The sequence below is a fragment of the Mobula hypostoma genome, chromosome 3, assembly GCF_963921235.1.
Source record: "Mobula hypostoma chromosome 3, sMobHyp1.1, whole genome shotgun sequence".
NCBI classification, from domain to species: Eukaryota; Metazoa; Chordata; class Chondrichthyes; order Myliobatiformes; family Myliobatidae; genus Mobula; species Mobula hypostoma.
In genome coordinates, this window is record NC_086099.1 from 194197586 (window position 1) to 194326129 (window position 128544).

At 40.1% G+C, this 128544-nt stretch overlaps 1 protein-coding gene across 1 annotated transcript; it reads right to left on the minus strand.

Annotated features, from left to right (window-relative positions):
* Nucleotides 1-2023: 2023 nt before the first annotated feature.
* On the minus strand, nt 2024-110077 carry LOC134344472 (kinesin-1 heavy chain). The gene is made up of 27 exons (XM_063044342.1): nt 109683-110077; nt 80690-80777; nt 73798-73871; nt 73250-73354; nt 70922-70970; nt 68087-68142; nt 67907-67994; nt 65614-65738; nt 63396-63500; nt 61056-61201; nt 47497-47645; nt 46509-46681; nt 45232-45300; nt 44115-44321; nt 43690-43833; nt 40845-41030; nt 39861-39978; nt 38294-38355; nt 38055-38164; nt 37445-37546; nt 37102-37162; nt 36917-36988; nt 29153-29257; nt 28072-28288; nt 26138-26276; nt 10804-10871; nt 2024-4777 (listed from the first exon to the last, which is right to left on the minus strand). The coding sequence occupies exons 1-27, from the start codon at nt 109806-109808 to the stop codon at nt 4758-4760; spliced, it is 2964 nt and encodes a 987-aa protein (XP_062900412.1). The 5' UTR covers nt 109809-110077; the 3' UTR covers nt 2024-4757.
* Nucleotides 110078-128544: the final 18467 nt, after the last annotated feature.

The window sequence follows — 128544 nt, forward strand, 5'->3', positions numbered from 1 at the left end:
GCATTGGCTTTCATCAACCATGGGATTGAGTTTAAGAGCCGAGAAGTAATGTTACAGCTATATAGGGCCCTGGTCAGACCCCACTTGGAGTACTGTGCTCAGTTCTGGTCTCCTCACTACAGGATGTGGAAACTATAGAAAGGATGCAGAGGAGATTTACAAAGATGTTGCCTGGATTGGGGAGCATGCCTTATGAGAATAAGTTGAGTGAACTCGGCCGTTTCTCCATACAGCGGTGGAGGATGAGAGGTGATCTGATAGATGATGAGAGGCATTAATCGTGTGGATAGCCAGAGGCTTTTTCCCAGGGCTGAAATGGCTAACACAAGAGGGCACAGTTTTAAGGTGCTTGGAAGTAGCTACAGAGGAGAGGTCAGGGGTAAGTTGTTTTTTTTAAAACGTAGAATGGTGAGTGCGTGAAATGGGCTGCTGGCGACGGTGGTGGAGGTGGATATGATACATGGAGCTTAGAAAAATAGAGGGCTATGGTTAACCCTAGATAATTTCTGAAGTACATGTTCAGCACAGCATTGTGGACTGAAGTGCCTGTATTGTGCTGTAGGTTTTCGATGTTTTTATGATAAACTTTGAAGCAGAAATTGTGGAAAACTTGTGGGAAGGATTGAATTGGTGCTTCCAGTTTTAAAGTGTATAAGCAAGAAAATTAAAAAGTCCATTTTCAGCCTCTTTAGTACAAATTAATTTCCAAATATCAACACAGCATGTTTTTTCTAATTTTCTGTGATTTCCCTTTTAGATATTGAAGGTTGATGTCAGTCCAGTGATGTTTATCTGCAATCTCCCAATCCCATCTGTTCTAAACAGACTTCCAGTGAAGTACAGATTCTTATATGATCATTACAGAACTGTTGCAAACTTTGCTCGAGCACCATCAATTGAAAGGAAAATCCTCATCAAATTTTTGATGCATCACAAATCCAGTTAATTTTTTTTTTAAAGATGACCTTTCCTCCATGGTGTTGTGCCATTATTGACCTGATCTACACAGCAACTGTTGAAAGTAAAACCAACCTAATGAAAACAAAAATCTCAGAACAGTCTCACCAACAAGTTGGCTGTGGACTAAAGATTTTCAAAATGAAATTTGCTATCAGACTTGTAGGTTGTGAAATCTGCTGTTTTGCAGCAGCATTACAGTTGCAAAGATAAAATTAATGACAAAAATAAACAAAGTACACAAAAGGAACAATGAGTTAATGTGCATGGAGCATTCAGAAATATTTTGTGGGAGGGGAAGAAACAGTTCTGAATCACTGAGAGACTGTCATCAGGCTCTTATCTACACAATAATATTAATGAAAAGAGGACATGCCCTAGATGGTGAGGGGCCTTGATATTGAATGCTGCCTTCTTGATTCACTGCCTCTTGTAGGTGTCCTTGATTACAGGAAGGGTTGTGGATACATAACAGACTGAAGCTGCTGGAATCTGGAGCACAATCTGCTGGAAGAACTCACGTCAAGTAGTACCGGTAGGGTGGGGTGAGGAGAGGAATTATTGATGCATCAAGTCAAGTTCATCCGGCGGACTGCTTGTAGCAACAGGGTGTGGATGATGTTTTTTTTGGGAGCAGTGTGCCGGACAAAAAGGGCAGAAAATAAATGAGGACAGGACAAAATACAATTCTATTCAAAAGCCAGATCAAACAAACTTGCTCAGCAAGTTCCGTGCTTTTCCACAGTCACCTGTTATACTAAATTTATTAGGTGGAGGACATGTTTATGCCATAAATATAATTCCATATCATGATATCAGTGTAATCACAATAGCACCAGCAATTTGTGAACAGTTGAGCTTAACTCACACTAGACTCTTCATTAACTGAGCTCAACTCTTTCCTATATATACAGTATCTTCAGTTATTCTATACACTTGGTTAGTCAAATTGATCAGTTACATAAAGTATAGTTTACATTACTCTTGTGGTACTCAGTCAACAGTTACCTTTTTATCACTAAAGTAGGGAAAGGGCAAATTGGGAAAAAAATTGAAATTAAAAAAACACTCAAAGGTTCATTGAATTCCCAGACAAAAGTCATATTTATTTAAACACAAATACATTTACAGCATGCAGTCAGTCAAAACTAAATGATGGCTTAACCAAAACAGAATTTTATGTGCCTTCTGCTGTCCGACTTCTTCTGCACCATATTCCACAGGCGGATTATCTTAGTGTCATCTCATGTCAAATTTAGAACTATTACAGTCATTTCTTTAGCATTGTTTAAATAATGCAAATAATTTAGTTGATCACCATGAATAAATACTAGGCTTTTATTCAAATGGTTTTAAAGCATTAACTCGATTATTTTTTAAAGATGTGAGGAACAAGCTTACAATAAGCACTTGAAGAGTACACTGCAATGCAATCAGGACAGCGAGGCATTTACTATTCAACAAATAATAAATTTGTATTCAACACCCAGCTAACAGCCCTGTCCAGAGGATTTGCAATGGTAACTTTGATACAGATGTCACAAATTGGAAATTCGCAAAGTATGCAATATTGAAAAATTGACCCTTAAACTAGTTATCTCTTAGGCAGTGACTGCACCTACCAACCAATTCTGAGTGTTAGATCTAATATACAGATTCTCTTATCTGCAAAAAAAGCCATACATAAATATGCAAAATCAAAACATTTACAATATTGGTGAGACAAAATTACAAAAAACAGTATTAAGTTCTGTCTTGGCCAATGTGCGTAGCCTTATTCTGGTCTAAATACTTCTAATTACAAAAGAACACAGTGATACTGTTCTTAGGAATAAAAATAATTAAATTTAAAGATGTTTATCATAAATACAGCACTGAAGAGTTTTTGACTGGGCTGATTAGCATTTAGAATGTCGAATACCCATGGTTAAGCCTACAACAAAAAGCCCCCAAATTAAACTGATCTTCACTGGTGCTTGAAACACATTAGCACTGTTTACACTTCACATTGCTTTACTGGCTGATTTGTTGGTCAGCCTCCAGCAACTGTAAACTTTAAAAATGCTAGAAAATTGTGAGGCAAAAATACAGTAGTGCCAAAAATAATAATCACCATGTTTTTAAAAAGATGCATCGTGGGTCTTCATTTAGTCATTTAAACTGCACTCTTCCCCAAATTGACCACTTAAAAGGTGAATTTGCATTCGCATACAAATGAAATTTAAGCATCCAATAGTCAAGGCCATTAACACTGACAAAGCGTAATCCATTGAGTTTAGGATAAACAGAATTTTACCAAGAAGTTGTATAAAATATCATAACACAAACCTAAACGAATTTGCAAAGAGACCTGTATATTTGTGAAATTACAAATATTACATGTGGGATTGAAGCACTTTTTGAAAATGTACCATTTTAAGATACATCTAAAATTTACACTCAGTCGAAAAGTATTTGGGGACGTCTCAGTGAGGTTGCGTAGCTTAGCTCTGCTTTCTCATTTATTCCAATTGATTCACAGCAATGCAACTTTGTGCATCATTTAAATTGTTTGTTCCTTTTTGATTTGGATTATTTTATTTTGCAAACATCTAACTGCACAAGCAAAATGGTAAAATTTTGAGTTACTTATGTAAAAAATGATTTGTTTATTGGCTTAGACTGTTTAGAGTCGACATAAGCATTTCATGCCATTAGAGTTCATCATAGTATTAATGTTTAGTACTTACCTACAAAGAACTAATTACAGTAAAACATTTCCCATTTGTGACTCCTTTCTACATGCTGCATGTTAATGGCTACCGTTATGTATGGTAATCAATAGCATGTACCAAGCATTTTTAAAAAATTAGGTAAGAGCAAAATGTTTAAACACTGGAAAAAAGATTAACAAGTGCCATTCATTTAAAAAAAATTGTACTTCAACTGAAACCAATTATGCAACCAGAACAAGTGCAATTTCTTAACTCAAATGCTCTTTTTAATGTTCTTTTATTATATAGCAAGCCCAGTGGTGAAACACTGACTGTTAGTTCACCATTAATTAAAAGAATCTGGACAGGAGATGCAGCTGCAAGTTCCTTCCATTTCTAAATTTAATGCCTTTTAACGTTTTCTGTTTACATTTATGGTCAGCAATACATTTTCAGCACAGTTTAATCTGTTCTTTCCAAAACCTTAGTCAGACAATGCAATGTTCATGTTAAACAATCTCTTCAAAACTTTCCAGTATTTTATTAGCAGCTTTTTTCCCTGTATGATCCTAGCTCCTTGCTCTAACCACTGTCAAAAATGCACCTTCAGTATTCAAATTGTACTACTCCTCTTCATCTTAAACCAAAATAAAAATCCCATTTCAAGAAAAAACTTCAAGTACTGTCTTAATTTACACAAGAATTATAGTTGGGTTACTCCAAATATTTTTTCCCCCACTGTAAAACAAGCTTATCAAATCTACTTGGCGACATTGTTTCACAAGTCCTAAAACAATGAAATGTACACAAATTAGGCTTCAATGCTTTTGCTAAAGTTTTCCTGCAACAACGTACATTCAACTTGGCACAGTGCAGACTAAATTTAAGACATGAATGACAATGTACTGTGCAATGAAGCTACACATTAAATCACATGTAGTATTTGCAAGATGCCTACATTGCACTCTTATTTTGCAAGGATGTAGCTGTACAGGCCAGTTTTTATTTCCAATTTTTCCAAAAATAATCCTGTCAAAAGTCTAAGTTGCAGAGTTCACACTGCCTTGGAATGATGGGGGTTTTTGGATGACATCTGCTTCTCCTTGATTATGTTGTTGCTTTAGCAGCTGTAAAATACAAAAAATAGCATACAAAAATTAAGCGTTAACCAATACAGGTAAAAGCTGATTAGAAACCATTTCTTGAGACAAATACCTGTACTAGGGTTGCAGTACACCTGGGCTGGACTGGAACCAATGTCCTAGGGGGAGCGTTTGCTACTGTTGTTCAGGAGGATTTAAACTAATGTGGCAGGGGGATGGGAACAAGTGCAGAGAGACAGAGGGGTGTAAAATGAGGGTAGAAGCAAAAAGTAGTAAGGTGAAAAGTAAAAGTGGCAGGCCGGCAAATCCAGGGCAAAAATCAAAAAGGGACACTTTTCAACATAATTGTATAAGGGCTAAGAGTGTTATAAAAGCAAGCCTGAAAGCTTTGTGTGTCAATGCAAGGAGCATTCGTAACAAGGTGGATGAATTGAATGTGCAGATAGTTATTAATGAATATGATATAGTTGGGATCACAGAGACATGGCTCCAGGGTGACCAAGGATGGGAGCTCAACGTTCAGGGATATTCAATATTCAGGAGGGATAGACATGAAAGAAAAGGAGGTGGGGTGGCATTGCTGGTTAGAGAGGAGATTAACGCAATAGAAAGGACGGAGCCTGTCGAATGATAGCTTTTGTTACTTTAATGGCGAGAAGATCTATTTTGTTGAACTGGAAGGAAACTAATCCTCCAACTACATTCCAATGGTTTTCTCAAACCATATTAAGTTTAAATTTAGAAAAAATTAGAAGTGATATTTTTGACCCTTCAATTAAATTTGAAGGAACTTGGAAACCTTTTATGCAACATTTTCATTTGATGTAATCTGACCTTTCCAAATCTTTTTTTCTAAACTTAAATATGATGAGGAGAGCGGAGTTAATGACATTATTGAACGTGTCTGATACAAGCTGTTGGTCTAGGCCTGTTTTGCTTTTTTTGGGTTTTTTTTTTCCTTTTTTCTTTTGGGGTTTTTTTGTTTATATATTTTTTTCTTTTTATTATGATTAATTTCATTATGAGTTTGGAAGTTTTTTTATATCTATGTTATTCAAAATTCATTTTATATATGCTGATGAACATTATTCCAATCTCTTTGTACTAACTTTGTTATTGAGTTTATAATTTTGAAAAATTAATAAAAAGATTTAAAAAGAAAGAAAGAAAGGAAGGACATTAGCTGGGAGGATGTGGAATCGATATGGGTAAAGTTGCATAACACCAAGGGGCAGAAAACGCTGGTGGGAGTTGTGTACAGGCCACCTAACTGTAGTAGTGAGGTTGGGGATGGTATTAAACAGGAAATTACAACTGCGTGCGATAAAGGAACAGTAGTTATAATGGGCAACTTCAATCTACATATAGATTGGGTGAACCAAATTGGTAAGGGTGCTGAGGAAGAGGATTTCTTGGAATGTATGCAGGATAGTTTTCTGAACCAACATGTCGAGGAACCAACTAGAGAGCAGGCCATTCCGGACTGGGTATTGAGCAATGAGGAAGGGTTAGTTAGCAATCTTGTTGTGTGAGGCGCTTTGGCTAAGAGTGACCATAATATAGTGGAATTCTTCATTAAGATGGAGAGTGACATAGTTAATTCAGTAACAAAGGTTCTGAACTTAAAGAAGGGTAACTTTGAAGGTATGAGACGTGAATTAGCTAAGATAGACTGGCAAATGATACTTAAAGGGTTGACGGTGGATATGCAATGGCAAGCATTTAAAGATCGCATGGATGAACTACAACAATTGTTCATCCCAGTTTGGCAAAAGAATAAACCAGGGAAGGTAGTGCACCCATGGCTGACAAGGGAAATTAGGGATAGTATCAATTCCAAAGAAGAAAGATACAAATTAGCCAGAAGAAGCTGCACACCTGAGGACTAGGAGAAATTCAGAGTCCAGCAGAGGAGGACAAAGAGCTTAATTAGGAAAGGGAAAAAAGATTATGAGAGAAAGCTGGCAGGGAACATAAAAACTGACTGTAAAAGCTTTCATAGATATTTGAAAAGAAAAAGATTGGTTAAGACAAATGTAGGTTCCTTACAGTCAGAAACGGGTGAATTGATCATGGGGAACAAGGACATGGCAGACCAATTGAATAACTACTTTGGTTCCGTCTTCACTAAGGAGGACATAATCTTCCAGAAATAGTAGGGGACCAAGCGTCTAGTGAGATGGAGGTACTGAGGGAAATACATGTTAGTAGGGAAGTGGTGTTAGGTAGATTGAAGGCAGATAAATCCCCCGGGCCAGATGGTCTGCATCCCAGAGTGCTTAAGGAAGTAGCACAAGAAATAGTGGATGCATTAGTGATAAGTTTTCAAAACTCTTTAGATTCTGGATTAGTTCCTGAGGATTGGAGGGTGGCTAATGTAACCCCGCTTTTTAAAAAAGGAGGGAGAGAGAAACCGGGGAATTATAGACCAGTAAGCCTCACGTCGGTGGTGGGAAACTGCTGGAGTCAGTTATCAAAGATGTGATAACAGCACATTTGGAAAGCGGTGAAATCATCAGATGAAGTCAGCATGGATTTGTGAAAGGAAAATCATGTCTGACGAATCTCATAGAATTTTTTGAGGATGTAGCTAGTAGTGTGAATAGGGGAGAAGCAGTGGATGTGGTATATATAGATTTTCAAAAGGCTTTTGACAAGGTCCCACACAGGAGATTAGTGTGCAAACTTAAAGCACACGGTATTGGGGGTATGGTATTGATGTGGATAGAGAATTGGTTGGCAGACAGGAAGCAAAGAGTGGGAATAAATGGGACCTTTTCAGAATGGCAGGCAGTGACGAGTGGGGTACCGCAAGGCTCAGTGCTGGGACCCCAGTTGTTTACAATATATATTCATGACCTAGATGAGGGAATTAAATGCAGCATCTCCAAGTCTGTGGATGACACGAAGCTAGGCGGCAGTGTTAGCTGTGAGGAGGATGCTAAGAGGATGCAGGGTGACTTGGATAGGTTAGGTGAGTGGGCAAATTCATGGTAGATGCAATTTAATATGGATAAATGTGAGGTTATCCACTTTGGTGGCAAGAACAGGAAAACAGATTATTATCTGAATGGTGGCCGATTAGGAAAAGGGGAGGTGCAACGAGACCTGGTTGTCATTATACACCAGTCATTGAAAATGGGCATGCAGCTACAGCAGGCGGTGAAAAAGGCGAATGGTATGCTGGTATTCATGGCAAGAGGATTCGAGTACAGGAGCAGGGAGGTACTACTGCAGTTGTACAAGGCCCTGGTGAGACCACACCTGGAGTATTATGTGCAGTTTTGGTCCCCTAATCTGAGGAAAGACATTCTTGCCATAGAGGGAGTACAAAGAAGGTTCACCGGATTGATTCCTGGGATGGCAGGAATTTCATATGATGAAAGACTGGATCGGCTAGGCTTATACTCTCTGGAATTTAGAAGATTGAGGGGGGATCTTATTGAAACGTTTAAAATTCTAAAGGGATTGGACAGGCTAGATGCAGGAAGATTGTTCCCGATGTTGGGGAAGTCCAGAACGAGGGGTCACAGTTTGAGGATAAAGGGGAAGCCTTTTAGGACCGAGATGAGGAAAAACTTCTTCACACAGAGAGTGGTGAATCTGTGGAATTCTCTGCCACAGGAAACAGTTGAGGCCAGTTCATTGGTTATATTTAAGTGGAAGTTAGATATGGCCCTTGTGGCTATAGGGATCAGGGGGTATGGAGAGAAGGCAGGTACAGGGTTCTGAGTGGGAGATGATCAGCCATGATTGTACTGAATGGCGGTGCAGGCTCGAAGGGCCGAATGGCCTACTCCTGCACCTATTTTCTATGTTTCTATGAAGAACCTCATAAAATGGCAGGTTTATGCAGTAAATAAACAAGAGCAGAACATGAGCAACAGATCATTAAAAATCGAAGAATTTAAAGTGATTCTTCTTTTAAGGTGATGCACTTTGGATGCAAGGAGAGTTGGAGGGGCCAGGTTTGACTTCCCTGGAATGAAAGAGGGGATGTGACTGAGATGTATAAAATTATGAGAGGTATAGATAGGGTAGACTGCAGGAATCTTTTCCCCTTATCAGAGATGAATGGAACTAGAGGACGGATTTAGGGAGAAGAATAACAGATTCAGAGGTGATCAGAGAGAAACCTTCTTCACCCAGAGAATGCTGAATACCTGGAATGCAATGTCAGAGTGGCAGAATCCCTGACCCCGTTTAAGAGGGTCTAGACAAACATTTGAATCATCTAGGCATTAGATGCTACAGAAGATAGACAAGCTACAGAAGATAGGATTGATCTGGATGCCTGCCCACTAGCCGATGTGGATGTGATGGACCATTTTCATTCTGTAAATTTAAGAATTTTTAACATTTGCTGAAAGATTAACTGCATAATATTATGCTCACAATGTTGAAGCTAAATTTAAAGAATGACTAAAAAAATGTTCATTTGTCATTAAGGGCTGTGGCATTCAGAGGGATGAATTTTTTTTGTTGAATGATGAGTGCTGGTCAATAATTTGTAAAATTTTCTAAACCCCCCCACCATGAAAAAGCAAAATACTATCATATAAGACAGACATTTTTCTATATTAAGGAAAATAGATTATAGTACAGTTGATAGCATCAGTTTTACACTGGCAGAAAGCATTAAGATCAATATATTTGATTATGGCACCACAAAAATAACTGACAATGATCTTTTTTTTAAAAAAAGTAGATTAAGTTTGAGCAGTCAGCTCACTTTTTAAAAAGGATTTTAATCTGCAAGACTAGCTACCCTGATGGTTTCCTATCAATATTTCAGATAATTGGAGGATTATCGATGTTCATCTTTCCAAACAGAGCAGTTTCCTGCTTTCCCCATAGTTAAAAATGGGTACTTGTTTCAAAATGGCATAATTACTAATATTAAAGTGGTGTTTATTGGAATCATATACAGCAGGGAAAATTATAACGATTTCTGGACAACACTCAAACTTACTGCAAACTACCTGAATGATGACAAATGGAATAGAGGAGGAGATGATTAATGCACACAATTATGTAATCCCACTGGACTACTGAATGCTTAAAAAATCCATAGGTAAAGTCAGAAGAGGTAATTTCCGCTTAAATCATCTCTAATTTCAGATACAGGAAGAGGACAAACACAGGAAGGGAATTAACTACTAACACAAATCTGAAAGAAGTATTCACCTATTATCATTTATATCTCTTGGGCCATCTGCATGTTCCATGAATACACAGAAAGAGAAAATGCAATAACACTGTCAATAATATCATTGATTTTTGGAATAATTTGCTGAGCAAGCAGTGAAAAGACTGATGATATTGCTTCACAATAACATTTTTGTTACAGGAGCTTCCCCAAGATATACTGTTCGTAGCTGCTGGTAGAGATTTCCAAGGTGAAGCAGATAGAGAAACACTATCCCTCCTGATGCACAAGTCAATAATTAAAGATACTGGTTAACAGGATTTATGCCAGCTGCTTAAACTGGTTCACACCTACATTGTCGATATGATTTTATAAATACTAATGTTCAAACTCAGCCAAAATCAAGTTGTTCATATTTGCAATATCAATTAGAGCTGAAAACCCTATAAGATTTGATCTTGTAAATACAAAAGTAATAAGTTACCTTGTTACAGAGCAGTTTACCAATAGATTAAAAATACATGATTGTTTATTCAAATTGTATGAAGAAAATTTGAATACTGTATATATTCTTCACAGCAACAATTAATCCACGAGTTTCTGTAGGTGCCATATAAAGACGTGGAAAAATGATAATTCAAAAAACACAGCAACACCGTACTCCAAACCATTTCTAAATGCAATGAAAAGGAAAGTTATTTACATCAAGAACTTTCGACCTGAATCATTCACTCTATTCCTTTCCACAGATGCTGTCTGACCAGCTGAGCACTTCCAGTATTTTCATTCCTGACTACAATATTTTCCTTAGTCTGAACATAATTAACATTCTACTGGAAATATTTAAAATAATCTCTTACATTTTATTGTCTATGATTAACTCAGCACAAAGATGACTTACCTTTAACAGTTGAAGGCAAGAAGCCAATATCTCCAATTTCAGCATTATTAGCCATCCCTCCAGGGACACTAAAATAAAGTAAGTTCTTGTTTAGTACAATTCTGGGCATTCAAACAAATTCTGTATGATTATGCTTTGGACGAAAGATCTAAACATGCAATATTAAGTCTCCATTCCAATGACTTAAGAATTTAGCTGGTCAGAGGTTTGTAATAAAAGTAAAACGATTTACAAGCATGGTGCTCATAGTTTGAAAAGATTTTGATCATTGCAAATTGAATTTTAGGCATATTACTATGCAGCCAGGCCTTTTTCCACATCTCTGCTCAAGTAGCTACAACTACCCACTATCATAGATCAGGGGTCCCCAACCCGTTTTGCACTGCTGACCGGTTTAATATTGGCAATATTCTTGCGGACCAGCCGATCCCGGGGGGGGGGGGGGGGGTGGTGTAGGGTTGCCAACGGACAAGAGTAGCAGTCAAATACGCTGCGTTTACACAAAGAAAGACTACAATGACCATGAAGCCTTGCGCGGGTACCAGTGCGCATGTGTGACCTGCCCAAGCGTGTACCTGTCGATTTTTTTCCCTGCAAATCGTTTTTGGCGATTCTGTTCGGGCGGGGGGGGGGGCGGTGTTAATTACGACCGGAATATAGGTGATAAGTGGCTAATACACTCAATTTCATTTCTCAAAGGGTTTTTAAATACACAGCACATATTTTCCTCGCATGAATATAGTGATAAGTCAAATTATTAGGGGAGGACAGGGGAGCTTGGAGTAAGTGTTGAACGAACTTCCAGTAGAAGTGGCAGAAGCAGGTTTGATATTATCAATTAAAGAAAAATTGGATAGGTATATGGACAGGAAAGGAATAGAGGGTTATGGGCTGAGTGCAGGTCACTGGGACTAGGTGAGAGTAGCGTTTGGCACGGACTAGAAGGGCCGAGATGGCCTGTTTCCGTGCTGTAATTGTTATATGGTTATATGAGTAAGTCAATAGCATCATACCATTTTAAGTAACGTTTGGATATTAAACACACAGCACATATTTTCCCCGTATGAACATATAAAATCATTGTAACACACCAATATCGCTGAATCAGTGGGAGCCCTGGGCTTGTTTCCCCGCAACAAGACGGTCCCATCGAGGGGTGATGGGAGACAGTGATCCTTGAAGGAGGTTCCTTATGTCCAGTCTATTCCGCAATTTAGTTTTCATTGCATTCACTGCAGAAAACTCCGCTTCGCAGAAAAATGTTGGAAATGGAAGCAACATTTTCAGTGCTTTCATGGCTATCTCAGGATATTTAGCCTTGACTTTGATCCAGAATGCCAGCAGAGATGTTATGTCAAGCATAATTTTCAGCCCACCGTCATTTGCAAGCTCGAGGAGTTGATCTCCTTCCCGCGCTGACATGGATGACGCGCAGGTAATGACCTCGCATGCGGAATGGCTCAACAGTGGCCGTGACAGGGAATGAGGAAAGGTGCAGCTGACTCATATCGCCAAATCATATCGTTTCCTCGCAGCCCGGCAGGCAATGAGGAAAAGTGCCGCTGACAGGAAAAGGTGCTGCCCGTGACAGGGAATGAGGAAAGGTGCAGCTGACTCATATCACCAAATCATATTGTTTCCTCGTGGCCCGGTAGCACATGCTTTGCGGCCCGGAACTGGTCCACAGCCCGGTGGTTGGGGACCGCTGTCATCGATCACTTCCCTTTTGATAGCCTCAGATCCTTCCTGAGGCAACCACAAGTTCCTACAACATTGCCCTCATTTTGCACATCACATTGAGATACCATCAACCACTGCCGCCCCTGCTTCAAGTTAGAAAGTATGCATCCTTGCACAGATGTTGCAGTGCCTCCAGCAAATTGCTTGTTGCTCCTGCAAACTCTCCTTTCAGTTTGATGAGCATTGACTTTAGGTAACAAACAAAAAGATGGAGGAACTCAGCAGGTCAGGCAGCAACTGTGGAGGGGAATGTTCAGACATCTTGGGTCAAGACCCATTATCTGGACTCCAATCCATTTCCCTCCAAGAAGCTGCCCGACCAGTTGAGTTCCTCTAGAGTTTTGTTTGTTGCTTCAGGTTCCAGAATCTGTAGTCTCGTGCCTCCATTCTCCTTAGGCATCCTGAATTTCACTTTTCCCAAATACTTAAGATGATAAGACATAGGAGCAGAATTAGGCCATCTGGCCCATCGAGTCTGCTCCGCCATTCAATCATGGCTGATCCTTTTTCCCCCCTCCATCTCCTCCTCAACCCCAGTTCCCGGCCTTCTCCTTGTAACCTTTGATGCCATATCCAATCAAGAACATGTCAAGCTCTGCCTTAAATACACCTAATGACCTGGCCTCTCCTGCTGCATGTGGCAACAAACTCACCACCCTTTGGCTAAAGAAATTTCTCCTCACATCTGTTTTGAAAGGGTGCTCCTCTATCCTGAGGCTGTGCCCTCTTATTCTAGACTCTCCCACCATGGGAAACATCCTTGCCACATCTACTCTGTCTAGGCCTTTCAACATTCAAAGGTTTCTATGAGATTCCCCCCCCATCCTTCTGAATTCCTGCAAGTACAGACTCAGAGCCATCAAATGTTCCTCATATAACCCTTTCATTCCTGGAATCATCCTTGTGAACCTCCTCTGGACTCTCTCCAATGCCAGCACATCTTTTCTAAGATGAGGAGCCCAAAAACTGTTCACAAATACTCAAGGTGAGGCCTCACCAGTGCCTTAAAAAGTCTCAGCAATACATCCTTGCTCTTGTATTCTAGATCTCTTGAAATGAATGCCAACATGGCCTTTGCCTTCCTCACCACCGACTCAACCTGCAAGTTAACCTTCAGAGTGTTCTGCACAAGGACTCCCAAGTCCCTCTGCATCTCACATTTCTGGATTTTCTCCCCATTTAGAAAATAGTTTATTTCTACTACCAAAGTGCATGACCCTGCATTTTCCAACATTGTATTTCATTTGCCATTTTCTTGCCCATTCTCCTAATCTAAGACCTTCTGCATCCTACCCATTTCCTCAACACTACCTGCCCCTCCACCAACCTTTGTATCATGTACAAACCTGGCAACAAAGCCATCTAATTCCATCATCTAAATCATTTATATACAGCATAAAAAGAGGTGGTCCCAACACCGACCCACGCGGAACACCCACTAGTCACTGGTAGCCAACCAGAAAAGGATCCTTTTATTCCCACTCACTGCCTCCTACAAATCAGCCAGTGCTCTAACCATGTTAGTGACTTTCCTGTAACACCATGGACTCTTAACTTGGTAAGCAGTCTCGTGTGCACCTTGTCAAAGGCCTTCTGAAAGTCTAAATATACAACATCCACTGCATCCCCTTTATCTATCCTACTGGTCATCTCAAAGAATTCCAACAGATTTGTCAGGCAGGGTTTCCCCGAAGGAAACCATGCTGACTTTGTACTATCTTGTCCAGTGTCACCAACTAGTCCATCACCTCATCCTTAACAATTGACTCGAACATCAACCCAACTACTGAGGTCAGGCTAACTAGTCTATCATTTCCTTCCTGCTGTCTTCCTTTCTCAAAGAGTGGAGTAACATTTGCAATTTTCCAGTCCTCTGGCACCATACCAAAGTCCAATGAATTTTGAAAGATCATTTCTAATGCCACCATAATTTCTAATGCTACCTCTTTTAGAGCCCTAAGGTGCAGATCCTCTGGTCTGGATGATTTATGTACCTTTAGGTCTTTCAGCTTTTTGAGCACCTTCTCTCTTGTAACAGTAACTGCACCCACCTCTCTTCCATCACACACATCAAGCATACTGCTAGTATACTCCACGTATACTTCCGACACTAATCCATCATGCTACTTTGATCAATCATTTTCTACCTACAAGTACTCAGCTTAGTCAGATACAATTTAATAAATCCACACTGGTTATCCTTGATTAGTCATTTCCAAATTAAAGCTACTGAATTTAGGTGGCTGGTCTCAAGTTTCCTAGTTTATCTTTCATGCTTCTGAAATAGTGTACAAGGGAGCAATCCTCTGCAATAATTTGAATTGTGTATTAGTTTATATGATGATATTTTCTCTGGTCAGGTAGAAAACAACTGGGATCAAAAGAAAACAAAACCCATTTGCAACTAAAGTGGCAAAAAAAAAGCAAAATTAGATTTTTCCAACTGAACTAATAAGTGTTATCCTTAGGAAAAAAAGGTTTACAGAGCCACACCGAAGATCAAGACCCCAGCAATTAATATTTAATTTAAGAAATTTTAAGTGTTTTAAACCATTATCAGTCTTTTAACCATTCTCACCAAAATAAACATTGCTACCTTCTTCAGAGAAGAAAAGCAAATCAACCCACACAAAATATTTTGAAAACTGTTATGAGTATCTTAATTGCAGCTTTCCAGCTAGGATAAAAGGCTAATGAGCATCGTAAACACACAAGAAGCACTGAATTAATATGGTTACTATTAGTAACATTTCTTTGCCTGTTCTTTTCACAAAATAACAATTTTTAAACTTCCCACAATAGTAGCCAGTTTATATTAGAGGTCAAAGTAAATTTATTATCGAAGTACATACATGTCACCATATACAACCCTGAGATTAATTTTCTTGTGGGCATACTCAATAAATCCATAATAGAATAATAGCCATAATAAAATCAATGAAAGACCACACAAATCTGGGCGTTCAACCAGTGTGCAAAAGCCAACAAATTATGCAAGTACAAAAATAACTAATAATAATAATGATAATAAATAAATTGGCATTAAGTATGAGAACATGAGATGAAGAGTCCTTGAAAGTGAATCCATAGGCTGTGGGAACATTTCAATAATGGGGCAAGTGAAGTTGAGTGAAATTATCCCCTTTGGTTCAAGAGCCTGATAGTTTGAGGGGTAATAACTGTTCCTGAACCTGGTGCTGCGAGTCCTGAGACTCTGGTACCACCTTCCTGATGGCAGCAGGGAGAAGAGAGCATGCTCTGAGTGGTGGGGGTCCCTGAAGGTGGATGCTGCTCTCCTGCGACAACACTTAATGTTAATGTGCTCAATGGTGAAGGGGACTTTACCCATTCAAGGGCATTGGTATTTCCATTCAGCCAGTCAGAAAAAGAAAAGCACGTGTTGACAACTTTCAAACTACTTTGCCAATCTTATGCCAGTTTGAACATGCTTTAATGTGGCAATATACAAGGTACAGCTCAGAAATGTCCTTAGCACAACCTTCTCACAAGTAGGTCAGCAGAATGGCAACAAAATATTTCCTTGTTCGTATTTGCAAAATATTTTCTTGTTCATATTTATCAAATTGTAGCATGCTAGCATAGTGTTAGTACAACATTTAACAGTACCAGCAGTCTGCTGCCTGAAAGGAGTCTGCACGTTCTCTCTGTGACTGCATGGGTTTCCTCCCAGACCAAAGACATACTGGTTAGTAGGTTAATGGGTCATTGTAAATTTATCAATGATTAGGCTAAGATTAAATCAGGAGTTGCTGGGCAATGCGGCTTGAAGGGATGGAAAGGCCTATTCTGCGCTGTATCTCAATAAATAAATAAAACCAAACTGTTTAAAATAAGATCAAAAAGGCTTTCAAAGTTGAAAGCAGAACTCAAAACACATTACTAAAATTTTCACTTCCAACATAAACCTCAAACAAATCTGAAGAACATTTTCATTCAAGGTTCCAAAGGGTTTCTACAGTTATGTTAGTGGCAAAAGGATAGTGAGGGATAAAATTGGTCCCTTGGAGAATCAGAGTGGACGGCTATGTGCGGAGCCGAAAGAGATGGGGGAGATTTTGAACAATTTCTTTTCTTCGGTATTCACTAAGGAGAAGGATATTACATAGAAACATAGAAAATAGGTGCAGGAGTAGGCCATTCAGCCCTTCGAGCCTGCACTGCCATTTATTATGATCATGGCTGATCATCCAACTCAGAACCCTGCACCAACCTTCCCTCCATACCCCCTGATCCCCGTAGCCACAAGGGCCATATCTAACTCCCTCTTAAATATAGCCAATGAACTGGCCTCAACTGTTTCCTGTGGCAGAGAATTCCACAGATTCACCTCTCTCTGTGTGAAGAAGTTTTTCCTAATCTCGGTCCTAAAAGGCTTCCCCTTTATCCTCAAACTGTGACCCCTCGTTCTGGACTTCCCCAACATCGGGAACAATCTTCCTGCATCCAGCCTGTCCAATCCCTTTAGGATTTTATATGTTTCAATCAGATCCCCCCTCAATCTTCTAAATTCCAACGAGTACAAGCCCAGTTCATCCAGTCTTTCTTCATATGAAAGTCCTGCCATCCCAGGAATCAATCTGGTGAACCTTCTTTGTACTCCCTCTATGGCAAGGATGTCTTTCCTCAGATTAGGGGACCAAAACTGCACACAATACTCCAGGTGTGGTCTCACCAAGGCCTTGTACAACTGCAGTAGTACCTCCCTGCTCCTGTACTCGAATCCTCTCGCTATAAATGCCAGCATACCATTTGCCTTTTTCCCCGCCTGCTGTACCTGCATGCCCACTTTCAATGACCGGTGTATATTGACACCCAGGTCTCGTTGCACCTCCCCTTTTCCTAATCGGCCACTATTCAAATAATAATCTGTTTTCCTATTTTTGCCACCAAAGTGGATAACTTCACATTTATCCACATTAAATTGCATCTGCCATGAATTTGCCCACTCACCCAACCTATCCAAGTCACCCTGCATCCTCTTAGCATCCTCCTCACAGCTAACACTGCCGCCCAGCTTCGTGTCATCCGCAAACTTGGAGATGCTGCATTTAATTCCCTCATCCAAGTCATTAATATATATTGTAAACAACTGGGGTCCCAGCACTGAGCCTTGCGGTACCCCACTGGTCACTGCCTGCCATTCTGAAAAGGTCCCGTTTATTCCCACTCTTTGCTTCCTGTCCGCTAACCAATTCTCTATCCACATCAATACCTTACCCCCAATACCGTGTGCTTTAAGTTTGCACACTAATCTCCTGTGTGGGACCTTGTCAAAAGCCTTTTGGAAATCCAAATATACCACATCCACTGGTTCTCCCCTATCCACTCTACTAGTCACATCCTCAAAAAATTCTATGAGATTCGTCAGACATGATTTTCCTTTCACAAGTCCATGCTGACTTTGTCCGATGATTTCACCGCTTTCCAAATGTGCTGTTATCACATCTTTGATAACTGACTCCAGCAGTTTCTCCACCACCGACGTTAGGCTAACCGGTCTATAATTCCCCGGTTTCTCTCTCCCTCCTTTTTTAAAAAGTGGAGTTACATTAGCCACCCTCCAATCCTCAGGAACTAGTCTAGAATCTAACGAGTTTTGAAAAATTATCACTAATGCATCCACTATTTCTTGTGCTACTTCCTTAAGCACTCTGGGATGCAGACCATCTGGCCCTGGAGATTTATCTGCCTTCAATCCCTTCAATTTACCCAACACCACTTCCCTACTAACATGTATTTCGCTCAGTTCCTCCATCTCACTGGACCCTCTGTCCCCTACTATTTCTGGAAGATTATTTATGTCCTCCTTAGTGAAGACAGAACCAAAGTAATTATTCAATTGGTCTGCCATGTCCTTGCTCCCCATAATCAATTCACCTGTTTCTGTCTGTAGGGGACCTCATTTGTCTTTACCAGTCTTTTCCTTTTTACATATCTATAAAAGCTTTTACAGTCAGTTTTTATGTTCCCTGCCAGTTTTCTCTCAATCTTTTTTCCCCTTCCTAATTAAGCCCTTTGCCCTCCTCTGCTGAACTCTGAATATCTCCCAGTCCTCAGGTGAGCCACCTTTTCTGGCTAATTTGTATGCTTCTTCTTTGGAATTGATACTATCCCTAATTTCTCTTGTCAGCCACGGGTGCACTACCTTCCTTGATTTATTCTTTTGCCAAACTGGGATGAACAATTGTTGTAGTTCATCCATGCAATCCTTAAATGCTTGCCATTGCATATCCACCGTCAATCCTTTAAGTGTCATTTGCCAGTCTATCTTAGCTAATTCACGTCTCATACCTTCAAAGTTACCCCTCTTTAAGTTCAGAACCTTTGTTTCTGAATTAACTATGTCACTCTCCATCTTAATGAAGAATTCCACCATATTATGGTCACTCTTACCCAAGGGGCCTCTCACGACAAGATTGCTAATTAACCCTTCCTCATTGCTCAAAACCCAGTCCAGAATAACCTGCTCTCCAGTTGGTTCCTCGACATGTTGGTTCAAAAAACCATCCCGCATACATTCCAAGAAATCCTCTTCCTCAGCACCTTTACCAATTTGGTTCACCCAATCTACATGTAGATTGAAGTCACCCATTATAACTGCTGTTCCTTTATTGAACACATTTCTAATTTCCTGTTTAATACCATCTCTGACCTCACTACTACTGTTAGGTGGCCTGTACACAACTCCCACCAGCGTTTTCTGCCCCTTAGTGTTACGCAGCTCTACCCATATAGATTCCACATCTTCCCGGCTTATGTCCTTCCTTTCTATTGCGTTAATCTCATCTTTAACCAGCAACGCCACCCCACCTCCTTTTCTTTCATGTCTATCCCTCCTGAATATTGAATATCCCTGAACGTTGAGCTCCCATCCTTGGTCACCCTGGAGCCATGTCTCTGTGATCCCAACTATATCATAATCATTAATAAAAATCTGCACTTTCAATTCATCCACCTTGTTACAAATGCCCCTTGCATTGACACACAAAGCCTTCAGGCGCTCTTTTACAACTCTCTTAGCCCTTATACAATTATGTTGAAAAGTGGCCCTTTTTGATGCTTGCCCTGGATTTGTCGCCCTGCCACTTTTACTTTTCTCCTTACTACTTTTTTGCTTCTACCCTCACTTTACACCCCTCTGTCTCTCTGCACTGGTTCCCATCCCCCTGTTGTGAACTAATCTCCTCTCGCCTAGCCTCCTTAATTTGATTCCCACCCCCCAACCATTCTAGTTTAAAGTCACCTCAGTAGCCCTCGCTAATCTCCCTGCCAGGATATTGGTCCCCCTAGGATTCAAGTGTAACCCGTCCTTTTTGTACAGGTCACTCCTGCGCCAAAAGAGGTCCCAATGATCCAAAAACTTGAATCCCTGCCCCCTGCTCCAATCCCTCAGCCACGCATTTATCCTCCACCTCATCGCATTCCTACTCTCACTGTCGCGTGGCACAGGCAGTAATCCCGAGATTACTACCTTTGCGGTCCTTTTTCTCAACTCACTTCCTAGCTCCCTATATTCTCCTTTCAAGACCTCTTCCCTTTTCCTACCATGTCATTGGTACCTATATGTACCACGACCTCTGGCTCCTCACCCTCCCACTTCAGGATATCTTGAACACGATCAGAAATATCCCGGACCCTGGCACCAGAGAGGCAAATTACCATCCGGGTCTCTGGACTGCGTCCACAGAATCACCTATCTGACCCCCTTACTATCGAGTCCCCTATCACAACTGCCCTCCTCTTCCTTTCCCTACCCTTCTGAGCTACAGGGCCGGACTCTGTGCTGGAGGCACGGCCACTGTCGCTTCCCCCGGGTAAGCTGTCCCCCCCAACAGTACTCAAACAGGAGTACCTATTGTTAAGGGGCACAGCCACCAGGGTACTCTCTATTACCTGACTCTTCCCCTTCCCCCTCCTAACCGTGACCCAATTGTCTGCCTCCCGTGGCCCCGGTGTGACTACCTGCCTATAACTCCTCTCTGTCAACTCCTCACTCTCCCTGACCAGACGAAGGTCATCGAGCTGCAACTCCAGTTCCGTAACGCGGTCCCTTAGGAGCTGCATCTCGATGCACTTGGCGCAGATGTAGACGTCCGGGAGGCTTAGAGGCTCCAGGGCCTCCCACATCCGACACCGAGAAAAAACTGCCTCACACTCATACTGCCCCTCTCCTCAAATACAACAGAAAATGAATACCAGACCTTCCTCGCCTCGCCTGTTTCCGCCTAGGCCCGTTGAGCCAAAGCTCTTAAGCCTTCACTCTGCTCCCGGCTCACTCCGCAGCCCGCAAACTCCGCTGCCCGCTGTATGAGGCTCTGTTCCTTTTAAATCTGCCGCGCTGCACTGCCCGACGTCACACGCCTGCGCAGTCCCGCCTCTCTGAACGCCATTGGAGAAAAAAAACGAAAATTTCAAAAATGTCTTTCTCCGCACTCCTGCTCCGACTCTCAGACTTCCTTCTTCGAATCAAACCCGAAGCAGGATTTCTGCCCTTTTAAATCTGCCGCGCTGCACTGCCCGACGTCACACGTCTGCGCAGTCCCGCCTCTCTGAACGCCGTTGGAGAAAAAAAAACAAAAATTTCAAAAATGTCTTTCTCCGCACTCCTGCTCCAACTCTCAGACTTCCTTCGAATCAAACCCGAAGCAGGATTTCTGCCCTTTTAAATCTGCCGTGCTGCACTGCCCGACGTCACACGCCTGCGCAGTCCCGCCTCTCTGAACGCCATTGGAGAAAAAAAAACAAAAATTTCAAAAATGTCTTTCTCCGCACTCCCGCTCCGACTCTCAGACTTCCTTCTTTGAATTGTGTAAGGCAAAGGAAACAAGAAGGGTAGTTATGGAAAGTATGACAATTAAAGAAGAGGAAGTACTGGCGCTTTTAAGGAATATAAAAGTGGTTAAGTCTCCGGGTCCGGACAAGACATTCCCTAGGACCTTGAGGGAAGTTAGTGTAGAAATAGCAGGGGTTCTGACAGAAATATTTCAAATGTCATTAGAAACGGGGATGGTGCCGGAGGATTGGCATATTGCTCATGTGGTTCCACTGTTTAAAAAGGGTTCTAAGAGTAAACCTGGCAATTATCGGCCGTGAGTTTGACGTCAGTGGTGGGTAAATTGATGGAAAGTATTCTTAAGAGATGGTATATATAATTATCTGGATAGACAGGGTTTGATTAGGAACAGTCAACATGGATTTGTGCGTGAAAGGTCATGTTTGACAAATCTTATTGAATTTTTTGATGAGGTTACTAAGAAAGTTGACGAGGGTAAAGAGGTGGATGTTGTCTATATGTACTTCAGTAAGGCCACTGACAAGGTTCCACATGGAAGATTAATTAGGAAGGTTCAATCGTTAGGCATTATTATCGAAGTAGTAAAATGGATTCAGCAGTGGCTGGATGGGAGACGCCAGAGAGTAGTGGTGGATAACTGTGTGTCAGATTGGAGGACGGTGTGTTGCGGTGTGCCTCAGGGATCTGCACTGGGTCCAATGTTGTTTGTTATATATATATTAATGATCTGGATGATGGGGTGGTAAATTGGATCAGTAAGTATGCAGATGATACTAAGACAGGTGGCATTGTGGATGATGAAGTAGGTTTTCAAAGCTTGCAGAGAGATTTAGGCCAGTTGGAAGAGTGGACTGAAAGATGGCAGATGGAGTTTAATGCTGAAAAATGTGAGGTGCTACATTTTGGTAGGACTAATCAAAATAGGACATACATGGTAAATGGTAGGGCATTGAAGAATGCTGCAGAACAGAGGGATCTAGGAATAATGGTGCATAGTTCCCTGAAGGTGGAATCTCATGTGGATAGGGTGGTGAAGAAAGTTTTTTGTATACTGGCCTTTATAAATCAGAGCATTGAGTATAGGAGTTGGGATGTAATGTTGAAATTGTATAAAGCACTGGTAAGGCCAAATTTAGGGTATTGTGTACAGTTCTGGTCACCGATTTATAGGAAAGATGTCAATAAAATTGAGAGAGTAGAAAAGAGGTTTACTAAAATGTTGCCTGGGTTTAATCTCCTAAATTACAGAGAAAGGTTGAACAGATTAGGTCTTTATTCTTTGGAGCGTAGAAGGTTGACAGAGGGACTTGATAGGGGTACTTAAAATTATGAGGGGGATTGATAGAGTTGACGTGGATAGGCTTCTTCCATTGAGAGTGGGGGAGATTCGAACAAGAGGACATGAGTTGAGAGTTAAAGGACAAAAGTTTAGGGGTAATATGAGGGGGAACTTCTTTACTCAGAGAGTGGTAGCTGTGTGGAACGAGCTTCCAGCAGAACTGGTTGAGGCAGGTTTAATGGTGTCGTTTAAAGTTAAATTGGATAGATATATGGACAAGAAAGGAATGGAGGGTTATGGGCTGAGTGCAGGTCGGTGGGACTAGGTGAGAGTAAGAGTTCGGCACGGACTAGAAGGGCTGAGATGGCCTGTTTCCGTGCTGTAATTGTTATATGGTTTCTATCAAATCCAGAAGCTGAATTTTAGACAAACTTCCTATTCAAACTCAAGTCAGCCGCAAGACCTAATGATATTTCCTCATTCCACAATACAATTTAAATTCAGAATCACTGGCATATAATATGTTGTGAAATTTGTTGTTTTGTGGCAGCAGTACATTGTAATACATAATTAAAATTAAATAAGTACACACAAAAAAAGAACTAGTGTAAAAAAGAGGGGGGAAAATTGTTCCTGAAACAGCTGGGTGTCTCTCTTCAGGTTCCTGTATCTCCTCCTTGATGATAGCAATGAGATGAGGCTATTTCTTGAGGGATAGGGGTCCCTAATTATTGATGTCACCTTTTAAAGGTGTCCTGGATGCTGGGGAGTCCTGTGCCCACGATGAAACAGGATGAATTTACAGTTTTCTGCAGCTTTTTCCAATACTGTGCAGTGGCCCCTTCAAATCAGACGGTGACTCAACCAGTTACAATGGTACATCTGTAAAAACTTGGGAGTGGCTTTGGTGACATACCAGGTCTCCTCAAACTCCTAATGAAATATAGCTGCTGTCATGCCTTCTTTGTAATTGCCCAGGATAGATCTTCAGAGATGTTGACACACAAGAATTTGAAACTGCTCACAATTTCCACTGCTGACCCCTCGATGAGGACTGGGATGTGTTCCCTTGACTTCCCTTTCCTGAAGCTCACCTACTCTTCTTGGGCACTGGTATGATTGTCGCCCTTTTGAACCAGGTGGGAACTTGCAGCTGCAGCGATAAGTCGTTGAAGATGTCGGCTCCTCTGGTTTCCTCCCAGATCCCAAAGATGTAACAGGGAGGATACTTGGTCTTTGTACATTAACCCTAACCTAGTCAAGGGACAGTCAGGTTTGTCAGGGGTTCCTGAACTGCGTGGCTTGGAAGGGCGGAAGGGCCTACTCCCTGCTGTATCTCGAAAGGGCGGAAGGGCCTACTCCCTGCTGTATCTCTAAGTATATAAGTGTTCCTGTACACCCCTGCCAGTTGGTTGACACAGGTTTTCAGATCCTTATCAGGGCTCCATCAGGGCATGATGCCTTGCGAGGGTCAGCCTCTTCTAAGATTTTCTGATGTCGGCCTCAGACAGATCATTGGGTCACCAGGTGCTGCAGGGATTTGCACAGGTATTTTATTCTCCCTTTCAAAATGGGCGTAGAAGGCTTTAAGCTCATCTGAGGGTAAAGGATCACAGCCATTAACGACGTTAGGTTTCACCTTGTAGGAACTAAGGCCTGCAAACTCTGCCAGAGATGACATGCATCAGATTCCATCTCTAACCTCAATCAGAATTGTTTTTTCATCCTTAAAGTAGCCTTCCGTAGGTCGTACCTGGACTTCTTGTACAATTCTGTATTACCAGTCTTGAACACTACAGATCTAGCCCTCAGCAGATGTGAATATCCTGGCTTTTGTTTTGCGTATGTCTGGTATGACCTGGACTCATCCAGAGATGTTGATGAAGTTGGTGATAACTGTGGCATATTCATTCAATCTCGAAGATGAACCTTTGAATATTGTCCAGTCCACCGACTCAAAGCAGTCGTGTCAGCGCACCACCACCTCCTTTGACCATGACTTCTTGGTCCTCACCACTGGTGCTACATCCTTTAGTCTCTGCCTATACGTTAGGAGTAGAAGTACAGCGAGGTGAACAGACTTTCCCAAGTGTGGGTGTGGGATGGCACAGTAAACGTTCTTGATGGTGAAATAACAGTGGTTAAGTGTATTGGCTCCTCTGGTTTCCTGGTGATATACTGGTGGGTAGCTGCTCAGAGACTTCAAAACTGACCTGGTTGCAATCATAGGGAAGGCATCAGGGTGTGCAGTTTCGTGCCTGATTACATTGCTCAGCTCCTGCAGTGCCTGCCTGATGTTAGCCTGAGGTGGAATGTACACTGCTATCAGGATGATGGCAGAAAACTCCATTAACAGATAAAATGGACAATACTTGACTGTTAAGATCATCCAAGTTAGGTGAGCAGGACTGAGGCAGGACGGACACATTTGTGCGCCACGATGAGTTAATTGTAAAACATACTCCACATCCTCTGCCTTTAAGAGAATAAGTCTGCAGTGTTGAGTCCAAAATGGTAGAGATAGCCATGTTTCCATGAAGTACACAGCAGTCCCCAATGTCTTTCTGGTTCAGCAATCTTGCTAAGGTCTTCAATTTTATTCACCAGCAGGATAGTTGTGAGGGTCTAAAGCCTCTGTGTTTCAGTGGTATCCGTAATCCAGCACAGCATCTTGTCCCCACTTCCATTTTCTTACTGATCAATTTATTTGATTAGCTTTTGTCTTTATTTTGTATTTATTGTATTAAGCCCTATGAATAGCAAAGGTGCTTTGAATTAGTCATTTTCATTACCCAGTTGCAGCAGTGGCAAAAGATGACAATGCCAAAGGAGAGGCAAGTACATTCATTAATTACGATGGGAAAAGAAAAACAATTAAAGCAGCAATGTCCTGTAAAATTTGAAAAACATTAGGAAATGGTTATATGTACACAGATAATTAGCTCACAGAGTTATGAGACAAGAGAGTAGGTTAAATGGTCACTGTAAATTGTCCTGTGATTAGACCAGTGTTAAGTAAGTGGATTGTTGGGCGGCACATCTCATTGAGCTGGAAGGACCTGTTTCATGCTGTATCAAAGTTCAAAGTAAATTATCAATGTACACATTACACAACCTTGAGATTCATCGCCTAACAGGCAGCCATGAAAAATAACCAAAAAAAAACACCCAATGTGCAGAGAGAAAATAAACAAATCGAGCAAACAATAAATGCAAGCTCTAATTAAATGTGTTGCGTGGCGGTGAAGTGGCACCTGCATTGGACGTTGAGGTGAGTGGTCCCAGGTTTGAGTCTGACCGCTCCTCACTCGCTGGGTTGAGTGTTGAGCTTGCAACTCAGCCTCGTAAAAAAACCCACAAAAATGCCAAAGAAATGTCAAGGTTGCCGCCCAGTGCACAGAAAGGAGCAACGAAATAAATAAATCAATAGAAAAATAAGACGACTTCAGTGAGATAACTATTTTGGAATTACACAGAGCAATTTTTCACTAGATACGTACATCTTATCTGATTTTACGCCGCCGCCACCTCCACGTACTGCAACTGCTTGACTGTTATGGAAGAATCCACCTCCTCCACGAATTGCACTTGGATGAGTTGGAGATGCCATGGGGGGTTGACCAGGACGGATGGGTTTAGCTAGAGAGAAATAAAAACAATTTAAACCTTATTTGGAGACCAAACAATAATTTTGCATTTGCTACCTACTTTTATAATGCAAGAAACCAATTACCCATTGGATCCAAATTTGAAGCCATTCTCTTCCTTTCTTCCCAGTAGATGCAACCTATTCCCTTTCACATGCCAATCAACTTGAGAGTCCAGTGCCTTCTTGTATTTGACAGATTCTGACTCTCCCCATCGATATCTCCCGCAAATTACAAATACCAATTACACTGACCTAATAACTTAATAAAAATGCCTTTCGGATGTGGAGGAAATCAGAATGCAAATTTGCATGTGCATTTTGTATAATTCATGAAGGCCTACAGCGTACTTACCTTCATTTGCCGATTTCTTGACTTGTATGCAATTGTACAAAACCCTCAGATAGGCTATATCTACAGTATAGTATACTATTCTGGTCACAGTATTACAGAAAGGATATGAAGGCTTTAGAGCTTTGCAGAAGATGTTCACCATGATGTTGACTGAATTAGAGAGTACTAACTAAAAGGAGGGGTTGCACAAGTTTGAATTGCTTTCTTTGGAGCTTCGGAAGCCTGGGCGGTGGTTACCTGATCAAAGTATACAAATTTGCAGGAGGTATCGACGGTGATAGTCAGAAGCTGTCAAATACAAGAGGGCACAGAATTGTCAAATATCAAATACAAGAGGGCACAGAATTGTCAAATAGTGTCAATGGAGTAAAGCTTTAAGGTAAGGGGGGCAAGTTGAAGGAGATTTACATGTATTGTATTTTAAGCACATAGAGTGGTAGGTGCCAGCAACATGCTGTCAGGGTAGTGGTGAGAGAAGATACAACAGAAAGGTTTAAAAGGCATTTTGACATAAGTAACTTAAGGATTATAAATATACAACTACATATGCACTTTAAATAGGCATTATGTTCTGCAGTCACTGTGTGCCGAGAGGGCCTGTTCTATGATGACTATTCCCCAGCACCTTCCCAATTTGGTCTCATACAACTTTATCTCAGCAGAGCTTTACATGGAGGGAATTGGCAGATTGCATTGCAAATCAGCAATTCAGAGCTTTCCATGTTAGTCAATGAATGTGCTTCCAATTCAACAGGCAAACAGAACCTTTGGCATTTGCCAACAAGATGTAATTTCATACTCTGAACCAATGGGATTTTGGTTTGATCAGAACTGATGGGGGCGGGGGGGGGACCAACAATATCTGGCTCCAACCTCGCGACTTGAAATGGGGAACAAAATTACGATATTTAAGCATGAGGAGTGCTAATGATGTCAAATATCCAGCAATACATCAAATACTTAGCATCCAATGGATCTCCTTTCATAAAAGCCAATTTAAAAGGGATTGCACATGTAAATTTACAGCTTGAAGGTTGATTTCACTTCAATGTAACAAACTATTTCCATAATCTACAAAAATAGTTCTTCCTCAACCATAAATAACAGGACCACAGTTCAATTTATTCAAGGGAACAAAGCAAAAAGAGAAAACTGTAGACATCGAAAATACACAGATGCTTCTATTCCTGACTCTTCTGTGAAAGAGATCACTCTGTACTAGTTCCAGGACTCCAGCAAGATGTCACTAATGAACACTTGTAATAATTACAATCTTCTTCTAGTTTCAGGAAAATTTGTTGACATCCACAGATATTGCCTGATCCAAGTACTTACTGCATATCTTAATATTTTAAGATTAAAGAGATCAAATGACTAGATTATGTGTAAATAGTAATACCAGCTCTACACTACTGTTAAATTTCTAAACGTACCAATCTGTGCAGAGTGTACTCTCCTTGCCATATTCTTTGCTCGCACAGCTTCCTTGATGCGATCTACTTCCTGCTGGTAGCGCTTGCGATCTCGAGCTGCATTCTCTTTCGCTTCCTTTAACGCGGACTCCAAAGCCTTGACCCTTTCAGCTGTAGCTCTAAGGCGTTTCTCCAATTTTGGAAGTTCACAACGAAGGTCTGCATTATCTCGTACCAACTGAAGTATAACATTAAAATTAGAAACTACGATGAGATTTCATCAGGACTTCATAAAATTGCAACTTAAATGTAATGAATTGAACAATACCAATCTCCATGCAAAAGATTATACAATATTTAAATGGACTGAATTTGCACTGTTTCATCTATGTATAAAACACCAATGATGTGCAATTAACATATCAATGACTGTTAATGTCTTCATATCTATAGGAAATACTTTGTGGATCAACACGAGTGTTAGAATTCTAAAAGTTAAAATAGGAATAACAGCAGTCCAGTATAAAAGAATGCCCATTGACCATTTTAGTCATTTTTTATTTATCATACATAATAGAAAAAAATTTTGATGATTTCTGCTTGATGATTGTAAGCTTGCACACTATTTGGCAGAATAGTCCTATAACTGGGAAATTTAAAAATTCTGCCGCTTTTAAACTGCTGAGATCAAAGGAAAATTGCTACCAGTAAATTTTAGCTTCCAAGTCAATAACAACAGATTATACAAACCTGCATGGCTTTGAATGGTTTTCTAATCTGAAGATATATCCACAATAACAAAACTATAAGTAAATTCAGGACAACAAAGATCCAATTGCTTTGACACAGTGTTGCTAATTTTGCTCATCTGTAGGCTAGATCAAAGCTTTGTTTAAAAAGGCAGCATAAATTCTTGGACACTTTGAAAGCAAAGCTCCAATCCTTTTAAATTTGCATTTATTGACAACTGGACGTGTGTGCTTGTTTAGACATTAGGGAAGTCGTCCGCTAACCGGAGAAACTCTGGATACGATGTACCTTTCCTTTCCAAATGAATAACAAATATAAATAAGCTGATTAGGAACTAATGCTTCTGATGTACCTGTTTGTGAACCTTAGTGAGCTGTTCAAGATTGTTCTCAAGAAAGGAGATCTTTTGCTTCTGTGCAGCACTACCACCAGTATCATCAGAATCCATTTCAGCACTCTAGGGATACAAAATACACGAAAATTGACAAAATCAGATAATAAAACAGATTGAATACAAGCTTTCATCACAGTAAAACTGTTTCAATGAATTATTTGACAAAATAGTGCTGGCATACAGCTAGTATAGAAGAGAACACCCCAAGGCACTCCAGCTCACAATATTATACTGAGCTACTGTGCTAACAACACCCATTTCCTTCTGGCTGCACATGGTACATAGCCCTCCATACTCAAGTGCTGATCTAGTAGCCTGTTAAATGTCTCTACCACTACTCCTAGCAGCATATTCCGGACAGCCAGCACTATGTAAAAACAATGTCACACACATCTCCTTTGAACTTTACCCCTCTCGTCGTAAATGTATTCCCCCTAGTATTAGACATTTTAACCTTTGGGAAAAGTCTCCAGATATCTCCTCTATCTATGCCTCACAATTTTATAAACTTCTATCAGGCCTCCCTGTAATGAAACAATCAGTATTAAATGCAATATTCCAGATATGTCCTAACTAGAGTTTTATAAAGGTGCAGCATAACTACCCTTCTCCTGAACTATGCCATATGCCTTTGTTACCACCCCACTGACTTAAACCATAGAAACTACAGCACAGAAACAGGCCTTTTGGCCCTTCTTGGCTGTGCCGAATCATTTTCTGCCTAGTCCCACTGACCTGCACACGGACCATATCCCTCCATACACCTCCCATCCATGTATCTGTCCAATTTATTCTTAAATGTTACAAAAGAACCCACATTTACCACCTCGTCTGACAGCTCATTCCATACTCCCACCACTCACTGTGTGAAGCAGCCCCCCCCTAATGTTCCCTTTAAACTTTTCCCCTCTCACCCTTAACCCATGTCCTCTGGTTTTTTTCTCCCCTTGCCTCAGTGGAAAAAGCCTGCTTGCATTCACTCTATCTATTCCCATCATAATTTTATATACCTCTATCAAATCTCCCCTCATTCTTCTACACTCCAGGGAATAAAGTCCTAACCTATTCAACCTTTCTCTGTAACTGAGTTTCTCAAGTCCCGGCAACATCCTTGTAAACCTTCTCTGCACTCTTTCAACATTATTTATATCCTTCCTGTAATTTGGTGACCAAAACTGAACACAATACTCCAGATTCGGCCTCACCAACATTCCAGCTCTTATACTCAATACTTCGATTAATAAAGGCCAATGTACCAAAAGCTCTCTTTACGACCCTATCTACCTGTGATGACACTTTTAGGGAATTTTGTATCTGTATTCCCAGATCCCTCTGTTCCACTGCACTCCTCAGTGCCTTACCATTAACCCTGTATGTTCTACGTTGGTTTGTCCTTCCAACGTGCAATACCTCATACTTGTTAGTATTAAACTCCATCTGCCATTTTTCAGCCCATTTTTCCAGCTGGTCCAAGTCCCTCTGCAGGCTCTGAAAACCTTCCTCACTGTCTACTACACCTCCAATCTTTGTATCATCAGCAAACTTGCTGATCCAATTTACCACATTATCATCCAGATCATTGATATAGATGACAAATAACAATGGACCCAGCACTGATCCCTGTGGCACACCACTAGTCACAGGTGACTTGTGTGACCACAGGGAACTATGGACTTGGACCCCAAGATACATTAATACAGCTGAAGGTCATGTGATTAACTCAGTACTTTCCCTTCATCTCCCAAAGTGCAACACCTCACAGGTGCCCGAATTAAACTCCACCTGCCACTTATCCATCCATAATCACAATGAAGCTACACTAGCCACAATACCACCAATACATGTCATCTGCAAACTTACTAACTGACCGATCCACATTTCAAAGTCATTTATATACAATCACAAAACAGCAAATGTCTCAGTATGGATCCCTGTAAACATTAGTATTCTAGCCAAAATAAAATCCATTGCCCACTACCCTCTGGATTCAGAATTGGCCTGCTTTTAGAAGATAAAAACAGGCATGCCACTCCATGCATTTGAGCCTACAATAAGGGATCTTGTTGAATAGCTTACCAAAATCCACATAGACAATATCCACAACTCTAATCTTCATCAGTCATCTCAGTTACTTCCTTGAAAAACTCAATTAAGTTAATAAATTCAAAAAATGCTGGTCAACGCAGCAGGCCAGGCAGCATCTATAGGAAGAGGTACAGTCGACGTTTCGGGCCGAGACCCTTCGTCAGGACTAACTGAAAAAGAAAGCTTCCTTCAGTTAGTCCTGACGAAGGGTCTCGGCCCGAAACATCGACTGTACCTCTTCCTATAGATGCTGCCTGTTTTTGTGTGTGTTGCTTGAATTTCCAGCATCTGCAGATTTCGTGTTTAAGTTAATAAATTATCTGTTTCGCACATTTTCCAAATACTTATAAATCCTATACCTACGAATCCTCTCCAGTATCTTCCCTGCTACTGATATAAGACTCACCAGTCCATAATTTCCAGTATTATCCCCATTTCTCTTCTTGAACAAAGGAACCTCAGTTACCTGACAGTCCTCAGGGACCTCGCCTATGACTAGAGACTTAATCAGCAATTACTAGTGTTACATAGCTACGAAGAGTACCAAACAAGGCCCATTCTTCAAATGCTCGTGCCTTTATTCTCTCCTTGGGATCTGCTTACTTGTTAATTTTGCCAATCAGAATCTACAGGATTCCAGTTAATTGGGCCATCAGTTATTCAGGATAATGCTTAAAAACTAATCAAAAATATAGCTGGGATTCCTTTTGTTTATTTGGGACACCATGCTGCTTAATTTGGACAGGAGACTGGGCTGAACAATTTTTAACTAGCGTTAGTTGCATGCACTTTTGTGGCCATAAGATACTACACCTTGCTGAGAGCAAAGAGTCTTTAAGATGGTATCAGTTGTGCGGGCTTGCGTTATGTTATCTGAGATGGCAGATGCTTATTCAAAAAGTAGTCATTTTTGGTCATTTTGATTTTTATTTTGACTTGAAAAAATCTTCAAGATGTCACAAAAAGATTTGATATTTGCTGAAAAAATTACCATATTGGATCAAATTAAAAGCCATCTGCCTAACACCACTCATAAGCTGGCAGTGATAACTGGATTTTGCAATGCCGATTTCTACAATGCTGATGAAGCGGACCTATTTTTATTATGCCAGGCCGGACGGCTCCCTTTTCTATAAACATGCAACACTATCAGGTTCAAAGAAAGCAATGGATTGCATAACTATTGTGTTATTCAAATATGTCAGGATCTGATAAAAGGAAATTGTTGGTTTTTGGGGAAAGCATTAAGCCTCAATGCTTTAAGAGGCTAAGAATGGATAGTTTACTCATCTGTACTCGGTAGCTGCATTGACTTTGTTCATTTACAAATAATCAAAAGAACACAGCAGTATACATTTCTTTCTTCCTTCTTTCTTTCCACAAGCCATTAGACTTTTGAATTCACATGTCTGTACATTGCAACAGTATCCTAACACGTTTAGGAATAGATGCAAGATGTAAATAAATTCTAATGAATTCCTCCATCAATAACTATTAGGAACTAATACAGTTTTATAGAACTGTAGTAGCATTGGTAATGTTATAATTTATTCTGCATTTCATTTCAACAATGTGTTACTCAGTTAAAGTATTAGTGTGTCTTTTCATGAAAGTAGTTCAGAAGGTATAGCAACTTTGCCCAATTGGGACAGTCGCTCAATTGAGCCAAAATGTACTGGTCCCAATTAACTTGAGTCCACTGTATTGTAATTACCCCAACTGTAAATGCTCAATTTACAAGTTCACCCTTTGGATTTCTCCATAATTTGGAACATCTTTCATAAGCCCCTCCTAACAAGTTTGCTTATTAAACTACCAACCTTAAAGTCCTTTATTTAGTTATTATCAACTTCCTTATTTCTAAATAAAAGAGCCTTAGTTTTTCCTCTATACTGTGATTACATCTGCTCAAATCTGGTATCAAGACTTACGAACACCTTCTACGACAAATTTCTGGGGTCCAGCTGACCAAACGCAAAATCAATTAGTTTGACAGCATTGTCACTGAGGATCTAACCATTTTACAATCACTAGTTGTAGTTTAGAGATTGCTGATAAAAACTGTAATTAAGGACAAAGGTGAAGTATTTACTTTATAAAATGGAAGCATGGAATACCAAATACTGGCTGAATTATTGAACTAGTCCAGTAATTCAGAGGTCTAGGTTAATACATAACATATTTGGGATTAAGTACATATATTGATTTCAGGTTAAGACCCCCCGATTCACTCAGTGCTTTTTGAAAAGGGTAATTAGGTGCAAAGCCACTTATTGAAAAAGCATTAAGTTTTGAATTAGGAAAGTATTGTTAAATTTATATCGCATACTGGAGTTGGCCTCTTTATTTAAGAAAGAGCATACACGCCAGTCAAAAGGAAATTCACTAGACTTATTCCTGGGATGACGGAGCTGCCTTATCACTAGAAGTTAGGTCCATATTCTTTGGAGTTTAGAAGAACAGAAACATCTTATTGAAGCATACAAAACTGAGGTCGCTTAATAGGGTAGATGTCAAGGTGTTTCCAAAAGAGGGGTGAAGGTTAAAAAATTAAACCTGAAGTGCACAGGATCGTCTCTCACAAAGGATGGCCAATCTTTTGAGTTCTCCAACCTATAAGGAAGTGGTGGTTAGATCATTGTGGTGTTTAAGAGGAAGCTGATGATTATTTGGAAGATCCAGGAATTGAGGTTACGGTGAGCTGGTGAAGAGATTGTGCTTGATGAGATAACACTGAATGTTAAAGCAGGCCAGAAAGAGCAAATCACCTGACTCTTGCTACCATTTTCTAATAGACAGTGGCACTTCAACCCTACACTAACCTTTTACTGGTTTCTGAAGTGCCCTTGCAAGTTTATCAAATGGTGAATAGCTTCTCAACGTGTACCACAACCAAATACTGTTTCTTTTAAAAACACTCAGAAAATGAGCAGATTACATGTTAAATTACATGGTGTCACAAACATTGACAAAATGTGAGCAATTAATCCACCCATCTGGGAATAATTCAAGTATCATACAATTCATCCAAAACAAAGTTAACTACAGGGCACATTATAAACCAGATTAACATCACCATAAATGGAAAACATTCCTCAGGTACAAATCATTGTATAGAAAAAGGGAGATGGGCTACTATTATTGAACAGTATTTAAAAACACAAACTAAAGCACATTTATAATTCTCAAACTGTAAATGTGATGCAATTGCAAATTTAAGAGTTTTAGCTTTTAAAAGCTTCAGTCATCTTGACTAACAGCTTACACATGACCTCTAGTGGTTCCAAATGTCTACTGCAGCAGCTGTCTGAGACCTCCAGAGAAGTTCAAAGTATATTTATCAAAGTATATGAATCATATATAACCATACAACCCTGAGATATCATTTATGACTGTGTGGATAAGCACAGCTCCAATGCCATAGTTAAGTTTGCTGATGACATCACTGTCAAGTGGCCGAATCAAAAGTAGTGATGAATCAGCATATAGGAAGAAGATTGAGTGGTGCCACAATGGTTCTGTCCTTAGCTCCAGTGTGGGAGAAAAACCTGTGTGCAAGCAAACTTTTCAGCAACGAATATATACCAATAACAAGAGGAGGGGAGGAGAAGATGGCGGCGCAATGCAGCGCGTGCGGCTGCTCCAAAATGATATCGTATCTGTAAGTAGGATGCTGTGCACAATCCTGATTTGATGGAGACAGCCGTGAGAAGCACAGAGGAACATTTGGAGAAACTTCTGAAATGCCTGCTTCACTGCCACTGCTACTGTGCGATCAATAATCTCCAGAGGGGAAGGCCCCAAATCCTCGCCTTTGCCTACTGCCGGGGCCAGGGTCGAAGCGCTCGGCAGAGATGGTGCACGGTGTCGGAGGCTCGAAGTTTTCGGATGGACTCAAGTGTCGGCTGTAGTTGGGTGCTTCCAGGGTGCTGCATCGGCAAGTTTGCAGCGCTGGAAGCTCATGGCAGGAAGAGAGTTTCTCTTCCTTCTACCGTCTGCGTGAGATGATGGGACTTTCGAGAGACTGAGACTTTTTCTTACCGTGCCCATGGTCTGTTCTATCAAATTACAGTATTGCTTTGCACTATTGTAACTATATGTTATAATTATGTGGTTTTTGTCAGTTTTAGCCTTGGTTTGTCTTGTGTTTCTGTGATATCATTCTGGAGGAACATTGTATCATTTCTTAATTCATGCATTACTAAATGACAATAAAAGAGGACTGCGTGTCCTCATAATCTAATCTAATCTAAAACTATTTCCTGGCTCATTTGAGAGCATTGACTTGGAGTCCGTTCTGACTGCAGTTTCTAATGGTTGACGGCAGGATTGTTCCAGTTCAGTGGGAATGTAAATTTCAAAAACTTTTTTTTTTTTTTGAATCCTGACATCGTCTGAAGAGATACCATTTATTACCCATCAAAACTGTACCATGAAAGTGGTAGTGAACCCCTGGTACTGCTCCAGGCCTTCTGGTGAAAGTGGTGCATGGTAAGAAAGTCTAGGATTTAGATCCAGCAATGACCAGCGAGATATTTCTAAGTAAAGAGTAGTGTGCAACTCAGAGGTGGACCTGCAACTGCACTCTTGTCCTTCTTGGTGGGTAATGTCATGGATTTGGGAAGTGTTTTCAAGAGTAGCCTAGGTGAGTAACAACTGCAGCCACGATGTATCAGTCTGGGGGGGGGGGGGGTGTGGATGTGATGCCAATAAAATGAGCTGTTTTCTCATGAGCTTCTGGTAATTATTAGACCTATATTTTTCCAGTCTTTTGTCTAGATGGTGGAAATATTTTTGTGTTTCAGGAGACGAATTTTGAGCAACAGAAGATCAGGCCTTTCACCTGCTCTTTTAGACAGTATTATTGTGGCTAGTCCAGCTGACTTGTCAAAGATGATTCCTAAAAAATAGGGATTCAGCATTGGTAATTACATTGAATCTCAAGGGTAACTGGTTAGATGCTTTTGCATTACATTTTTTTGCCTGGTAACCTTTGTGACAGGATGTTACTTGCTAAATTGTGTCCATAACTTGGGTTTGTTTGCTCAGTTGTACGTAGAATTCTACTTCTGACATTAGGATGAAAGGAGGGGAGGTTATTGATGAAGCAGCTGAAGATTCCTGGACCTAGGAGGCACTTGATGTCCTGGAGCTGAGGCAACTGATAAACTACAATCATCTTCCTCTTGTGCGAAGTACAACAAAAGCCACTGGAGTGGTTCCCCTTTAAAGCTATTTATTTCTGTTTTGACAGAGTGTATATTTAATAAACCATAACTATACTTTGTGGGATCTTCCTTTTTGCATCAGCATACAAAATGGTAACTATAACTCAAGATTAATATATTAAGTATTTAATTAACTCTAAAAATTTAGAGTACCCTGAATTTATAATAAAGTAACACAAGCACAGAATATGCTAGGTCAAGCAGTAAATGTAGGGGGAAGAGACAACATCAATATTTCAGATGGAAGTTTGACCTGCTAAGCATTGCCACCATTTTCTGCTTTTTGGATTGCAAATAGATGTAGCATTTTGTTCTAAACATAAACTCCATCAATAAATTTTCTAGTGAACATGCTTCAGGAAGTTATTGATACAGATATTGCCTTGAGATAAGATAGCAATTTGCATACCTTTTTGACTCTAGTTGCCAAGTCTTGAACAAACAGCTTTCTAAGATTATGGAGTGTCTGGAGTTCTTTTGCCTAAAAGAAAACAAGAATACAACAATCCATTAGTGCACAATAATTTTATTGGACAAATCAAAATTTTTTAAAAAACTGTAAGACCCAAAAAGAAAATCCTTGATTTCATTTACCACTGTCTCTTCTAGTCCTTTGAGGTCCTGCCTTGCTTGCTCTCGACGATCTTGCATAATGCTAAAAGCAGTACAATATTTTATTTAGAATAGATATGATCATACAAGTATTGACATTTTACCTGGACTTTCAAATATAAAGTTCATTCCTGTTTCTGTAAATAGATAAACCACTGCAATTTTCGGTGCCTAATAATGTAATAAGCATTGTCCTATAAATTCTCATTATAATTTAGTACCATTAGAGTTGTAACTTCTAAGAATACTTTATAGTTTGGTTTGCAAATTCAGTTGCCTTGTCATTGACAGATGTATAACTAATCCACTCCACCCCATTACTTACGTTAATTCATGTAATTTACGACTTTTCTCCTGATCCACGGTTTTTAGCTTTTCATGTTCTAAATGTAGTCGCTCCTGCTCCAGCATCATTTTCTGATTTTGGCTGCAAAATGGAAAGAAATTTAATTCACTTTACTTAAATCAGTGAACACTGGTATTAATTTCTCTGATTAATTTATATCCCCTCCCCACTTGTGTAACACTAACAAATTAAAAGTTTGCAAGGAAAATTATATTGATAACTTAGCAGTTAACATTTAAATCTCATCCAACTGTATCTTTTGGGCATCAAGTAGGGTTTGAATCAATTATCTACATGTACCACTGTACTATTTTTTTATTTAAAATAAAGATGAATGTATAGATGGGTAACATTGATCCAGCATGACTCATGAGTTTAAATGCTTTTGGCTGGTATCAACCCAAGAGGCAAAGGCAACTTTAATGTTGTTAAAAATGCACTGCATGTTTGTCTAAAAAATAAGTTTTCATTTGTGAGAAATTTACCAAAAAATACCATGGATTCAGAAATTATTTTAAAGAAATATAAAAACATACAAAAATCTTCCTATCACAGCTGTTTATAAATTTACTGTGCATTAGAAACATACTCTTGAAGATCAGTGATGAGTTTCTCCTTCTTTTCAATCTCATCCCTTAAACAGCTGATCTGTTTTTGGTGCGCCTCACGGTGGCTCTGCATTTGTTGCTCTACAGCTTGCTGTAATGCACAAATGAGTACGTATTAATGTCATACAGAAGTCTGATCCTGAAAAATGAACCAAGACTAAAAGATTGTTTTACAGGCTTTTTTTTGAAATAAATTAAAGCTTAGTTTCAGTGGTGTTACCTTCACTTCAATTGCAGTTTGTACTTTGTTCAAGTGTTCCTTTTCCATTTCATGTACTTTTTCTGTGGATTCATAATAATTACCATAATTATCTTTGCAAAATTTCAACATTATCTAGTTTACAAGCTGAATTTATCAAGATTTTTTAAAAATTAATCACATAAACTATAAAACCAAGATAAACTTTCCCCAAACTGAAGAACAGAATTCAGTGAAAATTTCTGGCCATTGCAATGAAGTAAACGATTTCCTGGAAAACCAACTCAGTGTACGTTTTGGTAAGTCAAATGGCCAGGGGTGGGTAGAACATACACACTAAATGATAGTAAATGTTGATGAACAGTGCCTAGGGGTTCAAGTCCACAGTTCAATGGTCAATGAGTTAAGTAGTACGCTTGCCTTCATACATCAGAGCACAGAATATAGGAATCAGGGTTATTTTACAGCTTTACAAAATGGTGGTTAAGCTGCATTCGCAGTACTATGATGGTTCTGGTCACACAAAGGAAGGATGTGTGCCTAGATTCATGGGGATGTTGCCTAGATTGGAGGATTATTTATGGGGAAAAATTGGATTGGCTGGGCTTGTTTTCCTTGGAGCAAAGGAGGCCAAAGGATGAAGGATTAAGTTTGAGGAGATTTGGTATGTCACCACAGACTCACAAATCTCTACAGGTGTACCATGAGAGCATTCTAACAGGTGCATCACCATCTGGTGCAGAGAGGCCACTGCGCAGGATCAGAAAAAAGCTGCAGACAGTTGTAAACTCAGCCATCTATATCATGGGCATTAGCCTCCCCAGCATTGAGCACACCTTCTAAAGGCAATGCCTCCAAAATGTGGCATCCATCATTAAGGACCCCCATCACCCAGGAAGTGCAGTCTTGTCATTGCTACCACTGAGGTGCTAGTACAGGAGCACACTCTGTTTCAGGAACAGGTTCTTCCCCTCCGCCATAAGGTTCCAGCATGGACAATTAAACCATGCACTGCATCTCATTTTTTTCCCCTTTTTTTTTTAAACACTACATATTTACATTTTGTATATTTGTGGTTGTAACTTACAGGTTTTTATTATTACGTATTGCATTATCCTGCTGCCACAAAACAAATTTCGTGATATATACCAGGGATATTAAAGCTAATTCTGAATCTATGGAATTCTCTTTCCTAAGGGCTCTGGAGGATCAGTCAATGAGTTTATTCAAAACCGTGATCACTAGACTTCTTGATATTAACAGAATCAAGGGACATCCAGGAAAAGGGCATGGAGGTAAAAGATCATCCATGATTGAATCAGACTGCTTTTATTCCAATTCCACAGGTTCTAACACATTACTCATTTCAGTCAAGGCCTACAAAATGCATTACATTCCGTGTATTCAATTCTCCTTTCAATAAATTTTAGACTGTAAAACTATTCAAAATTAATGAGCATTAATCATAGATCCAAAGTCCCTACATTAGAACATTAGCTCCACAGATAAACCCAAAATCCATTTTGCTAGAAAAAGATATGAATTTTGCTTCTGGAAGAAACCTGAAATCTGTGAATTTCGCACTTACCTTGTGCTTGAAGCTTGACCAAATCTTCATTTAGCGAATCAACAGACTCCTCTAGATGTCTCTTTTTATGCTCAACATTTTGCAGATATTCTGTGAGTGACTTGATCTTTGCCTCGTGCTAGGATCATTAACAAAACAAATAGTTCACCATACCACTGAAAGACCAGAAGCAGCAAACTGTCTCCCAAACTCCCCATAAACAGCTAATAAGACTGCAAGTCCTATCTTGACTTCATCAACCTCCTCAGAACACAGCACTGGAATGGAAGCAAGTCGTGCTTAATCCTGAGGAACTCACTACAAGAAGAATGGAGTAACATTCACAAAAACATGCAAGTTTTCCCTCATGTCTCCAAGGTGACAGATACCATTGTTTAAACTTGGGTGTGGTTAAATTTATGTAGGTTTCAACCTGAGATACATTAAAAAATATATAGAAAACTAAGCTTGTTCCCTACCCCACACCCCCCTCCGCCATCATTTCCTGTCATTGAACATCAATACAAGCTTTTAAAGAACATATTTGACTGGCACTTTCATTATCTGAGAAAAAAGTGAGGGAAAAACAAACTTAGCTAAGTTTACATCAACTTATCAATCACAGCATCAACTGACATGAGAATCAAATACTACAATTCTATTTTGTGATGATTATAGTTTAGATTTCATGCAAAAGCAGAAAAAAATGACAAATGCACACTGAATACACTAATTATAATTGTTTTGTTAAAATACTTCCTTACAGGATAGTTACTTTCTAAATGATATGTCCGCTCATTGTTAAGTCTGAGAGAGTCAATTACTGTCCACTATATAAACAAAGTGATCAGACTCAATGCTCAAATTATTGATCAAGCTGACTAAAACAGTGGGATTTGATAAATTCTACAAAAGTGCCTTCTCTAAACATCCCTTTGAATAGAAATTATTCCTTGTAAGATAACTAAAATTAACCAGCCAGTCTTGAATTATTCCATCAATTACCTGAGAGATGCGAAGTTGACAAGCTGCCAGTTCCTTTTCATTCTCTTCTAACTTCTGGTTACTCTCAACTTGCGTACCCTCTAACTGCTTGCAGCGTTTTACCATGGTCTTCACTTCAGATTTCATTTTACTAATGTATAGCCGTGCTACTGTAAATTCCTCATCCAGAAGGCCACTTCCTTCAGGCTGTGGAGAAATAAATTTACATTCATGTACCTTCTTATAATGTCAATACTGCTCCCAGATAAAGAAGTGTAAATTAATGTGATATGTAAATAATCAGCAAATTGTGACTCAAGTTTTCAAGATGTCATTTGTATATAAAACAGTTTTATCAGTCATTCTGCTGGGAGGAAAGACTACACACTACCCGACTTGTATAGTATTTCCATGCAAGATTTTAATGTTCTCCAAAAAAAGAATCAAAATATGAATTAGTGACCTGTTAATGAGATGGTAGAGAGTACAGATTAAAGGATATCTTTAACATGCTGGGTTGAAGAGTGAAAAAGGAAGGGAACAGAAAGAAGGACTTCCACAAACCAGGAACAAGAGAAAATCTCAGATGCTGGAAATCCAAGCAGCACACACAAACTCTGGAAGGAACTCAGCAGGCCAGGCAGTATCTAGGAAAAGAGTAGTCGACACTTCAGGCCAAAACATCGACTGTACTCTCCTAGATGCTGACTGGCCTGCTGAGTTCCTCTAGCATTTTGTGTGTGTTGCTCAGAACTCAGGATCTTGGCTGCTACAATGATGAAGTATCCAAAAAAAAAAAACTGGACTGCAGAGATCAGGAAGGATTACAGGATTTTAGTGTGACAATTGCTTAGAGATTGAGGATATTACCAAGTAGCAAAACCATCTTCTCGAGCTTTTCAGCAACATGCCGTGTTTTAAACCTGATTGACAACTTACCATTTACAAGGCACCTATTCTTCTGAGGATTATGTCATTCAGCCCCTCTACTTCCTGTAGCAATCAACTACTTCAAAACTGATCTGCACTTGAATTCCACTTTTCCAAAATCACCCGATGTAAATCAGTGTACTAAAATTTTGACTGTGCCTACATCTGCATGCTCTATGCAAAAATTGTTTCACAACATCACTCTTAATTAATTGTCCTAATTTTACCATCATGCCCTCTTGTCCCAACTTACCTCCCAAGACAAATAAGCTTTGAATCTAATATTTCTGAACTCAGATGTAAAGAATACATGGAATTTATATGACATGTCCCAGAATTAAATCTCTCATGGTATTTCAGGATTCTCTGGAGAATCTACATTATACTTCCACGGGAATATAATGGGAGCCTGTATAGCTGCCATATGTCAGGTTGATTCGAAGTTTAAGAGATAGCATGGCTTGGTATGGCAACTGCTCTACCCACGATAGCAAGAAAACAGCATTGTAGATTTACCTCAGAGTATCACAGAAGCCAGCCTACCCCTCCATGGACCTGCCTACACTTTTCCACCCACCCCAACAATCCTCTCTTCTCCCACTGCCATCAGGTAGAACATACAAAAGCTGAAAGTGCCTATCACCGGACTCAAGGAGAGCTTAGATTCCACTTTTATAAGACTACTGAACAGTTCCGTAGTGCAATGAGATGGACTCAACCTCAATCTACCTCATTATGACCTTACATCTCATTATCTACCTGCACCATTTCTTTCTAGCCGTAGCACTTCATTCTGGATTGTTATTTTACCTTGTACTTCCTCAATGCACTGTTGTAACAAATTGATCTGTATGAAAGACAGCATTTCCACCAGACCTTTGTAAATAAGTGGTAACAATAAAACCAATTTAGCTACACAGCATCTCAGTATACATTTAGAATAATGCAGATAGTGCATTGTGTCGCTATCCAATGCTCAATACTTCACCTACTTCAGCCAACATCTGGAACTGGAAATTCTGCCCCTAAATATGCAGTCCACACAATTTCACTACTATTCCATCATCTCAAAACAGAAATAAGCACTTTTCGCTACATGATGGGAACAAAATGATATCTGGAAGGCTGCTTACATCGAGAGCTTGCAGACTGATTAGTTTTTTTGGACCTTGCATTGTTCTGCTTTGAAAAGCTTTAAGATTCATACACACATTTCAAACTTCAACTTGTTTCTAATAGATAATATTTTGGTTTTAGTGTTAAATTTATTTGAAGACCTTTTGGATATTCTGAAGTAAAACAAAATTGTAATAGCAAACTTTTTTTAGTAACCCATTTTTGGTGCCATTGCCCAATAGCAAATTATGCCAAAATTCTTAAATAACAGAAAATTATTAATAGGGGAAATTCAAACTTTGAACATATACTGCAATCTTCAGCTTGAAATCAACTTTTCATTCTATTAGAGTAATTCAGAGATCTGTAGTATGTTAGCTCACTGGCTCATTTATCTCAATTAAAAAAAACTATAATCAAACAAAACAAATGCAGAGGGAAATTTGCACTTTATCAACCAAAATTTAGTACTACAGAAATCTCAACTACCCAATTTAAGAACACTAAATACTTAACAGATCAAGCCACATCTGTAGGGAATGAAAAAGAGCTATGGTTTCAAGCCAAATACCCTTTTGTCAGAATAGGTCTGAACCAAAATGTTAACTGTTTCCGACCTGGTAAGTATTCCCAGTATTTTCTGCTTTTATTTTAGAAACATTGGGAGCTGGGGATTGTAAAGCTTTGAATGTCAACACAGCAGTAATATTTTATTCTCAAATTCTTAAGGCAATAAAAAACTGACTCTCAGATAACCAATAGGAACCCTTTGGCCGACAGTCACTATCTGAAAAATTAACTTTCCAGATTGTGTTCCTACCTTAACATCATTGTTTCCAACTGCAATTCCAATTTCTGCAAGATCCTTTAACAATGATGTCATCATTTCAGTCACTCGTTTTTTCTGATGATTGGTCATTTCCTTCAGTTTTTGCAACTCAGCATCAAGTGATGTCAATGTCGCCTGCAATATCATAATTAGTCCAATATGAAACCAGTAGACTTAAAATACAAAATGAACTAAGCAAACTAAAAGAAAATTAAGCTAAGCCAACCGAGAATGAACAAAAGGTTTAATTAGTGTGGCAGCTACTGAAACCAGAGAAATACCCTACCACACAGCATAAAAGTTTTATGATAATTATTTAGCATAGAATTTTCATTTTTATAGCACACCATATTTCAAGCTACCAGTCCAGGTTTTTATCTAACTTTAGAAACATTGCACCTAGTGCAAATTCTTACCGATTTTTGACCCAGTTCATCATTTAGTAACTCAAATTCCCTTGTTTTGTCTTCTACTTCTTGTGATTTCTGGTCATAGTTCACTGCAAGTTCTTCCAAGGCTTGCAATACTTCTTTCACTTCCTCTTTGGAGGCATCATTCTCAGCCTGCAGACGATTCAGTTCTGATTGCATATTATCTTGATCTCGCCTGGTGGATGCCAGAAGCTGTGTAATGAACATCATAGAATTTTTTAAAAAATACAACCTGCTCCAATCTACAAAAGTTACATGGCTTCAAAAATTCAAGATGTTATAAAACAACGGCTGCAATACTCAAGATATTTTATTCCAAGATATATACAGTTTCTCATTAGTCAGATACATTAAAATTTCTCAGTAACTTAATGTGCTTACGTGCCATTATACTATAGTAATTAAGTAGTCTCCAGTACAAGTTCTGATCTGTTCCCATTTTGTCAGCAAGAGTAAATAGAGTAGTAGTGTTATAGTAGTAGCACAAATGGCCTAGATGACCCAGGCAGGAAGCAGAAAATATATTAAAACTTCAGAATCACTAGTTACATGCATGGGGCTCTGTTTAAAAAAAAATGCTGTGTTGCTTGATAGAGGTGTTTAAAATTATGAGGGGGATTGATAAAGTTGACGTGGATAAGCTTTTTCCATTGAGAATGGGGGAGATTCAAACAAGAGGACATGAGTTGAGAGTTAAAGGGCAAAAGATTAGGAGTAACATGAGGGGGAACTTCTTTACTCAAAGAATGGTAGCTGTGTGGAACGAGCTTCCAGCAGAAGTGGTTGAGGCAGGTTCGATGTTGTCGTTTAAAGTTAAATTGGATAGATATACGGACAGGAAAAGAATGGAAGGTTATGGGCTGAGTGCAGGTCAGTGGGATTAGGTGAGAGTAAGAGTTCAGCACGGACTAGAAGGGCCGAGATGGCCTGTTTCCGTGCTGTAATTGTTATATGGTTATATGTGTTCCATGATTGAATAACTTCGGGATAAATAACTGCCTATTGGAGATTTTAAAGAGAAGGTAATCAGCAAAAATATCAATGCTCAAGAAACAAGCAGTGCCCATCTTCTTTCAACTATGTAATTATGGTTCAAACTTACTTCTTCTTGATCCAACATTTGCTGCTTAAGTTTTTCAACCAGCTGGCTCTGCTGGTTGATCTCTTCATCCTAGAATCAGAATTATAGAAATATTCTGCATTTAGTGATTTATCATCAAGGCTAACATAACTAAATATTTCCTTGTACAATCTGAAATATTATGTCAATATTGCATGCTCATGAAAGGCTACAGGTGAAATGTTAACCATTTCGCACCATAGATACTGTACGACTAATTGAATATTTTCAGCATTTTGTTTTAATTTCTGATTTCCAACCATTCTAATTATCCTGGCTTCTAAGAACTGAACAAAGTAAACGAGCTTTCATGAGCCAGTTTTGTTTCATATCTGTGTTTTTGGTATATAAACAGGAGATGAATGAAATTTAAATTTACCAAAGAGACAGGAAAAATTATACTGAAAATACTAAATTCAAAACCGGAATGGATGATTATTTGATATTGTCCTCAACGGAGACTCCAAGAGAGCATAAATGGAAAATGATGTGCTTTTCCCCAAGTATATGCTGGGTTTCAATGGAATAACTTAATAGGCCACAGATGGTATTCAGCGTGAGAATGGGATGGAAAATTAATCTGACAGGTTTAGGATCCCCTAGCCAATTGAACAAAGGTTTCTGCAAAATAGTCACCTAACCCTGCATTCGGTTTGCACAAATGAAAGACTACATTCTTGACCACAGTGTGCTAAATTGGAAGGCAAATAAACCACAGCTTCATGTGGAAAGAATATATTTTTCTTATTCTACTACAGTTAATACTGATTCATTTAATCATCTTCTCACAAGTGAACATAATGACATTCATTTTACGCACGCGATACAGTTAACACTTTAAAATACTCAATCACTTGTCAATCCAAACTCCCAAACTAAATTTAAATACTGCTTTTCCCTTTGAATTATATTAACTCCTACACCAGACTTCACATTAAACTTGCTTTACAATTAGCTGATACTATCAAAAAACATCTAATTTTACAATTACTGATCTTAATACTGAATGGATGGATGAAAATAAGTTGAGCAACCAGCTTGAAAGTCAGACCTTTTAACATCCATAGTGAGAAGACCAATTCAATATTAAAATCAGTTACATAATAGATGTTAAAAGAATTTGATATTTTCCATTGGAAGGTTGAAGGAATAATTCAAATACAGAAAAGTTAATTTCACAGTTAAAAATAATTACTTAAGTTGATGCTTCTCCGTGCCACTGATAGGGGACGAAAATTGCAAATTGGCCTATTATATACCTTATCATCAAGTTGCTTGTACAGTTTAGAAATTTCTGAATCCATCTTCAGTTTTTCAGCATCAGTGAGTTTGACAGTAGGAGGTTCCTCTAGTTTGTCATTAGTGAGAACAATCTCAAGTGCTTCTTTGTTTTTCTCTTTGTCATACTGTTCTTCCAGAGGTACAGTCTCACCTTTAGTAAATAACATCAAGCATACAAAATCATATCCTGGTTAACCAGTTCCAAATCATCTCATATGATGACAAACTAGTCCTAAAAATTATAATACAAATGAACAGCAATGTTAACAACAGAAGCTTGCTGGACAACTATTTTTGAAAAGATAATGATCTTTGAAATCTTGAAGTCAATTTGCTTTGCCTGCAATGAGTCTCAAGTAATCATTAACATGTGGCTTCATAGGCTCAGGAATCGAAGGTTTTATTTCTTGAAATTTATCTGGACTTTCATCTTTGCCAAGAGATAGGATGATGGTAGGGTTAGAGCAAAAGACTCACGATGATACACTCTGCATTTTTGTTAAATGACAGTCCAATGAATAGTAGTCCATTTATTTAAATATATGACCTCAAAAAATTGTTAAAAGTTTCAACAAGTTTAATTTTGAGAGAGTTTTTTGTATTACAAAATTGAATGCTTTCTGGGATCTGAATGGCCTAAACATGACAATTGTTGATACAGAGATGCAAAGATCTCGACTCTAAACTTCAAAATAATACTGATAAACTAAGGCAGAACAAATTTTAAAGGAGAACTTTGGAAGAAAAAAAATTATGAACCAGAGCAAACACGAGGAAATCTGCAGATGCTGGAAATTCAAGCAATTCACACAAAAAATGCCGGTGAACGCAGCAGGCCAGGCAGCATCTATAGGAAGAAGTACAGTCGACGTTTTGGGCCAAGACGTCCACTGTACCTCTTCCTATAGATGCTGCCTGGCCTGCTGCGTTCATGAACCACAGCAATTGACTTAAAAACTAGGATACCTTTTCGCCATCGATTGAGCTCATTTTCAAGCCATTGTATAGTATTTCTCAACGTCTTGTTCTTGTCCTTTTCTCTCTCGTATTTCTTCTTCCATTGTTCTGCTGTTAGCTCAACATTAACTGTTACAGTATTCTTAATAGTCTTGGCTCTAAGAAACAAAAATGATTAAACTGCAAAACTTTTATATAACCTAGAATTCCTCAGACACAAATAAGCTATACTCTATATTATCTTGTGGCCTTCCACTGGAGGTCAACCATAGATGCTACATCCTAGCTATCCATGTTATTGGTGCAGTGTTGTCTGTGGCTGACAAGACTGATGCAAGAGTGGCAGTCTCTATAAGTGGTCTTAGCCCTACTGGAGATGCAGCTTTCCTTTATATGGATCCATGTCTTCTGCCACTTTCAGGAATTTTTCCTCGCCTAGCTTAAGGTGTTACGGGTCTTAAGGTCTTCTGCACCTGGTGCGGCTGGCTGCAAGTTCCGCCTAGACACAATGTTGACGTCCAGCGCCTTCATGGCCCACTTGCAGATATCCTTGTAGCGCAGTTTCAGGCAGCCAGCAGTTCTCTTGCCTGAAACCAGCTCACTGAAGAAGATAGCTTTTGGGACGTGGCCATTCTGTATGCGGCAGACTTGGCACAGCCTATGCCATCTGAGCAGAGTGTACACGCTAAGGAGGCCAGCATAAGAGAAAGCCTCATCGTTGGGTACTCTGTCTCTTCAGGAGATGCCCAAAATGCAATAAAGGCATCTTAAATTGAAGGTTTTGAGCCTTGTTTCTTGCTTGGTATATTATACTGTTATACTTTATACTTTATTGTCACCAAACAATTGATTCTAGAGTGTACAATCATCACAGTGATATTTGATTCTGCTCTTCGTGCTCCCCAGAGTACAAATCGATAGTAATATTAAAAATTTAAATTATAAATCATAAATAGAAAAATAGAAAAAGGAAAGTAAGATAGTGCAAAAAAAACGAGAGGCAGGTCCTGATATTTGGAGGGTACGGCCCAGATCTGGGGTCAGGATCCGTTCAGTAGTCTTATCACAGTTGGAAAGAAACGGATCCCAAATCTCACACCTTTTATATTTGGGGCATTAACTTGAAAAAGGTATTACATTTTGTTCATGATACTTAAGACTCCATACATCTTTTCTAATGAACTTGCACCCAAATAGGGAAAAGAACCAAGAATAGGCATTCCCTACCTTCATCCTGGAAAGCTCAAGTGTTAAAAGAAATTTTCATTAAAACTAATCATCTGACCTTCAGAATATTCCTTGTTCTCCAGCTGCTTCACCACTTTTTCTGATGAAATCCTCATCTATGCTACAACTTTAGACCTCCTGTAAATTTGCAAATGACGCCACTATTTGTTGGCAAAATCTCAGATAGTGACGATGAAGCATACAGGAGTGAAATGAATCAACTGGTTCAGTGGTATTGCAACAATAACCTTGCACTCAATATCAGCAAGAACAAGGAACTACTTGTAGACTTTAGAAAAGGGAAATCGGGAGAACCCTTACCAGTCCTCATCAAGGAGTCAACAGTGGAAAGGGTGAGCAGCTTCAAATTCCTGGGTCTCAACATCTCTGAAGATCTATCCTGTGCCCAACATATTGATGCAATTATGACAAGGGTATGCCAACAGCTATATTTCATTAGGAATTTGAGACGATTGGGTATCTCAAAGACTAACAAATTTCTGAAGACGTACAATGGGGAGCATTATGCATCATCACCGGGGATGGGTAATCCAATGCACAAAACTGAAAGAGTCTGCAGAGGATTGTAAACTCATCCATCATGGACACCTTAGAAACACAGAAAACCTACAGCATAATACAGGCCCTTCAGAGTGTCCTATAGACTCGGACACCAAGACCCCTCTGATCCTTCACACTCCCAAGAGTCATAGAACCATAGAAACTACAGCACAGAAACAGGCCTTTTGGCCCTTCTTGGCTGTGCCGAACCATTTTCTGCCTAGTCCCACTGACCTGCACACGGACCATATCCCTCCATACACCTCCCATCCATGTATCTGTCCAATTTATTCTTAAATGTTAAAAAAGAACCCACACTTACCACCTCGTCTGGCAGCTCATTCCATACTCCCACCACTCTCTGTGTGAAGAAGCCCCCCCTAATGTTCCCTTTAAACTTTTCCCCCCTCACCCTTAACCCATGTCCTCTGGTGTTTTCCTCATTAATACCATTAATACTATATTCTCCCATCCTATTTGACCTACCAAAATGAATCACCTCACACTTAACTGGGTTGAACTCCATCTGCCACTTCTTGGCCCAGTTTTGCATATCAATGTCCCGCTATAACCTCTGACAGTCCTCCACACTATCCACAACACCTCCCATCTTTGGGTCATCAGCAAACTTACTAACCCATCCCTCCACTTCCTCATCCAGGTCACTTATAAAAATCACGAAGAGTAGGGATCCCAGAACAGATCCCTGAGGCACACCACTGGTCACCGACCTCCATGCAGAATATGACCCGTCTACAACCACTCTTTTGCCTTCTGTGGGCAAGCCAATTCTGGATCCACAAAGCAATGTCCCCTTGGATCCCATGCCTCCTTACTTTCTCAATAAGCCCTGCATGGGGTACCTTATCAAATGCCTTGCTGAAATCCACATACACTACATCTACTACTCTACCTTCATCAATGTGTTTAGTCACATCCTCAAAAAATTAAATCAGGCTCATAAGGCACGACCTGCCTTTGACAAAGCCATGCTGACTATTCCTAATCATATCATGCCTCTTCAAATGTTCATAAATCCTGCCTCTCAGGATCTTTTCCATCAATTTACCAACCACTGAAGTAAGACACACTGGCCTATAATTTCCTGGGCCATCTCTATTCACTTTCTTGAATAAAGGAACAACATCTGCAACCCTCCAATCCTCCAGAACTTCTCTCGTCCCCATTGATAATGCAAAGATCATTGCCAGAGGCTCAGCAATCTCCTCTCTCACCTCCCACAGTAGCCTGGGGTACCATCGCATCCGATCCTGGAGACTTATCCAATTTGATGCTTTCCAAAAGCTCCAGCACATCCTCTTTCTTAGTGTCTATATGCTCAAGCTATTCAGTCCGCTGTAAGTCATCCCTACAATCACCTAGATCCTTTTCCACAGTAAACACTGAAGCGAAGTATTCATTAAGTACCTCTGCTATCTTCTCCGGTTCCATGCACACTTTTCCACTGTCACACTTAATTGGTCCTATTCTCTCACATCTTATCCTCTTGCTCTTCACATACCTGTAGAACGACTTGGGGATTTCTTCAATCCTGTTCGCCAAGGACTTATCACGGACCCTTCTGGCTCTCCTAATTTCATTCTTAAGCTCCTTCCTGCTAGACTTATCTTCCAGATCATTACCTAGTTTTTTTTTAACCTTTCGTAAGCTTTTCTTTTCTTCTTGACTAGATTTTCAACAGCCTTTCTACACCCTGTTCCTGTACCCTACCATCATTTCCCTGTCTCACTGGAATGCATCTATGTAGAACCCCATGCAAATACCCCCGGAACATTTGCCACATTTCTGCCGTACATTTCCCTGAGAACATCTGTTTCCAATTTATGATTCCAAGTTCCTGCCTGACAGTCCCATATTTCCCCTTACTCCAATTAAACGCTTTCCAAACTTGTCTGTTCCTATCCCTCTCCAATGCTATGGTAAAGGAGTTAGAATTATGATCACTATCTCCAAAATGCACTCACACTGAGATACCTCACACCTGACCAGGCTCATTTCCTAATACCAGATCAAGTGCAGCCTTTCCTCTTGTAGGCTTATCTACATATCGTGTCAGGAAACCTTCCTGAACACAGCTAACAAACTGCACTCCATCTTAACCCCTCACTCCAGGGAGATGCCAATCAATATTTGGGAAATTACAATCTCCCACAACAACACTGTTATTATTATATCTTTGCAGATTCTGTCTCCCCATCTGCTCCTCGATGTCCCTCTTACTATTGGGTGGTCTATAAAAACACCCAGTAGACCCCTTCCTGTTTCTAACTTCCACCCACAGAGACTTAGTAGACAATCCCTCCATGACTTCCTCCTTTTCTGCAGCCATGACACTATCTCTGATCAGCAGTGCCTTGCCTCCACCTCTTTTGCCTCTCTCCCTGTCCTTTCTGAAACATCCAAAGCCTGGCACTCTAGGTAGCCAATCCTGCCCCTGAGCCATCCAAGTCCCTGTAATGGCCACAGCATCATAGCTCCAAGAACTGATACACTCTCTAAGCTCATCCGCTTTGTTCATGATGCTTCTTCTGTTAAAATACACATCTCAAACCATTGGTCTGAGTGTATCCCTTCTCTATCACCTGCCCATCTACCCTCTCGCACTGTCTCCAAGCTTTCTTTACTTATGAGCCAACCACCCCTTCCTCCATCTCCAGTTCAGTTCCTGCCCCCCAGCAATTCTACAAACCCCATTTCCAGAAAAGTTTGGATATTTCCAAAATGCAATAAAAAACAAAATTCTGTGATATGTTAATTCACGTGAACCTTTATTTAACTGACAAAAGGTTTTCAATAGTTTTACTGACCAACTTAATTGTATTTTGTAAACATACACAAATTTAGAATTTGATAGCTGCAACACACTCAACAAAAGTTGGGACAGAGGCATGTTTACCATTGTGTTACATCACCTTTCCCTTTAATAACACTTTTTAATCGTTTTGGAATTGAGGATACTAATTGTAGTAGATTTGCAATTGGAAATTTTGTCCATTCTTGCTTGATATAAGATTTCAGCTGCTCAACAGTCCGTGGTCTCTGTTGTCTGATTCTCCTCTTCATGATGCACCATACATTTTCAATAGGAGATAGATCTGGACTGGCAGCAGGCCAGTCAAGCACACGCACTCTGTGTCTACAAAGCCACGCTGTTGTAGCCCGTGCAGAATGTGGTCTGGCATTGTCCTAATGAAATAAGCATGGACGTCCCGGGAAGAGACGTCACCTTGATGGCAACATATGTCTCTCTAAAATCCTAATATACACCTCACAGTCAATGGTACTTTCACATACATGCAACTCACCCATGCCGTGGGCACTGATGCACCCCCATACCATCACTGATGCTGGCTTTTGCACCTTTCGCTGATAACAATCTGGATGCTCATTTTCATCTTTGGCACGGAGAACTCGATGCCTGTTTTTTCCGAAAACTAGCTGAAATGTGGACTCATCTGACCACAGCACACGGTTCCACAGTCTTTCAGTCCATCTGAGATGAGCTCGGGCCCAGAGAACTCGCTGGCGTTTCTGCATAGAGTTGATGTATGGCTTCCTCCTTGCGTAATACAGTTTCAAGTTGCATTTCTGGACGCAGCGACAGACTGTGTTGAGCGACAATGGTTTTCCGAAGTACACCCAATCTTGCATTGAGAAATGTTCCCTTTGAACTGACTAACAATTTTCTCACGAGTTTTGGCACAAAGAGGTGAGCCACGACCCATCCTTGCTTGCAAAGACTGAGCCTTTGATGGACGCTACTTTTATACCCAGTCATGATATCTCACCTGCTACCAGTTAGGCTGCTTAATGTGGAGTCTTCCAGACCGGTGTTACTTGAATATTCTGTGCACTTTTCAATCCTATTTTAACTCTGCCCCAACTTTTGTTGAGTGTGTTGCAGCCATCAAATTCTAAATTTGTGTATATTTACAAAATACAATTAAGTTGAACTATTGAAAATCTTTTCTTTGTACTTTTGTCAGTTAAATAAAGGTTCACGTGAATTAACATATCACAGATTTTTGTTTTTATTGCATTTTGGAAAATATCCCAACTTTTCTGGAAATGGGGTTTGTAGTTTAGACTGTCCCCAATAACCTTAGTAATAATACCTGCCAGGACATTGGCCCCCTCAGATTCAAGTGCACCCTGTCCTTTTTGTACAGGTCACACCTGTCCCAAAAGAGGTCCCAATGATCCTGAAATCTGAATCCCTGTCCCCTGCTGCAATCCCTCAGCCACACATTTATCCTCTACCTCACTCTATTCCTATACCCACTATCGCGTGGCACAGGCAGTAATCCCGAGATTACTACCTTTGAGGTCCTGCTTCTCAACTTCTTTCCTACATGGAACATAGAATAGTACAGCACAGTACAGGCCCTTCAGCCCACAATGTTGTGCCGACCCTTAAACCCTGCCTCCCATATAACCCCCCACCTTAAATTCCTCCATAGACCTGTCTAGTAGCCTCTTAAATTTCACTAGTGTATCTGCCTCCACCACTGACTCAGGCAGTGCATTCCATGCACCAACCACTCTCTGAGTAAAAAACCTTCCTCTAATATCCCCCTTGAACTTCCCACCCCTTACCTGAAAGCCATGTCCTCTTGTATTGAGCAGTGCTGCCCTGGGGAAGAGGCGCTGGCTATCCACTCTATCTATTCCTCTTAATATATTGTATACCTCTATCATGTCTCCTCTCTTCCTCCTTCTCTCCAAACAGTAAAGCCCTAGCTCCCTTAATCTCTGATCATAATCCATACTCTCTAAACCAGGCAGCATCCTGGTAACAACAGGAATTCTGCAGATGCTGGAAATTCAAGCAACACACATAAAAGTTGCTGGTGAACGCAGCAGGCCAGGCAACATCTCTAGGAAGAGGCGCAGTCGACGTTTCAGGCCGAGACCTCGTCAGGACGAACTGAAGGAAGAGTGAGTAAGGGATTTGAAAGTTGGAGGGGGAGGAGGAGATCCAAAATGATAGGAGAAGACAGGAGGGGGAGGGATGGAGCCAAGAGCTGGACAGGTGATAGGCAAAAGGGATACGAGAGGATCATGGGACAGGAGGTCCAGGAAGAAAGACGGGGGGGGTGGGGGTGCGGGGTACCCAGAGGATGGGCAGGAGGTATATTCAGAGGGACAGAGGGAGAAAAAGGAGAGTGAGAGAAAGAATGTGTGTATAAAAATAAGTAACAGATGGGGTACGAGGGGGAGGTGGGGCATTAGCAGAAGTTAGAGAAGTCGATGTTCATGCCATCAGGTTGGAGGCTACCCAGACGGAATATAAGGTGTTGTTCCTCCAATCTGAGTGTGGCTTCATCTTTACAGTAGAGGAGGCCGTGGATAGACATGTCAGAATGGGAATGGGATGTGGAATTAAAATGTAAGGTCACTGGGAGATCCTGCTTTCTCTGGCGGACAGAGCGTAGATGTTCAGCAAAGCGATCTCCCAGTCTGCGTCGGGTCTCGTCAATATATAAAAGGCCACATTGGGAGCACCGGACGCAGTATATCACCCCAGCCGACTCACAGGTGAAGTGTTGCCTCACCTGGAAGGACTGTTTGGGGCCCTGAATGGTGGTAAGGGAGGAAGTGTAAGGGCATGTGTAGCACTTGTTCCGCTTACACGGATAAGTGCCAGGAGGGAGATCAGTGGGGAGGGATGGGGGGGACGAATGGACGTAGCCTCCAACCTGATGGCATGAACATCGACTTCTCTAACTTCCGCTAATGCCCCACCTCCCCCTTGTACCCCATCTGTTACTTATTTTTATACACACATTCTTTCTCTCACTCTCCTTTTTCTCCCTCTGTCCCTCTGAATATACCCCTTGCCCATCCTCTGGGTCCCCCCCCCCGTCTTTCTTCCCAGACCTCCTGTCCCATGATCCTCTCGTATCCCTTTTGCCTATCACCTGTCCAGCTCTTGGCTCCATCCCTCCCCCTCCTGTCTTCTCCTATCATTTTGGATCTCCCCCTCCCCCTCCAACTTTCAAATCCCTTACTCACTCTTCCTTCAGTTAGTCCTGACGAAGGGTCTCGGCCTGAAATGTCGACTGCGCCTCTTCCTAGAGATGCTGCCTGGCCTGCTGCGTTCAGCAGCAACTTTTAAGCATCCTGGTAAATCTCCTCTGTACCCTTTCCAATGCTTCCACCATCCGTCTTATAGTGAGGCGACCAGAAATGAACACAGTACTCCAAGTGTGGCCTAACTAGAGTTTTATAGAGCTGCATCATTACCTCATGACTCTTAAACTCTATCCCTCGACTTATGAAAGCTAACACCTCATAAGCTTTCTTAACCACTCTATCCACCTGTGAGGCAACTTTCAGGGATTGGTAGACATGTACCCCAAGATCCCTCTGCTCCTCCACACTACCAAGTATCCTGCCATTTACTTTGTACTCTGCCTTGGAGTTTGTCCTTCCAAAGTGTACCACCTCAACACTTCTCCAGGTTGAACTCCATCTGCCACTTCTCAGCCCACTTCTGCATCCCATCAATGTCTCTCTGCAATCTTCGGCAATCCTCTACACTATCCACAACACCACCAACCTTTGTGTCGTCTGCAAACTTGCCAACCCACCCTTCTACCTTCACATCCCGGTCATTAATAAAAATCATGAAAAGTAGAGGTTCCAGAACAGATCCTTGTGGGACACCACTAGTCACAATCCTCCAATCCGAATGTACTCCCTCCACCGCGACCCTCTGCTTTCTGCAGGCAAGCCAATCCCGAATCCACCTGGCCAAACTTCCCTGGATCCCATGTCTTCTGACTTTCTGAATAAGCCTACCGTGTAGAACCTTGTCAAATGCTTTACTAAAATCCATGTAGATCACATCCACTGCACTACCCTCGTCTATATGCCTGGTCACCTCCTCAAAGAACTCTATCAGGCTTGTTAGACACGATCTGCCCTTCACAAAGCCATGCAGACTGTCCCTGATCAGACCATGATTCTCTAAATACCCAGAGATCCTATCCCTAAGAATCTTTCCAACAGCTTTCCTACCACAGATGTAAGGCTCACTGGTCTATAATTACCTGGACTATCCCTACTACCTTTTTTGAACAAGGGGACAACATTCGCCTCCCTCCAATCCTCTGGTATCATTCCCATGGACAACGAGGATATAAAGATCCTAGCCAGAGGCTCAGCAATTTCTTCCCTCGCCTCGGGTGCAGCCTGAGGAATATTCCGTCAGGCCCTGGGAACTTATCCGTCCTAATATATTTTAACAACTCCAACACCTCCTCTCCGTTAATATCAACATGCTCCAGAACATCAACCTCACTCCTTTCCTTACCCCGCTGAGCCACAGGGTCAGACTCCGTGCCACAGGTAGGCCATTCCCCCCCCCCCCCAAACAGTACTCAAACAGGAGTACTTATTAAGGGAGACAGCCACAGGGGTACTCTGTGGTATCTGACTCTTTCCCTTCCCTCTCCTGTTACCCACTTATCTGTCTCCCTATCACCTCCTCACTTTCCCTGACCAAACGAAGGCAATTCTTCAATAAGTTGTTATCCATCATTAAGGACCTTTACCATCCGGGATACATCCTGTTCTCATTACTACCATCAGTACAGGAGTCTTAAGCAGCACACAATGTTTTCAGAATAGCATCCTCCCCTCCACCATCACATTCCTGAACGGTCAATGAGCCAATGATCACTACCTCACTAATATTCTTCTCCACTATTTATTTCTTATTGTAGCTAAGTATTTTTTTATTTCTACTTATTGCTGCCACAACACAACAAATATCACGTCAGTGATCTAATTCTGACTTTGATTCAGACTTCACAATTCCAACACATGCCTGATTAGCTTTCCTCTTGCTAATCTTAGGTTATCACAAACTGGTGAGTTTCCTAAACTGCACCATGCCATTAATCCAAAAATCCTGCCTTGATACAAATAAAAGCCTTATTTCAAAATTTTCACCTTTATTTTCAAATCTCTCCATGACCTCATCCGACACCATCATAAACCACCTCCAATTCTATAAACCCAGAGACCACTATACTCCTCCAGTTCTGAACTTGATCATTTGTGAATAAAAGCATCTCAAAACCAGAGTCTTTATTTACCACAGCCAGGCTACATCTGCACTCAAGATATCTCTGCACCCAAGATTTTTCTTAAAACTTAAATTTGACCAAGTTTTTGCTCCAATGGCTCAGTAGCAAACTTTGCCAAGATTCCGACAAAGCATATTTTTACCATTTCATCGATCTTGATAGAATTTTTAAGAAAATTTTAATCTGTGTGTCTGTCCACAATAAATCCTCAAACTATCTCCATTATTTTCAGGAATGATCTTTAGCATTTTGTATACATTTCTGTTGCGTTTGTCAATTTTATGATTTGTGCACTTTAAACCATTTTGCAGATCATCCAAGCTGATAATTTTCTACGCTAAATATCTTTAATTCTTTCTTCAACACATCTGTAGCCTTACAAAGTTACGTTATAGAAACACAGAACATAGAATATCTAAAGCACATTACAGGCCAACCATGTAACGTACTGTAGAAACTGCCCAGAATTTCCCTATCGCATAGCCTCCTATTTTTCTAAGCTCCATGTACCTATTGTATCCGCCTCTACCACCTTCACTAGCAATGCATTCCATGCACCCACCATTCTGTGTGTGAAAAACTTACCTCTGACATCCCCCTTGTACCTGCCAAGCATCTTAAAACTATACCCCCTTGTGTTAGCCATTTCAGCCCTGGGAAAAAGCCTCTGGCTATCCATATGATCATATATATCTGAAAAACCCCTATTAGCTTTGCCTTTTCATAATTATTTCACTTCATGATTCTCAATTAGCTTCTATATTACTTTTTTAAAATTCTAAACATTTTTGCATTCTCTTGTCTACTTTGTGATCATTATTGTCTGTGTTTCAGACCATCTTTGGTCATCAACCAGTACAGCAGAAAATTCTTTCTGAGTATGACCTTCGTCTCATTAGGGACAAAATTTAACTAGAGATGAGCAACATTAAATGCAAGTGATTGTGCAGATGCTGGGAGTCCTTAGAAGCACACAAAGTGTTGGAAAAGTTATTTCCTATGGTAGGGGAGTCTAGGACAAGAGGGCATGACTTCAGGATTGAAGGATGTCCATTTAGAATAGAGATGTGAAGAAATTACTTTAGTCAGAGAGTGGTAAGTCTGTAGAATTTGTTGCCATGAGCAGCTGTGGAGGCCAAGTCATTGGGTGCATTTAAGTCAGAGATAGATAGGTTCTTGATTAGCCAGGGCATCAAAGGGTATGGGGAGAAGGCAGGGGAGTGGGGATGACTGGAAGAATTGGTTCAGCCCATGATTGACTGGCAGAGCTGACTCGATGGGCGGAATGGCCTTCTTCTGCTCCTATATCTTGTGGTCTTAAACTCAGCAGGCCAGGCAGCATCAATGGAGGGGGAAAGGGTTGAAATTTGAGCTTAGAGCCTTCATTTCTTTATATTGAAACCTGCCAATATTTTTCAATAGATTTTCAAGCCAAAGTTCCTTAAAATATGCCAAGTGATCCAACTCTATTCAATCATAAGCAAGAGAAAACTTGCAGATGCTGGAAGTCCGACGTTTCGAGCTAAAACCCTTCCTTTTAAACTTTTCAGGGCAGTCATGGCTGGAGGAGACTTTGCAGTGTAGTAATCCAATCACAAACAAGAGAAAATCTGCAGATGCTGGAAATACAAGCTGACCAACTCCGTTCAAGGGATTTTACAGTGCAATACAATAATTCTTGTTGCTTCTTTGGTTGGCACCATTAATTTAAAGAAGTAATGAACATCTTTCAGTGGTGAATCAGCTGCTTGCAAATCAGTGACAGCAATTTATCAAGCTTGGAATTTATGGGCAACTAATTAGTTTGAAATTGTTAGGTGGTTAGAGATCATTACAAATATCATTGCAAAAACTAAATTTTTTTTTAAAGTGAAAACTTGAGTCACACAAATCAAATTTCCCCAATCAGCTGCTGATCCCAAATCGATCAGAACTGAATAAAAACTTAGATAAAAGTAAATTAAACGGCCTAGCATTTTTACAATCTCTGGGAGATTTGAATGTGCAAGTATGACTGGGGCAGTCATCACTGGGGGTAGACGCTGCATCAAGGCCAGATAGTGGACGATGAACCCGCGGTCAGCTCCATTACTCCAAGCCAATTAAAGAATGAACAAGATTAAAATCGTCGAGGATCCCAAGTGCAGAAAACAAATCTGTGTTCAGCACCATCTGCCTGTGCTTGACCGGTCTTCCTCTTCTCTTGCTACTTCCATTGGGTGGGAAGTGCAGCAGTCTTGGGTCCCACAATGCGAGGTTCCGGAGCATTTGTTGCCCCGCAGCCATCAGGCTCCTGGACATGCTTCACTCACTTCAGTGCTGAACAGGGTCTGCAGCTGTGGACTCATTTTCGGGGACTCTGCAACTCATATTCCACATTTTGTTTTATTTTTTTTTTACTTTTTGCACAATATGATCAAGATGTCAAGGCCGAAGGACAAACTGGTGTTCAGCTCACTATTCCAAGGTTTACTAGGTTCAGCACTGAACTGAATCTGCAGTTGTGGCCTGCAGCCACTGGCACTCACCTCAGCACTGTCCATGCTCCGTGACTGCAGTTAATGTTCTGTGTGGTTTTTTTTTACTTTAATTGTTTGCACCATTTGTTCTCCCCCCACCCCCACGCACATTTCGTGTTATGGGTTTTTTTAAAATTGGTTCTATTGAGTTTCTTTGTTTTGTGGCTGCCTGCAAGGACAAATCTCAAAGTTGTATACAGTGATAATAAATGCTCTGAACTTTGACTGTATGGATATGCAATTGTAGAGAACTATAACATTGGTTTGTATTACTGAGATAGAAACAGAAAATGTTTATCCAATCTGTTTGTATCATTGTATTATAAGACCATAAGACATAGGAGCAGAATTAGGCCATCTGGCCCATCAAGTCTGCTCTACCATTCAATCATGTCCAATCCTTTCTCCCCACTCCTCAGCCTCACTCCCTGGCCTTATGTTACCATAGCCCCTGTTGAATATAACCATATATTAGACCATGTACACCATGCAAACCATGATGACTACACTGGAAACCATTCTGCTTTAAATGCCTCTAACTCTCAATATAGGAGATCTGCAGAAAGTAATGGAGGGCAACAGATATCTGAATGAATGATTTCACAGCCAACATTTCCATTTGAAAGTGAGAAAGACAGCAAGAAAAACTGAGTTCCACATTTGACTGTAAATAACTTGACTGTAAACTGTTAAACTGGTGTCAATTTGTTCAAAATTTCCTGTCTTTGAAAACCATTTAGCAGGAATAATTGAACGCAAATAACAGGAATTCTGCAGATGCTGGAAATTCAAGCAACACACATCAAAGTTGCTGGTGAACACAGCAGGCCAGGCAGCATCTGTAGGAAGAGGTGCAGTCGACGTTTCAGGCCGAGACCCTTCGTCAGGACTAACTGAAGGAAGAGTGAGTAAGGGATTTGAAAGTTGGAGGGGGAGGGGGAGATCTCTTTCAAATCCCTTACTCACTCTTCCTTCAGTTAGTCCTGACGAAGGGTCTCGGCCTGAAACGTCGACTGCGCCTCTTCCTACAGATGCTGCCTGGCCTGCTGCGTTCACCAGCAACTTTGATGTGTGTAGCAGGAATAATTGTTTGTGTTCTACCTTTTATTTCTACACAAAACATCTTAAACTGCAATTTTCTTACCTTTGACCAAACATCAATGTGCTTTTAGTCTCTGCTTCATTATAGGTTGATGGAGAACAACAAATAACTATTGTTGTTCTGCAGTTACCACCCAGTGAATCCTGTAAAATCCTTGTCATTTTGCTGTCACGGTACGGTACATAAGACTAAAAGAACCAAGATTTGAAAAGTATTACCCATGTGCAAGTAGATTTTTGTTAACCAATTAACTGCTTTTTCGTAGCAACTTGCAATGAAACAGTAATTTTAACAAAATTCATTCCATTTTCCATTCCAGTTTAAAATAAAGTAACCAAGCCTGGAGTGTTTAAGGATAAGAAACAGTAGCTAAATTTTAGTTGAACAGATGATGCATTTAAGGGCACATAAATAGAAACAGGGCTTTGGAAGTAATTGGATTGGATAATGGGATAAGGAAGTGCCAAGGAAGGAATGCAAGGATAGAAAAGGCAGTGAATACAGTGCCTATAAAAGGTATTCACCACCCCCCCCCCAAAGAAGTTTTCATGTTTTGTTGATTTACAACATTGAATCTCAGTGGATTTAATTTGGCTTTTCTGACACTGATCAACAGAAGACTCTTGTGTCAAAGTGAAAACAAATTTCTACAAATTGATCTAAAGTTATTGCAATTATTAAACACAATAATTGATTGCATAATTACACATCCCCTTCAAGTCAGCATTTAGTAGATGCACCTTCAGCAGCAATTATAGCCTTGAGTCTGTGTGGATAGGTCTCATCAATTTGCACATCTGGACACTGCAATTTTTCCTCATTCTTCCTTACAAAAGTGCTCAAGCTCCATCAGATTGCATGGGGATCATGAGGGAACAGTCATTTTCAAATCCAGCCACAAACATTCAATTGGATAGAGGTCTGGACTCCGATTTGTCTCTCCAGAATATTAATTTTGTTGTTTTTAAGCCATTCCTGTGTAACTTTGGCTTTATGCTTGGGGTTATTGTCTTGCTGGGAAAAAAAATTCCTGAAGTTGTAGTTCTCTTGCAGACTGCATCAGGTTTTCCTCCAGGATTTCCCTGTATTTTGCTGCATTCATTTTACTCTCTTACCTTCACAAGCCTTTCAGGCTTGATGTGATGCAGCTTCATGATAGGGATGGTGTGTTTTTGATGAGGTGCAACGTTTAGTCTGATGGCTAAAAAGCTCAATTTTGGTTTCATCAGACCACAGAACCTTCTTCCAGATGACTTCCCACATGCCTTCTGGCAAACGCAAGCTGAGATTTCATGTGTTTTTTTTTCCCCCAACAGTGGCTTTTTCTTTGCCCCTCTCCCATAAAGCTGAAACTGGTGAAGCACCCAGACAACCGTTGTTGTAAGCGCCATCACCCATCACTGAAGCTTGTAACTCCTCCAGAGTTGTCATAGGTCTCTTGGTGGCCTCCCTCACTAGTCCCCTTCTTGCACGGTCACTCAGTTTTTGAGGACGGCCTGCTCTAGGCAGATTTACAGCTGTGCCATATTCTTTCCATTTCTTGACATTTGACATAACTGTACTCCATTGGATATTCAGTGAATTGGAAATTTTCTTGTATTATCTTCTGACTTGTGCTTTTCAAAAGCCTTTTTACGGAGATGTTTGCTTGTTCTTTTGTCTCCATGGTGTAGTTTTTGCCAGGATACTGACTGACCAACAGTTGGACCTTCCAGATACAGGTGTAATTTTACTACAATCAGCTGAAACACATTAGCCACACACAGGTGATCTCCATTTAATTATGTGACTTCTAAACCCAAATGGCTGCACCAGTGATAATTTGCTGTGTCATATTCATGGAGGTAAATACTTATGCAATCAATTATTTTGTAATTAATTTAGACATGTTTGTAGAGATCTGTTTTCACTTTGACACTAATCTTTTTCTGTTGATCAGTATCAAAAAAGCCAAATTAAATCCACTGTGATTCAATGTTGTAAAATAATATAATATGAAAACTTCCAAGGGGAGGTGAATACTTCTTATAGGCTCTGCAAATCATAGGATCCACATTTTCAAATTAGTGCACTCAAGTCTAGCAGCCAGGAGTGGAGGTGGGAATCAGTTTAAGGTTGTACAATGGGACAGTGTAAATCTAAGAAAAATTAGGAAGGCTACCAATTTAATTTCAAATTATTAAAACAGAAGAGAAAAATGTAATAACAGCTTAAAAGATTTTGGTTATATTTAGCTCATTTTCCTTTACATATTGAGAATTCTGCTGAATCATCTTGTTGCTTCCCAGGCCCATTAAAGTACTACAGTTTAGAAATTTTAAATTGGTTAATGAAATTTGCAAAGTCAAAGTGCAAGAAACATAATGTATTCTTAATACTCACACTTGATTCTGCCAGAGAAGCAATGACATTCCCCAATGCTGACAAAGACCTGTTGATATTCTTGGCTTCATCGAGAACTGCGCCTTCTGCTCCAGTTTTACTAACCTAAGTGAGGAAAATTTTAAGTGACTGCATGAACATATTATCAACACCTTTACAATGATTCCCAATGTGTTTTTTTTAAAGTTCCTTATTCTTTCATATTATTTACTGTCACACCCAGTTCACTGTCACAAATTAAGCTGGTATGACAAACAAGTTTGGGCCTAAACTTTTGATACATAACATTGCTAATGAACAAGCAAATGTTACCAGTTAGAGCCTGATAGAGCATTGATGGCCCTTACCTCAAACAAGTGAGTCTGAGTGAAAAGTATTTTAAAGTGACACAATTTTAATACCCAACTTCATAAGCAGTCAAATTTCTTCATTTTTAGTAATCATGTCATGCAGGCATTGCAGGCAGGGCCATCATTTATTTCCATCATTGGGTGCCCTGAAAGTTGAACCCTGCAGTCACAGGAAGCCGCTTTCAGAATGTTATACTAGGTTGAAACAACTAAATAACTGCCTCTGAAATGGCTTAGCAAGCCAATCGATGTGGAGTCACAAATGGGCATGACCAGGTAAGCATTGCAGGGTTCCTTCCCTAGAGAAAATTTAGTGAAACAGGTCAGTTTTTAAATAAGAACCTGATGGCTTAACAGCCATTTACAGAGAAATATTTTTTTATTTAAATTCCCAAATTTTAACTGAATTCAAGTTGTCAAGAACTGATAGCTGGACCTTAACTCTAATTCTTTGGATTATTTGTCCAAGCTGCTGAAATATTCAGTTATGAGAGTGTTAAAGTAATACTTCCTTCTATAATGAGAAATACATTTTTAACCAATAGCAGCATTCTTTTGAAAAACAGTATATCTGCAAATCAAATTTCTAAAGCCCGACAGCACTTCAGTACATTTAGGAAACAGTGCCAGCAAAGCATAATGATGGAAATTCACATCAGTTGGAAAGCTTTGGTAATCAGGGGAGACTGTCTGTAAAAGTCAGAAAATTCTTGCAAAAACAATTCAGATAATTGTATTCCTGTTGGTCAAAATGGCTTTTCAAATCAAGCCCACTGCACACATTACACTACATCAAATGCTTATCAGAATACTTAAGGGTTAAATTAGACTAGGCTATACTTTACAGAAACTAAAATATTTTTTAGGAAACCAGCATAAGCAACGGCCTTAAGGAGCACAAGGCTCGTGACAGACTTTAATCTTTAAAAAAGTATTTTAGAGACCAACAACAAAACTATAATCTTTTCCCATCTTTGCTTTACTTTAGTAATTTGCATTGACTCTTGATTAATTTCACTGAAACGCTTGAACAGAAAGCTTTTCTCATCTCCTTTGGATACTCCTAACTCATGGAAATTAACCTCCCCTTCATCAACTCTATAAACAGCCAACATATTCAAAGAAACCCACCCACCCTGGAGATTCTCATCTCTTCATTCTCCCACCTGGAACAAGATATAAAAATTTGTAAACACATCACCACATCAGCTATTATCCCACTGTAATAACACTATAGAATAGTGGCTTATGTTAACATGGACATTTGACCTCAAAAATAGCTGTTTCACTTTATTCTGCACTGTGCTTTTGTTTTACCACATACTAACTCAATATATTGTGTAAGTGATTTGATGTGTATGAACAGCATGCAAGACAAGCTTTTCATTGCATTTCAGTACATGTGACAATAAACCAAATCAAATTCCTTGTGCAAAAATAGCTTCTGCAATGAGTGACCATGTTCCTGTTTCTCAAAATCATTTCAAACTTACACCTACTTCCACAGATAATTCCTTTCACCATTAAGATAACTTGATCAAAGCAGCATTTCTAAATTGCCAAAAATATATTCAATTTGATTACTAGTATATATTTCTCAGATGCTTGAGACTATCAGCAGTACATTGTATTCAACACAGCTGAGCAGTAACTTAGTTTTGCTGCACAAATATTTATTAGAACTATTTAAAAGGTAAAAGCTGATACATTACAAGAATTATGTTTAGCTTTTAACCTCGTTTTGTGGGTCATCTTATAATCTAACAAGTAATACTATCCACACTAAAATCACAGAAACTTTAGTTGCTGATGATCCAATTTTTTTTCTATTGTTTTTATTGGGGAAAAAAAAGAAAAAATAAACATACCTTTTCACTGCCTGCCAAGTCAACCAGATAAAGCTTGCCACTTAGCTTCTGCTCCGTTGCAGTGTTTTCTTGTTTCACATTAATAAGAAAGATACTGTGGCTACGTGAGCTGTGCTCATTCATATCTGAGATAGAAACAGATGACACTGCTCAACAACTAGGCAGACTGCAGGTCCTTAACATAAAAAATTAGGGCTATAATAGGAAGTGCTGGAAATTCCTACAAAATTAAGTAGCATCTATAGGGAGAAACAGTTAGCACTGAGAATTTACAGGATAGACACTGATGTCTGTTTCCAAGGTGGAAGAGTCAAATACTAGAGGGCATAGCTTTAAGGTGATGGGGCAAAGTTTAAAGGAGACATACATGGCAAGTTTTATTTGCACAGAGAGAATCAGATAGACACATAAATAGGTAGGGAATTGAGGGATAATAACTCTTCCTAAACCTGACACATGCCAGCAGATAGACAGTTTAAATTGACATATTGTTGGGACAGACATTATTGGCTGAAGGGTCCATTGTAATGTACTCTATTTCAAATTGATCATTTATCTTTGATTTGAAATAGTGAAGGTTTGTAAAGTCCTCAAAATGTTAATTTCAGTTCATTCTTGACAGATGCTGCTCAATCTGAATACTTTCAGTATTTTATGATTTTGTTTCAAATTTCCACTATCTCCAATTTTTGCCTTTGTCTTCTTACTTACTCAGGCCTCTATTTTTCCAGGTGGTTGGAAAACAAGAAAACGGAGTGATATTTAAGCCACAGTCCAATATTAGAGCTTTTTTACCACTTCACGTCCAATGTCGTCACAGAAAATCATCATCTGCTGAGCTTCCCAACTTCAGACATGCAACCAGAAATTCAAATGGATCAGCCACTCAATTAGATCACAGATAGAGTATCCTAGTTCATGACACCCAACCATCATTAAAAACACACAAATCAGAAGCAGCACCAACGCTCAAGTTGAACGCTATCCAGGGTATAGTAGGCTGCTTGATAGTAGCCCATTATCAACCTAAGCATAACAAAGGGATCGTCTCTTCTTTCAACACTCCAAAGGGACCATTCCTTCTCTCACTGTTTCACTGTTCCATCTTCAATACATGTCTTCTCATAGCATCTTCAATGTCATTGCAGGAGATGCAACACCTGCTCTTTCACTTCCTCCCATTATCCAGGACACCAAATGCTCCTTTTAAATAAAGCAGCAGTGTATTTGTGCTCATCATTTAGTCTTTTGCAAAACGCTACTCCTGATACGGTCTCCTCTGCACTAGAGATATCATATGCTGAATGTGTGACAATTTACAGAACTTTTTTTAGTCTGTAAATGTGATCTGAGCTTTCATTGGCCAGTCACTTTGATTCCCTATCCCACTCTGAACTCAGTCTTTGACCTCTTAAAACGTTCCAGCAAAATCCAAAGCTCGAGGAAGACAACAGCAAACAACACTATTTAATGAAAAATAACACCACAAATGCAACATTTAGGAAATAAAACAAAATACTGGAAAGCTCAGATCTGGCACATTTGTGGAAAGAGAAACAGTTAACATTTAGGTTGAAAATCCTTCATCAGACCTATGGCAGAAAAGTTGGTTCTAAGTTGCAGAGAAAGTGAGAAACTTTTTGAGAACAGTAGATAGAAAGCAAAAATGTTAACTTTTCTGCTCAAAGACTCTTCATCAGAACTTTGAGAGACAAGATCTCCTTTTCTTGGCGAGGCCAGCAGACGTCCATTGCAAGACAACAAATTCTCAGAGCTATCTCAAAATACTTCCTTCCACCCATCCGTTATTTAGCACTATTCATATTCATCCATTTCTACTGCACATGTTCTGATAACAAGACTTTACACAAAGATGCTTCAGCAATGCCTTCCTTCTTCCTGAACCATGGCTTTCCCTTTAGCAGAACTGAAAAAGCACTTGACTGCATCTCAATTATGTCCTGCACCTTGGCTTTTACCCCTTCTCCTGAACAATCCCTGATCGTTCGTTCAATCCCTGTATGGGCCAAATTATTTGTAAACACAAATGCCCTTGAATGGAAAATCCTACAAAAAGTAGTGGACACGGCCTAGTCCATTACTGGTAATTCCCTCGCCACCATTGAGCGCATCTACACGAAGCATTGTCGCTCAAAAGCAGCATCCATCATCAAGGACCCCCACCATCCAGGAGACGCTCTCATCTTGCTGCTGCCATCAGGAAGGTGGTACATGAGCCTCAGGACTAACACAAGGTCATGCTGCACTTAGGTTAAAGAATAAACATACTTACTTGTAACTGCTACGTGTCTGTTGGATTTTCCTTCATCAATTGTATCCATTACCTCATCAGGACTGCAAACAAAACGTTCAGTGCAACCCTGTATTACCGGAGAAGGAATAATAAAGTTAATTTTATAAACAAAAGTTTCAGAATATTATGGGAAAAATGCAATTGATATATTTTACTCACCTTGACATAAGGGACTCTATTTTTATCTTCATGGACAGAGAGATTGGTCTTGGATACTGGAAAGAAAAATATTCTCATTATGCAATATTTCCTATCATTAAGTACACTTGTATTTGTACAACTATCTTAATGACACATTTTTATATTTGGTATTCATTATCTGAGTGTAAAATTATGGTGATATGGAGTCCAGATATTTTAAACCCCAGAAGAAAGAACTGATGGCCTAGAATTTGCTTACTACAATGAAGGAAATGATTCCAACTTCAGAAATAAGTTCATGAACAGTTAAACAAAAGTTCAGAAGTTTCTACCCATGCAGCCTTCAGTGTAATATTTGAAATCAGTGAATTGAAGACAATTTTGAACATATCCAACGTTTCTGGCCATTATAATAAGAGCTTGAAACATTGAGAGAAGATGAAAGTCTGTCTAAAGTGTACTAAGCCACGATATTGTGCTCGCAACCTAGCCGGCCTTTAGAAGCTAATTTTGGTTGGAATTATGAAATCAAACAATTGCTACAACACGAAAGGCCAAAATCTAGCCAATGCCTGCTTAAACAACTATAATCCCATCAGCTCAATTACCCTCTTCTTCTGTCATAGCTCTGCAAATTATTCTTTTTGTGAAAGCATAGCTCAATTCCATTTCCTACAAGGAATGAATTCCAGATCTTAACTATTCTGAGTTGGTTTGATTCATTATCACATAGCTCTACCAAGGTGACCATTCCATTCTTACTTATAAGAGACTCATTAAGTTATCATCAAGAATACCTTTTCCAAACACTGCTGTAATGCTCTCCCATATCAAAAAGGCAACACCCTCTTCACCCACCCCTCTTACCTATTCCTCTGTCATGCTTAAAGTATCAGCATCCCACTAAGCTTCCATTCTGCCCTTCTCTCTGGGATGTTTGTTATGGTCACAACATCCCAGTCCCTGGAGCATTCCACCAACTGTGTTCATCCTCTTTACCTGTTTGCCATGATTTTGCACAACTGCTGATGCTTCCTATTTCAGCTTCAATAAAAACAATACAAGCACAGTAGACAGCATTTTTCCTTCCAGCTTGGCATGTTACAGTTCTCAGGATAGCTATGAATACAATAACTTCAAATAACCAGTCTGTCCTGTTCATGTCAGAATTAGCTCGGTCTTATGCAAGGTCATCAACCTGTAACTATTTTTCTCTGCAAAAATACTGCCTGATTTGCCAGGTGAAGCCAGTTTAAATTTAAATCAGAATTTACAACAATTGTTATAGCATATAAATTATTCCAGCATTTTTCTTCCTCTTCTCTATCTTCATACATTTTGTCCAATATCTACTTCCTTCAAACAGATCCATTACATCTAAGCTTCAACCTTTTCAGATGACACCATAATCACATGCATTATCCAGTCTACCTTGGTCTACTCAATGCCAGCAGTTCCATTTGAACTTGTCATCTCTCCACCTCCTCTGCAATTTAAACCTTGTTTATTTTTTTTTAACTTTTCTAGTTTCAAATGAAGCTCTTCGACTTAAGATGTATTATTTCGTGTTGGCATATGGCCAAGTGGTTAAGGTGTTCGTCTAGTGATTTGAAGGTCGCTAGTTCGAGCCTTGGCTGAGGCAGCGTGTGTGTCCTTGAGCAAGGCACTTAACCACACATTGCTCTGCGACGACACCAGTGCCAAGCTGTATGGGTCCTAATGCCCTTCCCTTGGACAACATCAGTGGCATGGAGAGGGGAGACTTGCAGCATGGGCAACTGCTGGTCTTCCGTATAACCTTGCCCAGGCCTGCGCCCTGGAAACTTTCCAAGGTGCAAATCCATGGTCTCATGAGACTAACGAATGCCTATATAAATATTATTTCATTTTCTCTTTCATCCTCTGCTGTCTAACCTGCTGAATGTTTTTGGTATTTTGTTTTTATTTCAAGTTTTCAGCATCGGCACAATCTAGATTTTATATCACATGGTATCTAAAAATATTGGTAAAAGACCTCTATTAGCATGAAATCAATATGAAATAATGGAGAGGTTCATGTTACACACATTTTTTTGTGAAAGCAATAGCCAAAAACAAAGTACTGCATAATATCAGTCTCCAATAGCAAGCTATCTCAAATTGGCAACTAGCATTATCAAATTACCAAATGAAAACCATTTTTGTGGGGGCGGGGGGGGGGAGGAGGAAGAGGGAGCAAAAAAAATCTAATAACTCAAATGGCAAACTATAGTAGCTACTATCATTTTTTCCTCTTTCACACCATTTCATTCAAATTTAATGCTTATATTTCAGTACATTAAAGCACAGACAAATCTTTTCTACCTTTAGTTATGTAAAAATAAACTTTAAAATAAGATAGTTTTGATTAAATATCTTCATGGCAGAGTAAAGTTTTAAGAACTGCTGGAAGGTTGACCCTGTTATGTGAAGATTTGAAGCTTTATGTATGGCAGTATAAAGTGCCACTTTAAAGGCTACACTAAGTTGTAAAGCAACAAAGTCCACTCTTGACTATTCTTTAGTAGCAATAACAAACATTAAGTGACATTGATTAACTGCCACATATTTCCTATCAGACTAATATACTTCGTTTTAAAGAGGGGAAATATGTTGGGAATAGCGAGAAAATCCATGCTAAAGAGTGGCTGCAGAGCAAGTGCTGAGGAATCCAGTTTTTAAGAATCTATAGAGCTGAAATTCCACCAATTTCTCTAATTCAGCCCAAGGTTCAAAAAGCGTGTTTTTGATCAATCCCAAATATATAATTCACACATAAAAGGAAATCTGATTAGTGTTAGGATAACTCAAAAAAGATCTTTTTTGGCAACTTACCATCCAAAAGATCCCTAATCTTGTCCAAATATATTTCAAAATATGAAACCTGAAAAGCAATGATGACAGTTAACCACAGAAATAGTGAATGTAACTTGTACATTTGAAAAGCTGAAAACAGACAGAAAGAATTGGGAATACTCAGATCAAAAGCAATTGTGGAGAGAAACAAAGCTGACGATTCAGGGCAATAATCTTCTATCTGAAGACTATCTTACAAAATGTTTCCAACACCTGTGATGGTATGTTTTTATTAGTTATTTTTAAAATGATTGATTACTGGATTGTTAATTTACTGGACTAATAATCCTAAACACACGTTAAACACTAAAAGTCTTTTATAAATCTGCAAATAAACATTACGAATAAAAGAGACTAGTTTTTGGTCATAATGAATAAGGGCTTGACTGGGTCCCTTCTGTCATGGAATCACAAATTTTAGCAGATATACTTGCCTTTAAACCAATGCTGCTCAAAATGGATCTATTTCAAACATTTCCATTTCAATCCAATCCATCAATTTTAGTTGTAATACTTAAAAGTGATGAACCAAATACGCTTGTTTTTTGGGGAAATAATGGTTTGCAATTTTTCCCTTCACCATTATTTAGATGGGAAATATTTTTCTAACTCCCCTTTTACCCTTTAAGCAAATTACTTTAGAACATAGCACATAAAATAGTACAGCACAGTACAGGCCCTTCAGCCCACAATGTTGTGCCGACCCTCAAACCCTACCTCCTATATAACCCCCCACCTTGAATTCCTCCATAATAAATAAATTAGTATAAATCTATACTAACTCTTGAAATATGGTCTCACAATATTAAATAACAAACCAATCAAGGCTTAACTTTTTCCCTTCCCTCACTCTTTCAAAGACAATAAAATCAGCAGTGTCAAAACCACTCAATATTAAAATTCTTCCGTTTTGGTAACATCTTCAGAAAACTCATTGTAATTCTACAAAATCTGTCTTAAATATGGAGATCGGAATAAAAAATTTGAAGCGCTCGGTGTTCATAATGAAAGAAAATCAGACACTTAATTGGTTCCATCCAGATGTGACTCCAACTCCTTGAAGATGCAGCGCCAAAAAACTGTACATGCTGGAAACCCAAAACCCAAAGTGTTGGAAATGCAAGATTAATTAGAAGTAGCCAAGGAAAAGCTAAACAGTCAACATCACAAAAGTTTAACTGGGACTAAAATAATGGGAAGGAAAGTGCATTTTCATTTGGGAAAAAAATGGAGAGAATAGATAGATAGATAGATAGATATACTTTATTAATCCCGAGGGAAATTTGGTTTCGTTACAGCCGCGCCAACCAAGAATAGAGCATAAATATAGCAATACAAAAAACCCCAACAATCAAACAACAAAATGCAAACTTGGGGAGTGGGGATTTCTGTGACAGGGTGCAGAATAAAGTTGTCAAGAAAAAAATAAAGTAAATGGAGACAGAAAGGAAGAATGAAACAAATTAAAAGAATACAGCTACATCTGTAGTGGGAGAAACAAGAGGGCTAAAAATGTAATCTGGCTGTAAACTATCCCGATTAAAGATAAAGTTCTGTCCACTAGTGATTGCAAAGGAAGAGCAAGTCAGGAAGACACAGAGGGAATAGACCCCAAGTGGAAATCTGCTGTAGATGAAAGAATTTATGGAAGGTGATCAGTTGAATGTTGGAGTACAGTGGCAAGGGGAAACCAATACTTGTTCTGACTGGGAGGAAGGGATTGAGAACATTGTGTGGGCAATACAAAGTTCAGATGTTCATTGTGAAGATGAATCAACAAGGACAAGATAACTGACGCCACAATAGAAGAGAGAGGTGTCAGAGGGGAAGCAACTGGACAATGGGAGAAAGAAGAATCCATAAATTACAACTACAGGGCAATGGAGCAATTTCAGGACACCCCCTTTCTCTTTACTTGAAGTCAACACCTTTTGTTTTGATTTTCTCTTCTGTTCCCAATTAGTGTTTTTTTAAAAACTGTTGCCTTGACAAATTTGTTCAGCACTCATCACAAATTGGTCTTTCACTTCAGCCTCGGTCTCTCTGCAACCTAAAACACATCTGTCTTCTACTATTCCTTGTTAAGATAAAAGGTTGTTGATCCAAAAACATCAACTGTTTATTTCCCATTGATCCGTTTTTCAGTTCCAATGTGTTCTTTAAAATCTGCCTTGCCATTTTTTTAAAAGTGACTTTAAAAAAGGCTCAACATTATCTTCAACTTCAAGCACAACTTAAGAAAGATGGTAAGTACCAGTCTTGGCATTGATATTTTCAAAGATGCAAGTGTCTTGAGGAAACTTTTACCTTGATGTGGAATTCCAAATTCTCATCCATGGAGTAAATATAATTAAAAATATCTTGGGCTATTCTGGGAATTATTCCCATACAATCAGGATCATGAAGTGTTCCCTATAATTAGAAATAAAGATGCAAATTACATCTACTGCCATGTTTTCTTAACTAAAAAGTTAACTTTATTCAGACCAAATCCAGAATAATATTTCAGTTTCACCCATGTGGATATGCCTACTTCCGAATTTCAACTGTATGTACTTTACTTTTGAAATAATGTACAGTACTTCAGCATTGAGTCTTAAAGATTACACTGGAATAAAAAAAAAGTACAAAAGTCTCAAAATACTACTTGTATTTTTGAGAGAATTCAAAAGTTCAATCTATTACTTATTTGTTCAACATTACACTTTCTCTTCCAAAAACTTCTGTTGCTGTTTATCGCTAATTCATCTGGAATTGGCAAATCCAGATCAATAACAATGTGCAGTAAATCAAGTAATGGATGAATACCAGACCTACTCTTTCCGCTGATCTCAAGTGACTAAAGAATTACTTACCTCCATTGTGTGAGTTTTACCGGAGGCAGTTTGTCCATATGCAAATATTGTACCATTATATCCATCAAGTACATCTAGAAGATCAATAATACAATATCACCTTAACAAATAACGAATCTTGACAATATTTTCTGCAAGCACTGTAGCAAGCAACAAAATCAAATAATGGCTCTAGAGTAAGATATACTTGGCTTTAAGCTTCCAAATTTAGTGGAACGACAACATAGGCCCAGCTTACAGTTCTGAAGTGGTCTTTTAAGTTGCATGTTACATTATTCCAGCTATAAAAACTTAATTTCTAACCACATTTGCTTCCAATTCTAAAATTGAAATATACCTTGACTGGTAGGGTAACACAGATAAAAGCAAACAAGTTCTCTTGTAAACATTTAATGAATCACATCATCAACCTGAGTCTTTTGTTTTGGGGTTCCACAACATAAAGAGTTTCTAATAAAATAATGGAGTGCTTGTTGTTAGTTACAAGGGAAAAAAATCTACCCTGCTACCCCAAAGTGACTAATTCTAAATACAAAATAACTGTTGCTTTTGTAGCTCTTGTTTACGTTGTCAGAAAATGCCATGTGGTTTTCTCCAATACAGCATTTCAGCACTTGAATGTAATAATGAAAAGGGACAGTATTGCTGACATGAACTGACATGCTAAGATATTGCACTGCATACAATTTGGTTTGGATGTCCTGTGCTCATCTTTTACTTCCATATCTTCTAAACATATTCTGAAGACTCTTTCACAACAACAAGCATTAATCATAGAGTCCTGTTACAATGGAAATTTGGTGAAAGATCCATCACATCACAAAGACTCCAAGGTAGGATCTGAGATGTTCAGGTAGGTTCAGTGCTGGTTAGAAAATATAACATTAAAAGTATAGTTATAAAATAAAATTCTACCTTCGTTTAGAATATAGTTTGAATTATATTGAAGAACTATACTTTTATGCTTAATATTCTGTAATGAAAGGCCCCAAAACAGTACAAATAATGTAAATTGTACTTGCATTCATGTGAACTTTTCTGCAAAATCAGATCTTACATCGTCCTCTCCTTGCTCTGCTTACAACAGCCTTGTTCTACTCTTGAATATCTTCATACCCATCTCACTTTTATTCCCTTCTCATTTAACCATATCTTTATATTTCAAACTAAACTTTTATTCAATCGTACAACATGTATATTTTCCCTACACCTTTAACAGCTTTAGAATTTATTATATAAAGGCTCCAAATCACTGCTGCAGTGTAAACAAATTGAACATGGAAATGCTATAATTTTATACTTTGTTCTAAAATATACAATTCAAGGTAAACCTAGAATTTTAAAAAAACTAAAAGCACTAAATATTGAATTAAAAATTACAGACTGACACAAAGTTGGGGCGTGTCATATGAATTGTTGTTCAAATCCTGAAATTTTGATTGTTGATTTAATTCAGCTACTCAAAGAGCAAGCCCAAGTTTCTTAGGTTTATAAATTTTAACCACCCAAGGGAAGTCAGTTTGATCTTAAGAGAAAGCTCAGAAGACAAGAAACAGAAGTTTTGACTCTTCAGTGTGCTCTGTTATTCAAAAAGAATGCAGGCAATCTGATTTTAGTCTCAGCTTCAGCTTCCCAAGTGATTCTCATGAATACAAATCCCTTGAATTCCAAAAATTTATTTCAACATCTACAAGTCCACAACCTACCTGAGGGAAGCAACAGTGGCTCTGCCTCTGGCACTGAGCCTGGCCCTGTGGCTCAAAAGGGCAGGAAACTAAAGAGGATGGCAGCAGTAATAAGGGATTCAACGGTTAGGGGGACAGATAGGCAATTATGTGGATGCAAAATGTAAACACAAAATAGTTTGTCTCCCAAGTGCCACGGTCCACAATGTTTCTGAATATATTCACAATATCCTGAAAAGGGAGGATGAGCAGCCGGAAGTCACGGTACATATTGGTACCAACAACATAAGGAGGAAAAAAAAGGAAGGAGATCCTGAAAACAGAATTGGAAGGAAACGGAGCAGGACCTCAAGGGTAGTAATCTCAGGATTGCTGCCTGTGCCACATGACAGTGAGGATAGGAATAGAATGAGGTGGCAGATAAATGCGTGGCTGAAGAATTGGAGCAGGGGCAGGGATTCAGATTTCTGGATCACTGGGGCCTCTTCTGGGGCAGGTCTGACCTGTACAAAAGGGAAGGGTTGCATCTGAATCCGAGGGGGACCAATATCCCTGTGGGCAGGTTTGCTAGAGCTGTTGGGAATGGTTTAAACTAATATGGAAGGGGGATGGGAACCAGTATGATGGAGCAGAGGATGAGCCAGCAAGATTACAAGTAAATGATATAATATGTAATATGAATGTAAGGAAGGATAAGCCAATGATTGGGTACAACTGCAGACAGAACGAAGAGTTATGTTGCACCACAGAGGCACAATTAATTTGGGCGAAGAATGCAGGACTGAAGTTTCTGCATTTATATCAACATAGCATTCGGAATAAGGTGGACAAGCTCATGGAGCAATTAGGGATTGGTCAGTATGACCTTGTGGGCTTCACTGAGTCATGGCTGAAAGGCAGCCATAGTTGGGAGTTTAACATCACAGGATAAACTTTGCTTCCAAAGGACAGGCAGGAAGGCACAGGCAGTGGTGAGGCTCTGTTGATAAGAGATGGAATTACATCTTTAGAAAGAGATGACATAGGGTCAGAATGTCAAATCTTTGTGGGTGGAGTTAAGAAACAAGGGTTAAAAAACCATTATGGCAATCATACATAGGCATCCAAATAGTAGCTAGGATGTGGAGTTGAGATTGCAAAGGGAGCTGGCAAAATGAAAGGTCTTAAAGGGGATAAGTCACCTGGGCCACATCCCAGAGTCCAGAGAGGGGTTGCTGAAGAGATAACGGATGCATTGGTCATGATCTTTCAAGAATCACTTGATTTTGGCATGGTCCCAGAGGAGTGGAAAATTGCAAATGTCATTCCACTCTTTAAGAAGAGAGGAAGGCAAAAGAAAGGAAATTATAGACCAGTTAGCCTAACCTCAGTAGTTGGAAAAGTGTTGGAGTCCATTATTAAGGCTGAGGTTTCAGGGTACTAGGAGACTAGTACAAGTCAAAGTCAGCATGGTTTCTGTAAAGAGAAATCCTGCCTGACAAAACTGTTAGAATTCTTCAAGGAAATAACAAGCAGGGTGGACAAAGAGGCAGAGAATGTCATTTACTTAAGATTTTCAGAAGGCATTTGATAAGGTGCTTCACATGAGGCTGCTTAACAAGATAAAATCATATGGGATTACAGGAAATATATTGGCATGGATAGAGAAAGGGTTGACAGGCAGGAGGCAGCGACTGGGAATAAAAGGGGCCTTTTTTTTGGTTGGCTGCCATTGACTAGTGGTGTTCCCCTGGGGTCAGTATTGGGACCACTACTTTTCACAGATAGTGGAATTGATGGCTCTATGGCAAAGTTTGTGGATGATACAAAGATAGCTGGAGGGGTAGGTAGCACTGAGGAAGCAATGCGATTGCAGCAGGACAGACAAATCGAAAGAATGGGCAAATAATTGGCAGATAGCACACAGTGCAGGGAAATGTTTGACAATGCATTTTGGTAAAAGTAACAACAGTGCCATCTAAATGGGGAGCAAATTTAAAGAGAGGTGCAGAAGGACTTCAGAGTCCTTGTGCAAGACTCCCAGAAGGTTAATTCACATGTGGAGTCTGTGGTAAAGATGGCAAATGCTGTGCTGGCATTAATTTCAAGGGGAATAGAATATAAAAGCAAAGAGATAATGCTGAGGTTTTATAAGACACCAGTCAGTTTTGCCAACAGTTTTAGGACCCTTATCTCAGAAAGGATGTATTGTCATTGGACAGAGGCCAGAGGAGGTTCATGAGGATTATTCCAGGAATGAAGGGGTTAACATGTAAGCAGCATTTGGCAGCTTTGGTCCTGTACTCACTGGCATTTAGAAGAATGCGTGGGGATCTCATTGAAACTTACCGAATGTTGAAAGGACTACATAAGGTGGATGTGGAAAGGATGTTTTCTCTGGTGGGGGTATCCAAAACTAGAGGGCACAGCCTCAAAATTGAGGGTCGACTTTTTAGAACTGAAGTAAGGAGGATTTTTTTTAGCCAAAGAGTGGTGAATCTGTGGAATGTTCTACCACTGACTGCGGTGAAGGTCAAGTCCATGGATATATTCTAAGCAGAAGTTGATAGATCCCTGATTGGTCGTGAACATCAAGGGAGATGGTGAGAGGGCAGGTGTATGGGGTTGAATGGGATCCAGGATCAGCCATGAAATGGCGAAGTGGACTTGATGGGCTGAATGGTGTAATTCTGTTTCTATGCCTTATGGTCTTAAGTCTCTGCGGTAGAGAATTTCAAAAGTTCACTAAGGCTAAACTGTCAAATGAAGTAAGTTCATCAGGTAACTGGATGAATACAGTATTCCTTCAAGAATACAAGCAACCCAAGTAGAAGTAATGAAAGGCATATTTAGTGATCAAGTCAAAACGTGCTATTTATGTCATTGGAACACTATACAGACAAAATAGTGAAGCTCAAAAGTCATGCTCAAACAATCTGTTCAGACCATACCTTGAGCATGCCCTAACCAGATCAATCCAAGGAACTGTTTGAAGACCTTGAGCTGGTGTAGAGAAGAGCCAAGAGACAATCTTGTCTCAGTATGAAATATTTTAAAAGACTGGGATAAGTCCTGAGCATTTAAGTCATGAATGGAAATATTTAAGGGGTAAATATTACCCCTTCAATGACTACAGACCAGTGGCATTGACCTCCCACATCATGAAGACCCTGGAGAGACTTGTCCTGGAGCTGCTCCAGCCTATGGTCAGGCCACGCTTAGATCCCCTCCAGTTTGCCTACCAGCCCCGACTAGGAGTTGAGGATGCCATCATCTACCTGCTGAACCGTGTCTACGCCCACCTGGACAAGCCAGCGAGCACTGTGAGGGTCATGTTTTTTGACTTCTCCAGTGCATTCAACACCATCTGCCCTGCTCTGCTGGGGGAGAAGCTGACAGCGATGCAGGTGGATGCTTTCCTGGTGTCATGGATTCTTGATTACCTGACTGGCAAACCACAGTACGTGTGCTTGCAACACTGTGTCCCCGACAGAGTGATAAGCAGCACTGGGGCTCCACAGGGGACTGTCTTGTCTCCCTTTCTCTTCACCATTTACACCTCGGACTTCAACTACTGCACAGAGTCTTATCATCTTCAGAAGTTTTCTGATGACTCTGCCATAGTTGGACGCATCAGCAAGGGAGATGAGGCTGAGTACAGGGCTATGGTAGGAAACTTTGTCACATGGTGTGAGCAGAATTATCTGCAGCTTAATGTGAAAAAGACTAAGAAGCTGGTGATAGACCTGAGGAGAGCTAAGGAACCGGCGACCCCAGTTTCCATCCAGGGGGTCAGTGTGGACATGGTGCAGGATTACAAATACCTGGGGATACGAATTGACAATAAACTGGACTGGTCAAAGAACACTGAGGCTGTCTACAAGAAGGGTCAGAGCCGCCTCTATTTCCTGAGGAGACTGAGGTCCTTTAACATCTGCCGGACAATGCTAAGGATGTTCTGCGAGTCTGTGGTGGCAAGTGCGATCATGTTTGCTGTTGTGTGCTGGGGCAGCAGACACCAACAGAATCAACAAACTCATTCGTAAGGCCAGTGATGTTGTGGGGATGGAACTGGACTCTCTGACAGTGGTGTCTGAAAAGAGGAGGCTGTCCAAGTTGCATGCCATCTTGGACAATGTCTCCCATCCACTACATAATGTACTGGTTGAGCACAGGAGTACATTCAGCCAGAGACTCATTCCACCGAGATGCAACACAGAGCGTCATAGGAAGTCATTCCTGCCTGCGGCCATCAAACTTTACAACTCCTCCCTTGGAGGGTCAGACACCCTGAGCCAATAGGCTGGTCCTGGACTTATTTCCTGGCATAATTTACATATTACTATTTAACTATTTATGGTTTTATTACTATTTAATTATTTATGGCGCAACTGTAACGAAAACCAATTTCCCCCTGGATCAATAAGGTATGACTATGACTATTAGTACAAAAAAACAACTAAAGTTATGTAAATATTTAAACCTCCAGCTTAAAATTATCAGACCTCAATGTACTAAGAGTAAGGGTACAAATGCAAACTAGAAAAAGGCAAACTCGGGGTAATTCAAGCAATTTCAGCAACAATAACTTCCTTTTATACAAAGCCCATAAGTTAAAATTGATAGAATCAAATTACAGGTTTTGAGGAGGACTTTTAAACACAACAAAGATAGTTGAGAAAAGGGAATCACAAAGAGAGGCAATTCCAGAGCTTTCCAGAAAAAAGTGGTATAAATGCAATGAATCCTTCATTGATTAGTCAAATGGAATACCACAAAATAATTTAGAAATATAATACAATAAGCCAAGAAGCACATTGATTACCTTAACAGGCCAAATCTTACTCTTTTCTACTTAGTAAATTTAGCTCAGGTTTAGAACTACTTGTACCATAGCAGCATTTGTGGCTGGTTTTAAATTCTTTCCCCAGTCTGGCATCCATATCCATATTTATTACCCCTTCGAGAGGGATAATAAATCAGCCATGATGTAATGGTGAACCAGGCTTGATGGGCCAAATGGCATTGTTCTATTCTCACTTCATATAGTCTTTAAAACAAATTTGAATCAACTGAAGTTAACCAGTCCACTTCTAGTCATTATTTTATTGTCATAAAACCAACACACCATTGTGCATTACAATATTGTGCAGTTACTTTGTAAATTCTTTAGCATTAGAGGGTTCAGGAAACAAATTCAATAGAGCTCTTTCATCACCATGACTTACCTTTGACAATATTTTTCGCACATGCATTGTATACTTGTTCTTGTGTTGCATTTGATGGAAAAACACGGTCATACACATAGGACTTCCCCTGTAAAATTATTCAATCAATTAAAGCTGCATATTCAAAATGTTTTGAAGAGTACTGAAAATAACTTGATTATCTGTAATTTACACATGTTAAATACAACTAATCTCCCCAAATCAGATCCACAAGAATGTTGCTGAAATGCCAGGTGAGTCTAAATCTAAGGTGTTACATTTCAGAAGGTTCAATGTAAGGAGAATATATAACTACATGAACTAAGGTATATGAAGCACATGCAGGCTGAAGAGAGTTAGCTTAATTTTGCATCATGGCCAAAAGATATGTCCCTGTGCTATACTATTCTATATGTAAACGAAGTGGGATTAGTATAGGATTTTTATAGGTGGGTAGAAGGCCTGGTTCCATTATGACTAATTGAAGGCCAGGGAAGTCTTGGGTGTGCAACCCCCTGGGGCTTGGGGGGTGGGATGGGAGGGAGGATGGAATTGCGATGTAACACACCTTGAGACAAACTTTGGTATGGATAATATTCATGGTTTCATCTCATTGACAGCGAAGTACTCGATTTCTAGCCAAATAAATATCCATTAAAAATATGGAAGTCACACCTACGCTGTAGTCAGGGTTGGGCATTTAGTGAAATATACCTTAATGGAAGCAAGCATTAATGGCTGAGTCATTACTTGCAAAATTAATTTCCACCAGTGCAGGAATTTATGACTTCTCCAATCAATAAGTAATCTGAATGGCTACATTAGAGCAGGGCAACTGCTGTATTTGTGAGGGAGACAACATGAGATGATTCTGAGGACATTGGGGGTGGTGGCAGGAGCTTAAGACAAAGCAAGACTTATGACCAGCACAGAATGAGAAACCATTTAAATTTCTCGAAACAGCAAACTGGGGAGTGGGATTAGGCTTCAGCTGAAGTAAATGTGCAATACTAAACCTCAAATTCAAATGGAGCTGGCAAAAAGTTACAGAGAATCAGATAAACTTTGCATGGTTAGCAAATCAAACAAATTCACAAATATAACTTATGCAACAGTAACATACAGAACAGTAAACAATGAGTTTAACACCTGTTTTCCTGCTGATGTAAAAACTGAGACAATGGCCACTAAATCCTCATTTTGTCAATGAACCCTACTTGAAAGGAATAATTTAAAAAACTGCACAAAAAGCGAACAATGTGGCTGAACAAATGTTGGTTAATTTAATGTAAAAAAGTGAACAGTTTGGGAAAGAAAACTGCAAATAATCAACAGCAAAAGACATAAAATGAGGAGGATCCAGTAAAGCCCTGTTTCAGATGTGTAAAACAATCAGGAAATAATCAGTTAATACAAATGGTTGCCCATCCCCAGTACTGCATATTCAGATGATATTTTACCTTTTAGTCAGAATACAGGAAAGTTAACTAAGTGCTACAGCATTTTGGGGGGGGGGGGGCAAGAGAAAGAAGATGCGAAAGGAGGGGCAAGAAAGTGACTGGTTACATAGGAAAGGCACAAGAAAAGTTAATTATTGGGGAAAAGATGAACTGAATACCATGAGATTCTGCATTCTGAGAGCAATTATGAAGAAAAATCTGCACATTGTACAACCACTGGATTAGACCTAGTACGTTCTGCAAATCCATTCACTTTGATACAGAAGAATGGCTCCAAGGGAGAGGCAATTCAGGTAATCACATTTTGTGGAAAATATATTTTAATTGCTTTAAGTATTTTTATTTTAAAATTTTCCATGCTGAGAAGTTGTAATTCGAATAACATGACTCACTTTAAAATTCTTAATACCCTTCAACGTGTGTGAATGTCATGAGAAATTCAAATTCTTCAGAAAGGTGGTAAATCTGATGGTTTGGCTTTAACTGACTGTCAAACGATTTCTAGACAGACAATTATGGAAGAAAGGCCCTCAGTAATCAGAGCAGACGAAGAATAACAACTGAAAAGAGGCAGTTGAGTGGATGGCCTGCTGCTCAATTAACCAAATGTGAGTCCAGATTTCAAGATTCAAAATTGTTCGTCATTTCTAGTACACAAATGTAAAGAACAAAATAAATGTCATGCACCATTGTTCTAAATCAATGGTTCCCAAGCTTTTTGAATGAATTACAAATGCAGCAAGGTATTTGTAGCAACCTGACTATCCTCAAACTCCTGATAACAGGTGATGGTGAAGGCAGCCTTCAGGCTCTTGAACCAGAGGGGTTAACCTCAATTGCCCAATCACTGAACTGTTCTTACAACCTATGGACTCACTTTCAAGATCTCTTCATCTCATGTTCTCAATATTTATTGCTTATTTATTATTTTTTGTATTTGCATAATTTATTGTCTTTTGCACACTGGTTGTTTGCCCTGTTGGGTGCAGTCTTTCAATAATTCTATTATGGTTATTGGATTTACTGAATATGCCAGCAGGAAAATGAATCTCATGGTTGTACATGACATATATACTGATGCCAGAAAGTTTGTGAATCCTGTAGAATTTGCTCCATTTCTGCATAAATGTGACCCAAAATATGATCAGATCTTCACGCAAGTCCTAAAACTAGATAAAGAGAACCCAATTAAACAAAAAAAATTATACTTATTCATTATTTATTGAGAAAAATTATCCAGTATTACACGTATTTAGATTTAGATTATGAGGACAGGCAGTCCTCTTTTATTGTCATTTAGTAATGCATGCATTAAGAAATGATACAATGTTCCTCCAGAATGATATCACAGAAACACAATACAAACCAAGACTAAAAAAACTGACAAAAACCACATAATTATAACATATAGTTACAACAATGCAAAGCAATACCATAATTTGATAAAGAACAGACCATGGGCACGGTAAAAATAAAGTCTTAAGGTCTCTCGAAAGTTCCATCACCTCATGCAGACAGTAGAAGGAAGAGAAATTCTCTTCCTACCATGCACCTCCAGCGCCGCAAACTTGCCAATGTAGCACCCTGGAAGCACCCGACCACAGCCGACTCGAGTCCGTCTGTTTGAGTACTGTTGGGGGGGGACAGCTTACCCGGGGGAAGCGACAGTGGCCGTGCCTCTGGCACAGAGTCTGGCCCTGTAGCTCAGAAGGGTAGGGCAAGGAAGAGGAGGGCAGTTGTGATAGGGGACTCGATAGTAAGGGGGTCAGATAGGCGATTCTGTGGACACAGTCCAGAGACCCGGATGGTAGTTTGCCTCCCTGGTGCCAGGGTCCGGGATATTTCTGATCGTGTCCGAGATATCCTGAAGTGGGAGGGTGAGGAGCCAGAGGTCGTGGTACATATAGGTACCAATGACATAGGTAGGAAAAGGGATGAGGTCCTGAAAGGAGAATATAGGGAGCTAGGAAGGGAGTTGAGAAAAGGGACCGCAAAGGTAGTAATCTCGGGATTACTGCCTGTGCCACACGACAGTGAGAGTAGGAATGCGATGAGGTGGAGGATAAATGCGTGGCTGAGGGATTGGAGCAGGGGGCAGGGATTCAAGTTTTTGGATCACTGGGACCTCTTTTGGCGCAGGCGTGACCTGTACAAAAAGGACGGGTTACACTTGAATCCTAGGAGGACCAATATCCTGGCAGGGAGATTAGCGAGGGCTCTTTAAACTAGAATGGTTAGGGGGTGGGAATCAAATTAAAGAGGCTAGGCATGAGGAGGTTAGTTCACAACAGGGGGATGGGAACCAGCAGAGAGAGACAGAGGGGTGTAAAGTGAGGGTAGAAGCAAAAAGTACTAAGGAGAAAAGTAAAAGTGGCAGGCCGACAAATCCAGGGCAAGCATTAAAAAGGGCCACTTTTCAACATAATTGTATAAGGGCTAAGAGAGTTGTAAAAGAGCGCCTGAAGGCTTTGTGTGTCAATGCAAGGAGCATTTGTAACAAGGTGGATGAATTGAAAGTGCAGATTGTTATTAATGATTATGATATAGTTGGGATCACAGAGACAAGGGTGACCAGGGATGGGAGCTCAACGTTCAGGGATATTCAATATTCAGGAGGGATAGGCATGAAGGAAGGGGAGGTGGGGTGGCATTGCTGGTTAAAGAAGAGATTAACGCAATAGAAAAGAAGGACATAAGCCGGGAAGATGTGGAATTGATATGGGTAGAGCTGCGTAACACTAAGGGGCAGAAGACGCTGGTGGGAGTTGTGTACAGGCCACCTAACAGTAGTAGTGAGGTCAGAGATGGTATTAAACAGGGAATTAGAAATGTGTGCAATAAAGGAACAGCAGTTATAATGGGTGACATCAATCTACATGTAGATTGGGTGAACCAAATTGGTAAAGGAGCTGAGGAAGAGGATTTCTTGGAATGTATGCGGGATGGTTTTTTGAACCAACATGTCGAGGAACCAACTAGAGAGCAAGCTATTCTGGACTGGGTTTTGAGCAATGAGGAAGGGTTAAATAGCAATCTTGTCGTGAGAGGCCCCTTGGGTAAGAGTGACCATAATATGGTGGAATTCTTCACTAAGAGGGAGAGTGACATAGTTAATTCAGAAACAAAGGTTCTGAACTTAAAGCGGGGTAACTTTGAAGGTATGAGACGTGAATTAGCTAAGGTAGACTGGCAAATGACACTTAAAGGATTGACGGTGGATATGCAATGGCAAGCATTTAAAGGTTGCATGGATGAACCACAACAATTGTTCATCCCAGTTTGGCAAAAGAATAAATCAAGGAAGGTAGTGCACCCGTGGCTGACAAGAGAAATTAGGGATAGTATCAATTCCAAAGAAGAAGCATACAAATTAGCCAGAGAAAATGGCTCACCTGAGGACTGGGAGAAATTCAGAGTTCAGCAGAGGAGGACAAAGGGCTTAATTAGGAAAGGGAAAAAAGATTATGAGAGAAAACTGGCAGGGAACATAAAAACTGACTAAAAGCTTTTATAGATATGTAAAAAGGAAAAGACTGGTAAAGACAAATGTAGGTCCCCTACAGACAGAAACAGGTGAATTGATTATGGGGAGCAAGGACATGGCAGACCAATTGAATAATTATTTTGGTTCTGTCTTCACTAAGGAGGACATAAATAATCTTCCAGAAATAGTAGGGGACAGAGGGTCCAGTGAGATGGAGGAACTGAGCGAAATACATGTTAGTAGGGAAGTGTTGTTAGGTAAATTGAAGGGATTGAAGGCAGATAAATCCCCAGGGCCAGATGGTCTGCATCCTAGAGTGCTTAAGGAAGTAGCCCAAGAAATAGTGGATGCATTAGTGATAATTTTTCAAAACTCGTTAGATTCTGGACTAGTTCCTGAGGATTGGAGGGTGGCTAATGTAACCCCACTTTTTAAAAAAGGAGGGAGAGAGAAACCAGGGAATTATAGACCGCTTAGCCTAACGTCGGTGGTGGGGAAACTGCTGGAGTCAGTTATCAAAGATGTGATAACAGCACATTTGGAAAGCGGTGAAATCATCGGACAAAGTCAGCGTGGATTTGTGAAAGGAAAATCATGTCTGACGAATCTCATAGAATTTTTTGAGGATGTAACTAGTAGAGTGGATAGGGGAGAACCAGTGGATGTGGTATATTTGGATTTCCAAAAGGCTTTTGACAAGGTCCCACACAGGAGATTAGTGTGCAAACTTAAAGCACATGGTATTGGGGGTAGGGTATTGATGTGGATGGAGAATTGGTTTGCAGACAGGAAGCAAAGAGTGGGAATAAACGGGACCTTTTCAGAATGGCAGGCGGTGACTAATGGGGTACCGCAAGACTCAGTGCTGGGACCCCAGTTGTTTACAATATATATTAATGACTTGGATGAGGGAATTAAATGCAGCATCTCCAAGTTTGCGGATGACACGAAACTGGGTGGCAGTGTTAGCTGTGAGAAGGATGCTAAGAGGATGCAGAGTGACTTGGATAGGTTGGATGAGTGGGCAAATTCATGGCAGATGCAATTTAATGTGGATAAATGTGAAGTTATCCACTTTGGTGGCAAAAATAGGAAAACAGATTATTATCTGAATGGTGGCCGATTAGGAAAAGGGGAGGTGCAACGAGACCTGGGTGTCATTATACACCAGTCATTGAAAGTGGGCATGCAGGTACAGCAGGCTGTGAAAAAGGCGAATGGTATGCTGGCATTTATAGCGAGAGGATTCGAGTACAGGAGCAGGGAGGTACGTACTATTGCAGTTGTACAAGGCCTTGGTGAGACCACACCTGGAGTATTGTGTGCAGTTTTGGTCCCCTAATCTGAGGAAAGACATCCTTGCCATAGAGGGAGTACAAAGGTGGTTCACCAGATTGATTCCTGGGTTGGCAGGACTTTCATATGAAGAAAGACTGGATGAACTGGGCTTGTACTCGTTGGAATTTAGAAGATTGAGGGGGGATCTGATTGAAACGTATAAAATCCTAAAGGGATTGGACAGGCTGGATGCAGGAAGATTGTTCCCGATGTTGGGGAAGTCCAGAACAAGGGGTCACAGTTTGAGGATAAAGGGGAAGCCTTTTAGGACCGAGATTAGGAGAAACTTCTTCACACAGAGAGTGGTGAATCTGTGGAATTGTCTGCCACAGGAAACAGTTGAGGCCAGTTCATTGGCTATATTTAAGAGGGAGTTAGATATGGCCCTTGTGGCTACAGGGGTCAGGGGGTATGGAGGGAAGGCTGGGGCGGGGTTCTGAGTTGGATGATCAGCCATGATCATAATAAATGGCAGTGCAGGCTCGAAGGGCTGAATGGCCTACTCCTGCACCTGTTTTCTATGTTTCTAAAACTTTGAGTCTCCGACATCGGGCACCATCTCTGCCTAGCACTTCAACCCCGGCCCCAGCAACAGGCAATAGGCAAAGCCGAGGATTTGGAGCCTTCCCCTCCAGAGATTCCCGATTGCACAGTAGCAACGGCAGTGAAGCAGGCATTTCAGAAGTTTCTCCAGTGTTCCTCCACGCTTCTCACGTCTGTCGCCATCAAATCAGGATTGTGCACAGTACCTACTTACAAATACGATATCATTTCGGAGCGGCCGCGCATGCTTCGTCGTGCTGCCATCTTCTCCTCCCCTCCTTTGTTGGAAAATGTATGTATACGTTTGCTTTCAGTAACTGCTGTGACCCCTTTGTACAGCAATAACTTCAACAAAACATTTCCAGTAACTGTTGATCAGTCCTGCACATAGGCTTGGAGGAACTTTACGTCATTCCTCCTTACAAAATTGCTTCAGCTTTGGGATGTTGGTGGGCTTCCTTGCATGAACTGCTTGCTTCAGGTCCTTCCACAACATTTCTATATGATTAAGGTCAGGACTTCGAGTCTGCCATCTCAAAACACAAATTTTCTTCTTTTTAAACCATTGTTGTTGATTTACACTTGTCTTTCGGATCATTGTATTGTTGCATTATCCAACTTCTATTAAGCTTCAGGTGATGTTCTCCTGCAAAATGTCTTGATACAATTTTGAATTCATTGTTTCCTCAATGATTGCAAGCTGTCCAGGCCCTGAGGCTGTAAAGCAGACCCAAACCACGACGCTCCTTCCACCATGCTTTACAGTTGGGATGAGGTTTCGGTGTTGGTGTGCAGTGCCCTTTTTCCTCCAAACATAGCAAGGCACATTTCTGCCAAAAAGTTCAACTTCTGTCTCACCTGTCCACAGAACATTGTCCCAGAAGCACTGTAGAACATCCAGGTGGTCTTTCGCAAACTTGAGACATGCAGCAACACACATCAAAGTTGCTGGTGAACGCAGCAGGCCAAGCAGCATCTATAGGAAGAGGCGCAGTCGACGTTTCAGGCCGAGACCCTTCGTCAGGACTAACTTTGATGAAGGCTCTCGGCCTGAAACGTCGACTGCGCCTCTTCCTATAGATGCTGCTTGGCCTGCTGCGTTCACCAGCAACTTTGATGTGTGTTGCTTGAATTTCCAGCATCTGCAGAATTCCTGTTGTTGACATGCAGCAATGTTTTTTTTTGGAGAGCAGTGGTCCTAACTTAGGAGTGTGGTGATGCTAGTTTGTGGAGTGATGGGAGGTGGGGTCAAAGTTTAGGGTAGGGTCTGTAGGTGTCAATAAGTCAGTTATGTACATTTCAGGTTGCCACAAAGTAGAAAGCTAGTGCCCTAGAAAGTGCTCAGAGGGGATTCAGCGGGTGTTGCCTGGATTAGAGGATGTTATTTATGGGGAGAAAATGACAAACTAGATAACTTCCCCTGGAGTGACAGAAGCTGAGAGGTGACCTGATGGAGACATATGCAACAATGAGAGGCACAGATGGTTAGATTTTTATCCCCACTGGAGGGAACATCAAAAGCAAGGTTTAAGACAGAGAAGGGAGTTTTAAAAAGGGGATTTGAGGGGATGAGGTTTTTTATTAAAAAAAAGATAAATATATTGAATGCACTACCAGGGGAAGTGGGTCAGATATCATCAATATGTTTAAGAATAGACAGGCATAAAACTATACAGACCTAATCCACACAAATGAGATTTGGGGAGATGGGGAAAAACGCTTTGTATGAACATGGCAGACCAAAGGTCCTGTTTTGGTAACTGTACAGTCATAAATATAATAAAATTGCAGTGTATGCAAGCAGACCAATGTACTTATTGCCATTATTAAATACTGTACAGAGCATGGTAGCAAAGTGATTATGTGTTCTTGGCCTAATATTCAGACGTCTAGACTATTAAGTTTGAATGTCACTATTTCAAGTAACAGTATATTTGGAAAGAAAACCAAAACCAAGAATGACGACAATGAAATTACTGAACTGCTGTGAAGCCCATCTGGTTCAATAACAGCCTCAAGGAAGCCTAACATCCAGATTTCATCTCATCAATATGTTGTTTGATACAGTCAACTCAACTGCCCTCTGAAGTGACCATAGTTCCAGCAGTATTTGGAAATGGATAGCAAGACATTGCCAAGACTGCACGGGGTATATTTTGTGCAGCTCTAGCCACCATTCTATATAGTCAGAGAAATACAACACACACAGGTCATTTAACACTTCTAGTCCATGCCAGCCCGGTCTTCTGCTTACTCCCATCTATCTGCACCTTGGCCATTGCCCACCATACCCATCTCTCCCATGTACCTATCCAAACTTCACTTGAACATTAAAACTGAACTTACATCTACCACTTCCGCTGGCAGTTCATTCCACACTTGCTGCACCCAGAGGGGAAAAAGTTGTCCCTCAGATTCCCATTAAATATTTCACCTCTATAGGTAGAATGTGATTATGTTAGTGGTGCAGAACAGATTTAAGGATTTTGACAGGACTGTAGAGTGTTAATTGCGTAGGCTGGAATTGTTTTACCTGCAACAAAGAGGAATCACCTTACTGATTATAAAGTTATGAACATAGTTCATGCGGTCCCTCAGGCTTCTTCCCTCAAGCTGTGCGAGACTAATGTACACCCTGCCACCAGGGAGGTTGTGTCATTAGGACAATAAGCTGTTTACTGTCTACCTGTGCTGCGCACTACATGCATTTTGAATTATATTTTATTAATTTGTGGTAACATTTTGGTTTATAAGCTGTGTGTGATATTAGTTTTGTGGGTACACTGCGATCCACAGAAACCTTATATTTTGTTTGGAGATGTACATCACCAAACATACACACACACTCACAGTAAAGGCAGGTACAATTACAATGATTTAAAGCAGCAGTCCCCAACCTTTTGCTCACCGTGGATCAGTTTAATATTGACGATATTCTTGCAGACCGACCGACTTTGGTGGTGGGGGGTGTTCAAGTTCAACAGTGCATGACAGGGAATGAGGAAAGGTGCAGCTGACTCATATCGTTTCATATCACCAAATCATATCGTTTCCACGCGGCCCGGTGGTTGGTGACCACTGATTTACAGACATATGGCCAGATTCATGGATAGAAAAGGTATAGAGGAATATGAGCTAAATGCAGGCAAATAGGAAGATACCTTAGTTGACATGAACAATTTGGGTTAGAGGACCCATTTCCATACCATATACTTCTATATCCTTGACACCCATTTCTAGTTTTAAAACCTTCAGTAGATTTGCAATTGTACAGTTACTTTGAATCTCAATTAATAAAAATCTTCACATCTTCTGGTCTCTTACCTATAAAGTATACTTGCTCTAGAGGGAGCATAGCAAAATTTCACCAAACTAGTTCTTAAGCTCCTCCAAGAGGACCACACCTTTCTTGTGGTTTGGAGGCTTGTATGCCTTAATGACCCAGAGCTATGCTAGCTGGAGTTGGTGCTTTATACCTTCGATCTAGGTTGGATCACTCATGCCTAACAGGTCAAAAGTAGAGACCAGACCAAGAGTGATCCACTGGTCTTCCAGGTTTGGGGGTTCACCTCTGGGCTAACAACTCTGATTGTAAAACAAAACTATTATGGAAAATGCAATGAAAAATCTTTCTACATCTGAGTGGCAAAGGACAGACAGAGATAAAGGACCTAGTAAGTTCGTAGGAAAACAAGTTTATCATACGAGGAAAATGCTAATGTTAGAGTTCGGAAAATTGAGAGGAGATAACTGCAAGATATGAAATTAGAATCAGGCTTAAAATCACTGGCATATGTTGTGACGTATGTTGCTTTGTGGCAGTAGTACATAATAAAATAACTATAAATTACAATAAGAAATATCTATATTCTTCTCGGTTGAAGCATTCTTCTAGGGTGCATCACAACCTGGTACGGAAGTTGTCCTGTCCAAGACCGAAAGAAGCTGCAGAAGATCGTGAACATGGCGCAGCACATGACACAAACCAATCTTCCGTCCTTGGACTCACTTTACACTGCACGCCGTCAGAGTAGTGCTGCCAGGATGATCAAGGACACGACCCACCCCGCCAACACACTTTTCGTTCCTCTTCCCTCTGGGAGAAGGCTCAGGAGCTTGAAGCCTCGTACAACCAGATTTGGGAACAGCTTCTTTCCATCTGTGATAAGACTGCTGAACAGATCCTGACCCGGATCTAGGCCGTACCCTCCAAATATCTGGACCTGCCTCTCAGTTTTTTGCACTCTTACTTTCCATTTTTCTACTTTCTATTTATGATTTATAATTTAAATTTTTAATATTTACTATCGATTTGTACTCCAGGGAGTGGGAAGTGCAGAATCAAATATCGCTGTGATGATTGTACATTCTAGTATCAATTGTTTGGTGACAATAAAGTATAAAGTATTAAATTATTAGTGGAAAAAGACAGCAAAAGTGAAGTAGTGTACATGGGTTCATTGTCCATTCAGAAATCTGACTGCAGTGCAGGGGCTGTTTCTAAAATGTTGAATGTCTGTTTTCAGGTCACTGTATCTCCTGCCTGATAGTAGCAATGAGAATAGGGAAAATGATCAGAGGGCTCAGAAAGTTTGAAGCAAAGAGGATGTTCTGACTCATCAAGAGTCTAGAACCAGTGCTCAGTCTCAAAATTAGGAGGCAGGCCACTTTTGATACTCCGGCCAAAAACCTTGGAATTTTCTACCCCAGGAGGCTGCAAAGACTCAGCCATTGATTACATTCATAAGAGATAATAGATTTCCAAATATTAGAGAAATCAGGAATTATAGTTATAGGACAGAAAGCAATGAAATAGAAATGATCATAATCTTGTTGAATACTACTCAATGAGCAACAGGCAAAATGACCTTTTATTATATCAAGAGAAAAAGGAACAAGTGATATTTGCTTCTCTAAATTAGACAGGCACGATCAAAAGATTGCAAGTTAACCAAATATAGATTTTTATAAAGCTTTCACTGTAACATAAGTTTGGCAAAACAGGATGGAGTGATTTTCCTGCTCCTAAAATTATGTATAGAATACTGGTATAAGCAGTATACATTTGAATATTGTTTTACAATACAAAAGGCTTAGAAAGACCTAGACATGGTTTTTAAATAGGTAATTCTCTAGCAAGTTATCAAATGCACAAGTTTTAGAAATCTGCTTGAAATGAAGTATATATAATAAAGGATAAAAGTAGCAAATTCATTAGACCAGACTTAAGTGAGCAGCAGGCTAGGCTAGTATTTCTCATTTCCTGAGATGTCAGCATGCCATCTTCTTGATTGTGAAGGATTGTGTCTGTACTGTTACATTCCACTATTCCATAAAAGAACAAATGCAATACTTCAAAGAAAACAATATAGAGCCAAGGAAACAAAGATGTAGAGAAAAAATAATATGTTCTACCAAACAATAGCCATTACTATAACAAACCAAACAGCACACATCGTACCATAACTATCTAAAGGCCTTACTATACAGTTAATGCTTAATTATACAGGGTAGTTGGAGATGGTCGTGATCAGATAAAGTAATTCTTTCAAATATTCCACACAAAGATCGATGCTTTAGCAGAATATCGGGTTATTGGAAATAACTGAAAACATCTGGTTACTTGGAGAGCAGCTCATAGGACATTGAATTCTACGTGATTACCAGAGTTGAAATAAGCAGGTTTTATTCCAGCTGGAAAGATGTAACCAATGGAATATCCCAAGGATCAATCATTTATAATTTGCATGAACATGAGAGGGCAGTATGCAAGTCACCCATTTGCTGATGACAGGCAAATAAGTGAGAAAACATACTCATTTGGACATGCAACAAAACAGATAGGTTGAGTGACTGGGTGATAACCTATTAGTTAGAGCTTAATGTGGGATTGTGCAAGATCTTGCCTATCAGACAGATGATCTGAAGGCTGACTTGCCTCAGTGAGAATGATTGCAGATGAGCAAAGTACAAATGGGATCCAAGTGTTCATTTGCATGAATTCCAAATAATTAGCAAGCAGGCACAGTAGATGACACAAAGCTGGGTGGCAGTGTGAAATGTGTGGAGGATATTGAGATAATGCAGGATGACTTGGACAGGTTGGGTGAGAGGACAGATGCAGTTTAATGTGGATAAATGTGAGGTTATCCACTTTGGTGGCAAGAACAGGAAGGTAGATTACTACTTGAATGGTGTCAAGTGAGGAAAAGGGGAAGTACAACGAGATCTTGGTGTCCTTGTTCATCAGTCACTGAAAGTAAGCTTGCAGGTACAGCAGGCAGTGAAGAAAGCTAATAGCATGTTGGCCTTCATAACAAGGGGAGTTGAGTATAGGAGCAAAGAGGTCCTTCTGCAGTTGTACAGGGCCCTGGTGAGACAACACTTGGAGTATTGTGTACAGTTTTGGTCTCCAAATTTGAGGAAGGACATTCTTGCTATTGAGGAACTGCAGCGGAGGTTCACGCGGTTAATTCCTGGGATGGCGGGACTGTCATATGTTGAAAGATTGAAGCGACTGGGATTGTATACACTGGAATTTAGAAGCATGAGGGAATTTGATTGAAACATACAAGGTTATTAAGGGATTGGACACGCTAGAGGCAGGAAACATGTTCCCGATGTTGGGGGAGTCCAGAACCAGAGGCCACAATTTGAGAATAAGGGGTAGGCCATTTAGAACGGAGTTGAGGAAAAACTTTTTCACCCAGAGAGTTGTGGATCTGTGGAATGCTCTGCCTCAGAAGGCAGTGGAGGCCAATTCTCTGGATGCTTTCAAGAAAGAGTTAGATAGAGCTCTTAATGATAGCAGAGTCAAGGGATATGGGGAGAAGGCAGGAACGAGGTACTAATTGTGGATGATCAGCCATGATCACAGTGAATGGCGATGCTGGCTCGAAGGGCCAAATGGCCTACTCCTATTGTCTGTTGTCAGTAATTAGCAAAGCAAATGAGATATTGGCATTTACTGTGAAATGCTTTGAGCTTAGAAAATAATAAGTCAAACCTGGAGTACAGTGTACAGTTTTAGCCCTGTTTCAAGAAATTCCATACTGGCACTAGTGGTAGTTGAAAAGCGATTCACTGGGCTAATTTCTGGAATGAGAAGGCCATCCTATCATGTATATGGTTAGATTTTGAACTTCATCTCCTGGTTCACCTATGGTTTCTGGTTTGAAACACCCAGGTTGACCTCTTTCACACACTGTTCTCTACACAGTTGCTGGTAAAGTCCATGTCAGTGGTGAAATTCTCATCAAGGTTAGCTGCTGAGTTTTTGAAAGTGGACCACTCCAATAACCTAAAGCAGTCACATTGAAACTCATCCGTTTCCTCAGATCAGCGCTCTACAACTTTCTGCACTAGATCCTCCTTTTCTGTTTCTCTTTGTACCCAAGGAGAAGAGACACAGATTCACCAAACTGTTCATTAAGTATCTTTGATGATTTGGTAGCAACGACCAAAGGTGTTTAAACTCCTGGTGAGACTGACACTGCAAGAAACTTCAGAAGGTTGTGGACACAGTTCAGCACATCATACAAACTAAATTTTTCAAGAACCTAAATATCAAAAGCCCTGCAATACCATCACTGCAGAGTTTATCGTCAAAGTGTACCAAGATAATACATAAATTTGGTACACTTGACAATTTATTTTAAGCATTAGCCAAAGTCAAGGTCTGACAAGATTTGAAATAAAATTTTAAGATATGTTAAGGCTTAGAAAATGTTAAAAATACTTGTCAAAGCAATGATCTGACAAGTTTTTAAACCCTGGGTTCCATTACAACACTGCAGTACAAACTTTAAAAAGCATATTGTCTTAATAATGGAAAGCACAAAAGTACTGAATTGTTATAAAAAATCAGACTGGTTTACATAGATGCCTAGTCTGGCCTAATTATGACTCCAGACCCACCAATGTTGTTCCCTTTGAGCTGCAATTAGAAATGGCCAATAAATGCTAACTTTACAAAGGACAGCCTTGTACCTGGAATAATAAACCAAATCATAACTCTGATGTATAGGGAAGCTATGGAAGTTTATCTTTAAAAGATCTGTGTACACAAAGTCTTTTGAATATTTTTAAGACAAGCCTAGACAGATTCTTGATAAACAAAGGAAGGGGTTAGTGTGGGTTAAGGTTACAGTCAGATCAGCCATATTTAAATTGAATGGCAGAACAGATTTGAAGGGTTGACGAGCCTACTCCAATTCTTAATTTGTATGGTCATTCAATTCCTGTGCTGCAAACCTTCAATAAGCAATCATAATATTTTAACGATAGGTGCATCAAAATTCTTAAATTGAAACTAAGTTATGCTTTGGGAATATTGAAGTTTTTTTTCCCCCTACTGGCACACTGAATAAATTATCAAAAAGGTACCAACAGTTTCCAATCAAGTTCCAGTGCATAAGAGTAGTCATTGTAAAATTATAGTCTAATGAAAGATTGGTCATAATTATGACTGCTGTGTAAAGCAGAGAACATCATACTGCGTTAGCAGGTACTCTGAAGTCAATACTTACACTAGAACTAATAATGCTTTATTTAGCCCATGCCAGACCTGACTTCAAAATGCCAGTGGGAACAGTGGGTGCCAAATGCAAGTGCTCCACTTCTTGGCACAGACATCAGTGACCTTGATTATTTTTAAAATAAAGTCAAACGAATCTGCAAATACGCATTGGATGAATCGACTTCTGGAATCAATATTCTCAACCTTACTGCATCTAGTTCTGTAACTTTTGTGGTCAATGATAATGGTATAATATTTAGCAAAAAAGGAATATCCAAAATGTCCTCATGAAGTCCAGTAGGCCAAACAATTGAATTAGGTGGGATTTTAAAATTACAATAATTCCTATAAATAGTATTTTGAGAGAAGTTAGGATCAACTTAAAATTCATTTTATTGTACACATAACAAGTCATTGAGAAGTGTAATATTACAAAATGAAGCTATAAGGAAGAGCAGTGAAAATTAAGTGCAATCTAAAGTACAGAGATATTTTCACTGGCCATGGTCTTGTATTTTTCAAGCAAGTTTGACAATTGCTCCCAAAAATATGCAGGATCAATCATCCTTTTGCTTGACCCACACAAGTTTGTCCAGCAGTTTGTTGCAGAAAACAAAATTGTGAACTGTTGCACATGGGCAACTAATTTCTCTCAGACACGAGGAAATCTGCAGATGCTGGAAATTCAAGCAACACACACAAAATGCTGGTGGAAAGCAGAGGCCAGGCAGCATCTATAGGAAGAAGTACAGTCTACGTTTCAGGCCGAGACGTCAACTGTCCTTCTTCCTATAGATGCTGCCTGGCCTGCTGTGTTCCACCAGCATTTTGTGTAATTTCTCTCGGTATTTTTAAGAGGGCACAATAAGCAAACACATGCAACTACAGAGTAACAGAAACATGATGCAGATCAATCCAATTCCACATAATGACTAATTAAGTCAGGCACAGACTGCAGCACAATTACAAAAAAATGCAAAATGATCAGTACTGTTTAATATTCCTTCATCACAATAGAGTAGTTTGCATCATAGGGACTACTGCTCAGCACGGAAGCAGACATTTTTACCCACTGCATCCACAATGAGCACTGCTCCCATGTACTCTCATTAGGTCCACAGTCTTTGAAATAAAATGGGCAAAAACAGGTAACATGCCCAGTCAAAGTAACACTAATTAAAATAAGTCAAAAGTCAGGAAAATTACATTGGTAATTTACTCTAGTCAGACTATGAAATAGTGATATTGACATGAGAAAAAATCTTGCCTCATTAACCAATACTGCAAGGCAGCTGAACAATCAGCATGGCTACCAACTGGTTTCCACAGGATAAACTAGAATAAAAGTCTCTAGACTTCCTTGCAAGTGTGTACAAACAAATCGTTGACAGATTGCACAAAACAGAATGAATCATTCACATGTGGTCCAGTAAAACCATAAATCTGAACTTTCCAACTCTGAAATGGAAACAACAGTGGTCTTCATTTAGTTATACAGGATATAAAATAGCAGTGTAAAGAGAACATAGAATAGTACAGCACAGTACAGGCCCTTCGGCCCACAATGTTGTGCCGACCCTCAAACCCTGCCTCCCATATAAGCCCCCACCTTAAATTCCTCCACATTCCTGTCTAGTAGTCTCTGAAACTTCACTCGTGTATCTGCCTCCACCACTGACTCAGGCAGTGCATTCCACACACCAACCACTCTCTGAGCAAGAAACCTTCCTCTAATATCCCCCTCGAACTTCCCACCCCTTACCTTAAAGCTATGTCCTCTTGTATTGAGCAGTGGTGCCCTGGGGAACAGGCACTGGCTATCCACTCTATCTATTCCTCTTATCTTGTACACCTCTAACATGTCTCCTCTCATCCTCCTCCTCTCCAAAGAGTAAAGCCCTAGCTCCCTTAATCTCTGATCATAATGCATACTCTCTAAACCAGGCAGCATCCTGGTAAATCTCCTCTGTATCCTTTCCAATGCTTCCACATCTTTCCTATAGTGAGGCAACCAGAATTGGACACAGCACTCCAAGTGTAGACTAACCAGAGTTTTATAGAGTTGCATCATTACCTCGCGACTCTTAAACTCTATCCCTTGACTTATGAAAGCTAACACCCCATAAGCTTTCTTAACTACGCTATCCACCTGTGAGGCAACTTTCAGGGATCTGTGGATACGTACCCCCAGATCCCTCTGCTCCTCCACACTACCTAGTATCCTGCCTTTACTTTGTACTCTGCCTTGGAGTTTGTCCTTCCAAAGTGTACCACCTCATACTTCTCCGGGTTGAACTCCATCTGCCACTTCTCAGCCCACTTCTGCATCCCATCAATGTCTCTCTGCAATCTTCAACAATCCTCTACACTATCTACAACACCACCAACCTTTGTGTCATCTGCAACTTGCCAACCCACCCTTCTACCCCCACATCCAGGTCGTTAATAAAAATCACAAAAAGTAGAGGACCCAGAACTAATCCTTGTGGGACACCACTAGTCACAATCCTCCAATCTGAATGTACTCCCTCCACCACGACCCTCTGCCTTCTGCAGGCAAGCCAATTCTGAATCCACCTGGCCAAACTTCCCTGGATCCCATGCCTTCTGACTTTCTCAGTAAGCCTACTGTGTGGAACCTTGTCAAATGCCTTACTAAAATCCATATAGATCATATCCACTGCACTACCCTCATCTATATGCCTGGTCACATCCTCAAAGAACTCTGTCAGGCTTGCTGGATCCAGGCAACAAAACTGTGGTTAGTCAAGGTTCAAATTCAAAGATGGCTAAACTTGTATATACATTGAATGAAGAACATTTCGAAATGACTTAGTAAGAGTAGAAGGAAACTACAACCTTTACACTGAAGCAAGGTAAAATGCTTAAAGTTGTGCTTTCATTTTTCAAGTTATTTTCCTGCATGATTAGATTTAAATCAGTGATATCAAAATTCAAATGCCACATGGCATGCAGAGATTGACAGGCTCTTGATTATCAAGGGCATCAAAGGTTATGGGGAGAAGGCAGGAGAATGGGGTTGAGAGTAATAATAGATCAGCCATGATGGAATGGAGGAGCAGCCTCAACAGAACTAATGACCAAATTCTGCTCTGATGCCTCATTGTGACCAAAAGTTTCATGAGACTCAAAATGTAGGAAGTAAAATATAAACTGGAAATCTGACAACTTAACAACTAGTATAGAGAAGAACAAACCAAGAACAGGCTGTTCATGTGGAGCTGTTGTCAAGTTCTTAGCAACCACAGGAGAAGCTCAAAGTAGGACAAAAAGCAAGATTGTCATAATAAAAATGAAAACAATGCTCCAAAAAACACATTTGATATACATACAGTCCAAGAGAAAATGACTGATTGGCACAACAGTAAAATTAGAAAGTAGTTGTGCCACAGAAGAATGTCCAATTAAGTGTATACCAATTCCTAACAGAGCATTCCTATCCATCTCTCTTCCTGGTTCTTTTCCCAGGGAAAAAAAGAGACAATTCCAGATGAAGTAGTACTATTTAAAAATACCCTTCCCCACATCACCCTTGAATCTTTTGTCCAAATTTTATAAAAGTAGAGAAACAATTAGGATGACCTCTGTTCTCTCTCAATCAGGAAATATTATGATGTCAGTATATTTCAAATTCCTACTGTAAGAAATATTGAGAACACTTGGCACAATCAAGGTCACAGATTTAATACAAAGTCAACCTTAAATTTGAAAGTATAGACTTCTCAGGAAATTGCTTTGTGGAAACTATCCTACAATCCCAGCCATCTTTCCATAACTAGCAGGCCATGTACCATCCTGAAGGAAAAGTGAAAATATTGGAATAATGGTTTAATCAATGCAAAACTATTGACTTTCAAAATTTACATTCACTCTTGGAACAGATATCAGGCAAGTATTGATCCTTGCCCTTTGACTATACCTTTCATACCATGCATTTCTCATAGATAGAGATAAGTACTTAATTGACCTCAAAGGAAATTACAGTGTCATAGCAGCATTACAAGTGCACAAATATTAGAAGTAGAAAGAATTAAAAAAAAATTACCACAAACAGTTTAACAGCAGGGGTTCAACACTCCCCTGGCTATAGGTTGACTCGTTATAGAGCCTAATGGCAGAGGGCAAGAATGACCTCATATAGCGCTCTTTGGAGCAGTGCAGTTGTCTTAGTCTATTACTAAAATTGTTCCTCTGTTCAGCTAAGGTGGCATGCATAAGGTGAGAAACTTTGTCCAGAATTGCCAGGATTTTCCATAGGGACCACAGCTTCCAGTGGGTCCAGTTTGACTCCTACACCAAAGACAGCCTTTCTGATCAGTTTTTGAAGTCTATGTTGAAGCCATTGCGCAGCACACCACTGCAGAGAAGATTGTACTGTGCAAGACACATTGAAAACTACAGTTATCAGAAACAAAAAAAGTTCTCATCTGTCCTTTAGTTGCTGTCAAAATCTGGTGCGTTCATATTTTGCCAACTTCATAGTTTCATCTTCGTTAAGAAGTCATAATAAAAAAATATTTTCTATATTAATGCTCCACTCTGGCTTTGTTTAGCCCAAAATATTTTTTTGAATCTACATCCTACTGTAATTTTTCCAATATCCCTGCCTCCCCATTAAGCTCATCAATTGCATCATTATCCATTTGGAATGCAGAAGCACTGTCCTATGTAAGCTGAGGTCATTCAGATTTACTTCATTAAGCCTAGGGTGGCAACAGGGATTTAATTTCTGAACTATGGATTGTGTAATTTCTCTGGATTAGTACTGAGAATAAGGGCAAAGCAAGTGAGCTAGTTAAAAAATAATGAACCAAGAACAAGGACTTTTAAATTAACAAGTGAAACAAAATGCAAAAAACAATTACAGACTGATAAATTATTTGGATTAGATGTTCCTATCTAAGATTTCAAAATCAGTTATTCTAAAAAAAAAAGGCCTGCATAACATGTGAGCCTTTTGATAAGGCCAAGACCTGCAACTAAGGAAGCTGGGCATCACAGACAAAGGCCTGTATCGTTTTCTGATGCTCCTGAAAAAGTGGAAAGTCATCTTCTTGAACCACTGAAGTCCTGGTAAGGGTACTCTGAAATGTGAAGAAGCAAATTCAAAAAAATAAACACAGCAACAATACAGAAATAGTGCCGTGTATTCAAATCCAGTTCAAATACAGACAGCAGATTTCTTGCCCTCCTTATTGGCTGAGATTTAGGAGGTACATGAAGCAGCCAAGATGAGTGAAAGAGATGCATTTTGTAGAATGGATCAAACTACAGCCATAATGCACATGTAGTGGATGGAATAAATGTGCGGAGTTCCCAGACTGCATTTGCAGTTGTATTAATCCATGCAAAGTTATGACTATAAAATATTGGGATGTTAGTAAACAAGTTGCTTTTCATAGAATACTTTATATGGTCCATCTTGCTGTTTTAATGGTGACTCCAAAAATGCTGATAGCAGAGCACACAGCAATGGTACTGCCTTTCCATGTTAAGGGTAAGTGGACAATATTCCCTCTTGCTGGAGATAGCCATTACTTGGCACTTTTCAAGCTCAACTATCAGGAGCACGACGTACGCAGGGCCCTTATCATTGTCAGTGACCCCTCCCATTTGTCCAATAATCTTTGACCCCTCTACCACCAGAACTGTTAGGATAGACAACAGCTTCTTCTCACTCCCCTCCCGGCAGTCAGACTACTGAACTCCCTGCCACCACCCAGGTCACATCACATATGAAGGGCCAGTACATTAAAAAGTAAACAGCACTGTATATGCACCTGATTGTTTGTTCATTTATTTGTGGTAATATTACTTCATGTGTATTGTGTTGTGCACCTTGGTCTGGAGGCACATTGTTTGGCAGTATCCGTGTGTACGGTTGAATGACAAACTTGAACTCTACACATTATAGGTCAAGTATTAATATAGAATCAAATGTGCATAAATACCAGCATGTTGTTATATTGTAAATATACTATAAAAAGCGGTTAAAGTGTTTATAGTGCAGTGATTGAAGTAATGGATTGGGGGGGGGGGTGTGAATGAAAGTGATTGATCAGATTAACTGTCTGGGGGAAAGGAACTTTTAAAATGATGTGGTTTTTGTTTTAATAGCCCTATAGTGCTTTCCAGAAGGGAGCTTTCGGAAAAGGCAATTTGCTGGCTGGGTAATGTCTGTGATGCTTTTTCCTGCCAGCTTCTTTGTCCAAGTTCCACAATGATGGTCGACCGCAACCAATGACCTTTTCTGCTAACCAGACTGTTCAATGTAGTTTTCATCTATTGTGAGAGGATGCTACACCAAACTGGACAGTAATGGCTGAATAGAGGATGCTCTCTACGACTGTGCAGAATTGCACCAGTATGTTCTGGGGAAGATGGAATTTTACCAACTACTGCAAGTAGTGCAACCTCTGTTGTGCCCCTTTGTTAATGAAGGAGATAGAACTGGTTGAACAAAGAGCTCCAGACTATTATGCATCGCTTTCCATATATAATGGCATTCACAGAACTGAAAATAAATCTTGATCCTCATTAAACTTTTGAAGGTTGTTTATCTATTTAAATCATGGCATATGAAAAATTACAACCCTTTGCTTCAAAAAGATGCACAGAAAGTTTCTACCAACTATTGTAATTCCAAAAGAAATATGTTTAAGATATTGTACATCTTAATCTCATATATTTGGTGGAAGTGTAGCTTTTCTGTAACCACTGATGCTCATTTCTCATGTTTTAGAAAAATGGAAAGAATGTTTATGAAGGAAAACCAAACTATTAAAATGTCATTTGATGGCTAGAATTTACTGTAAATTAGTGTTTAATCTAAGCTTACAAATGACATAAAAATACAATATTTTAAATATAACAAGTACTCGTAGAGTGAGGCTTGTTATCAAGCAAATATGTCTATAATAAATCTCTCCCTTTTGAATTCCTCCAGCTGACTCACTGAGTTAGAGAATGAGTTGAAGACATACTTGACATTAAAGGAAGGGCAAGATGTTCAGGATTGGGTGTCCCAGAGCTTGATTATACTTCATAGAAAATTACAGGATATGATTGGAGAGAAAATAGTTGATAAGCCACAGGGGGAAATGCATTTACCATTCTTGGGAAGAAGGCTGAGGACAGAGTTAATAAACAGAAATAATAAACATGGAGAACGGTGAATAGTTATATGATAGTTGAAGGGAATTCCATAAGATAGAGCAACACACACAAAATGCTGGAGGAACTCAACTAATCAGACAGGATCTATGAAATGAATAAACAGTCCGTGTTTCAGGCTGAAACCCTTCTCCAGAACTGAAAAAGGGGGGGAAATGGTGTGTGTGGGGGGTGGGGGGGAAGGAGCAGGTTAGCTAGGTTATAGGTGGGGAAGCTAAAGGGGCTTGAGAGGAAAGAAGCTGATAAGAGAGGGCCATGGGAGAATGGGAAGAACAGGGTGGGGGGGGGGGTTAGTAATAGGCAGGTGAGAAGAGGCAAAGAGGTGAGAATGCTGAATAAAAGAGGGGAGGGATTTTTATTTTACCAGAAGGAGAAATCATCAAGTCAGAGTCTACCCAGATGGAATACAAGGTGTTGTTCCTCCACCTGAGGGTGGCCTCATCTTGGCACAAGAGGAGACCATGGACCAACATGTTGGAACAGGAATGGAATTCAAAATTAAAATGTTTGGCCATGGAAGTCCCACTTTTGGCAGATGGAGCAGAGGTGCTCGACAAAGCAGTCCTCCAATTTACAACAGGTCTCACCAACGTACAGGAAGCCACATTGGAAGCACCGGACACAATAGATGACCCCAGCAGATTTGCAGGTGAAGTGTTGCCTCACCTGGAAGGACTGTTTGGAGCTCTGAAAGGAGGCAAGGGAGATGGTGAATGGGCAGGTGCAGCACTTAGGCTGCAAACAGGGATAAGTGCCAGGAGGGAGGTAAAGATACATTTAGTCATAGGATCCCTTTGGAGATGGCTGAAGTTGCAGAAGATACTCTGCCTATCATGTGTGTATTCAGGACCAGAGGCACATTATTAATGTTGCCTATCTTACAAGAAGATCTCTCAATGGGGAATAAAAATCAAAAAGGGGAAATCAAAATGTCTTGAACCATGCTGGAACCAAAACAAGAGATGGCAAGAGATTTTTTTTTAAACAACAGAGACTGTCAGCCAAATCGAAGAATTGGCTATCAAGGTTATATTTTTGCATTATTACCTGAATCACATGCAAATTAGCACTGGAATAAACAAATTAGAGGAGACAAAATACATGATCTAAAGAGTGGTATGGAAAAGAGGCGCCATTTTATATGACATTGGCGTCAGTCTTAGATTGGGATAGAGCACCTAACTCTCCTCTGGTGGGAGGAGAGAGAGCAGCGCGCCCTGCACGCGCAGCCCTCCAGTAAAAAAAAATGATATCATTTCCATTAAATAGGGGCCGTGGACAATTCTGATTTGATGGAGACGGACGTGAAAGCACAGAGGAACACCTGGAGAAATTTCTGAAACGCTCGTTTGCTGCTGTCGTTACTGCATGGTCCGGAATCTTCCAGAGGGAAGGCCTCAAAATCCCTGGCTTTGCCTGCTGTTGGCGACCGAGATTGAGGTTGAATTGTTCGGACAGAGATGGCACTCAGTACTTGGTGTCGGAGAGCTGATTCGGAGGCTCGAAGTTTTCGGATGACTCAGATACGGATTGCAGTCGGGCATGACAGGGAGAGTTTTTCTTCCCACTGCCGTCTGCGTGAGATGTGGGACATTTGAGAGACTTTGAACTTTTTACTGTGCTCATGGACTTCTTCATCAAGTTATGGTATTGTTGCACTGTTGTAACTATATGTTATAATTATGTGGTTTTGTCAGTTTTTTCAGTCTTGGTCTGTCCTGTTTATGATATCACACCGGAGGAATATGGTATCATTTCTTAATGCATGCATTACTAAATGACAATAAAAGATGTCTTCATAATCTAATGTCTTCATAATCTAATCTAACTGAAACTAGATAAACACAAAGCAAGCAGTGGCTGGGATCCTGTGACATCCTAGGTGAAGGATGAGTCAGATTTTTTTAGCAGGGTGACTCAAGAAGATAAAGTAAATTATGAAATATAGAGAGGAAGGCAGCAGACTAATTGCCAGGTGCAGACCTTTAGCACTAGTAAAAATGAAATGCTGGTGGGCATGAAACAACCCAGAAGAGAGAAATATGTAAGGCTGATGTGAGAGCATCCTTCAGGAGGGTGAACCCATGGAAAGCATCAGACAGTATACCTGGCTGAGTATTGAAGACCTGTGCTAATCAACTGGCTGAAGTGTTTAATGACATCTTCAACCTCTCTTTGGCAGTTTGAGGTACCCACTTGCTTCAATCATACCAGTGCCCAAGAACATGGCAATCTGCCTCAATGGGTACTGTTCAGTAGCACTTACATCCACTATGAAGTGCTTTGAGAGGTTTGTCATCTGCCTGAGAAGTGACTTGGTTCTGCTCCAATTTGCATATGTCACGAAAAGTCAACAGCAGATACCATTTCACTGGCTCTTCACTCAGCTCGGGAACAGCTGGACAGTGAAGATGCCTACATCAGGATATGCTCTTCATGGATGACAGTTTAGCATTCATGACTACCAGCCCCTCGAAAATGATCACTGAACTCCAAGGTCTAAGCCTGGCTATATCCCTGTGCAACTGGATCAACTTCCGCACTTGTAGGCCCCAGTCAGAACTGTCTCCTCCACAATCACTATTATCACTATGCGCTTAGCTCTGTGCTCTACTCACTTTATACCTATGACTAAGTACTGTTCCAATGCTATATTCAAGTTTGCTGATGACAGCACTGTGGTTGGCCAAATCAAAGGTAGTGAGAAGTAGGAAAGAGATTGAAAATCTGGTGGAATGGTGCCACGACAACCACCCTCACTCGACATCAGCAAAGCCAGAGCTGATTATTGACTAAAGGAGGAAGAAAACAGAGCTCCACCAGCCAGTCCTCATTAGGTGAGCAGAAGTAAAATGGGTCAGTAACTTTAAATTCCTTGGCTTTATTATCAGAGGATCCATCCTAGGACCTGTACATAAGTGCTATCACAAAGTAAGACAGTGCCTTTACTCTTTTTTTTTAAAAAAAGAGACTTTCATAGATTTGGCATGACATCTAAAACTTCGAGAAACCTCTATAGATGCACAGTAGAGAGCATCCTGACTGGTTGCATCACAGCCTGGTATGGAAACACCAATGCCCAAAAGCCCCCCCTACCATTGGGTACATCTGTAAGGAGCACTGCCACAACAAAGCAGCATCCATCAACCCCACCATCCAGATCATGCTCTCTTCTCACTGCTGCCATCAGGAAGGTAGTAAAGGAGTCTCATGTCCCACACCACCAGGTTCAGGAACAGTCATTACCCTTTAACCATCAGGCTCCCAAACCAGCTCATTCAAATCATCTCCAAATCCAAACTGATTCCATAACCTATGGCCAAACTTTCAAGGTCTCTACAACTGAGACTTTCAATGTATTTTTAAATTTACATTTTTTTTGTATTGGCAGTTTGTCTTTTGCACATCAATCTGTGTGCAGTTTTTCCATTGATTCTGATGCAAATGCAATGTCTTTCTTTGTTCTAATGTTTATGCCTACAAGAAAATGAATCTCAAAGTAGTATATGGTGACATATACGCACTTTGATAATACGTTTACCTTTAAAATCCCAGAAGGAAATGTTGGGCCAAAAAGGCATTCTTTATACACATGCATACAGAACAAGACAAAGTAAATGACTTCAAAAATTCAGCTCGGCAAATAAGATATGATAGCCATTTTCATGGCACGATCTCAAAATAACCAGAACTAGGAACTAAATATAAAGATCTACAGAACAGACAGAAAAAAATGGGGGAAGGAAAGAACAGCCATAGTGAATAGGCACAACACTACATATTTGATAAGCTGCTATGCAACAAGAAGCCACAGTGGAGGAGAGCATTTTTTTTTAAGTTACGTAGCAATGGCAGTGTTTCCAAAGGAGGGTTAAAGGCTGGGGGGCAGGGGGGAATTAATATTCATATAGGTGTGTACAAGTAGAATGCTCACTTCTGAAAGGTGTAGTATCAACAGAACAGTTTCCTCCAATATTACATTCAGGACCAAACAAGGAGGCCAACAAAGATTTTGTAATGACAAATCTGAAATACTTATCTAATAATGATCACAAGATGACTTGACTCCAATATTTAACAGAAGATAAAAATACCAAAAATAGCTGAGATATGAACAAGGCTTGCAACCATGAGACAGACTTCACAGTAAACTGAGCCAAACCACAGCAGAACAGAGAGAGAAGGATTACTGTGATGTGCGCCTCAGTGAGTGAATTTTAACCAAAATTAAAAAAGGAACAATATACATATAAAAGCATGGGTAGAAGACAATATAGAAAGATACAAAATATTGCAAATAAAGATAAAAACAGAAGTAAAAGAGGATGAAATGAAACTTTTAAAGATGCAAAGTTTATTGCAGGATAGCTAAGAGAAGTGGCTGTTTGCATTAAGATTAATAAAAGTGAAAAATAATAATGTTGAAAGACTTTTTGTCTGGAAACAAGTCTAGAGGGCAATACCCTGTGATAAAGAAAATAAATCACTGAATGAGAAATGGGCAGTCAAAATTGCAAGCAAAAAACTTATAACAGAATCTCAAAATTCATAACAAATATACAGGACTAGATTGCTTTTATTTCAGAATTTTAAATGATATAGCTGAGAACATTGAATAATGGAATCTAGGAGCATCTGCAACCTATTTGGGAGACTTTCCTTTGTAAGATTTTATGGTAGAACTGAGATAAACCAAGGAATTACAAAATACTTAACAAGCTTCAGTTAGCAGTAAATTATGAGAATCTGTAATTAAGAGTTGACAGCTATAAGCAACTTGTCATGCTAGCTCCTAAACAGTGAGGATACAGGCACTCAAATTGACAGTATTTAACCACATTCCAGCTAAGATCCTTCATGGGTCTCCCAAGGATCTACCCTGAGGTTGCAATTAATCAACCTATTTATAAAATGAATCAGATGACGAGATTGAAAGGCATGTATACACGTTTCTCAATAGGGCAAAGATGTAATGTAGGAACTATATAATGATTTTGGAATGAGTACAGCACAGACTTATCAGAATGGTACTATACTACTGGATAAATTATGCCACAATATTACAGTTGAGAATGCCAAAATTTAAATAGCAATTTTATTGGAACACCTCCAGAAAAATAACTTTTTTCTGTACACTGGGAAGCCAGGTTGAGTCTAAGAACTGGACAGAGGTCTTTCAGAAATGGAGGAAGGAAATATTTCTATGTGTGGAGGATGGTAAAAACTCAGTAGGCTTCATCTCTAAATACAAATGAACATTAGGACAATTGTCAACTTTGATTCTGAAACTGACAGACCCTTATTAACCAAAGAAATTGAAGATCAGGAGAATGATTGGTATTAATTAGGCTAAAGGATCAATTATACCATTTAGAACCAGAAATAAACCTGCCACAATAAATGACCCATTCATAATGTGACTCCTATGCTTGTAGCACTTTATAACCACTAGCGCCAAATTTTGATTAATATTGTCCTTGTGAAGCCTCATGGAACATTTTAGAATATCCACTATAAATATTTGGCAATCAGAAAAGTAGCCTTAACAATAAAAGATTGTGAGATGCAGGGGAGGGCAAAGTTCAAGAGAGTGACGAGATAACGTTAAGCTCTGTAAGCACTAATACGAAAAATGCTAAAGCGATATAAGCAAAGAGTAGCATGTAAATAAGAACTCCAATAGGGGATACAAGTTAAACTGTTGGATACACGACAGGTAAAGGATTCATAAATATTTATCATACTTTCTGTAAAAATACTTTTTCGAAACTTACTTCTTGACCAAAACCGACGTTCAGGGTCGATATGTTTTCAGTCTAGACCAGTACTCTATCTAAACTAGTCATCTCTTGCAACTTCTCAATATCTATATTCAATTTCGAACAACTGAAATATTATTCGAACTCTCTGGCGTTTAAAAAAAAGGCCGGTTTAGTTCCTATAAGAATGAAAGCTTTTTGCAAGAGTCTGCCTAAGAAACAGAATAGATTATTCCAAACTCTCCTCTCAAAATAAATACACAAGAAAAAATGATCGACATCTGTGTCAACATAAATGCAGCCTATTCGCCCGAGGTCTAAGAATTACTCCCAGACGAAGATATAGAGGATGTTTTTTTCCCGTTCATTTTAAAATATCCACACCCAATTTGCTGTGCTTTTCGACTCAAACATAAAACGTGGCACTTCCCAATATTCCAGGTGAAATAAACTTCCATTCTGCTGTAAAAATAAAATAGAAAAACAGTAGCAGATTTGGGAAAGTTTTTTTTAAACAACAGAGACAGCCCGAGGTGACGCCTTGACAGATGAATGCACTGGGATCTGCAGCTCCAACCACTGCTACCGATTTTGGCAACAGATTCACTCGCGGACCAAACTTGAGCAGCTAGTTTAACGTACAAAATATTTAACACAAATACTTTATTGAGCCACACAGGGTGAATGACAGCACAAGCAACAGAAAATCCACACTCACCCCGACCGCCACCGTTTCATCCCCTTGAAATTTGCAGATACATTTATCACCGCGTTGGATTTCCGCGTCATTCAGCGGCCTGAAACGGCACATCACTTTTATATTGCACTCAGCCGGATCCGCCATTGTCCCTTTTTTATTATATTGGGGGGGAAATTTTAAACCATACAAAACAACTGAACTTTCCCCCCCGGGCGACGCTTCCTTAGCTCTCCCTGTTAACGGCCGATCGTCCTCTCCCAACTATGGAGAAACAGTTTCCGTTGCTAGCGACCAGTTTCTGAATTTTTTCCCCTTCTCCGCTCCCTCCACTTCACTTCCGATCCAACATGGCCGCCATTAAACCGGCGAACTCCCGTTGCCCAGCCGTCGCCTCGCTCTCGCTCAGTGCAGGGGCGGACCCAGAGGGCCATGACGTCAGCTCGCCGGTCCCATCCACGCGGCCGCCGCATGCGCGCTGAGGATAAGGTGCCGCACCTCCCGCCCTCTTGTCTCAGGGCACTGTGTTTGAGGGCGAGGGAATGCGCGTTGGAAGTTGTGGGGAGAATTTATAACGTTTTTTTTTAATGCTTTGATTTAACTTTGAAAGGGACCAGGACAGGTTGTTGATCGACTGATAGGCGGATGTTACTCTTAGCAGAAGGAAGAACCTGGATTCGTTCCATTAGTGTAGTCTGGCGGCACGCCCATTGGTTTGTGAGTGAAAGAAAGGAGAGGCGACAAGAATAGGCTGACATCATCTAGAGAATGAGTATCGCGAGATTGAGGATTACAATGCTGAAAGTCAATCACGTGCCAAATTTTAACCATTAAAGTTGAACTTAACTGGTATTTGGGTTTTGTAAACAAAACTCAGTTCCCTAAAAGCTTATGCATTTCCTGTAAAGGATGGTACGCGAGTAAAATGTAAGAAGTAATTTATCCAAATTTAAAATTTATGTGGATAATATTTCAGGTCAAATTGGGCATACATTTTACTCTCATATGACTTTCTACCTTGTCAACTAAACAGTCGTAAGTTTCCTCATTAATCAAAGCAGAGAATGCTCAGCATTCAGAGAGAGGATCAGAGTTAAGGGGATAGAGTTGATAGCACATTAGCCTTTCTTCAATGCTTTAGATGTTTCCTGGACAGTATATGACAGGAGTGGGGATAGTAGACTGGGAACAGCTGTTTGGTAAGGGGTAGTGGCTGGCTGGTGGTGTAGTGGCATCAGCGCTGGGGCGAGAGGTCCCGAGTTCGAATCCAGCCAGCTCCCGGTAAGAGCTGGTGATCTCTTCAAAAAAAACTCACCTGGCAGAAGGCAAACCACTGCTGTAACTTGTCTCGTACACGATTTCCCAGTACGTCAGAGCGGTGTGGAAGGAAATCATCCGCTAACTGGAAATAATTCCGGATGCAACATTTCACGCACACTGGTAAATACACATTTGAAATGTGGGAGGCTTTAAAAAGGCCATGTGACTAGAACTCAGGACAAGTGGGTTCCTATAAGGATAAAAGACAAGGATGACAGGATGATGGATCTTGGATAACCAAATACTGTAAGTTTTCTCAAAAAGAAATAGGAAGAAAATGGGCTGAAAGATTTATACTGTACTGTATGTAGTGTTTTGTGTTCTACATGTAAGGTTTAGGAGGCTGAAATTAGTCAAGGCCCTTGAATATAAATGAAGAGGGAAAGAATTAAGGAAACAGGAAGGCTAAAAGAAACCATGAATGTGTTATTTTGGCAGATAAGACTAAGGAGAGTCCCAAAGCATTTTAGGTGTATATTCAGTTCAAGAATTTAGCTCAGGAAGGCCCACTTTAGGACAAAGGAGAGCAGGTATGTGTGGAGAGGAAGTGTACGAGTTCCTAACTGAGAACTTTGTATTGATAATCACCAAGAAGAAGGATTTAGGTAATGAGATCAGTTAATGTTCTAGTGCATGTTAGTATTAAGAAAGAAGAGGTACTGTATGTCTTAAAAAAATATGAAGATATATAGGTCCATGGAGCTTGATGCAATCTAGCCAAGGATACTGTGGCAGGCAAGAGAAACTGCTGGGAACTGACAGATGTTTGTACAGTATTCTCTTTAGCCACAGGGAAGGTTCAAGAAGACTGGAGAACTACCAATGTTTTTTTTGTTTTAAGAAGTACAACGGGCAATAATCCAGAAGATGATAAGATGTTGAATTAAGCATAAGCCATAGGAGTAGAATTAGGCCATTCAGCCATCAAGACAGCTCTGCTATTCAATCACTTGCTGATTTATCCCTCACAACCCCATTCTTCTGTCTTGTCCCTATAATCTTTGACACCCTACTGATAAAGAACCTATCAACCTCTGCTTTAAATACACTCAGGGGCACTTTATTAGGTACAGGAGGTACATAATAAAGTAGCCACTGAGTATATTTATGTATGTTCAAAAAATCTGCATGCTTTGCATTCAGAGATGCTTTGATGCACACCATTGTTGTAATGTGTGGTTATCTGAGTTACTGTCGCCTTCCTGTCAGCTGAGTCCAGTCTGGCATTTTCGCTCACCGAACTGTTGCTCACTGGATGCTTTTTTTGTTTTTTGACCATTTACAGTAAACCAAGGGTTCACAGCCTGGGCTCCATGAACTCTTCAATTAACGACAGGAGTCCTTGGCATAAAAAAGGAAGGGAACCTGTGCTGTAAACTCCATTGACGGTTGTGTGTGAAAATCACAGGAGATCAGTTGTTTCTGAGACACTCGAATCTCCCCATCTGGTACCAATAATCATTCCATGGTCAAAGTCACATTTCTTTCCCAATGCTGATGTTTGGTCTGAACAATAACCTAACATCTTGACCATGCCTGCATGTTTTTATGCATTGAGATGCTACCATATAATTGGCTGATTAGATATTTGCATTAATGAGCAGGTATATCTAATAAAGTGGCCACTGAGTATATGCCCAATGACTTGGCCTACATAGTCGGCAGCAACGAAATTTGTTCTAATCCCTAAAGGGATGTCCTTGTATACTGAGGCTGGTCCTAGACACCCCCTCTATTGGAAACATCCTTTTTATGTCCACATTTTCTTGCCCATTTAATATTTAAAAGGTTTCAATGAGATTCCCCCAACTCCTCGCCCCCATTCTTATAAACTCCAGCAGGTACAGGTCCAAAGCTATTAAACGCTCATCATGTTAACTCTTGTATTACTGGGATCATTTTTGTAAACTTCCTCTGGACATTCTCCAATGCCAGCACACCCTTTCTTAGATATGGAGCTCTAAGCTGCTCACAATACTCCAAATGTTGTCTGACCAATGCCTTATAAAGCCGCAGCATTACATTCTTTCCTTTATAGCCCAGTCTTCTTAAAAATCACATTTAATTCACAGTGAATACTGTTGAATTAAGGGAAATGAAATTCACTGTGTGTTGGTACATTGAATACAAAATTGGCCTGGTCATACACAACAGAGGATAAATGATGGAAGAGTGTATTTTTTCTAACTGGAGGTCTGCAACTAGTATTGAACTACCGGGATCAGGGCTGGGTCCTCTATAATATAAGCAAATGGATTAATTGAATGTAAGACCTTTGATTAGTAAGTTGGCACAAAACTGGTGGAGTTGTGGATAGTAAAGAGAAAATGTTAAAGAATACAGCAGCATATAGATCTGTTGAAAGTTTGTGTGTAAAAAAATGACAGATGGAGTTTAATCTGTATAAGTATGAGGTGATGCATTTTGGGAGGTCAAGTGGAAGAGAAGATTATACAGTAAATGACAGGACCCACAGGAACATAGATGTACAGTGGAAGCCTGGGGTGCAAGTCCACAGCTTCCTGAAGGTAATAACACGAGTGGCTAGGATGGTTAAGCAGGTGTTTGGCATGCTTTTCTTCATTGGTCTGTGTAAACAAAGACAAGCATGTTATGCTTGAATGAATTTTTGCTTGTGGCTCATTTGGAGTATTGTGTGCAATTCTTGATGCCCCACTAGAAGATTGAGACTTTAAAGTGGGTGTAGAAGGGGTTCTCCAGGATTGGCATGTATTAGCTATAAAGAGAGATTGGACAAACATAGATTGTTTTCTCTAGAGTGTCAGTGGTTGAACGGTGACCTTGTATAAAATTATGAGAAGGATAGGTGGGGTAAATAGAGTTGTCCCAGGGCGGAAATGTCAAATATTAGGGGCACGGGTTTAAAGTGAGAGGCAGAAAGTTTAAAGAGATGTGTGAGGTGATTTATTTTATGAGAAAGTGGTAGATACCTGGAACATACTGCCGGAAATGTTAGTGGAAGTAGATGTGATAGCAACGCTTATGAGGCATTTAGGCAGACAGGTGAAAAGGCAAAGGAATAGTAGAAACAAACCATGTGCAGACAAATAGGGTTAGTTAGGTTGGCAGAAACTTGATGGGATGAATGGCTTGTTCCTGTGGTGTTGTGTCATTTTCTAAGTCAGATGAGGCTAATAAATTCATGTTTATAGCAAATAGAATTTTAAAAATTGCTAATGTTGTGATTGTTATTTTCCACTACCGAGTTGTTCACAGCAGTAGCTAGGTAATTAACTCCTGGGGATTAGGTAATTAAAGGAGAATTAGAAAGCATAGTATCTGTTTCTTTTTCTGAAGATGCTCCCAAATATTTCCAGCATTTTTTGTTTTTATTTCAGTTCCAGTGCCTGCAGTTTTTGCTCTTTAATTTTGCACTACCTTACTTCCCATTTTTCTGTTTTCTATTTATGATTTATAATTTAAATTTTTAATATTTACTATTCTTAATATTTGTAATCCAGGGAGCGGGAAGCGCAGAATCAAATATCGCTGTGATGGTTGTACGTTCTAGTATCAATTGTTTGGCGACAATAAAGTATAAAGTATATAAAGTATGCACCCATACTGAATTCATCAGTTTCATCAACTTTGTCTCCAACTAGCACCCTACCCTTAAATTCACAGTCTATTTCTCAGTCCTCTCTCCCCTTTCACGGTCTCTGTCTCCATCACTGGAGACAACCTATCTACTGATATCTTTTATAAACTCACTGATATCCTCAACTATACCCCTTCCCACCCTGCGTCCTGTAAAAATGCCAATCCCTTTTCTCAGTTCCTTCTTCTCTCAGGGTGAGGCTTTCCTTTCCAGGACATCAGAGGTATCCTCCTTCTTCAAAGAACGGGGTTTCCGTCCACCATTGATGCTGCCCTTATCCACATCTCCTCCTGGACATCTGTGCTCACCCCATCTTCCCATTGTCCTAACAGGGATAGAGTTTTTGTTATTCTGACCTACCACCCCATTAGCCTCTGCATTCAACACATCATTCTCCACAACTCCTGCCATCTTCAATGGGACCTTACCACCAAACACATCTTTACCTCCCTCACCCCCTGCTCTCTGCCTTCCACAAGGATTGCTGTCTCTGTGATTCCCTTGTCATCCCACTAATCTCCCTCTTAGCACTTAACCCTGTAAGCAACAAAAGTGTTATATCTGCCCATTTTACTCCACCCTCACCTCCATTCATGGCCCCAAACAATCCCTTCAGGTGAGGCAACACTTCACATGCAAATCTATCATGGTCGTCTACTGTAACCAGTGCTCCCGGAGCAGCCTCCTCTACATTGGTGAGACCTGATGTAAATCAGGGGATCTTCTTTGTTGAGCACCTCAGCTCCATCTACAAAAATTAAAATTTCCCGATGACTGGGCATTTCAATTCTTATCCCCATTTCCGTTCCAACATTTCAGTTCATGTCTTCCTCTTCTGCCGTGATAGGGTCGCTCTCAAGTTGGAGGAGTAACACCATAGTCTGTCCTGGTAGCACCAATCTGATGGCATAAACATCGATTTTTCCAATTGTAATTTTTTTCCCCACCTCCCCTCTTTTTAATTTCCCCACTCTGGTGTCTCACCTCTTTTCCCCATCTATCTATCACCTCCCCCGATGCACCTCCTCCTTTCCTTTCTTCCATGATCCACTCTCCTCTTCGAACAGATTCCTTCTTTTCCAGCCCTTTGCCTTTTCCACTTATCACCTGTCAGCTTCCTACTTCATCCCCCTTCTCGCACCCACCTGGCTTCACCTTGTAGCTTGTCCTCGTCCCCCTCCCTACACCTTCTTATTCTGGCTTCTTCTTCCTCCCCTTGCAGAGCTGTTGAATTGTTGAAGGCTCTCGGACCGTTTGTTCATTTCCATAGATGCTGCCTGACTTGCTGAGTTCCACCAGCATTTCTTGCATATTGTGCTGTAGCAACATGTATGTTTCGCAGAGAGAAAAAATATTTTGATAACACATGGGTGAAGAGGTTCAAAATGAATTGGTTCCTTGCATTTGAAATATGAAATCATTTCCTTAGCATTGCAGTAGGAAGTAATGCTGAAAAGTTCCGGAACATACAAATAAATTATTGTGTTCTTCATTTTAATTACTTGATAGAAGAGAATATTTCTACGTAATTTCTGTCAGGAATCTAAGTTTCTGTTTGAGTTAATTAACTTTTTTAATAGTTCTTGGATGGCTTACAGTTTTGGATAGTTATGGACAGCTGCTGTCAGTATTCTGTGAATCTGAGTCAACAATGTCATGTCACTATGTTGCTACCACTGGCATTTGGTTTGCATCATATATCTTGATTCAAAGTTCAAAGTAAATTTACTATCAAAGTACGTATATGTGTGTCACCATATACAACCCTGAGATTCATTTTCTTGCGGGCATACTCAATAAATCCAATAACCAAAATAGAATCAATGAAAGACCGCACCAACAGTCTGAACAAACAGTGTGCAAAAGGCAATAAACTGTGTAAACACAAAAAAAGAAATAATAATAAATAAATAAGCAATAAATATCAAGAACATAAGATGAAAGGTCCATGAAACGGAGTCCATAGGTTGTGCGAATAGTTCAGTAATGCAGCAAGTGATGTTATACATCCCCTCTGGTTCAAGAGCCTGATGGTTCAGGGGTGATAACTGTTCATGAACCTGGTGGTGTGAATCCTGAGGCTCCTGTACCTTCTTCCTAATGGCAGCAGTGAGAAGAGAGCATGGCCTGAGTGGTGGGGGTCCCTGATGACGGATATTGCTTTCTAGCGACAAAGTTTTGTGTAAATATGCTCAGTAATGGGGAGGGCTTTACCCATGATGGACTGGGCCATATCTACTACTTTTTGTAGGATTTTCCATTCAAGGGCACTGGTGTTTCCATACCAAGTTTTGAAAGTCAGTGAAATGAACCAATTTGTTTTTCTTACTCCAGTAAGAGATAAATACTGAAATATATAGTAATGGCAAAATTAATAAACTAGTAGTTTATTAGCTTATAGTTTATTAGTAAACTAAGCTTTATTGATCACTGTTTATTTTCAATACTGAGAAAACAAGGTTGCCATTATTGCTATTTAATCTTGTTTAGCGTTGCAATTTTCCAATATGTTTTGAGGCTGAGTTTGAAATGATACAAAAGTAATGAAAGGCCGTAAGACATAACAACAGATTAGGCCATTTGGTCCATCAATTATGCTCCACCATTTGAGCATGGCTGATCCAGTTCCCTCACAACCCCAGTTTTCTGCCTTCTCCCTGTAACCTTTCTTTCGTTTTTTTTTGGCGTGTGCCTGCACGCGTGCGAGTCTGTGCGTCTGCGTATGCATGTGTGCGAGTCTGTGCGTCTGCGTATGCATGCGTGATCCGTGATGATGTCTTTTTCATGGCTTTTCCAAGGCGCAGAGTGAGAGAGAGACTGTATGGCACATCACTCTTCACACAGACATTTTCGCAGTATTTTCCCTTTGTTTTATGAGGTCGAGTTGTGGTCTCGACTCTCAACCCGGCATGGATGGAAAACGTACTCAGGAGCAGACCCGACTAGTTTCAAACCTGGGCACCTCCGCTCCCAAGTCCGGTGCCGATGTTGTTGCACCACCAGCCAGCCCTCCCTGTAACCTTTCATGCCCTGACTAATCAAGAACCTGTCTACCTCTGCCTTAAATACACCCAGTGATCTGGCCTCCGCAGCTGCTTGTGACAACAAATTCCACAGATTCACCACCCTCTGGCTAAAGAAATTCTTCCTTATTTCCATTCTAAGTGGACACTTCTCTAATCTGAGATTGTGCCTTCTAGTCCTAGGCTCCCCCACTATAGGATATATACTCTGCACATCCACTCTATCTAGCGTTTTCAATATTCAATAAGTTTCAATTATACCCCTTCTCATTCTTCTAAATTCCAGCAAGTACAGGCCCAGAGCCATCAAACACTCATCATATGATGTCTTTCATTCCCAGAATCATTTTAATGAACCTCCTTTGAACTCTCTCCAATGTAAGCACAGCCTTTCTTAGATAGGGGGCCCAAAGCTGCTCACAGTAGTCCAAGTGAAGCCTCACTAGTGCCATATAAAGCCTCAGCATTACATTTTTATATTCTAGTTCTCTTGAAATGAATGCTAACGTTGTATCTGCCTTCCTCACTACCAACTCAACCTGCACGAGGACTCCCTAATCCCTAATCCCTTTGCACCTAGTTTTGTTTTAAATTTTCTCCCTGTTCAGAAAATAGTCTACACTTTTATTCCTTCCACCAAATTGCATGACTATAGACTTTCCAACACTGTATTCCATCTGCCACTTCTTTCCCCAATCTCCTAATCTAAGTCGTTCTGCAGCCTCCCTGTTCCCCAACACTGCCTGCCTCTCAACCTATCTTTGTATTATCCACAAACTTGGCCACAAAGCTATAAATTTCATTATCCAAATCATTGACGTACAACGTAAAAAGAAACTATGCCAACATAGACTCCTGCGGAACACCACCAGTCACCAACAACCAATCAGAAAGGGTTCCCTGTATTCCCACTCTCTGCCTCCTGCCAATCAGCCAATGCTCAATCCATGTTAGTATATTTCCTGTAATACCTCATGCGTGGCACCTTGTACAAGTACACAACAACCTTTGATTCTCCTTCGTCTATCCTGCTTGTTATTTCCTCAAAGAATTCCAAAAGATTTCTCAGACAAGATTCTCCCTTAAGGAAACCATGCTGACTTTAGCCTATTTTATCATGTGCCTCCAAGTACTCCCAAAACGTCATCCTTAACAATTGTCTCCAACATCTTCCCAACCACTGAGGTCAGGCTAACTGGCCTATAATTTCCTTTCTTCTGCCTCCCTCCATTCTTGAAGAGTAGAATGACATTTGCAATTTTTCAGTCCTCTAGAACCAAGCCAGAATCTACTGATTCTTGAAAGGAGTTTTAGCTCAATATTTCTTTGAAACCAGTCTCTAAATGTCATGTGCCCATTTATGTGACACTACTTTGTCTAATTACACTGTAATTTAAATATTATACGTATAAATATTAAGAATCAAATATGCCCATGAAAACAAATAGGATGATAAACTAAATAGAGGAGCAAATATGGAACAGTTCAAGAAAGGTTTCAAGATCACAGAATCTATACAGATGAGCAAGGTCACAATCCTTTTAAATCAAACTATTCAGATATGCTATGCAGTTCTCAGCCCCTCCCCCTCTTTTGCAGCATCGAATTGTTTCTGAGTTGATTCCACTGCTTTATCTTACGTTCATCACACTCAGCAGGAAGAATTATCTGCTATTAGACCTAGAAATCTTTGACTCATTGAAACCTGTATCTCCTTCCTACTCCCACAGTTTAATTTCATGTTAGATTAAACATCCTTTCTTTCCACTATTTTATATAGCCAAAGACTATTACCTCTCATGTCTCAGCATGTAGAAAACTATCATTTTGAGTAGACTGAATTCTGATGGATTTTCTTTCTTTTGTGCAAAAAAATTGAAACTGAATTCTTGACCCCAAATCTATCTAGACTTTCCCAATAACTCAAACCCTCCTATTTCACACCAATGCCTTGGCTGCTATCTGCACTGATCAAATACTTTAAAGTCGAAATGGGATAGCAGTGATCACGGAATACAGGAATAAGAGTAGGCCATTTGTTCCCTGTCAGTGAAAGCATTAGTGACCTATGACCTAACTCCTGTGGTGAGAGTCCAAAACGAGGATGGTAAGGACTGAAGTGCTGAAGTATCTAAGACTAGAATCGAGCACGATATGACGACAGGGTTCTAAATGAGACACTAGATGAGAATCCAAAGTTATGTTGATAATTGAGCATTGAACCTGAGTTCAGCTGCTCTTTAAATATTAAAATCCTGGTGCCAAAGCATGGCCGCCAATTTTTAAAGGAGGTGTGCCTGCTATCCATACCCTGGAGAATTAGAGCATCTAAACCCCAGAAGCTGGCACGGTTGGGTGCATATTGTAACAGGCCCCTTCCACTACGGCTAACTCCTGACGGTCTTGGCTGCTCGGAATGATATTGATGGTAGTCTTGGATGAGAGCTGGATCCAAGATGTCCCCTTCTGGAATGCCCAGCACTGTTCCTCGGGTCCAAACCTTTCCCAGTCAACAAGGAATTGCCAAACATCCTGAACAGTTTGTGAATCCAGAATTCTTATGGTGAAAACCTGTTCCCCATCAACAAATCTGTGTGGTGGTGGGCTAAAAGACTGGTACTCACAGGTTTCAATTTGGATATATGGAAGGTGGGATTGATCTAAAGGATCTTGGGGGGGCTGCAAGGTGTAAGTGGGTTCACTTTCTTAATAACCTTGAAGGGTCCAATTAACTTGGGTGCCTGTTTCCTGGACTCTACCCAGAGAGACAAATGCTGAGTAGACAGCCAGACATCTTGCCCAAGCTGCAAAGCTTGTCCAATCTCTTACTAGCTCTTCCTTCAGTTAGTCCTGACGAAGGGCCTCGGCCCAAAACGTCGACTGTACCTCTTCCTAGAGATGCTGCCTGGCCTGCTGCGTTCACCAGCAACTCTGATGTGTGTTCCTCATGTTTGCCCTCACTTCTTTTGTGTTTGGCCTTCAGTTCACCCTTACAGGTAGAGGCCAACAAAATCTCCCTCACCCCAGTTCATTTCTCCTTGTAGCTTCAGATGAGATCTTCAGCAGCAGGAACCCCCAACCCTGGCCTCCTGCTCAGGGAAGAGTGGCGGACAATACCCAGGTTGGCATTCAAATGGGGACATCGCTTGCGCAGAATTATGTAGTGTGTTGTGGGTGACCTCAGCCCACATCAAATGATCACACCACTTATCTGGTTTTCCTAAGGGCAGCCAGGCATCTCAGGGTTTGCTCCACATTCTGGTTCACCCACTCTGTCCGACCGTTGGACTGTGGCTGAAATCCAGATGTAGGGCTCGCTGTAACCCCGATCGATATACAGAACACCTTCCAAAAAGGTGACACAAATTGTGGATAATATCCACTGGAAATCCGTGGATCCTGAAGACCAGATGAAGGACAGTATCAGCTGTCTTCACCAGAGTTGATGTCCAGTGCTATGAGTTTCCAGGCTTTCAAGAGAAGCGATCCACAATTACCATGTTAATGCTCTTCCCCATGAAAGGCAGAAGACCCATGACAAAGTCCATGGAGATGTGTGCCCATGATCTGTCTGGAACAGGTATGGGCTGAAGGACCCCCTGAAGTTGGGCGTGGGGCTCCTTGTTCCAGGCTCACTCCTTGCGTCCTTGCACGTATTGTCGGACTTCCTGAGGCACTCCAGGCCACCAGTATCTCCTCTTAATGAACTTGAGGGTTCTGGTGACTCCCAGGTGAGCATTGATGTACCTCAGATCTAACCAAACGAGATGAACTGACAATCCAAAAGACCGTTCTTGGGAATCTCCCCTTGCACCTGTGCCTTGTGAACAAGGGCATCGATTCCCCAATGAATGAGTGCTATCACCTTAGCTTGGGGCGAAAAGGTAGTAGGCTCTTACTCTCTCTTGGTTTCCCTGAATTGACGAGACAAGGCATTTGGTTTTAGATTCTTTGACCCTGATCAATAGGTCAGAACAAAATTGAATTGGTTAAGGAAAAGAGATGACCAGGCCTCACTGGAATTCAGTCTCTTGGCTCCTGAATATGAGCCAAGTTTTTGTAGTCTGTCCATACAATAAAAGGGTTCTTGGCCCCCTCAAGCCAGTAACACCATTCCTCCAATGCCAACTTGACTGCGAGCAGCTCTCTATACCGGATATCGTAGTTCACCTGCACCGGGGATAGATGCCTAGTGAAGAATACATGTGGGTGTAACTTATTGTCTGAAGGTGTCAGCTGAGACAAAATGGCACCCACTATGAGGTCCAAGGCATCCACCTGCACTACAAAAGGAAGGTCTCAGTTAGGCAAGCCCAAAATAGAAGCTGTCGTGAACAGCTGTTCAAGCTCTGCAAAAGCAGCCTCTGCTTTGGTAGTCCAAACAAAAGGGCCCGAGGATCTCTTAGTTAGTACCATCAGCAGGGCCACCACTGAGCTGAAGTTCCTGATGAACTTTCTGTAGAAATTGGCAAATCCCGGAAATCATTGGACTTATTTCACACTGGATGATTGTGGCCAATCTCTGACTGCCTGTGCCTTAGTAGGGTCCATTTTAAGATTGCCATTAGAGATGATAAAAACCCAAAATGAAACTGTGGTTACGTGAAATTCAGATTTTTCCAGCTGGACATAAAATCTATGATCTAGAAACATTTTTAAGATATCTCTGTCATGAGTGATGTGCTCCTCCATAGAATTTGAAAAATATTAGGATGTCATCCAAGTAGACAACGGAGTATTTATGGAGAGCATTCCGGAGCACATTATTTATAAAGTCCCGGAACACTGCTGGCATGTTAGCAAGGCTGAAGGGCATTTCATCATGGCTGATTCAATTTTCTTCTCAGCCCCACTCTCCTGCCTTCTCTCCGTATCCCTTCATGCCCTGAACAATCAAGAATCTATCAACCTCTGCCTTAAGCATACATAAATATTTGGCCTCCACAGCTGCCCTTGGTAAAGAATTCCACAGATTCACCACTCTGGCTAAAGAAATTCCTCCTCAACACCATTCCAAAAGGCCGTGCCTTTATTCTGAAGCTGTGTCCTCTGATCTTAGGCGTGCCCACCATAGGAAACATCCCCTGCACGTCTACTCTTATCAAGGCCTTCCACCATTTGATAGGTTTCAATAGGCTTCTGAATTCCAGCAAATACAGGCCCAGAGCCATCAAATGCTCTTCAGATGATAAACCATGCAATCCTGGAATAATTTTTGTGAACCTCCTTTGAATCCTCAACAGTTTTAGCGCATCCTTTCTAAGATAAGGGGTCCAAAACTGTTCACATTACTCCAAGTGAGGCCTCATTAGTGCTTTATAAAGTCTCAACATTACATCCTTGCTTTTATATTCTAGTCCTCTTGAAATGAATGCTAACTTTGCATTTGCCTTCCTCACCACAGACTCAACCTGTAAAATAATGTTCAGGGAATCCTGCACAAGGACTCCCAGGTCCCTTTGCACCTCAGTTTTTTTGTATTTTCTCTCCATTTAGAAAATAGTTGGCATTTCTTCTACCAAAGTGCATGACCATACACTTCTGACACTGAATTTCATCTGCCATTTCTTTGCTCATTCTTCTAATCTGTCTAAGTCCTTCGGTAGCCTCGCTACTTTCTCAAAACTACCTGCCTTTCCACCTATCTTCATATCTTCTGCAAACTTTACAACAAAGGCATCAATTCCATCATCCAAATCTTTGACATATAACATAAAAAGGATTGGTCCCAACACAGACCTCTTTGGAACACCACTAGTCACTGGTAGCCAACCAGAAAAGGCTCCCTTTGTTACCACTCTTTGCCTCCTGCCAATCAGCCACTGCTTTATCCATGCTAGAATATTTCCTGTAATACCATAGGCTCCTAGCTTGTTAAACAGCCTCATGTGTAGTCAAAGGCTTTCTGAAATCCAAGTTCACATCATCAACCAATTCTCCATTGTCTATCCTGCTTGTTATTTCTTCAGAGAATTCCAACAGATTTGTCAGGCAAGATTTTCACTTGAGGAAACCCTGTTGACCATGGCCAATTTTATCATGTGTGTCCAAGTATTCTAAGACCTCATCCTTAATAATCAACTCCAACATCTTCGCAACCACTGAGGTCAGACTAACTGTAGTTTCCTTTCTTCTGCCTCCTTCCCTTGAACAGTGGAGTGACATTTGCAATTTTCCAGTCTTCCAGAACCATTCAGAATCTTGTGCTTCTTGAAAGACCATTACAACGCACTCCTTGGGAAACTAGGATAGTTCAAACACCAATGAACACTAGGTGAGGAAGCCATGGCAAGAACCTGGGTCACTGATGAATCTCTCCAGCCGGTTCGCCTAACCTCAGTGGTTGGTTGGGAAAGTGTTGGAGTCTATTATTAAGGATGATATTTCGGGGTACTTGAAGACTAATGATAAAATAAGTCAAAGTCAGCATGGTTTCTGTGAAGGGAAATCTTGCCTGACAAATCTGTTAGAGTTCTTTGAGGAAGTAACAAGCAGAGTGGATAAAGGACAGGTAGTTGGTGTCACTTACTTGCATTATAAAAAGGCATTTGATAAGGTGCCACACATGAGGCTGATTAACAAGATAAAATCCTGTGGTGTTACGGGAAAGATATTGGCATGGATAGAGGAATGGCTGACAGCCAGGAGCTAGCGAGTGGGAATAAAGGGGGGCTTTTCTGGTTGGCTGCCAGTAACTAGTGGTTTTCCTCAGGGGTCAGTATTGGGACTGCTACTTTCACATTCACAGGGATGATTCTGGGAATGAAAGGGTTAACATATGAGGAGTGTATGGCAGCTTTGGGCCTGTACTCACTGGAATTTAGAAGAATGCGGGGGATCTCATTGAAACCTACTGAATGTGAAAGAACTAGACAGGGTGGATGTGGAGAGGATTTTCCTGTGGTGGGGGTATCCAGAACTAGAGGGCACAGCCTCAAAATTGAGAGGCAACCTTTTAGAACAAAGGGAAGTTTTTTCACCAGAGAGTGGTCAATCTGTGGAATGCTCGGCCACAGACTGTGGTGGAGGCCCAAGTCCATGGGTATATTTAAGGCGGAAGTTGATCGTTTCCTGATTGGTCAGGGCATCAAAGGATATGGCGAGAAGGCAAGTGTATGGGATTGATTGGTATCTGGGATCAGCCATGGTGGAATGGCTTATGGTCTTATGGTGTTGGGATATGGACTGACTCCGCAGTGTGACCGACAGCCTCTCCCGAGCGACTCTAGCTTCCTCCTTTCAACAGTTGGTGCATGGCTCTGTCTTGAAATTTTCTCACTGTGGCTGGCCACAGCTGCCGGGAGGCTGCAATACCCCGCTGGGTCCATAGTAGGCTCAATCGTACTGTGACAAGAGACTTAGGCGAGGACGGAAAGGACCCAAGAGCTGAAGTATCCAAAACTAGAATCAAAATATGATACAAGACTGAGACGAGCACAGGGTTCTAAACTAGACACTAGATGAGAATCCGAAGTAGAACTGATGATTGAGCACCAAACCTGAGTTCAGGTGCTCTTTAAATATTAAAATCCTGATGCCAAAACATGGCCACCAATTAGTGGAGTGGGCCAGAATATTTAAAGAGATCGTGCTAGCTATCCATACTCGGGAGAATCAGAGCATCTAAACCCTGAAAGCTGGCACAGTCTGGTGCATATCATAACAACTCCATAAAACTACTTTTTTCTAGTAACTTTCCATATCTTGGGTTATCAGTATCAAAGTTCCTGTCTCTATACAAATACTTCTTTACTTCTGAAAGAGATGGCTAATTTTTTTTGTTAGAATTATTCCTTAATAAGGCCCCTTTATAGCATGTCTCGAGAATGAAAGGTAGTCACTCAATTCAGAAAAGTTCAGGTGAACTTGTTATCCTGTCTCAAACAGGTGCCTCTGTGGAAAATACTGCTACAATGTGACCATGCTTTTATGTGGATCTGAGAGGATGTAATCAGATGTAAATAGAATTGTGGTATGCTTCTTTGATGCAGGCAGACATAGCAGACAGATGGAAATTCTGTAAAAGAAAAGCATGACCAAAATAGAAATGTTCCAGCAAGATTACATTGCAGAGTTGTGCCAGGCTTTTAATATATTAAATGCTCTGTGGTAACACTTAAATAAATCATGGGTTTATGAATTCTTCCTACACTTGGAGGATGATTGGAAAATAACCAGATAAATAGCGCATTTGTTTTCATTGTTGATGAATGTCTATTTGAGGAGTGGCTACAATCTCTTTTTAACAAACCAAATGAGACTTCAAGTTGAGGGTGTGTATTAAGCATGACGTTAGGTCTGTTGATTTATAATGATCAAATGTCCATTTTCCACTCTTTGCTCGTTTCCCTGGGATTTTCACTAATGCTGAGTTACCTAACGTTTTTCTGTCATTCATTCTTTGGGGTTTTTTTCTGTTCCATGGATGGCTGCAAAGAGTAAGAATTTCAGGTTGTATACTGTATACATTCTCTTGTATTAAATAGAACAATTGAACTTCAGAAAATTTCAATTTTGTGTGCAGTTTGGATTCAGACTATCAAATATGCCTGAAATGAAGACTCCCCTTCCCCCAACATTTAACTGTACTGGGGTTCATGAGTAGAAGGTTATGTTCTCGGACTGTTGTAGCTCTGGAGAATAGTTTAAAAATCTGGAAGTACTGAGAAAGTAGGCGTTTTGATGCAAACCCTCACTTAGCTCTTTGGGATTCATTTGATCTGATGTCAATTTTGTTTTTACATATCTTGTAGCTGTGAAATTGAGGGAAAGTCCACTGCCCTAAAAGTTCACTGATCAAATATTTCAATATTGAAATGAGCCTATCAGTAAAATGTAATGTCAATTTGCTCCGACAGACAAGGTGAAGGAGAATCCCAAGAGCTTGTACAGATTCTATATTAAGACCAAAAGGATAGCAACAGACAAAATTGGGCCTCCGTAAGATCCAAGTGGATATCTATGCATGGAGCCAAATGAGATGGAGAAAATCTTAAAAGGATTTTTTGCATCTGTATTTACTCAGGAGGCAGGCACAGTGTCTATGGAAGTGAGGCAAAGCAGCAGTGAATTCTTGGACCATATATAGATTACAGAGGAGGTGGTGTTTGCTGTCTTGGGGCAAATTTGGGTTGATAAATCCCCAGGGCCTGACAAGGTTTCCCCCGGACCCTGTGGGAAGCTAGTGTAGGAATTGCAAGGATCCAAGCAGAGATTTTCAAAATATCCGTATCTATGGGTGAGATGCTAGAGGATTAGAGAATAGCTAACGTTCCTTTGCTTAAGAAAGGCCTTAAAAATAAGCGAGGAAATTATAGGCCAGTGAACCTGATATCAGTAATGGGTAAGTTTTTGGAAGGTATTCTAAGGGACTGGCTAGATTAAGTAGACAGGGACTGATTAGGGATAGTCCACATGGCATTGAAGTTTTCTTTCTTTTCAAATCTTTTTTATTGTTATACAGGAAAAATAACATGAGTACATTGAAGTAACAACACTTACAATGCCTCAAAAAAACCATTATCTTAAGATTGAAAAAAAAATTTTGTGATAACAAAAAAACCTACTAAGCAGAAAAGTGAGAGAAAAAAAAAAGAACCCATTAGGTGTACAACCCCTGAGTCATGCGTCATACAAAAAGCCTCTAAAAATAAACATCAAACCGCCAGCAAGAAAAGAAAGTATACTAAAAAATTTACAATTAGATCGTGAAAAAATTATATCAATTAACTCAAATGATAATAACGAGCAAGTGAGCCCCATCTTTTCTCAAAATCAAATAAAGGTTCAAAGGTTCAACTTCTAATTTTCTCCAAACTAAGACATAGCATCACTTGAGAGAACCATTGTGACAAAGTGGGAGCTGATGTATCCTTCCACTTCAACAAAATGGCCCTCCTAGCTATCAATGTAACAAATGCAATAACATGTTGGTCAGACACAGAAATACCATGAATATTTTGAGGAATTATTCCAAAAAGCACAGTTAATTTATTAGGTTGTAAATTAATTTTAAGTGCTTTAGAAATTGTTGAAAAAACTGACTTCCAGAACTGTTCCAATATAGAACAAGACCAAAACATATGTGTCAGTGTAGCTACCTCAGTTTTACATCTATCACAAGACTATCAACATTAGAAAAGATTCTAGAAAGTCTCTCCTTTGTCAAATGATAACGATGTACAATTTTAAATTGAATCAATGAATGGCTAGCACAAATTGAAGAAGAGTTAACCAACTTCAATATCCGCATCCAACGCTCGGTCATAAAAGTCAAATTAAGTTCCTTTTCCCAATCCTGTTTAATCTTAGATAAAGGACGCTTATCCCATTGTAATAATAAATTATAAATTCTTCCAATAGAACCCTTAATCAAAGGATTCATACTCATAATAGTATCTAACAGGTCTGCCTCCAATATGTAAGGAAAATTACTTAAATATTTTTGTAAAAAATGTCTAACTTGAAGTTTTTGCAGAAAGTGTGAGTATGAAAGAGAATATTTATCAATTAATTGTTCAAAAGACATCAATCTATCTTCTTTAAATAAATCCAAAAAAGAATTAATACCTTACTTTTCCAAAGTAAAAAAATTGGATCACTCAAAGAAGGCTTAAAAAAGTAATTTTGGTAAATTAAACTACAAAGTTTAAATTTTTTAAGATTAAAAAAATTGCGGAATTGGAGCCAGCCAAATTTGTAAAGAATACTTAATCACAGGATATAGGTTTAAATTAATAACTTTAACTAATTGTATAGGTAAAGGAGCTCCCAATAACGAGGTTAAATAAAACTGTTTTACAACTTTCAGTTGCAGGTCTACCCAAATTGGCCGATCACTCTTATCAACCCAGTATAACCAAAAAGACATATATCGCACATTAACAGCCCAATAATACATTCTTAGATTAGGCAAAGCAAG

Bases quoted from the DNA above. Each gene is read 5' to 3' on its own strand.
- LOC134344472 (XM_063044342.1), bottom strand. From the start codon at position 109,808: ATGGCGGATCCGGCTGAGTGCAATATAAAAGTGATGTGCCGTTTCAGG. The intron at 28,289-29,152 runs GTACATCAGAAG...GTTATACTTCAG, and splicing joins TCACTAAGGTTCACAAACAG to TTGGTACGAGATAATGCAGA. The intron at 26,277-28,071 runs GTACGTTTAGAA...ATTTCTCTCTAG, and splicing joins AGTACACTCTGCACAGATTG to CTAAACCCATCCGTCCTGGT.